The 144,179-nt window shown below is 44.2% G+C and overlaps 1 protein-coding gene across 1 annotated transcript; it reads right to left on the reverse strand.

Annotated features, from left to right (window-relative positions):
• Positions 1 to 21,376: 21,376 nt before the first annotated feature.
• LOC311238617 (histidine--tRNA ligase-like) lies at positions 21,377 to 110,062 on the reverse strand. Its single transcript, XM_084326744.1, has 13 exons — positions 109,967 to 110,062; positions 107,906 to 107,995; positions 107,602 to 107,721; positions 106,469 to 106,564; positions 105,475 to 105,600; positions 83,699 to 83,806; positions 73,611 to 73,709; positions 71,055 to 71,148; positions 67,401 to 67,528; positions 60,533 to 60,805; positions 46,668 to 46,784; positions 26,996 to 27,142; positions 21,377 to 21,968 (listed from the first exon to the last, which is right to left on the reverse strand). Exons 1-13 carry the CDS (start codon positions 110,054 to 110,056, stop codon positions 21,909 to 21,911), a joined length of 1,548 nt encoding a protein of 515 aa, XP_084182870.1. The 5' UTR covers positions 110,057 to 110,062; the 3' UTR covers positions 21,377 to 21,908.
• Positions 110,063 to 144,179: the final 34,117 nt, after the last annotated feature.

Raw genomic sequence — 144,179 nt, forward strand, 5'->3', positions numbered from 1 at the left:
TGCTTGTATGGTCCTGTTACCCCAGGGTGAGACAACACTTTTTCTGCCACGGGTGACCGGGCTAAGGCCCGAGCCGTTCCCCATCTCACGGGATATGCTGGCATAATATCCCCTGTTTTCTTTCCTTCCAAGTCTCCTTCACTCTCTTCGGAGACGTCCTCCAATCCTGAGCTCCAGGTCAAGCCCGAGGGTGACTGAAAGGTGGTGCCTTTCAGAGTAGGCCCCTTGCCTATAGGTCTCAGTTTGACCGGTTTCGCTCTCTTGTTTCGAGGTCTAGGAGGTTCGCCCCTCGGGTACCGAACTCTCTCCCTAGATCTTGATCGAGATGAAGACTTGGAGGATGCTCTGGAGCTTGACCTATCCCGGTCTCCCTCCATTCCTGAGTCCTGATTTAGATCAGTATACTCCTGTTCGCTACTTGCTGGGTCGTCCCCTGAGTCCGGGGGACGGCCTAGAAGTCTATGGATACTCCTGGCCTGAGATCGCGCAGGTTCCGCCTTTTCAGGTTCGAACTGTACTGTCGGTCTCCTGGGTGTGGATGATCTCCCTCTCTCCGCTACTCGGGAGGAGTTCTGGGAGTTGGACCTTTCTTTCCTGGGTACGGGTCCCGATCCCTTAGGGTTCGGAGGGGGAGTGAGAGGTACCAATGCAGGCTCATCGTCCTCGTCTTCCTCACCCTCCCCGGCTCTATCCACGGCCAGGGTTATTGCCTCATGGTCCCTAGGTTCCATCATGAGACGGATCTCCGTGTGCCCTGCACTCCTTAGGCTTGAGATCGCGCTGATTACGGCTTTCCCCAACCATATGCCTCTTTGGCCATATCCTCGAGACCTGCCCCACATCAGGTTTATGGCTAGTCGGTAGGGCATGTCCTTAGTACCATGGCCAGCATAGATTTCCCTTTTCTGCAGTAGTTCCTTTATACGGGACACCAGTCTGTCCCAGTTTATGTGTGAGGACTCTATCTCCTTGTATTGGTCTTGACTTAGTGTCACATGGACAATTTTCTCCGCGTGAAACACCTCATAATCACACTCTGTGATTACTGCCTTGCCTGGTTTCAGGGGCTTTTTGGTCCTTTTTTCCATTACCTGTTTCCTCAGGTTCCGGTAGTAAGAGCCTCCTGCCGTTACCATGCTTGTTTCCCATCTACCATAGTTCGTCAATGACGGACCAGTGAAGGTGAGGATTGACCATGGTGTCTCAGAGTTATCGGTCCAGACTGGGTAGTTAGTGACTGTTATGTTTGGTGATTGTCTGTGAGACCTTGTAGATGTCACTCTCACCCCTGAGTGTTCACCACGGGGAGATATATAGGTTGCTCTCGCTTGCCTCACTTCCTCGTGACCACGTGGTCCTGGGCTCATGCACTGCAGGGAGTGATCTCGCTCCTGCAGCTCCTTCAGCTCCTCCTCAAACTCCTCCTTCTCCAGACGAGACTGCAGCAGCTCCTGTTTGGTGCTTCGCAGTTCGTCTCTGGTGGTGTGGAACTGCTCCATCCAGTGGGCACTCTCGTCCCTGCAGTCCTCTAGCTGCTGCTGCAGGGAGCTCACCGAGGTGTTCACACGCTGCCGCTCTGCCTCGATACCTGCCTGAGACTGGGACACCTGCTCCATGCTGCTCCTCAGCCTCTCCATGTCGGTGCTGTACTGCTCCCTGAGGGTCTCGGATCTCCCGGTCGTGCGTGGCCACCTCGTCCTTCAGCGCCCCCTTCAGGGCCGTGAGCTCTCGCTCCCGCTGCCTCAGCGTCTCCTGGAGCTGGAGGTTGTCATCCAGTTAGCATTCAGTTCACTCCTGGCTTGTCAGCCCATGTTCCAGTGAACGCGCCGTTTTAGCTAGCGTCACGTAGCCTCGGGCTAGGTAGCCATCCAGGGAACATTCAGTGAACGGTCGTCTTGGCTGCGTGTCACGTAGCTTTGGGCTAGGTAGCCATCCAGCTCGCCTCTCTGTGAACGGCCGTTTTGGCTGCGCTTCACATACAGTCTCCCCTCCTCACATACAGTATCTTTGGGGTAGTTGGCTCTCGTCTGGCTAGGGCCAGTTCATGGGTGTTGGCAGTGGCTTGTTAGCCGATGGTGAGCTAGTTAGCTTCCGTCTGGCTTCGTGTCACGTAGCTTTGGGCTAGGTAGCCATCCAGCTCGCCTTTCTGTGAACGGCCGTTTTGGCTGCGCTTCACATACAGTCTCCCCTCCTCACATACAGTATCTTTGGGGTAGTTGGCTCTCGTCTGGCTAGGGCCAGCTCATGGGTGTTGGCAGTGGCTTGTTAGCCGATGGTGAGCTAGTTAGCTTCCGTCTGGCTTCGTGTCACGTAGCTTTGGGCTAGGTAGCCATCCAGCTCGCCTTTCTGTGAACGGCCGTTTTGGCTGCGCTTCACATACAGTCTCCCCTCCTCACATACAGTATCTTTGGGGTAGTTGGCTCTCGTCTGGCTAGGGCCAGCTCATGGGTGTTGGCAGTGGCTTGTTAGCCGATGGTGAGCTAGTTAGCTTCCGTCTGGCTTCGTGTCACGTAGCTTTGGGCTAGGTAGCCATCCAGCTCGCCTTTCTGTGAACGGTCGTTTTGACTTCGCTTCACATACAATCTCCCCTCCTTACAAACAGTATCTTTGGGCTAGGGGAGCCATCCAGTTCGCCTTTCTGTGAACGGTCGTTTTGACTTCGCTTCACATACACACTCCGCTCCTTACAAACAGTGTCTCCGGACTAGGGAGCCCTCGCCTTTCTGTGAACGGCCGTTTTGGCTCGCTTCACATCCACACTCCGCTCCTTACAAACAGTGTCTCCGGACTAGGGAGCCCTCGCCTTTCTGTGAACGGCCGTTTTGGCTTCGCTTCACATCCACACTCCGCTCCTTACAAACAGTGTCTCCGGACTAGGGAGCCCTCGCCTTTCTGTGAACGGCCGTTTTGGCTCCGCTTCACATCCACACTCCGCTCCTTACAAACAGTGTCTCCGGACTAGGGAGCCCTCGCCTTTCTGTGAACGGCCGTTTTGGCTTCGCTTCACATCCACACTCCGCTCCTTACAAACAGTGTCTCCGGACTAGGGAGCCCTCGCCTTTCTGTGAACGGCCGTTTTGGCTTCGCTTCACATCCACACTCCGCTCCTTACAAACAGTGTCTTTGGGCTAGGGAGCCCTCGCCTTGGGTAGGGCCAGTTCGCTTCCTGTGGGCAAAGCACGAAATTATGTTGCACTTGTAACTCCCCCCAGAGCTCTATAAACATTATGTTACCCTTTAGTTGTGAGTAAACGTTGCTTTAATCACCAAGATAGAGCTTTCTATTCATTTGTGATATCCCCGAGTACAGCCTTCCACTCGAGTCGCCAGTAGAGCTTTCTACTTTAATTTTTGCCAAATCTGTAATTTAATTTTACTCCAGAGTCTTTTGACAGTAGTCTTGTCTTCTTCGGCCGTTTAGCACCTATTTTGGTTAGTATAAATGCCCACCCAGGGACGCCATGTTGAGTACCGGTCGCAAACCGAGGTCAGATTGATTATCCCATAACTCATTGGTCCGAATCCCAGCTTCAAGCAGCGTCCTGCGAAGTTTGGGACGTCTAGGACTCAATTGTGTCTATAAACTTCAGGGCTTAAACTCAGCCGACCTCGGCTCACACACAGACACCCCCCCGTCCCCTCCAGTCATACAGTTGATGGATTGGAGTTGCGGGGTGTATTTACTCTATTCTATTTTAATCTATTCGGTTGGCCGTAGAGTTTACTTTTATTTATTTTGCTTTAATCTACTAGGTTGGCCGTATTACCACTATATGGCTTTACTTGATAATCCCATTATAGCTAGGGATAAAGCCACTTATTCTATTTCATTCTATTCATAATCCTATGTCTCCTTTTACTCCATAGGTATAAAGCCACACTTCTAAAGTTTTACATCATTAATCAAAACGCAATACGGGACCGCGTGGTTGACATATTTCTCTTTAGGCCTCCATATGGATAAAGCCTTAATGCATAATCATAAGTCTCCTTTTACTCTACTTGATAAAGCCTATAGTTATAGTTATATCCCCATTATAGCTAGGGATAAAGCCACTTACACATATTGTTTTACATCATTAATAAAAAATGCATGGGGTGAAGTTACAAATGCAGAACACATTTCAATGCTTACCCGGCCGTCTGGTCAGAAGAAAGGCTACAAAGGATATATTTATAGAGAGGTTTAATTAGAAAAAGCAAGTTACAAAAAGAGACTGAATTAGAAAAAGTGTCCATTTCAGTTAAAATATGCACAGAACAAAACATCTCATCTCTGCACGGCTTGTGCCCCATGTCTGGCAGCAGGATCTCCATTCAGTTTAAAATAAGCACAGAACAAAACATCTCATCTCTGCACGGTTTGTGCCTCTTGGCTAACAGCATTCTTCTTTCAGTTTTAAAATAAGCACAGAACAAAACATCTCATCTCTGCACGGTTTGTGCCTCTTGGCTAACAGCATTCTTCTTTCAGTTTTAAAATAAGCACAGAACAAAACATCTCATCTCTGCACGGTTTGTGCCTCTTCCTATCTCTCCATGTCAGTGTAAAAATCTCTCCCTTTCTCTCGCCCGTTGGCCCTTATAAAGCCCCCAGATCTCTTCTGCTTATTGGTCCAAATACAGCGCTGTCACCGTGATGTCATTTCACCAGCCAGTCAATGCACGGCTCGTGGGGACTGGCTCTCCTCCCTTTTTACTCCACTAGGCTGTAACTTGAAAGTAACTGTAACGTTTTTCGCTGGAACAGACTCCCTTTGTTCTCGGCTGGCTCGGAGCTGTCTCTCAAGGTCACATTCTTAAGGGGCCCCTTTCATTTCTGACTCACAGAGACTGCATTCTGTAACATAACATTAACTTTTAACTGTAGTATAGTTTAAAAGGTGTATAAAGAATATACAGTTTATATAAGATACAAGTGTATACAAGTTATACAAGTGTGCACCCGTCCTAGAGAGCTGTCTCCTCTGCCACGGATCTTCACATATAGACACATACAGTAACATATGCCTAGATCTAAAACAGATATATACCATAAACATATGAACGACTCAGGATGTCATTGTCCAAAAGTGTCGCTTGTTTTGTGACACTTTACACTTACCATCTTTAGATAATAAAGTACTCAACCTCTACTGTCTTTAACTATGAATGAACACAACACACTAACTTACCATCTTTAGATAATAAAGTACTCAACCTGTACTGTCTTTAACTATGAATGAACACAACACTAACTTACCATCTTTAGATAAAGTACTCAACCTCTACTGTCTTTAACTATGAATGAACACAACACTAACTTACCATCTTTAGATAATAAAGTACTCAACCTCTACTGTCTTTAACTATGAATGAACACAACACTCTAACTTACCATCTTTAGATAATAAAGTACTCAACCTCTACTGTCTTTAACTATGAATGAACACAACACTCTAACTTACCATCTTTAGATAATAAAGTACTCAACCTCTACTGTCTTTAACTATGAATGAACACAACACTCTAACTTACCATCTTTAGATAATAAAGTCCTCAACCTCTACTGTCTTTAACTATGAATGAACACAACACTAACTTACCATCTTTAGATAATAAAGTACTCAACCTCTACTGTCTTTAACTATGAATGAACACAACACTAACTTACCATCTTTAGATAATAAAGTACTCAACCTCTACTGTCTTTAACTATGAATGAACACAACACTCTAACTTACCATCTTTAGATAATAAAGTACTCAACCTCTACTGTCTTTAACTATGAATGAACACAACACTCTAACTCACCATCTTTAGATAATAAAGTACTCAATCTCTACTGTCTTTAACTATGAATGAACACAACACTCTAACTCACCATCTTTAGATAATAAAGTACTCAACCTCTACTGTCTTTAACTATGAATGAACACAACACTCTAACTTACCATCTTTAGATAATAAAGTACTCAACTTCTACTGTCTTTAACTATGAATGAACACAACACTCTAACTTACCATCTTTAGATAATAAAGTACTCAACCTCTACTGCCTTTAACTATGAATGAACACAACACTCTAACTTACCATCTTTAGATAATAAAGTACTCAACCTCTACTGTCTTTAACTATGAATGAACACAACACTCTAACTTACCATCTTTAGATAATACAGTACTCAACCTCTACTGTCTTTAACTATGAATGAACACAACACTAACTTACCATCTTTAGATAATAAAGTACTCAACCTGTACTGTCTTTAACTATGAATGAACACAACACTCTAACTTACCATCTTTAGATAATAAAGTACTCAACCTCTACTGTCTTTAACTATGAATGAACACAACACTCTAACTTACCATCTTTAGATAATAAAGTACTCAACCTCTACTGTCTTTAACTATGAATGAACACAACACTCTAACTTACCATCTTTAGATAATAAAGTACTCAACCTCTACTGTCTTTAACTATGAATGAACACAACACTCTAACCTACCATCTTTAGATAATAAAGTACTCAACCTCTACTGTCTTTAACTATGAATGAACACAACACTAACTTACCATCTTTAGATAATAAAGTACTCAACCTCTACTGTCTTTAACTATGAATGAACACAACACTCTAACTTACCATCTTTAGATAATAAAGTACTCAACCTCTACTGTCTTTAACTATGAATGAACACAACACTCTAACTCACCATCTTTAGATAATAAAGTACTCAATCTCTACTGTCTTTAACTATGAATGAACACAACACTCTAACTCACCATCTTTAGATAATAAAGTACTCAACCTCTACTGTCTTTAACTATGAATGAACACAACACTCTAACTTACCATCTTTAGATAATAAAGTACTCAACTTCTACTGTCTTTAACTATGAATGAACACAACACTCTAACTTACCATCTTTAGATAATAAAGTACTCAACCTCTACTGCCTTTAACTATGAATGAACACAACACTCTAACTTACCATCTTTAGATAATAAAGTACTCAACCTCTACTGTCTTTAACTATGAATGAACACAACACTCTAACTTACCATCTTTAGATAATACAGTACTCAACCTCTACTGTCTTTAACTATGAATGAACACAACACTAACTTACCATCTTTAGATAATAAAGTACTCAACCTGTACTGTCTTTAACTATGAATGAACACAACACTCTAACTTACCATCTTTAGATAATAAAGTACTCAACCTCTACTGTCTTTAACTATGAATGAACACAACACTCTAACTCACCATCTTTAGATAATAAAGTACTCAATCTCTACTGTCTTTAACTATGAATGAACACAACACTAACTTACCATCTTTAGATAATAAAGTACTCAACCTCTACTGTCTTTAACTATGAATGAACACAACACACTAACTTACCATCTTTAGATAATAAAGTACTCAACCTGTACTGTCTTTAACTATGAATGAACACAACACTCTAACTTACCATCTTTAGATAATAAAGTACTCAACCTCTACTGTCTTTAACTATGAATGAACACAACACTCTAACTTACCATCTTTAGATAATAAAGTACTCAACCTCTACTGTCTTTTTTTTTTAAACTTTATTTTTTAGCGTTTATCGCTTTTCTGGTCAAGCATGACCGACAGTTGTAGGGTGAAACGGGAGAGAGAGCAGGGGGAGACATTCGGCAAATGACGGCGAGTCCGGGAATCGAACTCGGAGTCAACCAGATCCGTGACGCAGCACGGAGTCCCGCGACGCAGCACGGTAACATGGTGTGCTACTGGAGCGCCCACCTCTACTGTCTTTAACTATGAATGAACACAACACTCTAACTTACCATCTTTAGATAATAAAGTACTCAACCTCTACTGTCTTTAACTATGAATGAACACAACACTAACTTACCATCTTTAGATAAAGTACTCAACCTCTACTGTCTTTAACTATGAATGAACACAACACTAACTTACCATCTTTAGATAATAAAGTACTCAACCTCTACTGTCTTTAACTATGAATGAACACAACACTAACTTACCATCTTTAGATAATAAAGTACTCAACCTCTACTGTCTTTAACTATGAATGAACACAACACTCTAACTTACCATCTTTAGATAATAAAGTACTCAACCTCTACTGTCTTTAACTATGAATGAACACAACCCTCTAACTTACCATCTTTAGATAATAAAGTCCTCAACCTCTACTGTCTTTAACTATGAATGAACACAACACTCTAACTTACCATCTTTAGATAATAAAGTACTCAACCTCTACTGTCTTTAACTATGAATGAACACAACACTAACTTACCATCTTTAGATAATAAAGTCCTCAACCTCTACTGTCTTTAACTATGAATGAACACAACACTCTAACTTACCATCTTTAGATAATAAAGTACTCAACCTCTACTGTCTTTAACTATGAATGAACACAACACTAACTCACCATCTTTAGATAATAAAGTACTCAACCTCTACTGTCTTTAACTATGAATGAACACAACACTAACTTACCATCTTTAGATAATAAAGTCCTCAACCTCTACTGTCTTTAACTATGAATGAACACAACACTCTAACTTACCATCTTTAGATAATAAAGTACTCAACCTCTACTGTCTTTAACTATGAATGAACACAACACACTAACTTACCATCTTTAGATAATAAAGTACTCAACCTCTACTGTCTTTAACTATGAATGAACACAACACTCTAACTTACCATCTTTAGATAATAAAGTACTCAACCTCTACTGTCTTTAACTATGAATGAACACAACACTCTAACTTACCATCTTTAGATAATAAAGTACTCAACCTCTACTGTCTTTAACTATGATTGAACACAACACTAACTTACCATCGTTAGATAATAAAGTACTCAACCTCTACTGTCTTTAACTATGAATGAACACAACACTCTAACTCACCATCTTTAGATAATAAAGTACTCAACCTCTACTGTCTTTAACTATGAATGAACACAACACACTAACTTACCATCTTTATATAATAAAGTACTCAACCTCTACTGTCTTTAACTATGAATGAACACAACACTCTAACTTACCATCTTTAGATAATAAAGTACTCAACCTCTACTGTCTTTAACTATGAATGAACACAACACACTAACTTACCATCTTTATATAATAAAGTACTCAACCTCTACTGTCTTTAACTATGAATGAACACAACACTCTAACTTAGCATCTTTAGATAATAAAGTACTCAACCTCTACTGTCTTTAACTATGAATGAACACAACACTCTAACTTACCATCTTTAGATAATAAAGTACTCAACCTCTACTGTCTTTAACTATGAATGAACACAACACTCTAACTTACCATCGTTAGATAATAAAGTACTCAACCTCTACTGTCTTTAACTATGAATGAACACAACACTCTAACTTACCATCTTTAGATAATAAAGTACTCAACCTCTACTGTCTTTAACTATGAATGAACACAACACTAACTTACCATCTTTAGATAATAAAGTACTCAACCTCTACTGTCTTTAACTATGAATGAACACAACACTCTAACTCACCATCTTTAGATAATAAAGTACTCAATCTCTACTGTCTTTAACTATGAATGAACACAACACTAACTTACCATCTTTAGATAATAAAGTCCTCAACCTCTACTGTCTTTAACTATGAATGAACACAACACACTAACTCACCATCTTTAGATAATAAAGTACTCAACCTGTACTGTCTTTAACTATGAATGAACACAACACTCTAACTTACCATCTTTAGATAATAAAGTACTCAACCTCTACTGTCTTTAACTATGAATGAACACAACACTCTAACTTACCATCTTTAGATAATAAAGTACTCAACCTCTACTGTCTTCAACTATGAATGAACACAACACTCTAACTTACCATCTTTAGATAATAAAGTACTCAACCTCTACTGTCTTTAACTATGAATGAACACAACACACTAACTTACCATCTTTAGATAATAAAGTACTCAACCTCTACTGTCTTTAACTATGAATGAACACAACACTCTAACTTACCATCTTTAGATAATAAAGTACTCAATCTCTACTGTCTTTAACTGTGAATGAACACAACACTAACTTACCATCTTTAGATAATAAAGTACTCAACCTGTACTGTCTTTAACTATGAATGAACACAACACTAACTTACCATCTTTAGATAAAGTACTCAACCTCTACTGTCTTTAACTATGAATGAACACAACACTAACTTACCATCTTTAGATAATAAAGTACTCAACCTCTACTGTCTTTAACTATGAATGAACACAACACTCTAACTTACCATCTTTAGATAATAAAGTACTGAACCTCTACTGTCTTTAACTATGAATGAACACAACACTAACTTACCATCTTTAGATAATAAAGTCCTCAACCTCTACTGTCTTTAACTATGAATGAACACAACACTCTAACTTACCATCTTTAGATAATAAAGTACTCAACCTCTACTGTCTTTAACTATGAATGAACACAACACTAACTCACCATCTTTAGATAATAAAGTACTCAACCTCTACTGTCTTTAACTATGAATGAACACAACACACTAACTTACCATCTTTAGATAATAAAGTACTCAACCTCTACTGTCTTTAACTATGAATGAACACAACACTAACTTACCATCTTTAGATAATAAAGTACTCAACCTCTACTGTCTTTAACTATGAATCAACACAACACACTAACTTACCATCTTTAGATAATAAAGTACTCAACCTCTACTGTCTTTAACTATGAATGAACACAACACTAACTTACCATCTTTAGATAATAAAGTACTCAACCTCTACTGTCTTTAACTATGAATGAACACAACACTAACTTACCATCTTTAGATAATAAAGTACTCAACCTCTACTGTCTTTAACTATGAATGAACACAACACTCTAACTTACCATCTTTAGATAATAAAGTACTCAATCTCTACTGTCTTTAACTATGAATGAACACAACACTCTAACTCACCATCTTTAGATAATAAAGTACTCAACCTCTACTGTCTTTAACTATGAATGAACACAACACTCTAACTTACCATCTTTAGATAATAAAGTACTCAACCTCTACTGTCTTTAACTATGAATGAACACAACACTAACTTACCATCTTTAGATAATAAAGTACTCAACCTCTACTGTCTTTAACTATGAATGAACACAACACTAACTTACCATCTTTAGATAATAAAGTACTCAACCTCTACTGTCTTTAACTATGAATGAACACAACACACTAACTTACCATCTTTAGATAATAAAGTACTCAACCTCTACTGTCTTTAACTATGAATGAACACAACACTCTAACTTACCATCTTTAGATAATAAAGTACTCAACCTCTACTGTCTTTAACTATGAATGAACACAACACTCTAACTTACCATCTTTAGATAATAAAGTACTCAACCTCTACTGTCTTTAACTATGAATGAACACAACACTAACTTACCATCTTTAGATAATAAAGTACTCAACCTCTACTGTCTTTAACTATGAATGAACACAACACTAACTTACCATCTTTAGATAATAAAGTACTCAACCTCTACTGTCTTTAACTATGAATGAACACAACACTAACTTACCATCTTTAGATAATAAAGTACTCAACCTCTACTGTCTTTAACTATGAATGAACACAACACTAACTTACCATCTTTAGATAATAAAGTACTCAACCTCTACTGTCTTTAACTATGAATGAACACAACACTCTAACTTACCATCTTTAGATAATAAAGTACTCAACCTCTACTGTCTTTAACTATGAATGAACACAACACTCTAACTTACCATCTTTAGATAATAAAGTACTCAACCTCTACTGTCTTTAACTATGAATGAACACAACACTCTAACTTACCATCTTTAGATAATAAAGTACTCAACCTCTACTGTCTTTAACTATGAATGAACACAACACTAACTTACCATCTTTAGATAATAAAGTACTCAACCTGTACTGTCTTTAACTATGAATGAACACAACACTCTAACTTACCATCTTTAGATAATAAAGTACTCAACCTCTACCGTCTTTAACTATGAATGAACACAACACTCTAACTTACCATCTTTAGATAATAAAGTCCTCAACCTCTACTGTCTTTAACTATGAATGAACACAACACTCTAACTTACCATCTTTAGATAATAAAGTACTCAACCTCTACTGTCTTTAACTATGAATGAACACAACACTAACTTACCATCTTTAGATAATAAAGTACTCAACCTCTACTGTCTTTAACTATGAATGAACACAACACTCTAACTCACCATCTTTAGATAATAAAGTACTCAACCTCTACTGTCTTTAACTATGAATGAACACAACACTCTAACTCACCATCTTTAGATAATAAAGTCATCAACCTCTACTGTCTTTAACTATGAATGAACACAACACTCTAACTCACCATCTTTAGATAATAAAGTACTCAACCTCTACTGTCTTTAACTATGAATGAACACAACACTCTAACTTACCATCTTTAGATAATAAAGTACTCAACCTCTACTGTCTTTAACTATGAATGAACACAACACTCTAACTCACCATCTTTAGATAATAAAGTACTCAACCTCTACTGTCTTTAACTATGAATGAACACAACACTCTAACTCACCATCTTTAGATAAAGTACTCAACCTCTACTGTCTTTAACTATGAATGAACACAACACACTAACTTACCATCTTTAGATAATAAAGTCCTCAACCTCTACTGTCTTTAACTATGAATGAACACAACACTCTAACTTACCATCTTTAGATAATAAAGTCCTCAACCTCTACTGTCTTTAACTATGAATGAACACAACACTAACTTACCATCTTTAGATAATAAAGTACTCAACCTCTACTGTCTTTAACTATGAATGAACACAACACTAACTTACCATCTTTAGATAAAGTACTCAACCTCTACTGTCTTTAACTATGAATGAACACAACACTAACTTACCATCTTTAGATAATAAAGTACTCAACCTCTACTGTCTTTAACTATGAATGAACACAACACTCTAACTTACCATCTTTAGATAATAAAGTACTCAACCTCTACTGTCTTTAACTATGAATGAACACAACACTAACTTACCATCTTTAGATAATAAAGTCCTCAACCTCTACTGTCTTTAACTATGAATGAACACAACACTCTAATTTACCATCTTTAGATAATAAAGTACTCAACCTCTACTGTCTTTAACTATGAATGAACACAACACCAACTCACCATCTTTAGATAATAAAGTACTCAACCTCTACTGTCTTTAACTATGAATGAACACAACACTAACTTACCATCTTTAGATAATAAAGTCCTCAACCTCTACTGTCTTTAACTATGAATGAACACAACACTCTAACTTACCATCTTTAGATAATAAAGTACTCAACCTCTACTGTCTTTAACTATGAATGAACACAACACACTAACTTTCCATCTTTAGATAATAAAGTACTCAACCTCTACTGTCTTTAACTATGAATGAACACAACACTCTAACTTACCATCTTTAGATAATAAAGTACTCAACCTCTACTGTCTTTAACTATGAATGAACACAACACTCTAACTTACCATCTTTAGATAATAAAGTACTCAACCTCTACTGTCTTTAACTATGAATGAACACAACACTAACTTACCATCGTTAGATAATAAAGTACTCAACCTCTACTGTCTTTAACTATGAATGAACACAACACTCTAACTCACCATCTTTAGATAATAAAGTACTCAACCTCTACTGTCTTTAACTATGAATGAACACAACACACTAACTTACCATCTTTATATAATAAAGTACTCAACCTCTACTGTCTTTAACTATGAATGAACACAACACTCTAACTTACCATCTTTAGATAATAAAGTACTCAACCTCTACGGTCTTTAACTATGAATGAACACAACACACTAACTTACCATCTTTATATAATAAAGTACTCAACCTCTACTGTCTTTAACTATGAATGAACACAACACTCTAACTTACCATCTTTAGATAATAAAGTACTCAACCTCTACTGTCTTTAACTATGAATGAACACAACACTCTAACTTACCATCTTTAGATAATAAAGTACTCAACCTCTACTGTCTTTAACTATGAATGAACACAACACTCTAACTTACCATCTTTAGATAATAAAGTACTCAACCTCTACTGTCTTTAACTATGAATGAACACAACACTCTAACTTACCATCTTTAGATAATAAAGTACTCAACCTCTACTGTCTTTAACTATGAATGAACACAACACTCTAACTTACCATCGTTAGATAATAAAGTACTCAACCTCTACTGTCTTTAACTATGAATGAACACAACACTCTAACTCACCATCTTTAGATAATAAAGTACTCAACCTCTACTGTCTTTAACTATGAATGAACACAACACTCTAACTCACCATCTTTAGATAATAAAGTACTCAACCTCTACTGTCTTTAACTATGAATGAACACAACACTCTAACTTACCATCGTTATATAATAAAGTCCTCAACCTCTACTGTCTTTAACTATGAATGAACACAACACTCTAACTGACCATCTTTAGATAATAAAGTACTCAACCTCTACTGTCTTTAACTATGAATGAACACAACACTCTAACTTACTATCTTTAGATAATAAAGTACTCAACCTCTACTGTCTTTAACTATGAATGAACACAACACTAACTTACCATCTTTAGATAATAAAGTACTCAACCTCTACTGTCTTTAACTATGAATGAACACAACACTCTAACTGACCATCTTTAGATAATAAAGTACTCAACCTCTACTGTCTTTAACTATGAATGAACACAACACTCTAACTGACCATCTTTAGATAATAAAGTACTCAACCTCTACTGTCTTTAACTATGAATGAACACAACACACTAACTTACCATCTTTAGATAATAAAGTACTCAACCTCTACTGTCTTTAACTATGAATGAACACAACACTCTAACTCACCATCTTTAGATAATAAAGTACTCAACCTCTACTGTCTTTAACTATGAATGAACACAACACTCTAACTTACCATCTTTAGATAATAAAGTCCTCAACCTCTACTGTCTTTAACTATGAATGAACACAACACTAACTCACCATCTTTAGATAATAAAGTACTCAACCTCTACTGTCTTTAACTATGAATGAACACAACACTCTAACTCACCATCTTTAGATAATAAAGTACTCAACCTCTACTGTCTTTAACTATGAATGAACACAACACTCTAACTTACCATCTTTAGATAATAAAGTCCTCAACCTCTACTGTCTTTAACTATGAATGAACACAACACTAACTCACCATCTTTAGATAATAAAGTCCTCAACCTCTACTGTCTTTAACTATGAATGAACACAACACTAACTTACCATCTTTAGATAATAAAGTCCTCAACCTCTACTGTCTTTAACTATGAATGAACACAACACTAACTCACCATCTTTAGATAATAAAGTACTCAACCTCTACTGTCTTTAACTATGAATGAACACAACACTAACTTACCATCTTTAGATAATAAAGTACTCAACCTCTACTGTCTTTAACTATGAATGAACACAACACTAACTTACCATCTTTAGATAATAAAGTACTCAACCTCTACTGTCTTTAACTATGAATGAACACAACACTAACTTACCATCTTTAGATAATAGTTTGAAAACATTTCTGAAAACTTGGAAACATTTACTTATATGGTTCTTCGTCTGAGGTACTCGAACAGGATCCACATGAAACAAAAAAAAAGTTAAGCAGATGAGAGTCCAGATGAGGATTAATAATAAAGTAATGATTATGATCTGTATGTCAGCCCTTCTGTCCTCAGGCACAGAGCAGTAGAGGCTGGTGCAGCTAAGTAGACATATGGAAATGCTCAAACTGGCACTTCTCTTGTGATCGTATTGCCAAACGGATTAATAGTTTTGTGGTTTCTACATGTTTTAGAATGTATCTTGAGTTTGTTATAATATACATATTTTGTGAGATACTAGTTTCCTTTAGAAAAGTTTTGTTTTTAATGCTAGGAATCAAGAACACTTGACAGGCAGGCAAATTTATATATTTTTGAACATTATCATTGATGGGATTACATTTTAAAATGCCTACCATACTTAAATACTGTAGGTAATTATTGGTGTTATTTTGTCTAATCTATTACTTTACTAATTGGATTGTGATTGGTTTGTGTTGATTTTAAGTATAAGGGCGGGATCCACAAAGAATGGATTGCACGGTGCAGATTGCAGAATGGGTACAATACAGTACGGTTCAATACACACAATATATATATATATATATATATATATTTTTTTTTCTTTTCCCCCTCCTTTTTCCGATTTTTCTCCCATCCCTGGTTGTTGCGCACTTTCCCCTACTGTTGGTCCGAGAGGCCGGAGACTGTCACATGCTTTCCTCCGACGCATGTGCAGCCAGCCTGGCCGCGCAGATTCTCACTGGGAGAGTGTAACGTGTGGAAGGTCACACTACCTCCCTCCAGATCCTTCCCTCGCTGAGCAGGCGCCCCGACCGAACTGTAGGGGTCGCTGTCCACAACGCCCAGGACCCACCCGCCAGCTTTCCCACCCTCTAATACTGCCAATTGTATTAGTGTGAACGGCCAGCCAAGCTGGTGACAACCCCGGGAGCTGGATTCAAACACGCAAATCCAGCATCTCCGGCGTTGGTGACGAACACAACCTCCGCTACGCCACCTGACCGCCCCTACACACAATTGTTAAGGGGATGCAGACCAGAGAAAGACTTTCGTCTTGTTTACATCAGGGTCCCCCATTTTGGTTCATAATGAATTGTAAGGGTGCAATTAGCACCGTGCAATCCATTCTTTGTGGATCCCGCCCTAAATCTTTATTTGTCATCAGATTAACACACATGCGATGGGCGACCCACAGGAACACACACATGCACTGAGTTGCTGATGAAATGTTCTCTGCACCTCCCATCCCGTCCTCCTCCCCCCCCCCCCCCCCCCCCCCCCAAGGCAGCCGGGAGCTGACAAGGGTTACAGCGAGCGCCGCCCCCCAGGGACCAATCAGAGTGCTCCTGTCCGTCTTCGTCAGGGACGCGACAGCGTTAGCGATCTGTTGTGCATGTTTTTCCATTGGGTTTCTCTTATCAGGAGGGGAAACCCTTGCGAGCACAGAGGGGGAGAACTTCTCAAAGTGAGCAAGCCATGTCTCTGTTGAGGTTTTTGTAGTTTTGTATGACTTCGTATCAGTGTGGTTAACTTTTAGCGGAGGCACCAGACGACACTGGAAGTAAGTTCAGCTACATTATTTATTAAATTAATTCATAGTTTAGATTCTACGTTTACTTGTTCTTCAGTGTAGTCTAAACTAGGGCAGATACATTTTGGCTAGGTTGGATAGTATGGGCGCCATGTTGTGAGTTATACCCACTGACCGTGGGTATACCGGGGACACACCAAAGTAAAAATTCAAATAAAAAAAAAAAGAAAATTGAAATTTTTTTATTTTTTAAACTTCGATTTTTTTTTAATGTTCGAAGCTTGTGCCATCGAACAAAGCTTTGAAGTATTTAAGACAGCCCTAATGCTCTGCGACAAACTCTAACCTTAACCAACTCCGAAAGAATGCCTAAACTTAACCCTAACCTTAACCAACTCCGAAAGAATGCCTAAACTTAACCCTAACCTTAACCAACTCCGAAAGAATGCCTAAACTTAACCGGCGAAAGGAAGACGTTTATATAGAGAGGCGATAAATTAATTAAACGTTAAAAAAAAAAAAAAAAAGGGGGGGGGTTGAAATTTTTTCATGCTTTGGTTAATTTGTCTGACTATTAACACATTAATTGCCAATAACATGCGTTGAGTGACAAGATCGTTATTTTATTCGCTATTTGCATTCATAATTCATCCAGGAAGCCTCCGGGAGCCAGCTGGACCCTGTCTGATATTGCAACGCCTCAATACCGCCGCCTGGTGGATTTCGGGCGAGTTACACTCCACTCTAAACCGGAAGTGGCGCTCGGTGCATCGGGGGAAAAAAAAATATCTTGTAACGTGGATCAATATACACACCTCGGGTGCATTGGATCGCTTTCGAGACGCAAGAATCGATATGCTTTCGGCGTTTATTGCGTCATACAAACGGAAAATGGATCTAGCAGATCGACGTCAAATAATTGGAATTTTTCTTCTCCAGACGCATCGACCAGAGGTAAGAGGAATCTAACGTTATTTCCAGCCCGATTGTTCATTTATTTCATTGCAATCTGTCCGATCAACGTATGGTGTCTTACTAAAGAAAGCCGTTAGTGACAATCAAGGAATCATAAATGACCCCCCCCCCCCCCTTTCCTTCACGCATGATGGAGCATAATGTATAGCGATCATATGCATTTGAAATATTTAATATAGCGTGTATAGGGACGAAACGCCAATCGATAATGTATAATACGCGTCGGGGCCTATAGCGCGTTCTAGGAATTACTGCTATACAGTCTAAAAACATACTTATATTCTCGACGGTACTAACACGACAATGTATGAATGGAAAAATATAACGTTCCCACATCGGGAACGATAGATACCCGATGTTGAATGGGCCATAGTAATGTCGATATAGCTATAATATTTAAAAAGTTATAGCCCTGCAAAGAAGGTGAGCGACTCCATAGGCTTATAGCACTGGCAGAGAGTGGTATAAGCTGGGCAAACTGCATGGCTCCCAATGTGTTAAATGTAATTAAATTATTATACCTTCTTTTTATTGGATATTTTTTAGTGTTAAATACTTTTATTGTTTCACGACAACTTTAAGTTGATTTGATTGCGTCGCCTTTTTATTCAAGAGAATACCATTTTTCAACATACTGTATAGTGGTATATCGTTGAGACAGATATCAAAAGGAAACAGTGACCTGACGATGCAGCACGAGTAGAAAGCCTGGCTTTGTCTAGTGTTGATTTCAACATATGTTGCTGTTCTGTGTGCATGCAAGCATTACAAGGTTGCAGCTAAGTAGTAAATATAGCCCTGCATGAACCGGTTGGGATTCGAATAGACGCGGCCTGGAAGCGTCAACGCGGAACTGGAAATCCGTTGGTAAAAAAAATAGACACAGCGGCTGCGCCCTGCCTGGGATAGTTAACTTTTGGGACGCTGAATTCGCAGTAAAGGAATATATGAACAAGCCAGCAGAACTATCCGAGCCCCCGGGAGGGTGATCGAAGACCTTTTGCATGCCGGCGAACGATCATGTATGCGGAGAACGAATTGCAGAGGGATGGCGCAACAGCCAGGTGGGGTAAGCTGGGCTGTGATGTGTGCATCAGAACGCTCAGAGCGCGGAGTTGGGCAGCGGTTTTGATTGAAGTTTGATTGAAAAGTTTATTAACAGATTGCAGAATGGGTACAGTACAGTACAGCTCAATACATACAATTGTTAAGGGGATGCAGACCAGAGAAAGACTTTCGTCTTGTTTACATCAAGGTCCCCCATTTTCAATTCATCATAGTATCCTCTAGTGAACGAGTGTTGGTTATGACGTGACAGACAGTGGAGCTGTTTGCAGATAGCGAGCATTTTGACGTGTTGCGTGGTGGCGATGTCTCGCAGACAATACAACTACAAGTATAATTATATAATATATATATTTTATATAAAAAAAAATATATATATATATATATATATATAAAAAAAAAAATCAAACTATCGATATCTCAGCACCCCCACTCCCCGCGGACTTCTCGCGTCCCTGCACATGAGGTGTCAAAATGACCGGCTTGATTGGGAATGGTAAGCCATTTTCTTTGTAGACAGTTTCGGCCAACATTGTTGCCACTAATCGACTTTTAGTGGCGGCCATAGGAATGAATTGCAGAATGTTGATCCTAGACTGTGGATCTCTGAGCTGCTTCTCTGAATTTGAGGATGAGCACTATTTATAATCGTATCAAAGATAACATAGTCACACAAAACAAGGGCCAGGCAAATATCAGCTGAATCTGTTTATTTGTGACATTGGATAGAACAGGCATGGTTTGTACAGGCAGAAAGACTATTATTTTGTATACTGTATAGCTGCTGTAATGGTCCTATTGCAAACTTATCCTCCGATAAACTCATGTGAGGCAGTTCCTCACCACAGGTCGTATTCTGACAAAATATCTCGGTAAGAACGCAGTTATACGTTTTTTACTTTAATATTTTAAATAGATAACATACAATGTAGGTCTCATCTCCTCACTTAATTCCATTGGATGTTTTGCGAGTCTGGGTCCAGCTCTACAGGGTAGCATCAACATTGTATTCAAGACCATCTCAATCGAGACTTTCAGCTTTACATCCAAATCAGGTGAACAGTGTAGGAATTGCAACAATTTCTATATGTGCCTCCCTTTTTAATGGGACAAAGTATTTAGACAATTGGCTGTTCCATGGCCAGGTGTGTTATTCCCTCATTTAATTGACATGGATCAGAAAAGGTCTAGTTAATTTCTTTTTTTTTAAACTTTATTTTTTAGCGTTTATCGCTTTTCTGGTCAAGCATGACCGACAGATACAGGGTGAAACGGGATATAGAGCAGGGGAAGACATTCTGGCAAATGACGGCGGGTCCGGGAATCGAACTCGGAGTCCACCAGATCCGTGACGCAGCGCGGTTTTTCCCGACGCAGAAATAGCGCCGAGATATGCGGTGAGCTACTGGAGCTCCCAAAGTCTAGTTAATTTCAAGTGTGGTATTTGCATTTGGGATCGGTTGCCATCAACTCTCAAAATGAGGTCCAAGAGCTGTCCCATTAGGCTGAAAATCAAAACAAACCCATCAGATGGCAAAAACATTAGGTGTGGCCAAACCAACCGTTGGTACATTCTTAAAAAGAAAGGCCACACTGGTGAGCTCAGCAACACCAATACCCGGAAGAACAGAACCATGGAAACCAAAGAAATCTTTCCCTGGTGAAGGAAAAACCAGTTGGCCAGATCAAGAACAAGAAATATTTATGGACCAGACTATTTGTGTATTTATCTTTAATCACATAGTCCTTAATTGTAAAGAGATTTGCAGTCTGCCTTCAATCATCTATTTTTCGTCTATGTATTTCATTCATTATCATCAAATGGGAGTTTTACAGAGTTAAAATTCAAGAAAATCAAGACAAATATGCGAGAGCGCGATAAGACAACACACACCAGGATAAGAGGGAAATGGGCTGGAGAGCTACAACACTGCATAGCGTAAGCTGTCCAGTCTCCCTATACTGCATACATACAGAGGGGTCTCCCTATACTGCATACATACATACAGAGGGGATTTGCTGGGTTTCATTGAGATAAGGATGTGGTCAGCAGAGCACAACATTGTGGGAAAGTAAAGAGTGCAAATCCTCTTGATGCGCAGATGTCGTTCAAACCAACTTAACATTCTCAAATGTATTCCTGGCACTTTGATGTAAACTGTGTGTAAACTGTATTCCTGATGTTCTCTACCAGCAGTGCACCTTTGAATGAAACATAAAACATTTTAATGGATGCGTTTGTCGCCAGCCAATCTCAAAAGCTTGGATAGACGGAACACAAAATGAAAGAAGCCAACAGCTCCATACAATATATATTATTAGTTTAACAGCTGCACAGTCTCTGAAGGGGGGGGGGGGGCACAGCTAGTGGATGGATGTTCAATGGCTGTGGCTGTGATCCCGGTGATCTAGAGCATGTTTTTCTGTTGAGGATTCTGTTTTTTTGGGGGAGGGAGGGGCTTAACAAGTGCTGCAGAGCTTCTCTGTTGTTGTTTTTGGACCAATCGGGTGATGTGGCTGGGGTTGTCGCCGGGTAGGGTAAGAGTAACTAGACCTGTGATGTCCTCCTCTTAATCTCGTCTACCAGACTGGCTCTGGATACATCAACCTGTTGAGACAAAGAGAGGAGATGGTGGGGTTAGTAATGCAGCCAGATAATTAACAACAGCACACATCAGTTACTAAACTAGATATGCAATTAAATCTGTCAAGAAATTGTTGATATACATAGGGCTGACAAACTAAACACATTTCTTAACGTTGTAATCACATGATGGGCTGCAATTAATCACAATTAAAGCTGCAGTGGGCAACTTTGGAGAAATTAGTAAGACTGTATATTTCCCAGTCTTTTTTGCATATTGTTTGTATTTTTTGACAAGGTATGCTATGGTCATTAGTTTTCCAATACGACCCAGGAACAGTCAGATGTGTTTGGTCTGCCAAGTGGTGTTCTCGGAGTTGCATCGGAAAATGAAGACAACCATTGCGTTCCTCGTCAAAAAGTACACATCCTGAAAACCATAATGATTAAGTTTGGATATGAACACTTCCGGCGCCCTTCAGTGCCAGTGCTTTATCCAATGTAGGATAGGACTTATTTGCGAGTGCTTAAAATATATCAAATATAATAGCAATAGATCTAAATAACACGGTGATCGTCAATGAGTTGCTTCCAGTCAACATGCACGAAACAGATAATTATTTCATACATACATTTCCGTTATTATTCCGTGATGCATATGAATATATTTCTAGAGCGTTCCGTCTCATCTCAATAAACTCCAGCAAATCGAGCTTCAATGTATTTAGTTAGAAATCGTGCCATTTGTCGCTTGATTTATGAATAGTTTTCAAATAAACGCTAGATTATCGATATTATATGTGTCATCATGGGCGAACAGAAGCGGGGTCTGAAAAATCGATTGTCCGTACTTTGGTCGGCGCGAACCTCACACACACACACACGCTCCGCTCTGATGGCGGTGAAAGGAACATCTGATTAATCCAAGATTCGTAACAAAGTCCTTACCTCACATCTGATGTCCTGCAAAAGGATTAATTCCAATTCCTGATCGCCATTCCAAATATTGATTTTTATTAGAGCTGGGCCGTTAACGGCATTAACGTGCTGCGTTAACGCTATACTAGTATCGCGCGATAATATAATTAACGCATTAATCTAAAAAAAAAATTTTTTTTTTTTTACATTTTTTTTCTACCTTTATTTACCCAGGGTAGGTTCGCTGAGCACAGATGTTCTTTTCCATTCACACCTGGGAGCTGCCCAGTACAACCACAGTTGACACCATTGGCCATTGAGCAACTCCACTGGAGCAGTTGATTCAAGCCATGTCACATAGTTCAAGTTTGAAATGATTCTTTCTGTTTTGCTCCTGAGAGTGTGCTAGATACTGTACTGTACTGGTAATATTATTTATTTGTGTTAACTTCTGAATAAAACAACTTATTAAACACAAGTACATCTTATTGAACATTATTTTGATATTTCATTACCAATTATCATAGCAAAACAGATTTTTCAAACAGTCTGTAATGCATTTTGGAAACGGGAGATGGGCTCATGGTGTAATGGGCCACCTGGCCTGAGAAACATAAGGAGGAAAGAAAAAGTAAGGACTTACTTCTGGTCATTATTTGGGTATAACACATATATTTTGAATGCCTTCGGCAGGTTTTTTTTTTTTTTTTGAGCCATTTTAATCTAGATTAATCTAGATTAAATCCAGGATTGCAGATAGATTAATCTAGATTAAAAAAATTAATCTATGCCCACCTCTAATTTTTATTGATCCAACGTTATATATCCAAAACACATAACCGACGCTGCTCCGAGTGTCCCCAGTCAATGTGTTATAACGATACTGCATGCCCGAGAAGTAAAACCTGGACCGGACCTCTTAGATCGATGCACAGCCCCAGCCAGAGGGATTCCAATGATGTGCAATACCATCCGGGAGATGTTAGGCGGTGGTATTTGCCCTTTGCGAGCTCAGACCCATTCCCAATGATAACGTCAGGCTGGATGGATGAAAAATGAATGGATACATATAGCTAATAAAAGAAATATCGATTAAAACCCGAGATATCTCAGGTCTTGGCACCCAGAGCATGGCGAGTTAACCGGATAAATCTCGGGTTGGCCTCCAAAGGGTTGATACTATGATCCACTGTATCAAAGGCTTTTGATAAATCTAGAAAAATCCCAATTGCAAATTTCTTATCATTTAATGCTTCATATATTTTGTCAGTAAGTTGGAGGAGAGCCATAGGGTTACGTTTTTTTTTCTTTTTTCTAAATCCATATTGATGCTTATACAGGATGTTGTTGTCATTGAGGTGTTTTAACACTCTTGCATAGACCAACTTCAAACTTCAAAACCTTGGAGAAGCATGCAGGGTAAGATCGATATAGGACGGTAATTATTGAGCAGCATATTAAGTACACAAATTAGTCCAAAGATGATAAAAGGCTCAACAGGTTCATCTGTATGGACCAAGTTTAAATATATATACAGTTGAGAAAGCTGGGTTCAGAAACATTGTACAGCAACCTTTTTAAGTGCAAAAAAGTTCTCCAGCATTTTGAACGCCATTGCTTTTAATTTAATTAATTTATTCTTGTCATTCATCTTTTTTTTTATCCACTCTCATTTTCCATTTTCCATTTTTCTCCCATCCCAATTTCGTAATGCCAATTCTCCCCTCCCCTGTCTTGAACGTTGCTAGACTATGCCCCCCACTGGTCTGTTGTAGTGAGGATAGAAGCCTTGCATCACGTGTCCCCTCTGGTACACGAGGAGGCAGCTTGTCGCATCTTTTCACCAGACAGCGCGGACTCTCAAGTGGCGAGGCAATACTTCCTGTCTCTGCTGTGCAGGCGTCACTCAACCGACCTGTAGGAGTCGCTGTCCACAACGTCCAATCCCCACCCATCGACTTCCCACCCGCTGACTCTGCCAAATGAGCCAGTACGACGGCCGGCCCAAGTCGAAGGCAATGCTGAGATTCGATACCGGAGTCTCTTGCATTGGTGACGAGCGCAATCTCCGCTACGCCACCCAGCCGCCCTGTCATTGTTCATTGTTGTGTTTTAAAATAAAGAACAATAATGACATCTGAGAGTGTTTCCCTGATTTTGAGGAAAAGTATCGAAATTGATATTGGTATAGTATCGAAACAAATGTTGGTATCGTGACAACCCTACTTTCAAGTAATTGGGGACTACACCTGTTTTCAAAGAGACATCAAGTACATGTGTTAATGGCATGATGATTGAGGTAGCTACTTCCTTGAGAAGCTTGGCCTTGATTTCATCATGTCCGGCTGCTGAATTTTTATTTTTTTTAAAGATTTATTTTTTAGCATTTATCGCTTTATTCTACTGGGCAGTCCAGTCCAGTAGAGAGAGAGAGAGAGATGAAACGGGAGACAGAGTGGGGGGAAGACATTCGACAAATAACGACGGGTTCGGGAATCGAACCCGGGTCGGCCGTGTCGCGGCTCAGCGCGTTATGTGGTTCGCCACTGGGGCGCCCTCTGCTGAATTATTTAATTTATTAATGATTGAAAGTAGGCCTGCCGCGATAAGCAATAAATCGATTAATTGCTGCGATAATTAAAATGAATGCAATGATTTTGACGGGCGCGATTAATTGCTATTTGCGCGTTTGTTTTAATGAGGCGGAACCAGTGCCCCTTGTCAGTCACTGTCCGTGTTGGGAGGCGGGCCGCTGGCTTTACTACAGAGCACAGCACAGGAGCTCCGTGGGGCAACGCCACACAGCTTAACTACATTTCACAATAGTGTTGCTCCTTTTAACCAAGTAGCGTTATTTGTAGTGTAACGTTAGAATAACACAGAATAACGTTAATACAATTACATGCATCATTGTTTACAATGAACGGGTGGGGCTAGTCAAAAGGACTGGAGACGGGGACAAGTTAAACATGAATTAATTTATTATAACAGGTAGTTTCGAGTCGTGCTGCAGTGCCTACGCACCACAGCTATTCTATTATATACGGCTTTGACGCTTCCTCCTCATCGTTGATTGCCTGTAGTAGCTGCATCTAACGTCAGTAGCTAACGTTAAAACTAAAAAACACAGAACCGGACGAGACAAGTTGTCGGCTAGGATAATCACAACAATACTTCCGGTCCGGTCGGTGGGCTTCAAAATAAAAGTCTTAAACACCGGAAAAGACGGAGCGGTGGGCTTCAAAATAAAAGTTTTGGGAAATAAATTTCTCAAAAAAATTCTCTAACCGGTTGCAATAATATCACTTATCGCGATATTTTCGGGGGCAATTAATCGCCCAGCAAAATGTGTTATCGTGGCAGGCCTAATTGAAAGTGTTATTAGCAAAATATGAGTTTATAAATATCTGCGCATCCCGGCGGAAACCGGAAGAATTATATACGAGGAAGTAAAGAGTCATGAAAACATTGTAGTCCTGAGAGAGGGGAGACCCAGGGCTTTCGATGGACATCGACATTTCATAAAACTACACTACCCAGCTCACACCAGCCTAAAAAACTAACTGTACTTACAGTAGATTTCTAGTCCTTACCTTTGCTAGGAGGTATTCCAAAATGAATATTCCAATTGTCTGATCGCGATTTCCAGTATTGATGTCCATCGGGTCCCTGACATGAAATGGGACAAACTATGCATCATGTGTGCATTTCACTTGCCCGGGTCCCATTCTCCGCCTGGACCATATAAAATGTAACACACAGTGTGAAATAAGGTTTCAAAGGGTAGGCGATACTTCCACCTAGCAGGATTCGGCCGGCATTGCAATCTCGAGGTCTCAGAATGAATCCCAATGATATACCGAGGTCCGTGAGACTGTATAGAATATTAAAATCGAATAAAAGAAAAAGCGATGAAAACCCGAGATTTCTCAGGTTTTCGGGGGTTCTGGCGCTCAACGCATGGCGGCGAAACCCGAGAAATGTCGGGTCTGGCGCTGAATGTGTTAAGACTGCAGGGTATGGAATAAACATCTGGCAGACCCCATGGCTGGGATCTTTAGCCTGATGGGAATGTAGCCTTTATGTGTATGTGAGTGTGTGAGTGTGTGAGTGTGTGATTGTGTGCATCAGACCTCCTCTCTGGTGGCCACGGTGCGTAGTTTGACCACTCCACTTTTAAGTTCCTGCTCTCCCAGGATGGCCACCAGGGGGATCCCCGACTCCTCACAGTGCTGCAGCTGACTCAACAGCTTAGGGTTCTTCTTGTACATAACCTCCGCCTGAGAAAGAAAACACACACCCACAGTAAATCATTTAGCAATATAACGGTAAGGCACAGTGTCTACAGTAGCGTTCTACAGGAGCACTCATTCAAGGGTACGACGACTGCTTGCACCTCATGGTAACAAAGCACCTCAAAGGCACTAAAAACAAGATTACAATACAAACATCACAAAACAAACTGGTCAGACTACTGCTTGACCTTACTCCTAGAACCCACCTCACCCCTGCCCATTTTGACAACCTAGGATGGCTAAGAGTAGACGACAGAGTACAACAACTTGCAATGGGCCTGGTCTACAAGATACACTACACGACTAAGGTACCCATGTACATGTCAAAATACTTCCCAAAGGTCAGGGAATACCACGACCACAACACCAGAGGGAGCTCCACAAATCATGTTCAACCCAGATTCGGCACAAACAAGACACGTTTCGCAATTATGCCACATCAATGTGGAATGCCCTACCCACAGCCGTAAAAAATGTGAATCCCTACCCACCTTCAAAATCGCTCTCAAAGAGCACCTACGGGAGGCTGCAACTCGAAACTGGCCCCCGTAAATGTCCAAACCTCCACTCCCACCCACCCCCTCCTAATGCACAGTTTCCTCCCCCTCGTATGTATATATTTTCTGTAGGGATGCACGATAATTATCGGGCCGATATCAGCAATTATGACGTCATCCCGATAAAAGTATTGATAGCTCCGATAATAATATATATATATATATATTTTTTTTACTTTTTTCTTTTCATGTCAACGTTCACACGCACAATATATGCTTACTTAGGATTTGACTTGATTCAACAACAAAGCAGTCAGGGCAATGGCAAGCCGAAAATGGTCGAAAATGTGGTTATTTGAAGTTTGGATTATTTATTTTTTTTACAACTGGGGTAGGTAGATTACATTTTTAGAGACTAAAGTACCGAAAAAAGGTACCGTTGGGTACCGGTATCGATTCACAGGTACCGGTACCGTATCGGTTCAAATGTGAACAGTACCCATCCCTACTGACAAAGCACAATACCTGTTGGTTTTTAGTTCACTCATTGTTCAGGGAAACACATTGTTAATGACATTGACGGATTGTGAATTTTGTGATTGACTCAAATTATATTCATTTGGAAAAATAAATATAGTCACTTTATTTGAAGAGTCAAAACTGTTCTCTTGGCTTTGTTTTGTTCATAGTAGTAACGCTCATGTCATGATAAATCTGGTTAGGTAAAAACTACAGGAATATACATAAAAAGAAATATTATAATACAATAAATATATATATATCGGTATCGACCTTGAGGAGCAGAAAGTTATCGCTATCGATATCGGGGTCAAAAAAAATCAATATCGTGCACCCCTAATTTTCTGTTAGGATCTTATATATTTTCTGTTAGGATCGCTGTTTAACAGTACTGTATTATTTGCATATCTAGTATGTCACAAATGTAACAGTACTGCATACCTGTATGTCATGTACCCCCCCCCCTCCCACCCCGTCATAATGTACAGTTTCCTCCCCCTCGTATGTATATATTTTCTGTTCGAATCTGTTTAACAGTACTGTATATTTGCATATCTTGTATCTCACAAATGTAACAGTACTGTATACTTGTATGTCATGTATGTCATAAATGTCATGATATATATCTGTGTATGGTATATGTCATATATGTCATTATGAATTGAAAATAGGGGACCCTGATGTAAACAAGACGAAAGTCTTTCTCTGGTCTGCATCCCCTTAACAATTGTGTGTATTGAGCCATACTGTATTGTACCCATTCTGCAATCTGTTAATAAAGTTTTCAATCAATCAAACCGATACTAGAAAAGTATTGTGATACCCAACTGTTAAAAACGGTTCAATACTCTCATTTTATTAGTACTTTTAGAATAATAGCTGATGCGCATATTCTATGAGTTGAGTGGATGCGTGACCGGAGCAGTGTGTGTGAGTGTACACTTTTCGTAGTGGCTGTGTCAACAGTATCAGCTGAATTGTACCTACCAAGGTACACACCAACAACTAGCTGGCATTCTTTTTTTCATAGTCTGTTCATTATTTTAGTTTTAACAGCATACTGAATGAAACGGGAGATGGTAGTCGAGTCTTTCCTTTTACTTCCCAACATAAATTATATACATCCAACAGAGTGCAGAGACGTTAACGTTACTCCTCAAAAGTGACCGCTGACATATGTAAGTTACCAAATACACACCCCGTTCCCAGAATCCCAAGTCTTAAAGGAGCCCTCACTCTGCTCCTAACGTCCAGTGAATGTCTGCACCAATTGTGCGTGATAAGTGAGTCACCACACAGGCCCCCCCAGAATTCACCATACCCCCCCAAAAGATCATCCACAGTCAACGAGGCGGGGGGGGGGGGGCGCCCGAAACGACTCTGTATCACCGTGCAGGGGTAGAGGTGGGGATTGGGGCGTGTGGGGGGGATTCAGGAGATATGAGGTGACGAGAGGGAAAAGCAGTTGGCAGGGGCCGGGCAGGGGGTCGTCCACACCGCGGGGGCCGGGCCAGTTCAACTGGCCTGTCTAGGTCCAAATGGGCAGGCTTGAGCCGGTCGACCGATACCCGCTCTGACCTTCCTCCAATGTCCACCATGAAGTTCTTACGCCCCGCCTCCAGGACGCGAAAAGGGCCGTCGTAAGGGGGCTGCAGAGGGGTACGGTGGCTGTCATGGCGAATGAAGACATACCTGGCTGACTGCAGATCCCTAGGCATGTAGGACTGCGGGAGGCAGTGCTGGGAAGTTGGGACTGGGGTGAAGGCACCGGCGCCATCCCTGAGCAGTCCGAGATGAGGTAACCGACCAGTGTCCGTACACCAGCTCAGCAGCCGAGGCCTGCAGGTCTTCTTTGGGGGCGGAGCGCAGGCCAAGCATGACCCAGGGAAGCCGGTCGACCCAGTTGCCGTCCGTAAGGCTGGCCCACAGAGCAGCCTTCATAGAGCGGTGAAACCGTTCGCACAAGCCGTTGCCCTGTGGATTGTAGGCTGTGGTGCGGTGGAGCTTCACTCCCAGGCCCTCGGCGACTGCAGTCCAGAGCCCGGACGTAAACTGTGGGCCCCGGTCGGATGTGAGGTCAGACGGTGTGCCAAAACGGGCTACCCAGGACCCAATGAACGCCCGGGCCACCTCTGCGGATGTGGTCGATGCCAGCAGGACCACCTCCGGCCACCTAGTGGTTGTCCACCATGGTGAGGTGGTGAGTGAACCTGTGGGAGAGGGGCAGGGGACCCACCAGGTCCACATTGACATGGTCAAAACGCCTCTCCGGCACGAGAAACTGTGCCAAGGGGGCTTTGGTGTGACAGTGTATCTTTGCACGCTGGCACGCCACGCAGGAGCCGGCCCAGGCTGCGATGTCCTTCCTGAGGCCATGCCAGACGAATTTCGCACCAACCAGCTTAGTTGACGCCTTCACCCCCGGGTGCGACAGGCCATGGATGGCTTCGAATACCTGCCGCCGCCAGCCAGCGGGAACCATCGGACGGGGCTGACCGGTTGAGACGTCGCAGAGGAGCGTGGTGTTGGCGATACCAAACTGTACATCCTCTAACCTTAGCCCAGTGTGGGCTGTTCGGTAGGCCTGCATGTCCTTGTCAGTGGCCTGGTCGGCAGCCATGGCAGCGTAGTCCAGTCCCAAGTGGACGTCCCCCACCACCGTCCCGGAGAAGCGACGTAGTTGTCCTTGCCTGCAACATGCCGTATGTCCGTGGTAAACTCTGAGATGGCGGAGAGTTGATGCTGCTGGCGCCCTGACCACGGCTCGGTGGCTTTGGCCATGGCGAAGGTGAGTGGCTTGTGGTCCACAAAGGCAGTAAAACGTCGGCCCTCCAGCAGGAATCTGAAGTGCCTGATGGCCAGGAAGAGGCCTAGGAGCTCCCGGTCAAAGGTGCTGTACTTTCTTTCATTGTCCCGCAGCTGGCGACTGAAGAAAGCAAGCGGTTGCCAGCCCCCCCCCCCCCCCCCCCCCCACCCACTGTTCGTACACTGCCCCCACTGCGTAGTCTGAGGCGTCAGTTGTGAGGGCGATAGGGGCGGTAGGAAATGGGTGTGCCACTAATGCGGCATTGGCCAGTGCAGTTTTAGCGCCCAAAAAAGCGTTGTCCAGTGCAGTTTTAGCGCCCAAAAAAGCGTTGTCCACCTCTGCCTTGGGGTCCTTACCGCGCAAAGCCTCATACAAGGGGCACATGAGGTGAGTGGCACAGGAATTAACCCGTTGTAGAAGTTCACCATGCCTAAGAACTCCTGCAGGGACTTCACGGTGCGGGGGCGTGGAAAGCTGGCAACGGCGTCCACCCTGGCAGGGAGCGGAACGGCTCCCTCTTCTGAGACCCTGCGCCCGAGGAAATCGATAGATGACCGGCCAAACTGCCTGAGATGTGTCAGGTGCTCCTCTGCAGACGTGCTGTCTACGAGAATGTCGTCCAAGTATACGAACATGAACGCCATATCCCGCAGAACCGAGTCCATCAGCCGCTGGAAGGTCTGCGCCGCGCCCTTGAGGCCAAAGGGCATCCGCAGAAACTCGAACAGCCCAAAAGGAGTGATGACCGCCGTCTTGGGAACGTCCCGTGGGTGAACTAGTACCTGGTGGTAGCCCCACACCAAGTCCACCTTGGAAAAGATGGTGGTCCCCGCCAGGTGGGCGGAGAAGTCCTGTATATGCGGGACGGGGTACCGGTCCGGGGTTGTGGCGTTGTTTAGGCGTCGGAAATCGCCGCAGGGACGCCACCCACCATCAGCCTTAGTGACCATATGCAGGGGGGTGGCCCACGGACTGTCAGAACGGCGCACAAGTGGTGAGGATAGGGAACTCCGCTAGGAGGCGCCGATATACATCCCCGGCAGCAAGCATGTTGGACAGGCCTAGTGTCCCTGCCGCCTAAATACTTTCCACAACAAAGTCGTGTTTCCGCGTCTCTGATTGGCCAGGTGATGTGACATGTACGCCCAATCGTGGGACCGCAAGTTTTTGGATGGTTAAGCTTGGATGGTTAAGTGGGGCGGCGTGGCTCAGGGGTAGAGCGGGGCGTCCAATGATCGAAGGGTTGGTGGTTCGAATCCCGCTCAAGCCCATGTCCATCCCATTGCCGTTGTGTCCTTGGGCAAGACACTTAACCTACTTGCCTCGTATGAATGTGTATGCATGTGAATGAATGTTGGTGGTGGTCGGAGGGGCCGTAGGCGTTGATTATTCGCCACGCTTCCGTGAGTCTGCCTCAGGGCAGCTCTGGCTGCAATTGTAGCTTACCACCACCGGTATGACTGTGTATGAACGAATAATGGACTCTGTGAAGCGCTCTGAGTCAGAGCAACAGTCAGTCAGAGAAGAGCGCTATATAAATCCAATCCATTATTATTATTATTAGGCGCTCTTTCGAAGTTGGTTAAGGTTAGAGTTTGTCTTAGAGCATGGCGATAGAACGCCTGCCCTTATTCCAAACTCTAACCTTAACCAACTGCGAAAGAGTCGCCTAAGCTTAACTAGTGATAAACTAGGCGTTAGGTAGTTTGCAGGCTGTTCGACCCGGAAATAGGTGCAGAACTTGCCGTCCCACGATTGGCGCACATGTCACATGACCTGGCCAATCAGAGCGCAAAACTCGAACGCGGAAACACAAATTTGTTGTGGAAAGTATAGACGCGTCCCTGCCCCTCCCAGTGTGCAAAGGAGACCGCATCGATTAGGCGACAGTTTGTAATGTCCACTAGCAGCCTGAACGCACACAGGAAGTCCGCACCCAGGAGAGGAACTGACACAGCGGCCATGACAAACTCCCACCCGAAACGGCGCACGCCAAAACACACCTCTACATACCGGGTTCCGTAGGTACATATAGGCGTGCCATTAGCAGCGTCCATGGGGGGACCGTGGCCCCCCGCCATAGTGTCCACAGTTGTAGCAGGCAGGATGCTTCTTTGCGCACCTGACTCGACCAGTAGTCGCCGGCCAAATAAGGTGTCCTTAATAAATGGCAGCCTGCTGTCCCCGCCAACGCTCATGGCTGTTAATGAGCATTGGTCCTGGTGTTTCCCTGGTCGCTGTAAATGCACTGTACATTTACAATGCAAACTGTACATCCTCTAACCTTAGCCCAGTGTGGGCTGTTCGGTAGGCCTGCATGTCCTTGTCAGTGGCCTGGTCGGCAGCCATGGCAGCGTAGTCCAGTCCCAAGTGGACGTCCCCCACCACCGTCCCGGAGAAGCGACGTAGTTGTCCTTGCCTGCAACATGCCGTATGTCCGTGGTAAACTCTGAGATGGCGGAGAGTTGATGCTGCTGGCGCCCTGACCACGGCTCGGTGGCTTTGGCCATGGCGAAGGTGAGTGGCTTGTGGTCCACAAAGGCAGTAAAACGTCGGCCCTCCAGCAGGAATCTGAAGTGCCTGATGGCCAGGAAGAGGCCTAGGAGCTCCCGGTCAAAGGTGCTGTACTTTCTTTCATTGTCCCGCAGCTGGCGACTGAAGAAAGCAAGCGGTTGCCAGCCCCCCCCCCCCCCCCCCCCACCCACTGTTCGTACACTGCCCCCACTGCGTAGTCTGAGGCGTCAGTTGTGAGGGCGATAGGGGCGGTAGGAAATGGGTGTGCCACTAATGCGGCATTGGCCAGTGCAGTTTTAGCGCCCAAAAAAGCGTTGTCCAGTGCAGTTTTAGCGCCCAAAAAAGCGTTGTCCACCTCTGCCTTGGGGTCCTTACCGCGCAAAGCCTCATACAAGGGGCACATGAGGTGAGTGGCACAGGAATTAACCCGTTGTAGAAGTTCACCATGCCTAAGAACTCCTGCAGGGACTTCACGGTGCGGGGGCGTGGAAAGCTGGCAACGGCGTCCACCCTGGCAGGGAGCGGAACGGCTCCCTCTTCTGAGACCCTGCGCCCGAGGAAATCGATAGATGACCGGCCAAACTGGCAGTTGGCGGGGTTAACAATGAGCCCTTGTGCACTGAGCCGCTCAAACAACTGCCTGAGATGTGTCAGGTGCTCCTCTGCAGACGTGCTGTCTACGAGAATGTCGTCCAAGTATACGAACATGAACGCCATATCCCGCAGAACCGAGTCCATCAGCCGCTGGAAGGTCTGCGCCGCGCCCTTGAGGCCAAAGGGCATCCGCAGAAACTCGAACAGCCCAAAAGGAGTGATGACCGCCGTCTTGGGAACGTCCCGTGGGTGAACTAGTACCTGGTGGTAGCCCCACACCAAGTCCACCTTGGAAAAGATGGTGGTCCCCGCCAGGTGGGCGGAGAAGTCCTGTATATGCGGGACGGGGTACCGGTCCGGGGTTGTGGCGTTGTTTAGGCGTCGGAAATCGCCGCAGGGACGCCACCCACCATCAGCCTTAGTGACCATATGCAGGGGGGTGGCCCACGGACTGTCAGAACGGCGCACAAGTGGTGAGGATAGGGAACTCCGCTAGGAGGCGCCGATATACATCCCCGGCAGCAAGCATGTTGGACAGGCCTAGTGTCCCTGCCGCCTAAATACTTTCCACAACAAAGTCGTGTTTCCGCGTCTCTGATTGGCCAGGTGATGTGACATGTACGCCCAATCGTGGGACCGCAAGTTTTTGGATGGTTAAGCTTGGATGGTTAAGTGGGGCGGCGTGGCTCAGGGGTAGAGCGGGGCGTCCAATGATCGAAGGGTTGGTGGTTCGAATCCCGCTCAAGCCCATGTCCATCCCATTGCCGTTGTGTCCTTGGGCAAGACACTTAACCTACTTGCCTCGTATGAATGTGTATGCATGTGAATGAATGTTGGTGGTGGTCGGAGGGGCCGTAGGCGTTGATTATTCGCCACGCTTCCGTGAGTCTGCCTCAGGGCAGCTCTGGCTGCAATTGTAGCTTACCACCACCGGTATGACTGTGTATGAACGAATAATGGACTCTGTGAAGCGCTCTGAGTCAGAGCAACAGTCAGTCAGAGAAGAGCGCTATATAAATCCAATCCATTATTATTATTATTAGGCGCTCTTTCGAAGTTGGTTAAGGTTAGAGTTTGTCTTAGAGCATGGCGATAGAACGCCTGCCCTTATTCCAAACTCTAACCTTAACCAACTGCGAAAGAGTCGCCTAAGCTTAACTAGTGATAAACTAGGCGTTAGGTAGTTTGCAGGCTGTTCGACCCGGAAATAGGTGCAGAACTTGCCGTCCCACGATTGGCGCACATGTCACATGACCTGGCCAATCAGAGCGCAAAACTCGAACGCGGAAACACAAATTTGTTGTGGAAAGTATAGACGCGTCCCTGCCCCTCCCAGTGTGCAAAGGAGACCGCATCGATTAGGCGACAGTTTGTAATGTCCACTAGCAGCCTGAACGCACACAGGAAGTCCGCACCCAGGAGAGGAACTGACACAGCGGCCATGACAAACTCCCACCCGAAACGGCGCACGCCAAAACACACCTCTACATACCGGGTTCCGTAGGTACATATAGGCGTGCCATTAGCAGCGTCCATGGGGGGACCGTGGCCCCCCGCCATAGTGTCCACAGTTGTAGCAGGCAGGATGCTTCTTTGCGCACCTGACTCGACCAGTAGTCGCCGGCCAAATAAGGTGTCCTTAATAAATGGCAGCCTGCTGTCCCCGCCAACGCTCATGGCTGTTAATGAGCATTGGTCCTGGTGTTTCCCTGGTCGCTGTAAATGCACTGGTGGGCGCCAAACCGGTTATGAAAATAACCCCATCCACTGTTACCCTGGCGACGGGCAGTCACTGCTGCAGCGGCGTCCACTAGATGGGTAGGTGGGTGGTAGGCTGGAAGCAGCGCATGCACAAACTGCTGCAGGTTGGCGAGATAAATCCTGTCCGCTTCGGCAGCCAGCGCGCGGTAGTCCTTAGTGAAGGAGACGGGAGAGCTGGCCAGAGCGGTGCGCACAGGCGCTGGGAGCTGTCGCATGAAAACATGTTTAAATAAAAAAGAGGGATCTGCCGAGCCCAAAACAGACAGCATCCTGTCCATCAGTTCGGACGGCTTGCCGTTGCCGAGGCCGTTGAGTGACAATAGACGATCCGCCTTTTCAATTTCCGACAGTTCAAATAATTGCAAAGGAATGCTTTGATAGCATCATATTTGCCGGCAGCTGGCGGAGCTTCCAGCAGCCCCATAGCACGGGCCATCGTCTGGGCATCCAACGTTGCTACCACATGATAGTATTTAGTAACATCCTGTGATATGTGTGCACACAGCACACACACCCACACGCACACACTCACTCAAACAAACAACACACTGCAGCACCCACTCTCCACACTTTAGATCACACAAACACACTTACACTTTATATTTATTGATAAAGGATTTGCACTACAACTCGTACACCTACTGTGAATTGTACCTAAATTGCACCTCGTCCCATTTCTCCATTTCTGCCTTGCACTATATAGTATTGTATATTAGTACACTGCACAGTATTGTATATTGTATGGTAACTCAGTTACGTCTATTCTGCATCGAACATTGTACATATGTCTAAACTGAACACTGTGACCTCATTTTTTTTACTTCTAATTTTACTATGTTATTTTATTTCATACTTATCTTGTCTTGCACAGTCTCTGGAGCGCAACAGTAAGAAGCATTTTGTATAAAAGTATTCTGTACTTCTGTATGACAACTATTAAAGAAACTTGAAACTTGAACTTGATATTCCTCTCAACTCGAACTGGGCTTCAATGTGCTGAAACCATGGTCGGGGGCTGTGATGCCAGAAGTCGGGCAACTTACGACGAGCTAGTCAAGATGAGAAGCTCGTTCAGCCACAGACTCATCCCCCCCCGACACTCAACTAACCGCCTCGGACAGTCCTTCATACCAGCGGCCATCAGGCTCCACAACAGTGGGCAGCGACTAGCAGCCTCCAGGCCCCACAACAGGGGGCAGCGACAGCGACTGCTACCAGACATTGACCTGGGACTTATAGGAACCCAAGGGGGACAAAGTAGACTACCCTGGTACTTTGATTAATGTATACTCAGTAGATAGTAAATTATTATAACACTACCTCTTGCATACTGCACCTCATGTGACACTGTGAATAATGTGAATATTCCTCAGCTAGTCAGATAGTAAATTATATTGACCATATTGATCAAATTGTTTACACTGCCTGTGTTGTCTTTTACTACCTGTATACTGTGTTGTTTTACTACCTGTACCCCTCCCCCCCCCCATTAGGGCGGGCCATACTTTTTTTTTTTTGGAAAATCAATCGAGTGGGGTGTCTAAAATATGTGTTTTTTTGTGGGGAATTCAAATATGGGATTATTTTTCTAATCGGATAACTCCTACCTACATTGTTTTGGATTTCAAAATGGCCGATTTGACCATTTTTCACCCCTTGGCCATACATGGATGCCAACATGAATCTGAAGGAAATCCTAACATGCAAGGTGTCTAAATGATGTGTTTCTTAATGGGGAATTCAAATATGAGTTCATTTTTGGGATAGGATAACTCTAACCTACATAATTTTGGATTTCAAAATGGCAGATTTTACCATTTTCACCCCTTGGCCATACATGGATGCCAACATGTATCTGAAGGAAATCCTAACATGTAAGGTGTCTAAATGAAGTGTTTCTTAATGGGGAATTCAAATATGAGGTCATTTTTGGGATAGGATAAATATAACCTGCATAATTTTGGATTTCAAAATGGCTGATTTTACCATTTGAACCCATTGGTATTGTATTACAAAATTGCAAAGATAAAAAATATATGGGAAATTATTTATAATGACAAAGCCATCAAATTTATTAACAAGTGAACTGTATATAACTGGATACAACTCCAAAGATCAATAATAATAATACTAACAATAATAAATTGTATTTGTAATGCACACAAACACCTAAGTGCTAAATCTCGATCTCCTGACTTCTTGAACTTTGCCAGGTTCCAATATCTTGATTGGACTCATTCTTGGATGGCAAGATCTCCTACTGTACTGCATTAGCCACCAACCTACAAACACAAACTTAAAGTCAACGTCAGCCATAAATAGGTGAGCTCTTTCCAGAACTACTCAGCAGAAACCTCTGTAACCATTTTAACAAACGTCTCAATGTATTGAGAAAATCCATGGGCCTCCATCAATCCTCTATCTTCTTAAAACATTGGAAAGGCAGGGGATGGAAAAGAAGGCAGAGAAAAGGAGAAGGGGCAAAGAAGAAAGCTTTGCAGCAGCAGACAAGGTTGCCAGGAAGGATGTTGAGAGCTTCCTTACAGTCCCTGAAGTTGAGCTCATTCCTGAAACTGACCCTGCAGCTTCAGCAAAGCTACGGAAAAATTATGATGAGATTCCAAACATCGCCCTTGCTAGTGTAAGGTATGGCATAGGTCTAAGGCCAACTGCAGCTATAGCAACTGCAGCTCTGATTGATGCAGGACTCATCTTAGAAGATGACACAAGTAAAGTGATTGATAAGAACAAGGTTAAGAGAGCACAAGAAAAGTTGATGCAAGAGCTGGGGGAAGAGTTTGAGGAGAAGTGCAGGGAGGAGGGGGGGATCTCCTGTATCCTCTTTGATGGCCGGATTGACATGACCAATGTGATGATGGAAGCTGAGGGCAGTGACCAATCTTTTCCTGCAAAGATCAAGGAAGAACACTATAGTGTTGCTAGTGAGCCTGGCAGCAACTATCTGTTCCACTTTACACCAGAGAAAGCAACTAAAGAGGAGTCCCATGCAGAGAAGATTGCTAAGGTCCTGTTTGCCTGGCTGAAAGAGAGAGGTTCTGATAAGACCTTGTGGGCCATTGGAGGAGACTTGACCAATGTCAACACTGGAGTGAAGGCAGGTGTAATGCGGAAGCTGGAGCTGCACCTGGGGAGAAAGCTGGTCTGGTTGGTGTGCAACCTGCACACTGGTGAACTTCCACTGCGCTGTCTCATTGTTGAAGTTGATGGGGCTACTCTGTCAGACAACAAGTTGTCTGGGCCAATAGGACAGCTCCTTGATTCTGTTACAGACTTGGAGATCAATCCTAACTTCACCAGGATCTTTCTTGGCCCTCCGCTGATCAAGCTGCCTGAGAAGATCATTCAAGATCTCTCAACTGATCAACACTATGGCTATAAGCTGGTCTGTGCAATCAGGGATGGAGTGCTTTCTGCAAGGCTGGCTCTGCTGGAGATTGGACCGGTAAACCACAGCCGCTGGCTCACCACAGCAAACAGACTCCTCAGGCTCTGGGTGTCAAAGCATCAACTTAAAAGAAAGAACCTGAATAATCTACAATGCATTGTGGAATTCATCATTGGAGTGTATTATCCATGTTGGTTCAACATGAAGGTCAAGCACTCCTGGATCGAACGGCCTAGGCACATCCTGTTTCAGCTGGACTGCCTCAAGTCTCAGAGGAAGGAGGTGCTGGATGTTGTGATGCCAACTGTGAGAAGATCTGCTTGGTATGCCCACAGTGAAGCCATCCTCCAAACACTGCTGTGCTCTGAGGATCAAAAAGAGAGAATTGAGGGGGTGGAGAGAATCCTGGCCATCAGGGGAGAGGGGGATCCAGACACTCAGCTGGGAGACTCCTGTGTCAGGATCAGAAGAACACCTCACATCAATAGTGACGCTTCCAGCATTGGTGGCTTAATCAGCTGGTCAGAAGATTTGTCAGAGCCACCTCTCACCTGCTCCCTAAGCACCTCCGAGGTGAAGAACTTAATCAACACCCCCATGGAGGTTCTCGACTGGCCTTGCCACACACAAAGCATCGAGAGGGTTGTTAAAATGGTGACTGAGGCCTCTGCTAAGTACTTTTCACAAGAAAAAAGGGATGGAGGGATCAGGGCTCAGGAGACCAGCAGGAGGCTGATGTCCAAGAATGAATCCAAGCAGGACTTGTGCAACCTGATCAAATTTAAGAAGATAGAGGATTGATGGAGGCCCATGGATTTTCTCAATACATTGAGACGTTTGTTAAAATGGTTACAGAGGTTTCTGCTGAGTAGTTCTGGAAAGAGCTCACCTATTTATGGCTGACGTTGACTTTAAGTTTGTGTTTATAGGTTGGTGGCTAAAGCAGTACAGTAGGAGATCTTGCCATCCAAGAATGAGTCCAATCAAGATATTGGAACCTGGCAAAGTTCAAGAAGTCAGGAGATCGAGATTTAGCACTTAGGTGTTTGTGTGCATTACAAATACAATTTATTATTGTTAGTATTATTATTATTGATCTTTGGAGTTGTATCCAGTTATATACAGTTCACTTGTTAATAAATTTGATGGCTTTGTCATTATAAATGATTTCCCATATATTTTTTATCTTTGCAATTTTGTAATACAATACCAATGGGTTCAAATGGTAAAATCAGCCATTTTGAAATCCAAAATTATGCAGGTTATATTTATCCTATCCCAAAAATGACCTCATATTTGAATTCCCCATTAAGAAACACATCATTTAGACACCTTGCATGTTAGGATTTCCTTCAGATACATGTTGGCATCCATGTATGGCCAAGGGGTGAAAAATGGTAAAATCGGCCATTTTGAAATCCAAAATGATGTAGGTTAGAGTTATCCTATGCCAGAAATGAACTCATATTTGAATTCCCCATTAAGAAACACATCATTTAGACACCTTGCATGTTAGGATTTCCTTCAGATTCATGTTGGCATCCATGTATGGCCAAGGGGTGAAAAATGGTCAAATTGGCCATTTTGAAATCCAAAACAATGTAGGTAGGAGTTATCCGATTAGAAAAATAATCCCATATTTGAATTCCCCACAAGAAAACACATATTTTAGACACCCCACTCCATTGATTTTCCAAAAAAAAAAAAGTATGGCCCGCCCTACCCCCCCATGCTGCTATGATGCCTGAATTTCCCCAAGGGGATCAATAAAGGAATATCTTATCTTATCTTATCTTATCTTAATTGCTGCCGTGTAGATAACGTTCACTTCTCCGTCCGTCATGATGTAATCACTCACGTACTTCAGGTCACCAATGTGGGAACGCAAGAAAGGATGAAACGGGAGACAGTAGTCGAGTCTTTTCTTTAACTTCCCAACATAAATTATATACATCCAACAGAGTACAGAGACGTTAACGTTACTCCTCAAAAGTGACCGCAGCCAGACAGCTGACATATGTAAGTTACCAAATACACACCCCGTTCCCAGAATCCCAAGTCTTAAAGGAGCACTCACTCCGCTCCTAACGTCCAGTGAATGTCTGCACCAATTGTGCGTGATAAGTGAGTCACCACAATACAAATATTATTAATTAAATCTCCATGTTCTGTCATCTAATATTCCATTGAACTTTTCCTGATATTTTAGGTTTCTGCCGTGGTATTGTCTTATAACTGGTATGATGATACTTCGGTATCGAAGTCAAAATCTTGGTATCATGACAACACTACTTACAAGAGCCTTATTGAAATTATAAATGATGCCACGTAAAATCAATGGAACTGACCAAACATATGTATGTGTATATGTATGTATGTATGTATATATTAGGGATGCACCGAATATTCGGCCGCCGATAATTATCGGCCGAAAATGGTCAAAAAGGCTCTTTCGGCCGAAAGGGTTTTACCACCGAAAATATATCACAGAATGTCAAAGAACAGGGACGTTCGTAACATACCTAACGTGTTGTTGTGATGACGTCATCAAAACGCGGCTTCAGTCATTACATGCGCAACGTGAGCTCTTCAGTCCTGCGTTCTGCAGCCTGTGATAACTCCTCTTGGGACTCGGGAGTCGCGCTGTTTCTATGTAAACACTGGGTGCAACGCGTCCAATAAATGCGTCTTTAACATGCTTTATATCCTCACCATTACTATATGCCTGTCGCGGTTAAAAACCTTTTTAATTAACGTTAGCGTTAAGCTAGCTAACAAGGCTTCCGGTCCTCTTTCACCCGTCTCTCTTAAAGCTACGTCATCCCCCGCTAATAGTCACGGGAGATGTAGTAAATACAACAGTCCTTCCATGTAGGCTAGAACGCCGTGAATTATGACAGTAGTTCAAGTTTCTTCATTAGTTGTCATACAAAAATACAGAGTACTTTTATATAAAATGCTTACTGTAGCCACTACAGTAACATCATTAAGTCTGCTATAAGCTATTCTCCCTCTCATGTGTGCAGATCTTTATGCCGTTTTAAAGCACATTGGCTTTGTTCTGAATGCACTTTGTTGTAGTTATCCTACAGAGAAAAGAAAATGCACTTGACTTTAATGCACATTTTGTTGTATGCAAAGAGAAAATGTTTAAATTGTACAATCTTTCAGCAGTCAGTCTGGAATTAATGTATGCATTCAAAAGTGCTGAATAAATGTTTTATGGACCCATAATAGTGATTATTAATATTATTTAAGTTAAGTTTAGCCATAATCATGTATTTTGTCATAATCAGGTAGCTGAAAAAAAATATATAAACATTATATATATATTTCTATTAATAATTTTCGGCCTTTCGGCATTCTGTTTTCGGCCAACTGTTTCCTATTTTCGGTATCGGTTTCAGCCAAGAATTTCCCATTCGGTGCATCCTTAGTATATATATATATATATATATATATATATATATATATATATATATATTAGGGCTGACCCCAATTAGTCGAATAATCGATCGAAAGGAGCCGAAGTCCACTGCCAACCTCTTAGTCGAATGCAAAAAAAAGAATTTATTATAATTATTTTATTATTATTTGTTATCATTCTTTCCAAAAAAAAAGAGGCCTAGAAGCGTGGCTAACGCTAATGGCACGCATACCAGAGGCTAACTGCCTAAGAAAACAGGCACAGAGGCACTGAAGAGGATTTCACCCATCTAATGAACACACTAGACTAGACAAATATCAAGATGTATCCATCAGTGGAACTGTAGCTAAGGGGCTACACAACCCGGACTGTATTAAAGATTGTTTAGATTAAACCACTACTAAAGAATATTAATAGCCAGACAGTATAGTTAGACAAAATGGCGGACACTCAATTGACGGCGCGGGGACAAGGATACCAAGTTTACAGTATTTTAATAGTCATATAGCAACATACATATTAATTAGCACGGTTTGCCTTTAATAATAGAATGTCAGGGTATCAAAGTCAGCGGTAATGAATAGTTCCTAGGTTACGGATACTCGACCGGAGCTCTGCAGGGAGTGAGAAGAAACGAGGCGATACTGGGAAAAGCAAATGGTAGCTGGAGACGATGGTTTCCCTCTGGAGCTCCAAGCTCCGGAGGACCTGTAGACCGGTCGGATAATCCTGTCGTCGCTGGAAGAAAGGGGGTCTCGTACGGAACCGGTCCTTGTAATCCTAGCGCCCGATGGCAGGGTTAATAGCTATTAATCCAAAAGCCTGTTGGCATAGATGGTAGCTAGCTAGCTTCGTTTGTACTGGAAGCTAACCCGCAGACGGTCTCCAATGAGTAGTTATATCCAAACGCCGCTGGGTTTAACTATACGTTTCTCCACGTTACTTCGCTTACACAAGTCACTATACTGCGCCAATAATGGCTCTACAATATTATAGTCGTATCTAAGTAGCCATTAGCTCTCTATAACGATACACTGCTTGTAGGTCTGTGTACAACTGTACCGGACGTATCACGCTCTCGCTCTGCTACTTCTCCTGTTCTGTTACTAGGCTGCTTGCACCGTCTACAATATATATACTCAAAACTGATCCCTATGGGGCTCAGCCGATTTACCGAATCAATGCGCTTGCTCTGGGCAAGTCTGAACGTGTCTGAACATGTCTAGAACCATGTCTGGGGGGCTTGTCTCTGGCGCCTACAACGTCAAGGGTGGGACCCAATGAGGCGAGCGAATAATACTATTATGCAAACAGATGGCGTAAAGATATATATCTTATATATATAAACAATATACAAGTTATACAAAATAATAAACGCAGACTTTCAGTGTTAATCTGGACCTTCAGAACAGGACCAATTGCATGCTTTTGCAGAGGACAAGAAGCCTTCCGTCCCACAGCCCAAATGGAACGATAAAAAAAAAAAAGTATATATATATATAATTTTTTTTATAGCCGACTAATAGTCGACTATCGGTTAATTTCGGCCAATCAAAGTCGACTATCCAAATCCTTAGTCGGGGACAGCCCTAATATATATACACACAGTATGTGTATATGTGTGTACGTAAGCTAAAAAATAAATACCAAATACCGTATATACTTAGTAATAGTGAAAAGGGCAATTCTTGGTGCTACAGATAACATTCAGTCACTAGATGTCGCACTAGAGCAACAGCATGTCATTTATCCAATCAGGTGTATTCCACATGGTGGGGAGATGGGAAGTAGGGAGGGGATACATGTACATTTCTTTAATGATTACTCTACATACATTTTTTTATCTATAGCACCTTTAACAGCCTCTATCCCATATACCAGGGGTGGCCAACCCGCGGCACTCATTCCATAAGGACGTAGAATAAACATTTACAATTTTTTTTTAAATGGTCCATTTGCATGTTCTTGGTATCTGAATCTAGGGACATATATGGATCAGTGTCAGAAATAGTGTGTCTGTTACTAGGCTTGAGTAAATTGTAATGAACCAAAAGGAGAATATCAATTCTATTTAAAAAAAATTTTTTATCTTTGACTGTGAATAACTAAAATTGACCAGACCTGAAAAATCTAAGCAAATGAATAAAGGGAAAATGATTAAACAGAAGGTTTTGTAGATACAGTACTGAATTCTGCCATCTTTTTTATAATGTAAATTTCTCCACCATTTTTCATCATATTGCAACACCGTTTTTTGCAAGACGTTCACAGAAAGGTAGAGAAACTAACTGCGTTCTGTTTTATGGCAATAACGTTCAGGTTTGTGGGAGATAATCCCAAAAAATAAGAGAAATACAAAAGTAAATCCAGAAGTCAGATGATTGACAGGGGCTGGTGTGAGCTGGGTAGGGTAGTTTTTCTAAATTTGAAACCCCCGAGTCTCTTTCTTCAAAAGACTGCACTCACTTTTGGATGTGCCACTTCCTCCTGTCAATATGTGCCGGTTTCCGACTCAATGCCCTGAGATTTCTATAATCTTATATTTCACTAATAACAGTTAAAATAATTGGTAAACAAGTAATGCTGAAAATATACACTTTTACTGTATATCTCGGGCTTAAGAGGTTAACCCTGTGAGGCCCAAATTAAAAAGACATTAGCAACTTCAGAGGCCAGAGGGTGGGACATATAAACACATTAGGGCTGTCCCCGACTAAGGATTTGGATGGTCGACTAGGATTGGCCAAAATTTGCCGTTAGTCGACTATTGGTAGACTTAAAAAAAAATCATTCCATTTGGGCTGTGGGGGGTGCTTAATGTCTGAAGGAGTCGACTGAAGGCTTCTTGTCCTCTGCAAAAGCATGCAATTGGTCCACTGATGGATACATCTTGATATTTGTCTAGTCTAGTGTGTTCATTAGATGGGTGAACTCCTCTTTCAGTGCCTCTGTGCCTGTTTTCGTAGGCAGTTAGCCTCTGGTATGCGGTCCATTAGCGTTAGCCACGCTTCTAGGCCTCTTTTCTTTTGGAAAGAATGATTTTTTTGGAAAGAAATATATATATATTTTTAATTATTATATTCGACTAAGAGGTTGGCCAGTCGACTACGGCTCCTTTCGACCGATTAGTCGACTAATCGATTAATAGGGGTCAGCCCTAAAACACATTTACTATCAAATAGCATTGTGAGGCTGAACAACAGGACCAATACATGTGCTTAAAGGGTAACTATCTTATAAATGGCCTTTTTCAGTGTTTACCATTGTTTCTTAGCTATGTGGACTTATATTAATAGGATCTATGTCTCTAATTCTCATATTGGCGCATTCTTTCAATTCTCCTCTCACAATATTCACCCTTACTGAACTGAGTCATCTGAAAATGTGCATATCTGTGATGTCGGAGATTTCTCAGCTGCATAATAATGTGGCAGTTGATGTGGCAGTTGGCACCAGGCCACACAGTAGTTGGAGCCCAGCCTCAAAACGGCTTAAGACCTTGAGGTAGAAAAATGCGGTTTTTGAGTACTTGATTAGAAATACAAAACAATGCATTTTTTTTTTTTAAACCTAGGTGTTCCATAGACTCACAGGAATTGTGTAAAAGTGCGCAAATAGTGAAAGAAATAGTAAAATAGTTCCCCTTTAAAAAAATTTAAATAAACATTATTATTTTAAGTGGCTAAAAGTGATTTTGTAATTTTGCAACAGTGGGTCTCACAGGGTACTTTTAACCCTGTGAGGCCCAAATAAAAAAGACATTAGCAACTTCAGAGGCCAGAGGGTGAGACCTACAGTATAAACACATGAAGGGTGCCGTGACTGAAAAAAAAGGTTGAGAAACGCTGGTATATGGTGTGGCTCTTTGTGGTACCACAGTCATTTTTGTGGCTCTTAGTCTCTGACTGGTTGGCCACCCCTGCCATATACCATGTTAGAGCACAATGCATTTATTTTCTACCTTTCAAACATAAAGACATACAGACCTTGATACCAGCATTCCAGAGCTCAGTGGTGAGTTTGAGCCTCTCTTCCAGCAGGTTCTTCTGTGCTGAAGCCACCATGACCTCGACCTCCGTGGTACGAACCTTCTCTGTTGACAACTGGACCACATGAACCATCGTTAGACTCATACTCTCTCACGCAGGGACATGTGCACACCAATTCTCCATCATAGAGATGCTGGATCACAGATGTTTGAACCCAAGGCATCAACGTCCTTTCTGTCCTGAGAGCTACTTTTTGGAAGCAATGGTAATTTAGATCACCATTTGTATACATGAGGAATATTACTTTCCAACACTATTGAAAAGGGGAAGCCTCCTCTGGATATCTGGTATTTGTATTAAAAAAAAAATTGCTTTATTACAGAGTAAAATTAGCTCACAGACAACTCTGTACATATGATCAGGCCAGAGATATAGTCAGAGACAGGGAGGAGCAGAGATGTGGAACTCTCTATACTTCTGTCACCAGCTCTGACAGGGAGGAACCAAGATGTGGAACTCTCTATACTTCTGTCACCAACTCTGACAGGGAGGAACCAAGATGTGGAACTCTCTAGCTGCTTCTGTCACCAGCTCTGACAGGGAGGAACAGAGATGTGGAACTCTCTAGCTGCTTCTGTCACCAGCTCTGACAGGGAGGAACAGAGATGTGGAACTCTAGCTACTTCTGTCACCAGCTCTGACAGGGAGGAACAGAGATGTGGAACTCTAGCTACTTCTGTCACCAGCTCTGACAGGGAGGAACAGAGATGTGGAACTCTCTATACTTCTGTCACCAGCTCTGACAGGGAGGAACCAAGATGTGGAACTCTAGCTACTTCTGTCACCAGCTCTGACAGGGAGGAACCAAGATGTGGAACTCTCTAGCTGCTTCTGTCACCAACTCTGACAGGGAGGAACCAAGATGTGGAACTCTCTATACTTCTGTCACCAGCTCTGACAGGGAGGAACCAAGATGTGGAACTCTCTATACTTCTGTCACCAACTCTGACAGGGAGGAACCAAGATGTGGAACTCTCTATACTTCTGTCACCAACTCTGACAGGGAGGAACCAAGATGTGGAACTCTCTAGCTGCTTCTGTCACCAACTCTGACAGGGAGGAACAGAGATGTGGAACTCTCTATACTTCTGTCACCAACTCTGACAGGGAGGAACCAAGATGTGGAACTCTCTATACTTCTGTCACCAACTCTGACAGGGAGGAACCAAGATGTGGAACTCTCTAGCTGCTTCTGTCACCAACTCTGACAGGGAGGAACCAAGATGTGGAACTCTCTAGCTGCTTCTGTCACCAACTCTGACAGGGAGGAACAGAGATGTGGAACTCTAGCTGCTTCTGTCACCAGCTCTGACAGGGAGGAACAGAGATGTGGAACTCTCTAGCTGCTTCTGTCACCAACTCTGACAGGGAGGAACAGAGATGTGGAACTCTCTAGCTACTTCTGTCACCAACTCTGACAGGGAGGAACAGAGATGTGGAACTCTCTAGCTGCTTCTGTCACCAGCTCTGACAGGGAGGAACAGAGATGTGGAACTCTCTAGCTGCTTCTGTCACCAACTCTGACAGGGAGGAACAGAGATGTGGAACTCTCTAGCTGCTTCTGTCACCAGCTCTGACAGGGAGGAACAGAGATGTGGAACTCTCTAGCTGCTTCTGTCACCAGCTCTGACAGGGAGGAACCAAGATGTGGAACTCTAGCTACTTCTGTCACCAGCTCTGACAGGGAGGAACCAAGATGTGGAACTCTAGCTACTTCTGTCACCAGCTCTGACAGGGAGGAACCAAGATGTGGAACTCTCTATACTTCTGTCACCAGCTCTGACAGGGAGGAACCAAGATGTGGAACTCTCTAGCTGCTTCTGTCACCAGCTCTGACAGGGAGGAACAGAGATGTGGAACTCTAGCTACTTCTGTCACCAGCTCTGGGAAAATAAGCAGACAAGGGACTCTACGAGATGAATGGAGTGAGTCGTAAAATAGTTTATACCAGTACAACTAGAGGAGGCTTATTTGATGTTTTTTTAAAAAGGGATTTCTGTTATATTTTGGGTGCATACTGATGACGTATTTCACCCTTTTTTGGCGATTTACAAACAACGAGGGTAAGCTAGGCTAACAATTTGGCTAGTTTTGACATAATTGAGAAAATATTTTATTTACAATATTGAAATTGACATTCCTGATATTTAAGCAGTTGATTGCTATGGTCAGTTTCACTAATGACGTGAATAACATGCATTGAGTTTTTGGACATCGCCTCCCATTAATTTCCCCCACCTGTCTTCCCTCTGATATTCAGCCTCTTTGATAATAGTCCTAAACTACTACACGTGCTCTAGCTTCCTGCTGGACTACACTGAGGTGAGAAGGGCTGGATCTAAACTACTACACATGCTCTAGCTTCCTGCTGGACTACACTGAGGTGAGAAGGGCTGGATCTCAGTCCTAAACTACTACACATGCTCTAGCTTCCTGCTGGACTACACTGAGGTGAGAAGGGCTGGATCTCAGACCATGTCAGTCAAAGGTTGTCACCAAACACACCAGAAGGTGAGCAGGTTAACATTACTCCATTACCTGGTGAGAGAGTGAGACAAGCTGATTGAGAGACTATCGAGGGATCAGGAAATTCATATTACTCGCCCATTGTAGTTCTTCCAAATTAGGGTATAGATTAGATTCAGCAACAGTACTTCGATCTATAAGACCTAACATGCTCAACAAAAAGCTCGTTTTCTTCTTTTTCTTTTTTTATTCTTGCCATGCAAGTTAAACAGCAGACTCCACATTGCGCTTCTCAGACATTGAGAGTAGTAGCAGTTAAGATGTTGCTAACAACAACACTAGCTAACAGAAGAGGTGTGTACTGTGAGAGTTGTGACAGTGAATGAGACCCAGGTGAGGAGACAGGGATGCATTCTAGAATAGTAGGGGTGTAACGGTACATGTATTCATACCAAACCGCTTCAGTACGGGACCTTCGGTTCAGTACGCGACTACGCGCTGTGTACCGAACAAATGCAACATTACAATGTAATCAAAAAAGTCAACCAACGAACTAGATTCTTGTACCGGATCTCCTCTCTGGTAAGCAAGAATACCCTGAAGACTCTGGCAGGAGCACTCATTCAAAGGTACTACGACTATGCTTGCACCTCATGGTACCAAAGCACCTAAGTTCAAAGGCACTAAAAACAAGATTACAAACATCACAAAACAAACTGATCAGACTACTGCTTGACCTTACTCCTAAAACCCACCTCACCCCTGCCCACTTTGACAACCTAGGATGGCTTAGAGTAGACGACAGAGTAGGGCTGGACGGTATGGTCTAAAATGTATATCACGGTATAATTTGAAGCGTAGACGGTAACGGTATATATCACGGTATATTAACGATAGGTTATAACTATAACCAAGTTCTGTGAGTAATGGTGACGCTCGGCGTCACTCTCTGCACTGTACCTCGCTCGTGCACGCGCACTGAATAAAAAAAATCCACAATGTACCTTTACATCCCAACATACGTCTGGCCACACCCCTATCAGCTCACCTACATAAGCAGGGGTGGGGCCACATACTCGCCTCCTTCCCAAGCTTTCACCACAAGGTGAGATCAAGGGCCGCAGTGGCGTCGGACGCCGAGCGTCACCATTACTCACAGAACTTGGTTATAGTTATAACCTATCGTTCTGTTTCGTAATGGCTCTCGCTCGGCGTCACTCTCTGCACAAGGGAGGCCGAGCGAGAGCCATCGGCCGACAAATGTACCCCGCTGAGGCCCCCCACAACCATCAGATCAGGGAGGACCGAGCCCCCCCGACCCCCCCTAATGGAGGGCACCCCCCCTATTGGAGGATCACGGGAGGGCGACGGATCCGACCGTGCGAAGAGGCACTCAAGCAACTCAACGCACAGGGTGAGCCTGACCCCACGACTACACACACGCACAACCCGCATGCCACCCGGGAACGAACGGAGGGAACAACCTCGTTATTGCCCCCAGAATCACGGGGTCAAGAGCAACCCAACCCCGTGGCAAGGCTGTAGCAGCGGAGCGCGAAGTAAGACCCAGACCCACTGAAGGGACTGGATCCCCTGGAAAACGGGGGCCCGGAGAGGTCAATGACGCCAGGCATCAAGACCCCACCAGGCGGTCACTTAGTGACACCGCCCCCCACATCGCCAGCGTATTCGGATAAGGCCCCTCCAAGAGCGGGCCCTTTCCCCCCAATAGCACACCGCCTGCACACTGACCCTGCAGAACAGGCAGTCAGCATGGCCGTAAGCACACAAAAAAGGTTAACCAACGGAAGCAGGCAGCGCACCGGGGAAAACCAGGCAACAGGCTGTAACCTGAGCCTGGAGCACTGCGGACGAGACAGGCGCCAAAGGAGTCAGCTGAGAACAGCCCCCCCGGCGGAAGGGGCGTATGCTGGCGTTGTTGCATGACCAAGCCTCCATTTTAAAAAAAAACACCCAGAGGGGTTGAGGCAGAGAAGGCTGACATGATTGGCAGACGTCATGAACGTGCAGGGGCACCCTCAACCGGGTAACCCGGGAGTTGACACTGCTCCAACACACCAGGGAATCAACCACCTTGTCGTTACCCAATGCGGTGGTTGTTCCTATAACCCCTCAAGAAAAAACTCCAAAACACACCTGCGGATACACACTGGCTATACCGCAGTACAAGTGTTTCAGTTTTCAAAAAAGGGTTATTCCAGGCCTACGGGTCGACGAACATTACTTCGGACCGGGCCCGGCGGCACGGGAAGCACAGGGTTACCAGAGGAGGTCCAAGACCACCCCAACAGGCCCCTCTTCGCCACGCGTGAGAGAGGAGCGAAAAGAATGGAGAACCAGCCCTAAGCACACCGCACTTGGTATTCCCAGGAGGTCTCCCTACCAAGTACTAACCAGGACCGAACCTGCGTAGGGGCCGAGATCTGACGTGATCGGGCGTGTACAGGTTGGCATGGCCGTAAGCCATTACGGTAGTGCAGAGTACAATATGTACCCAACAAGGGTCTCCATAGCGCCTAACCCTGTGACACCCGGACCGACCTGGCATTTTTCCCCCCGAAAAAAGCACAAGTCCCTCAGGGTACCAGAAGAGCAGATCTGCATCCCTGGCGGACAACGGGTTAACTGACCTGGACCAGCGTGACCAGGCCAGTCCTGTGTCCTAACCACGCCGACCTGCCCACTCCAGGAGAGGGGGTAGGTATGCGTGTCGATCTAAAACATGAAAAGAGGGCGCCACCCAGACGTCCTCAATTAGACCGTGCTCAGTGGCCCACCCCAAGGGCGTGAGACCCCTCTACCTATGTTCAGATCTATTCCGTTAACATCCCCCAGATATGAGCGAGAATTCATCGAGACAACCTAAGAGACAAAACTCCATCCCAGTTGCCCTATAAAAACGCTGTTTTAACAAGCAACCAAGGTGCACTTAGCCCCTGTGTGACCCTGAACAGAAACACACCGAGCCAGCACTATGTATGCGTCGAGACCCAAACACATCAATGGATAGTCTATCAAGACACCAAACATTGTTCCTCCAAGTCGCCTGGGAGAACAACACGGAGTCGTCGTGCTTCATGTACCTTCCTCTTTTTATTCAAAAAAGAAAGAACACAGACTGACATGAATCCCTCGTGACGCAGGCTGAGGGTAAAAATTGTTTACATTTTTACATCCCACCACCCTCCCATAGGGAGGAGACGGAAATCCCCAGAGAGACTTCCCACGCGAGCTGTATAGATTGAAAAGAATATATTGCAACATTGAGCTATGTAATATTTGGATTAGGGCTCTCCGAGGAGGAGGCACTGAACCAATACACTCAATAATCGAATTGAATCGAATACACACACAATAGAGCAGAACTCCTTTTCGAAGTTCTACTCATCTTGACAATCTGAGGAGGAGGCTCTGAACTCTGAGGAGGCTCCCTCACAGGGAAGGAGAGTCCTAACTCACAGACGGCCCGAGTAGGAGCTTCGTGAGGAGCAGCCCTGACCACTCCCTGAAACAGATCCATCATATGGACCTGAACAGCACACGGAAGTCTTACCAACAGAGACGCGCACAGTGACGTACTCTATGGAGGGGGAATTCCTGCGGTGCACACGCCCAATATTCCAGGGCGTGGGACCAGGAAACTCCCCCCCCCCCCCCCCCCCCCCCTCTTACCCTGTAACGTGCCGAACAGCAACGTGACAGGAACCTTGAAGGACAGGAGGTTTTAACCCCTGACCAATCAGAAAATGGGAGGAAAGGATTACCAGTACACCCCTTTACGACCCCACACCCATGATACGATGTAATGACAAAAAAAGAGTATGACACAGTCATAGTCAGCTACATGAAGCGTCTAACAGCTTCACACAGCGCATGTGCTAACCTGCTATCTGATTTTTACTAAGGAAAAAACACAGAATAGAGAGGGCCCCCTTAAGAGCCCCGGTACCAGACTTACACATGTGCTTCTGTGGCCAACCCAACCCAGTTGTAGATCACAAGATACACACAACCCTTTACCACCACAAAAAATGGCAATACACTCTACAGAGGAACGCCGTTTTTCCATAATGAGAGAATACACAATTCTCGATTAGTATCGGCCACAGGCCTTGCTAAGCACTAGGGATGGGTACCTTTCACATTTGAACCGATACCGGTACCGGTACCTGTGAATCGATACCGGTACCCAACGGTACCTTTTTTCGGTACTTTAGTCTCAAGAAATTTAATGTACCTACCTCAGTCGTAAAAAAAAAAATCCAAACTTCAAATAACTACAATTTCGACAGTTTTCGGCTTGTCATTGCTCCGACTGCTTTGTTGTTGAATCAAGTCAAATCCTAGGTAAGCATATATTGTGCGTGTGAACGTTGACATGAAAAGAAAAAAGTAAAAAAAAAAAAAAAAGAAAAAGAATAAAAAATATTTTTTTTTATTTTTTTTTTCGGTTTCTCACTTGATTCGATACTCGGTAGTACCGACGTGTTTCGGTTTGGTACCTCAAAAGTACCGAATTCGGTACCCATCCCTACTAAGCACACACGAAAAGTGACCAAACAATCTTTTCTTTTAGGAAAATACAGTTCCTCAAGCAGTTTTAGCACAACCCCAGCAATCAAGCTAAGGGTTACATCGTATCCCACCACACAGTGACACAATATATTGTAACAACATGTCTGAGAGGAGGGTGAGGAAGTCCCCAGGGAACAGGGGGGAAAACACCCCTCCTATCTTACCCTTAATACGGCCAGTTGAACAGGTAAACCTGTTAATATGTGAACACACTGTTCATTGTCATTACAGGCTGAGAAAAGAATTCATTCTTCACTCATATGTCACTAAGCATAGCTTTATAGGTTAGTTTAACCCCCTTAGTTGTGAGTACACGGTACATGAACACACATGATGTTTCTCAACACAACAAACCAGATCATTTTCACATCTGTAACAAACAACACGATTTGCATGGAGAAGCTAATACCAGTGACAAGACAATTCACACATAACTCGCGTCGTATCCTAAATGTAGTGCAGCAACACTCGTTTTGGAAAACATCGTTATTTACAAAACATTTAGAAGGGAAAGAAAGAAGAAGTGTTCAAGGTCTGGTCAGGACCTTTCCTACCGTGAGCGCAAATCAAGCGAACTGCAGTCTCTAACAAGGCACCGATAGTAAACACAGCATCTGTGTTGACGACACGGGCAGCGTCGCTGCTCCATCCCGCCGCTACGGTTCTCCTTGTTGACGCAGTCCTCGCCGGCCGGCTCCGGGTAGGTTCGACTAACATCCTCTGTCAAAGATGACGTCGTAGTCAGAGTGTTTCAAGGCATGTTATAGTCATAGCAATGTTCCACAGTGTAGCATCAAGCTAACAGCCGCTCTCGGCCGATAGGAGCAAGCTAACGTTTCCTAGCCTAGTGACACAACGGGCTAGCGCCGCAGCTAACAGCTGACTGGCTAACAGGTAGGCCACAACTAGCACGCAAGCTAAGCAGCTATCACCTGAACTTGTACACAACGATATAACAAGCGACACTCAGACAGGCCGCCGTTCTGAAACCCTCCTCACCTTTTAAGAGAGAAGAGAAACGAGATGTCAACACAGTTTACAACAGTGATTTTACCATACATCCGGCGGAGCCAGCACAAGTCCCATCTGGGCTGTAGCCAACTTGAACATGGATCTTCCGATAACAAACATCCATGCCCACATTTCCTCGTTTAGGGTATACTCTCATTTGCATATGAAAGATGGGGCCTATACGGTGACAGAGAAGTATCCACTCGTCCAGAGAATCCTGGGATCACCAGTTACTGGTCGTGGCCCACTAGTTGACTATAATGGGCTTCAAACCAAGATCCTCCGCCGTCGCCTAAAAAGGCTGAACAAAGGACCCTAATCTGGGGCCGGTTTTCGTAAACATTGTCAGCTAGCCCCCATAGCACTAACAGACAAGTGGTGCTCGCAAGCAAACATTACTCACCAAACCTGGAACCCACCGCTTCTCACAACAGCGGTGCGTCCTACAGTCCAGCTGTGTTGCTGGAGGGTCTTACCCCATCCAGCCGTAGCAAGGAGGATTGTAGTTGGGAGGCATGTCAGCGGCGGGAACTCCTAATACGAAAAAACCGGTGGAGGTGTAGAATGATCATCATCTTCCAGACACTCCAGTAGCGAAGACAATATCGGTGGTGGTGAAAGCGAAGAAGGAGGCGAGTATGTGGCCCCACCCCTGCTTATGTAGGTGAGCTGATAGGGGTGTGGCCAGACGGATGTTGGGATGTAAAGGAACATTGTGGAATTTTTTTTTTATTCTGTCTGTTTTTATTCAGTGCGCGTGCACGAGCGAGGTACAGTGCAGAGAGTGACGCCGAGCGAGAGCCATTACGAAACAGAACTTATCTTAAAATGTCTATATACATGCTTCTGAAGGGGTAAAACACTGGCAGCTATTACTGTACTATTGTATTACTATGACATATTTCACATAGTACAGAGGTATTTTAAGAACATTTATTGTGCAAAACTGCAATAGAAAAATGCAAAACCTTTTCTCAAGTGTCTGCAGGCAGGTAACGCATATCTTGGATCGTGTTTTGACCATGTCTTTAAAGCCCTTTCGATCGACAGTTTGAAACGGAACCATATCCTTACACAAGTAAACAGTGACAGCGTTTGCTATGTCGGTACACCGCTGGCTTTTTTGTCATTGTTGAAACACAAATAATAAAAATAAAAAAGTATTCTGTTACAGCTGCTGAGCTATATACTATAGCTAATGTCCATCAATATATTCCTTTGGAATGAAATAGGTTCATGAATCGAATCAGGATTGTTAGCAGAGAGAGAGAGAGAGAGAGAGAGAGAGAGAGAGAGAGAGAGAGAGAGAGAGAGAGAGAGAGAGAGAGAGAGAGAGAGGGAGAGAGAGAGAGAGAGAGAGAGAGAGAGAGAGAGAGAGAGAGAGAGAGAGAGAGAGAGAGAGAGAGAGAGAGAGAGAGAGAGAGAGAGAGAGAGAGAGAGAGAGAGAGGAGAGAGAGAGAGAGAGAGAGGAGGGGGAGGGCTGCTAGGGGTGGAGCCGGCGTTGGCTTGCTGAGGCTACATCAACAGGCTGCTAGGACTCCTAGCAGCCTGTTGATGTAGCCTCAGCAAGCTAACGTTAGCTCTACTCCTAGCAGCCTGTTGATGTAGCCTCAGCAAGCTAACGTTAGCTCTACTCCTAGCAGCCTGTTGATGTAGCCTCAGCAAGCTAACGTTAGCTCTACTCCTAGCAGCCTGTTGATGTAGCCTCAGCAAGCTAACGTTAGCTCTACTCCTAGCAGCCTGTTGATGTAGCCTCAGCAAGCTAACGTTAGCTCTACTCCTAGCAGCCTGTTGATGTAGCCTCAGCAAGCTAACGTTAGCTCTACTCCTAGCAGCCTGTTGATGTAGCCTCAGCAAGCTAACGTTAGCTCTACTCCTAGCAGCCTGTTGATGTAGCCTCAGCAAGCTAACGTTAGCTCTACTCCTAGCCTAGTTTACATTACACATAGAAACTGCGTGACTCACGAGAGAAGTTGTCAAACAGCTGCTGTGTGCAACGCAGGGCTGAAGTGCTAGTTTGCTTCTAGAATTGAATGTCCGCTCTGTTCCGTGTCTATTATGAAATGACAATTGCGCGTTGACACGCCCACTACGCAAAGCCTCTGTGCTACTAAATAAAAAAAATTAGCGGGAAGTCAGAGTCAAATAGTCAAAATGGAGCCCTGTCTCGGCGGGCTGGCGTTGGCTCCGCTCCTGGCAGCCCCCTCCCTCCACACTGTGTTGCTCTACCGGTCACAAGGCAGGGCTCTACGCTAACCTTTTTCCCAAGGAGCACATGTGCTCCTAAATGAAAAAATTTAGGAGCACCCAAAAATATTTAGGAGCACAGTGAAAATATTTCAAGTAAGAGTTTTTTTTTTTTTTTTTTTTATAAATGTATATTTGTACTGTGCATGCATGCGTGTATTAGCTCTTGCTACAACCCTGCATGTTTACATTTTGTATTTTGTACTTTATGTTCATTAACATGTGCTGTCCCTATCAAATAAACTATCAAATCAAACTACTGCTACAAAAGGTTCAGTCACTTAACTTTAGCCCCTTTTATGCATACAATGCCTATGTTTTGGCTGTGTTGCTCTTCTAGAAAAATTATCCTTTCAGGGTTGCCCATTGAAATACTGTACACCTCCAGTACAGAAACATTGTTTATGAGTTTGCGTGTCAGGTAGACCATTGATTGACAGTCGAGTCTGCCAATTACATCACACCGCTTGCACTCCGGCCGTCCGGCGCTGCAGCTGGACCCTATTGCCCATCTCTGCTGTTGATAACGCTAGCTGTAACTGAGGGGTTACAATACCCTGACTGTATTAAAGATTGTGATATATTAAACCACTACTAGTTATGTACTTTAATTACTGGCCATACAGTACATGAATATATATGGTGAACACCCACACAAGAATACGGCATTGACACATAAAGTTCTATTTGGAGGGTATTTATTATTATTAAGCAACGTTAGGTTACAGATTGAGAATTAGGCTCGCGCTTGTATGGCGAAGAACACACGTAAAGTCAGTCAAGAGCATAAGTCAATGAGAATAGTATGAATACTAGGATGGGTCTAAGCTGACGCCACCTGTGGTATAGCAATTACATAGGGCACACTGGTACCAGCTGGAGACACTGGGGGGTTCCCTCCGGGGTGTATGGCCGGTAGGGGTAGAGGAATGTTCGGGTACAAAGTCTGGGTCAACGAGGAATAACGAGGCTCCAGATACAGGAGCCGGTGCATGTACTCCCTTGATCAGCAGACAAAGCAGCAGTTGTAATCCAAGATGCTCGAATAGCATTGACGACAGCTAGCCAGCCTCTTCCTAGAGGCGGGCCCGAGTGATGATCCTCACGGGGGTAAATCCCAAACGACAGTGGGATCGACGGTTCTCTTCTCCAGCGGTCACGGTCCTAAAGCAATATAATCCAACCAGAAATGGTTCTGCAGTCGTCGGTGTAGGTTCTCCGGTGTACATATCCAACGGTTCTCGCCTAGGACTCCTCGGGTGTGGGCACGAGTTTAGGGCGCCCAGCCTGGATAAGTGCACTAGCTAAATACACGACGAACCGATGGTAATGCTGGTCACTGAAGAACTGTAGCCGCACGATACACTATAAATGATCGACTATTACTTCACATTAGATTAAGTCGAACTCAGCGTTACTGCGTTAAATCCCACCACCACACTTTAGCATTCTATTCGCACGCGGTTCTCAATGTTCTATTTAGATGCAAGGTTGCTCACTTCACTGCACGTTGTATGCGTGGTGAAGGCATTAAGGGTTTGGTAAGACTACTGCTGTTTACACCTGTGCCGTATTTATACGTAAGGTGAATATCTAGTGCCAACCTCAGTTCTGTCTCGTATTACTGCGCAGACTCTGGGCATGTAGCGACATGCCCGGAGTTGCCTTTGAACTTGCCGTTGGGGGCTTGGTCGTTGGTGCCTGGGGGTCGCTGTCTAATAGGAGAGCGAATATTACTCTGGTTTGTACACAGGTAAAGGGATATTCCGTGTATATATACAAATAATATACAAGGGATATCAAACGATATACAAATATTATACAAGGGATATCAAGCAATAAATATATATATTCGGTTTAATCTGACCCTTTGTAACACTAGCCAAGTTATTATACACACAGATACACCGTGGGCCAGTGACTTTGGTGTAGGGGTGTAACAATGCATCGATCCTAAGGGGGAAATTCAACTGCATCGATTTGAAAATGTTAGAATAGATTATCGCAATTTTAATGTGTACACGTTGTTATTGTCATGTCCGTTACAGCCAACACACCGACATACGCTACTGCATCAACGTTATGATTAACAAAGCAAGGCATTCGTTTTGTTGCATTAACGTTATATTACTATTGCTATCGATAAATCTAGGTGTTCTAAAATCTATTGCTATTGGTAAGAGAGAGACTATAATAAGTTAGTGTCTCGGAAAACGAGAGCCCTGATCGCAATGGCGGAGTTTCAGGAAGTAAACAAGCAAAATGAGAGCTTCCGATTGGTCATTTGCTTTATTTCCCATGAAACCAGTCACTTCACTCTACTGTGATTGGACCGTTGGCTTGAGTGCAATGTGGGACTTGTAGTTTTTTAACGATTCTCAGCGGAGAAATAAAAAGTACGACTGAGGCTGTAATCTGCACTCGCACACCGTGCGCATAATTGATTTTTGAGGTTCGCACACACATATTTTTAGGGGCATATGCGAGCAATAAGGTCGCACTGTAGAGCCCTGCAAGGTATAGTCTAAATCCATACCGTAGCACAAATTCATACCGTTTATACCGTATACCGTTTATACCGTCCACCCCTACGACAGAGGTTTATAAGATACACTACACCACTAAGGTACCCATGTACATGTTGAGGTACTTCCCAAAGGTCAGTGAATACCACGGCCACAACACGAGAGGGAGTTCCACAAATCATGTTCAACCCAGATTCGGCTCAAACAAGGGACTAAACACATTTCGCAATTATGCCACATCAATGTGGAACGCCCTACCCACAGCCGTAAAAAATGTGAATCCCTACCCACCTTCAAAACCGCTCCGTGCAGAACTTTCTTTTTGCGTGCAGAACTTAATTAAAAACTCCAAGTCCCCCCGTTCCCAAAATATAACTTGCGCAAAGGGCTGGATGTTGTTCATCACTGAGAGATGACCTGTAATTTAGCATAGCTTCATAGTATGGCGAACACAAATGACAAGCCAGAGCTAGAAGACACTTTCAGTCAGCTCAATGAAAGTGATGTTGCGTGTCTCCTATCCGTCATGCAGCGCATTCAGGCCCACGCGAGAAGTTGAGAAGAAGACAGAAGATTGTTCTTTTCACAATCTAATATTAATTTTACAATCAAATGTATGTTTATTTTTATTTATTTTTTACAAGTCTATTATTCATTTGAATATAGAATATTCATTGACGGCCCTACTTAACAGTAACTGCACACTAAATCACCCCCGAGTGGAACATGGAAAGCCACGTTCTGCAAACTTTCCCCCACTGTACCGAAATTAACCGTGACTTCCGAGGTACGTACCAAACCGTGGTCTTTGTGTACCGTTACACCCCTAAAGAACAGCGTTTGAGAATCAAAATATTCAGCAAATGTTCACACATTCCACTGGTGGTTTTCTAAGAGCATTTAATCTAAACATTTAATGTCTAGTTGTCACACACATCTCTAATTTCGTTGCCTCACCTCCGCCTTCTGCTCCATGATGGAGAAGATCCTCTCGATACCGATGCTCACCCCCACACAGGGCACCTTCCTGCCCTTAGGGTCGAACATGCCCACCAAGCCGTCGTAGCGCCCGCCACCGGCCACGCTGCCCACGCTCACGCTCTCCTCGCCTGCAGCTCCGTTCAGGGCCTCGGTGGCAGCCGGCGCCATGCCCATTTGGGTCAAGGAGGCTTCATAAATGATGCCGGTGTAGTAGTCAAGACCACGGGCCAGACTGAGGTCAAACACCACCTGAGATAGAAGAGAGTGGGTGAGGAGAGAGAATGGTTATAGAGAGGGTTTAGTATGAGAGGGTTTAGTATGAGAGGGTTTAGTATGAGAGGGTTTAGTAGGAGAGGGTTTAGGAGGAGAGGGTTTAGGAGGAGAGGGTTTAGGAGGAGAGGGTTTAGTAGGAGAGGGTTTAGGAGGAGAGGGTTTAGGAGGAGAGGGTTTAGGAGGAGAGGGTTTAGGAGGAGAGGGTTTAGTATGAGAGGGTTTAGTATGAGAGGGTTTAGGAGGAGAGGGTTTAGGAGGAGAGGGTTTAGGAGGAGAGGGTTTAGTAGGAGAGGGTTTAGTAGGAGAGGGTTTAGGAGGAGAGGGTTTAGGAGGAGAGGGTTTAGGAGGAGAGGGTTTAGGAGGAGAGGGTTTAGGAGGAGAGGGTTTAGTATGAGAGGGTTTAGGAGGAGAGGGTTTAGGAGGAGAGGGTTTAGGAGGAGAGGGTTTAGGAGGAGAGGGTTTAGGAGGAGAGGGTTTAGTATGAGAGGGTTTAGGAGGAGAGGGTTTAGGAGGAGAGGGTTTAGGAGGAGAGGGTTTAGGAGGAGAGGGTTTAGGAGGAGAGGGTTTAGGAGGAGAGGGTTTAGGAGGAGAGGGTTTAGGAGGAGAGGGTTTAGTATGAGAGGGTTTAGTAGGAGAGGGTTTAGTAGGAGAGGGTTTAGTAGGAGAGGGTTTAGTAGGAGAGGGTTTAGTATGAGAGGGTTTAGTAGGAGAGGGTTTAGGAGGAGAGGGTTTAGTAGGAGAGGGTTTAGTAAGAGAGGGTTTAGTAGGAGAGGGTTTAGGAGGAGAGGGTTTAGGAGGAGAGGGTTTAGTAGGAGAGGGTTTAGGAGGAGAGGGTTTAGCAGGAGAGGGTTTAGTAAGAGAGGGTTTAGGAGGAGAGGGTTTAGTAGGAGAGGGTTTAGTAGGAGAGGGTTTAGGAGGAGAGGGTTTAGGAGGAGAGGGTTTAGGAGGAGAGGGTTTAGTAGGAGAGGGTTTAGGAGGAGAGGGTTTAGTAGGAGAGGGTTTAGTATGAGAGGGTTTAGGAGGAGAGGGTTTGGCAAGAGATGGTTTAGGAGGAGAGGGTTTAGTATGAGAGGGTTTAGTATGAGAGGGTTTAGGAGGAGAGGGTTTAGGAGGAGAGGGTTTAGGAGGAGAGGGTTTAGGAGGAGAGGGTTTAGTATGAGAGGGTTTAGTATGAGAGGGTTTAGGAGGAGAGGGTTTAGGAGGAGAGGGTTTAGGAGGAGAGGGTTTAGTAGGAGAGGGTTTAGTAGGAGAGGGTTTAGGAGGAGAGGGTTTAGGAGGAGAGGGTTTAGGAGGAGAGGGTTTAGGAGGAGAGGGTTTAGGAGGAGAGGGTTTAGTATGAGAGGGTTTAGGAGGAGAGGGTTTAGGAGGAGAGGGTTTAGGAGGAGAGGGTTTAGGAGGAGAGGGTTTAGGAGGAGAGGGTTTAGTATGAGAGGGTTTAGGAGGAGAGGGTTTAGGAGGAGAGGGTTTAGGAGGAGAGGGTTTAGGAGGAGAGGGTTTAGGAGGAGAGGGTTTAGGAGGAGAGGGTTTAGGAGGAGAGGGTTTAGGAGGAGAGGGTTTAGTATGAGAGGGTTTAGTAGGAGAGGGTTTAGTAGGAGAGGGTTTAGTAGGAGAGGGTTTAGTAGGAGAGGGTTTAGTATGAGAGGGTTTAGTAGGAGAGGGTTTAGGAGGAGAGGGTTTAGTAGGAGAGGGTTTAGTAAGAGAGGGTTTAGTAGGAGAGGGTTTAGGAGGAGAGGGTTTAGGAGGAGAGGGTTTAGTAGGAGAGGGTTTAGGAGGAGAGGGTTTAGCAGGAGAGGGTTTAGTAAGAGAGGGTTTAGGAGGAGAGGGTTTAGTAGGAGAGGGTTTAGTAGGAGAGGGTTTAGGAGGAGAGGGTTTAGGAGGAGAGGGTTTAGGAGGAGAGGGTTTAGTAGGAGAGGGTTTAGGAGGAGAGGGTTTAGTAGGAGAGGGTTTAGTATGAGAGGGTTTAGGAGGAGAGGGTTTGGCAAGAGATGGTTTAGGAGGAGAGGGTTTAGTATGAGAGGGTTTAGTATGAGAGGGTTTAGGAGGAGAGGGTTTAGTATGAGAGGGTTTAGTATGAGAGGGTTTAGGAGGAGAGGGTTTAGTATGAGAGGGTTTAGTATGAGAGGGTTTAGTAGGAGAGGGTTTAGGAGGAGAGGGTTTAGGAGGAGAGGGTTTAGTAGGAGAGGGTTTAGGAGGAGAGGGTTTAGGAGGAGAGGGTTTAGTAGGAGAGGGTTTAGTAGGAGAGGGTTTAGGAGGAGAGGGTTTAGTAGGAGAGGGTTTAGCAGGAGAGGGTTTAGGAGGAGAGGGTTTAGGAGGAGAGGGTTTAGGAGGAGAGGGTTTAGGAGGAGAGGGTTTAGGAGGAGAGGGTTTAGGAGGAGAGGGTTTAGTATGAGAGGGTTTAGTAGGAGAGGGTTTAGTAGGAGAGGGTTTAGTATGAGAGGGTTTAGGAGGAGAGGGTTTAGTAGGAGAGGGTTTAGTATGAGAGGGTTTAGGAGGAGAGGGTTTAGGAGGAGAGGGTTTAGGAGGAGAGGGTTTAGTAGGAGAGGGTTTAGGAGGAGAGGGTTTAGGAGGAGAGGGTTTAGTAGGAGAGGGTTTAGTAAGAGAGGGTTTAGGAGGAGAGGGTTTAGTAGGAGAGGGTTTAGTATGAGAGGGTTTAGGAGGAGAGGGTTTAGGGGGAGAGGGTTTAGGAGGAGAGGGTTTAGTAGGAGAGGGTTTAGTATGAGAGGGTTTAGGAGGAGAGGGTTTAGTATGAGAGGGTTTAGCAGGAGAGGGTTTAGGAGGAGAGGGTTTAGGAGGAGAGGGTTTAGTAGGAGAGGGTTTAGCAGGAGAGGGTTTAGCAGGAGAGGGTTTAGCAGGAGAGGGTTTAGTAGGAGAGGGTTTAGGAGGAGAGGGTTTAGGGGGAGAGGGTTTAGTAGGAGAGGGTTTAGCAGGAGAGGGTTTAGCAGGAGAGGGTTTAGTATGAGAGGGTTTAGTAGGAGAGGGTTTAGGAGGAGAGGGTTTAGGAGGAGAGGGTTTAGTAGGAGAGGGTTTAGGAGGAGAGGGTTTAGGAGGAGAGGGTTTAGGAGGAGAGGGTTTAGGAGGAGAGGGTTTAGTAGGAGAGGGTTTAGGAGGAGAGGGTTTAGTAGGAGAGGGTTTAGTATGAGAGGGTTTAGTATGAGAGGGTTTAGGAGGAGAGGGTTTAGGAGGAGAGGGTTTAGGAGGAGAGGGTTTAGGAGGAGAGGGTTTAGGAGGAGAGGGTTTAGGAGGAGAGGGTTTAGTAGGAGAGGGTTTAGGAGGAGAGGGTTTAGGAGGAGAGGGTTTAGCAGGAGAGGGTTTAGCAGGAGAGGGTTTAGTATGAGAGGGTTTAGTAGGAGAGGGTTTAGGAGGAGAGGGTTTAGTAGGAGAGGGTTTAGGAGGAGAGGGTTTAGTAGGAGAGGGTTTGGCAGGAGAGGGTTTAGTAGGAGAGGGTTTAGGAGGAGAGGGTTTAGGAGGAGAGGGTTTAGCAGGAGAGGGTTTAGTAGGAGAGGGTTTAGGAGGAGAGGGTTTAGGAGGAGAGGGTTTAGGAGGAGAGGGTTTAGTAGGAGAGGGTTTAGTATGAGAGGGTTTAGGAGGAGAGGGTTTAGGAGGAGAGGGTTTAGTAGGAGAGGGTTTAGCAGGAGAGGGTTTAGTAGGAGAGGGTTTAGGAGGAGAGGGTTTAGTAGGAGAGGGTTTAGTAGGAGAGGGTTTAGTAGGAGAGGGTTTAGGAGGAGAGGGTTTAGGAGGAGAGGGTTTAGTATGAGAGGGTTTAGTAGGAGAGGGTTTGGCAGGAGAGGGTTTAGGAGGAGAGGGTTTAGGAGGAGAGGGTTTAGTATGAGAGGGTTTAGGGGGAGAGGGTTTAGGAGGAGAGGGTTTAGGAGGAGAGGGTTTAGCAGGAGAGGGTTTAGTAGGAGAGGGTTTAGGAGGAGAGGGTTTAGGAGGAGAGGGTTTAGTATGAGAGGGTTTAGGGGGAGAGGGTTTAGGAGGAGAGTTTGGCGGGAGAGGGTTTAGGAGGAGAGGGTTTAGTAGGAGAGGGTTTAGGAGGAGAGGGTTTAGTAGGAGAGGGTTTAGGAGGAGAGGGTTTAGGAGGAGAGGGTTTAGTAGGAGAGGGTTTAGCAGGAGAGGGTTTAGCAGGAGAGGGTTTAGGAGGAGAGGGTTTAGTAGGAGAGGGTTTAGGAGGAGAGGGTTTAGGAGGAGAGGGTTTAGTAGGAGAGGGTTTAGGAGGAGAGGGTTTAGCAGGAGAGGGTTTAGGAGGAGAGGGTTTAGTAGGAGAGGGTTTAGGAGGAGAGGGTTTAGGGGGAGAGGGTTTAGTAGGAGAGGGTTTAGTAGGAGAGGGTTTAGGAGGAGAGGGTTTAGGAGGAGAGGGTTTAGTAGGAGAGGGTTTAGGAGGAGAGGGTTTATGAGGAGAGGGTTTAGGAGGAGAGGGTTTAGGAGGAGAGGGTTTAGGAGGAGAGGGTTTAGTAGGAGAGGGTTTATGAGGAGAGGGTTTAGTAGGAGAGGGTTTAGGAGGAGAGGGTTTAGGAGGAGAGGGTTTATGAGGAGAGGGTTTAGGAGGAGAGGGTTTAGGAGGAGAGGGTTTAGGAGGAGAGGGTTTAGGAGGAGAGGGTTTAGTAGGAGAGGGTTTAGTAGGAGAGGGTTTAGGAGGAGAGGGTTTAGGAGGAGAGGGTTTAGTAGGAGAGGGTTTAGTATGAGAGGGTTTAGGAGGAGATGGTTTAGTAGGAGAGGGTTTAGGAGGAGATGGTTTAGTAGGAGAGGGTTTAGGAGGAGAGGGTTTAGTATGAGAGGGTTTAGGAGGAGAGGGTTTAGTAGGAGAGGGTTTAGGAGGAGAGGGTTTAGTAGGAGAGGGTTTAGGAGGAGAGGGTTTAGGAGGAGAGGGTTTAGTAGGAGAGGGTTTAGTATGAGAGGGTTTAGGAGGAGATGGTTTAGTAGGAGAGGGTTTAGGAGGAGAGGGTTTAGTATGAGAGGGTTTAGGAGGAGAGGGTTTAGGAGGAGAGGGTTTAGTAGGAGAGGGTTTAGGAGGAGAGGGTTTAGGAGGAGAGGGTTTAGTATGAGAGGGTTTAGGAGGAGAGGGTTTAGGAGGAGAGGGTTTAGGAGGAGAGGGTTTAGTATGAGAGGGTTTAGGAGGAGAGGGTTTAGGGGGAGAGGGTTTAGTAGGAGAGGGTTTAGGGGGAGAGGGTTTAGTAGGAGAGGGTTTAGCAGGAGAGGGTTTAGGGGGAGAGGGTTTAGTAGGAGAGGGTTTAGGAGGAGAGGGTTTAGGAGGAGAGGGTTTAGTATGAGAGGGTTTAGTAGGAGAGGGTTTAGGAGGAGAGGGTTTAGGAGGAGAGGGTTTAGTAAGAGAGGGTTTAGTAAGAGAGGGTTTAGTAGGAGAGGGTTTAGTAGGAGAGGGTTTAGTAAGAGAGGGTTTAGTAGGAGAGGGTTTAGTAGGAGAGGGTTTAGCAGGAGAGGGTTTAGCAGGAGAGGGTTTAGGAGGAGAGGGTTTAGGAGGAGAGGGTTTAGTAGGAGAGGGTTTAGCAGGAGAGGGTTTAGTAAGAGAGGGTTTAGGAGGAGAGGGTTTAGTAGGAGAGGGTTTAGTAAGAGAGGGTTTAGGAGGAGAGGGTTTAGGAGGAGAGGGTTTAGGAGGAGAGGGTTTAGGAGGAGAGGGTTTAGTAGGAGAGGGTTTAGTAGGAGAGGGTTTAGTAGGAGAGGATTTAGTAGGAGAGGGTTTAGTAGGAGAGGGTTTAGGAGGAGAGGGTTTAGGAGGAGAGGGTTTAGGAGGAGAGGGTTTAGTAGGAGAGGGTTTAGGAGGAGAGGGTTTAGTAGGAGAGGGTTTAGTATGAGAGGGTTTAGGAGGAGAGGGTTTGGCAAGAGATGGTTTAGGAGGAGAGGGTTTAGTATGAGAGGGTTTAGTAGGAGAGGGTTTAGTAGGAGAGGGTTTAGGAGGAGAGGGTTTAGTAGGAGAGGGTTTAGTAGGAGAGGGTTTAGGGGGAGAGGGTTTAGTATGAGAGGGTTTAGGAGGAGAGGGTTTAGTAGGAGAGGGTTTAGGAGGAGAGGGTTTAGGAGGAGAGGGTTTAGTATGAGAGGGTTTAGGAGGAGAGGGTTTAGGAGGAGAGGGTTTAGGAGGAGAGGGTTTAGGAGGAGAGGGTTTAGGGGGAGAGGGTTTAGGAGGAGAGGGTTTAGTATGAGAGGGTTTAGGGGGAGAGGGATTAGGAGGAGAGGGTTTAGCACATGCAAGAGACTAGTATTCAACTCTAGGAAGGGTTTAGTTGAAGCCATAGGTGCCAGCAGCTGCTGGATCGCAAGGGTTCACATAGGTATGCACACAAGGATATTTCAAGTTGAATCATTGTATTTAGTAAATAATCCAAATATATTCAAACTATTTGTGTTTTCCTTCAATCATGACATGCTTCATCAGAAAATGTATCATAGATGAAGATATAAAGATTAATGTGTGAAATATTTGAAAAACGTACTTTTCCAAAGGGGTTCACATACTTTCAAGCAACACTGTTAATTGTTTCTCACGTTAGTGTCTAGGGTAGGAATGGATTTTAACGAGATTGGCACCACACTCTACTCTAATCTTATCTCACCCCCTCACCTTGTCTGTGACCTGGAAGAGTTCCAGGTAGCTGAAGAGTTGCTTCATGTCGGTGAGGCCGGCACAGGCATGTTTACTCTGGGCCATCTTAGGGTCCTGGAGTAGGCGTTCCGCTAGGTCCTTACCACCTACACACACCACCAAACAGACAGGGTTAGCCCTTTAGGTAGAGCCCAGCCTATAACACAACCACACCACCAAACAGACAGGGTTAGCCCTTTAGGTAGAGCCCAGCCTATAACACAACCACACCACCAAACAGACAGGGTTAGCCCTTTAGGTAGAGCCCAGCCTATAACACAACCACACCACCAAACAGACAGGGTTAGCCCTTTAGGTAGAGCCCAGCCTATAACACAACCACACCACCAAACAGACAGGGTTAGCCCTTTAGGTAGAGCCCAGCCTATAACACAACCACACCACCAAACAGACAGGGTTAGCACTTTATGTAGCTTAGCCATAATGTTGTTGATGAAAGACTCAGACTGTTGCCTATGTTGTTGAGTTGAGTTAAATAAATAGAGAGACCCTCTGAAGATATATATTATTTCAGTCTTTGTTTTTGTATACATTAATGAGAGAGAAATTAGATTCCAGTCCAGTTCAGCACTACAGACAGCACCAAGCCACATAGTTCAGATGTGTACTGAAACAGACTCTGGGACCTGTCTGGCTTGGCGCTGTGCCTTGGCATAGATAGTACGCTTAACATTACCACAAAAAGTGTGTTGCGTTAGAAGACTACAGAATACAACAACATGTCCCCCACTTTGCGTAGCATTCATTCATATACTATTGATATAGTTCCATGAGCAGAGAGACCTGCTGCACGGTGGTGTAGTGGTTAACACTGTCGCCGCACAGCTAGAAGGACCTGGGTTCGATTCCCGCTTGGGGACCAGATTGCCGCGTTGCCAGGTACCCGGGTGGGGTAACTCCCGGGCCTTTCTGTGTGGAGTTTGCATGTTCTTCCTGTGCTCGCAAGGGCTTCCCCTCCCAATAAGATAAACCCTATGCAGAACAGAAACATGCAGAACAGATCGCTAACGCTGTTGTAATGGTGTCGTAACCATGTCTGCTCCTGGCTGCCCTTCAGGGAAAGGATGAAGGGATGGGTCAAGTTTCAAGTTCAAGTTTCTTTAATAGTTGTCATACAGAAGTACAGAATACTTTCATACAAAATGCTTCTTACTGTTACGCTCCAGAGACTGTGCTAGACAAGATAAGTATCAAATAACATAGTATAGCATGTAATTTAGAAGAAGAAAATGAGGTCACAGTGTTCGGTATAGACATATGTACAATGTACTGAGTTACCATATAATATACAATACTATGCAGTGTACTAATGTACAGTACTATATAGTGCAAAGCAGAAATGGGATGAGGTACAATTTAGGTACAATTTACAGTAAGGTGTACGAGTTGTAGTGCAATCCTTCATCAATAAATATAAAGTGTGGGGAGTGGGTGCTACAGTGTGTTTGTTTAAAGTGGGTGTGTGCTATAAAGTGTGTGGAGTGGGTGCTACAGTGTGTTTGTTTAAAGTGAGTGTGTGCGTGTGGATGTGTGTGCTATGTGCGTTTGGTGGTTGTTGTTGTGTAGTGTTCATTGTTCGTTGAGCAGCCTGATGGCCTGGGGATAGAAGCTTCTTCTGAGTCTTTCTGTGCTCGCCTTGAGACTCCGGTATCGCTTGCCTGACCGCAGCAGTTCAAAGAGGCAGTTGTTCGGGTGACTGGAGTCTTTAATGATTCTCTTAGCCTTGCCCTTGCAACGCTTGTTGTAAATGTTCTGGAGGGTGGGGAGCCCCCCTCCAATTGTGCGTTCGGCTGAACGTGTCACTCTTTGTAGTCTGCTTCGGTCTTGTGCAGTGCTATTCCCAAACCAAGAGGTGATGTTGCCGGTCAAGATGCTCTCTATTGTACATGAGTAGAAGTTCTTAAGGATCTTCTGACTGACTTGGAACTTCCTTAGGCACCTGAGGAAGTAGAGGCGTTGTCGTGCCTTCTTCACAACACTGTCAATGTGTGTGGTCCATGTCAAGTCCTCGGATATGTAGGCTCCGAGGTACTTAAAGCTGTTGACTCTCTCAACCGGTGCCCCGTCGATGCTGAGGGGGCTATAGTCCTTGACCCCCGACCTCCTGAAGTCCACAATCATCTCCTTTGTTTTGCTGACGTTCAGGGAGAGGCTGTTTTCCTGGCACCATCCCGCCAGGACCTTGACCTCTTCCAGGTAGGCCCTCTCGTCGTTGGCAGAGATCAGGCCCACCACCACTGTGTCGTCAGCAAATTTGATGATTGTATTGCTACTCCGCTGAGCCACACAGTCGTGTGTGTACAGGGAGTAGAGGAGGGGACTCAGAACACAGCCCTGGGGGGCAGCTATGTAGAGGGTGATGGATGAGTATGGAGGGGACTATGGTATTGAATGCCGAGCTGTAGTCGATGAATAGCATTCTCACATAGTTCCCCTGCCTCTTGTCCAGGTGTGATGCTGCTGTGTGCAGCACATGGGCTATGGCGTCCTCCGTGGACCTGTTGGGGCGGTATGCAAATTGCAGGGGGTCCATGTTGATGGGGAGGGAGGAGCAGATGTAGCCCTTTACTAGCTTCTCAAAGCACTTCATGGCTATGGAGGTGAGAGCTACAGGGCGGTAGTCGTTGAGGCAAGCAGGCTTGGATTTTTTGGGTACAGGGATAATAGTGGACTTCTTCAGGCAGGTGGGGATGACAGCCTGTTCTAAGGACAGGTTAAATATGTCAGTGAATACTGGGGCCAGTTGGTCGGCACAGACTTTTAGGACGCGGCCGGGGATGCCGTCCGGACCTGCTGCCTTCCTGATATTCACTTTTTTAAAGGTCCGCCTCACCTCATGTTCTGTTATTCTGAACACTGAATCTCCATCAGCAGCCGACCCCCCCCCCCCCCCCCCCCCCCCATTGCCGTGGCTTGTGGGCTGGTGTTGTTATTACCAGCATCAAACCTCGCATAGAAGGTATTGAGGTCATTTGCTAAGGAGATGTCACTGTTCAGTTTGAGGGAGGCGCCTTTGTAGTCTGTCATCGTTTTGAGCCCCTGCCACATAGCTCTAGAGTCAGCCTGTTCAAACTGGAGTTCAATTTTATCCTTGTAGCGTCGTTTGGCCTCTGTCACTGTCCTCCTTACGTTGTATCGCGCCACCTTGTGGTCATTCATGTTGCCTGCCACTAGGCCGTCGTTGTAAGCTTTGGTGCGCGCTCTCAGAGCTTCACGGACGGATTTGTCTACCCAGGGTTTTGTGCAGAGAGACATTTCATTGGTGACTCAGTGCATGCGTGTTCCTGTGTGTCGTCCATCTCGCATGCGTGTGTTAATCTGCATGACAATTAGACTTCTTCTTCTTCAGACAGAGTGGAGGTAATGTAATTATTACAACTGGTAACTGACTGTTTTGACTGACAATACACATTAAACATGGGATATACTGCTGTGTATTGTTATGTCTGCGGAGCATCTGTGTCTGTGTGACTCTGAAATATCTTGTTATTGCTGCCAGCCTGCCACCATGCGTTCTAAAATGCTATAAGACATATCGATCTGGGGAAACATTACTCATGCCCTAGTGTGTACTGCTGAGCTGTCAGTCTATAGACCCGGTTTCATCCTCACCCTGCATGCTGACGTACTCCCCAATCTGATCGGCTGCCTCCTCAGACAAACCCTTCTCCTTCACCATCTCATTCTTCACATCCTCCCAAGACATCTGGGAAACAAAGAAAAGAGAGAGGAAGTGAGAGAAGATAATAATAAACTTTATTTGTATAGCACCTTTCATACATAAACTGCAGCTCAAAGTGCTTCACAACAGAAAAAAGACGCATACAATGAGCACATAAAGTGCAGACATAAAATCACAGTTTTTCACATTAGGATCTAACATCCCAACAGGCCACCTTGTTTATGGTTTGATTCAGTTTTAAATAAATAATAAAAAGAGTAAGATAAAATAGACAGAGCAATAGTGCAGTGCAATAAAATTGTAGAATAGATTAAAAAATATATATATTTTTTTACAGTGCAATAAAATAGTTCTGGATTACTGTTCAACAGTTCAAAGTCGTCTTTACCTTCTCTGTTTGGTATCGACAGTTTAAAACTTGACAGTCTTCCCTCCTGTTTTATACCCACTTTGACCCTTTGAACCTCCCACCTAGGGCTAACCTCCCTCTCAGGGTGCAGTTCCCTCTCTCAGGGTGCAGTTCTAGGCCTGGGTCCTACACAGTTTTAAAGCCCGACAGTCTCTTGTTTGATACCCACACAGTTTAATGAAAGATGAGAGGAGAGGTGTTGGAAGGAGAGGGACGGAGAGACAATAAGGCCCAACCAAAGATATTCAATACTAAAAGGAAGATGACGCATTCAAAGATGTGGAATGGAAATGGAATAGTTCCCGTCTTCCTATGTGGGTGGGGCTGTGACACCGGTGCTATCACAGATGTTCTGGGGGGGGGGGGTCAGTAAGCACTAGGGTTGCACGATTCTTGCTAAAAATTAGATTTTTCTCCCTAAGAATTGAGATCACGATCCTCTCACACGACTCTATGTCTGAGCTCGCAAAAGGGCAAATACCGCCGCCTATCGTCTCCCGAATGGTATTGCACTGGATTGACTGGGAATGTGCATCGAAAAAATAACTCCGGTCCAGGTCTTGCTTCTCGGGCATGCAGTATCGTGTTACCAGATTGACTGAGGACCCTCAGAGCAGCGTCGATTATGTGTTTCGGACTATAACGTTGGATCAATAAACGCGATATTTGGAATGGCGATCAAGAATTGGATTCATCTTTTGCGTGCGTGCGTGACGTTAGCGCTGACCAAGTCATGGATAATCGATTTTTCAGCCCGCTTCTCTAGCGTGCATAAGGACACAAATCTAGTGTTTATTTGAAAACTATTCATAAATCAGCCGAAAAATTACAACGTGTTTTGTGTATTCCACTAAAGAGCTATTATCGCGGATTTCTCTGGAATTACTAGAACTCTCCAAAACTATACTCGTATTCAAAACGGTATAAAACGGAAATGTACTGATGAAAAAACAATCCGTTTCGTACATGTTGACTGCAAGCAAGTCATTGATAAGACTCCACATTTTACTTCTCACTGATGCAGCCGGGGTCTACCAGAGTTCATTCTGGAGCCTCTGAGCCGCGCGGATCATGTGTTCTACTGTATACACGGTTGATCAATACATTTATCAATTTTTTTCGAATGGCGATCGGAAATTGGAATAAACCATTTGGATACCATCTGACCTCAGGTAAGGAAGCTATGTTATCAGTGTTAGGATAATCAGACTCGTTTTCACAGAGATATAAGCGTTTCCACTATATGTGATATAGCTGTTTTGACTGTAAAAGCCATGAGGAAATAACAGCAGCGATTATCAGCTCGCACACATACTATCGATCATCTAGCGTTTATTTGAAAACGATTCATAAATAGGCCGACAAATGACAACGTTCTGGAATATTCCAGTAAAAGGAGATTATCAGAATGGCTTAGTTCACTGGGGGAGGATCTTGTCTCAACTGAATTGGAGCAATCCGCCAAAATTAGAATTAGAGACACAGACCCCATTGATACAAACCCCCATTGCTAGAAAACAATGCTAAACACTGGAAAAGGCCATTTATAAGACAGGGGACATTTAAGAGTAGTCTGGGTTACTAAAGTAACGGGGACTGTATATGCATTGTGGGAATGGGGAGGACAGCAGCAGTGAGTGCTGTGAGTGAGGAAGAGAGATGGGAGAACACTGATGGAGTTGTATGACGTGAATGTTGAATTAATAGCGTGTTTTGCTTTACATCGTGTAAGTGTGATTGATATCGCAACTGGGATTGGTCCGAAGCAAATAAGTAAACACGTGAATGCAGCGTGACGTGAATGCATAGGGGAATAGGAGCCGTTAATGCAACTGATCTCCATTTTGACGCAAATGAAAATACATCAGAATCGTCATCATTTAGAAATTAGATTGCATAGATGTACGAATCGTTAATTAATTAATCGTACAGCCCTAGTAAGCACCCACCAATCCCTGCACCTTGTGAAACCCAGGGGACCCATTACAGGAAAAAGAAGCAAGTTCAAACCCCTATGAAATGTCTTTGGTTGCGATTGGTTTTGGACTCTACATCAGGGTGCAGGCAGTGTTCCTACCTTGTCCAGTTTATCCACTGTGGAGCAGATGGTGCGGAACTTGTCGTCAGGAACCCCGCATACAGCGAACATCCCATCCAGAATACGTCTGTCATTGACCTGCAGGTGAGAGGAGGAGGCCACAGAGGCAATTCTTGTAAATGCATGAAAAACTCAAATAAAGAACAAAATGGGTCAACTATTCTATTAACCACTTAATGTCCAGACGGCGTCAGAGCACATTTGCCCTTGTTTGATGGCATCCTGCTGTTTTAGTGTCTCTGAACCAATACATCAGTTGAAAGCTAAGATGGCCGATCCAATTTCGGGTTATAAGACCAAAACAGCCAACGAACGAGTTTAAAAAAAGTGACCCCCTCCGGTTTCGCCTCCCGGTGAAAATGTACAGTTTTTCTGGAAACGACGATACCTGACTTGAGGGATGTTTCCCAGGATATATATATATGGTTTTCTCTCTGCGTAAAGGTCCAGACTAATTCGATATCTGTTGCGCACATTACTTCATTACTCATTTTCTGTGGTATCGTTTGGATTTGGATCTGTACTAGATAAGACTTCGGGCTATGACGTCGACTGGGGAATGCTTCAGGCGAGCTCCAGTGATGTCAGTGAGTTCGCTGATGTTGTTGTCAGTTTCATAACATCACTAGCCGATAGCATTGTACCCACGAAAATGGTTTGGATCTTCCCGAACCAGAAACCGTGGGTTGACAATTCTATCCGAGTGGCCCTGAATGCTCGCACCACTGCTTATAACCTAGGCAGAGCGTCAGGAAATATGGATGAGTATAAGGCTACAGTCTATACTCTGCGCAAGGCCGTAAAGCTTGCTAAGAGGACATACGCTGGCAAGATGGAGGCACAAATGGCCCAGAACGACACAAGAGGTTTATAGCGAGGACTACGGACGATAACTGACTACAAAGTCAGCGCCCCCTCAATCGGGAGTGCCGACGCCTCTCGCGCGGACCAACTCAACTCCTATGCGCGGTTCGGTGCAAACAGTGGCGACGCTAGCTCACCGGCTAACGACGTCACTGACGCACCGGCCGTAGTGTGGAGGGGGAGGACATCCGCACGGGGGGGGGGGGGGGGGGGTGGCACTCTCTCATTGACGGAACACAGTGTGAGAAGAGCATTTATGCGGGTGAACACTAGAGATGTTCCGATAAAAAATTTTCCTTTCCGATCCGATTCCGATACCTAAGCTTTGGGTATCGGCCGATACCGATACTGAGCCGATACCAGTGCATACATATTAAAAAAAAAAATATATATATATATATATATATATATATATATATATATATAGATTATATAAATTATACTTTTTTTACAGATACCGTTTTATATATACTGTTTTTTTGTAATAACTAGAAAGTAATGGTATTTATTCAACAACAGGTGATGATTGTATAGATTAGTATTAGTATCATTAATCAATGAGTATGGGGCTGCGGCACTGCAGATATACCCTACTCCAATGATCCGCACGGACGTTAGACGTTGTTGCATTCGCTACCCAGTCTGTTAGCTAGTAGGAGATGCTCTGGCTAGTATTAACGTTCATGTTGTGATTTTCGATGCAAAATAAATATTCAACATTCTCTTTTGAGACTCCGCCTCAGACTCTTATCCTTTGGCACTTGGAACTTGCTGCACTTTGCTTGCAGGTCTGCAGCCATTATTGCTGGATTATGAATAGCACCAACTTTAGCCACGGTAACGTTATCAAGCTAAGCTAGCTGACCTAGCTCGTCTTCCCCGCAGACATTTGATAACGTTAGTCAGCTAATGCTAGTCAGTAGCTACTTAACTTAAATACGATTCACCGTGGGTGCATTATTGTTGATAGACGGTCACGGACAGTGTCAGGTCCTGGAGAAAGGACAGGCGATCATCTGATTTGATGTAACGGGCGGATGTTGTTCCAACTAGCTAGCTTTTCAGCTAATGCTATCATAACCTCGAATATCATGCAGTATCTGTCTCTAATCCTTTCAATCTCACCATTGTTACACTCTATCGCCCTCCAGGTCCCCTCGATCACTTCACAGATGAGCTGGACATGCTTCTAAGCTCCTTACCGGAAGATGGTACCCCGCTCCTTCTATTGGGCGACTTCAACCTGCCTGACTCATCTCAGTCGGTCCCAGTGGTCTCCCTCCTATAACAATTTGACCTGACTCCCACTGCCATGCCTCCCACCCACAAAGCAGGCAACTCCTTGGATCTCATATTTTCCCGTAACTCCAGCATCATTAACACCACGGTAACTCCCCTACATGTATCTGACCATTCCTTCATATCCTTCTCACTAACTCTCATGCTTAACCGAAAAGTCTTCACCCCAACTCAAACCGTCTCACTCAGACGCAACCTGCCCTCCCTATCCCCCTCCACCCTCTCCTCTGACATAATATCCGCTCTACCTTTGAGTGACACCTTCTCTGCTCTCCCCACAGAGATGGCAACCTCCACCCTCCTCTCAGCCCTTGCAACCTCCTTCGACAAGCTCTGTCCCCTCGTTGAGAAACCTGCCCGCCGTTCCCCACCCAGTCCATGGCTGACGGATGCAGTGAGAGAACAAAGACAGGTCCTGAGAGCGGCTGAGAGGAAGTATAGAAAGTCACGCCTCACTGCTGACATCGACACATATCACAACCTCTTGTTAACATTCTCCAAAACCATTACTAATGCCAAAGCTTCTTTCTTTCACCATAGGATCGAGGCCTCTGCCAAAAATCTTCGCAAACTGCATGCTACCATGTCCTCCCTCCTCACTCCCCCCCCACCTCCTCCTCCCTCATCTTTTTCTGCCGAAGACTTTGCGATCTTCTTTGAGGAAAAAGTGGAGAACATCCGCAGCTCCTTCTCCCAACCCCCACCCATTCCAAACGCTGAATCGAGAACCTCATCCTTCACTCTGTCATCTTTCTCTCCCATTACAGAAGCCGAGACCCTGACACTGGTAACGTCGAACCGTCCGACTACATGCCAGCTGGACCAGCTACCCTCCCCACTCCTCCAGACCATAGCACCGGACATCCTCCCATTCCTAACTGCAACCATCAACTCCTCACTCAACTCGGGGGTGGTCCCCACCTCCCTAAAACAAGCCAGAGTCACGCCCCTCATAAAAAAACCAACCCTGAACCCCACCATCATAGCCAACTATCGCCCTGTCTCTCTTCTCTCCTTCCTTTCTAAAACACTTGAACGTGCTGTATCCAACCAACTTACTGCTTATCTCTTACAGAATGACCTCCTAGACCCCAATCAGTCTGGCTTCCGGACTGGCCACTCCACAGAAACGGCCCTCATTGCGGTCACAGAGGCACTTCACTTAGCAAAAGCGAAAGGCCTCTCTTCTGTCCTGATTCTCCTAGATCTATCTGCAGCCTTCGACACAGTCAACCATCAGATCCTCCTCGCGGCCCTCGCAGGAATGGGAGTGGCTGGATCTGCGCTGACATGGCTGACATCATACCTCAATGACCGCTCCTACCAAGTGTCATGGAGAGGGACTCTGTCGGCCACCCGCCCCCTCCGGACGGGTGTCCCCCAGGGCTCGGTCCTAGGACCCCTTCTCTTCTCCCTCTACACTAAATCACTGGGTAACATTATCACGTCTCATGGCTTCTCATATCATTGTTATGCCGATGATACTCAACTCTTCCTCTCCTTCCCTCCCTCAGATATCCACGTCTCTGAGCGGATCTCGGCCTGTCTGTCCGACATCTCCGCCTGGATGACGACCAACCACCTCAAACTGAACCTAAGCAAAACAGAATTGCTCCACCTGCCGGCCAAATCCTCCCCCCTGACCGACCTCTCCATCACAGTCGAGAATGCAGCTGTGACCGCATCGCCGACCGCCAAGAACCTTGGTGTTGTCCTCGACGACCAGTTGAACTTCTCTGCTCACATCGCAGCGACAACCAGAACCTGCAGATTCCTCCTGAGCAACGTCAGAAGGATACGCCCCTTCCTGACAAAAGAAGCCACCCAACTCCTCGTCCAATCAACAGTCATCTCCCGCCTCGACTACTGCAACGCACTGCTAGCTGGCCTCCCGGCCACTGCCACCAAGCCTCTTCAACTCATTCAAAATGCAGCGGCCCGCCTGATCTCAAACCTACCGAAGTCGGCCCATGTCACCCCACTTCTTAGGGACCTGCACTGGCTCCCCATTGCTGCACGTATCCGCTTCAAGGCCCTCGACCTAGCATACCGTGCGGCAAAGGGAACCGCTCCCGCCTACCTCCGGTCAATGGTCTCTAACTACACACCCTCAAGACCCCTACGCTCTGCATCTTCTGGCCGCCTCAGATCTACTCCTATCCAAGCTCCCGGAGGGTCATCAAAGAGAAGCCGCCTATTCTCAGTCCTTGCCCCACAATGGTGGAATGAACTACCCATCCCAGTTAGGACAGCCGAATCCCGTCCAATCTTTCGCCGTCGACTAAAGACTCACTTCTTCAACCATTATCTGAAATGAAAAAAAAAAAAAAAAAATCTAACCCCGACTAACCTTACTGTCATGCACTTGTCCTAATAAACTAACCTACACTGTAACACGCAATACTTTGATGAACATTGTTACTCAGCTGATAGAGTTATACCCTTCTTGCTGTCTTGTCGCACAGAACTTGTAAGTCGCTTTGGATAAAAGCGTCAGCTAAATGACTAAATGTAAATGTAAATGTAAATAACACATCCCGTCCGAGCTCCCCGTCACACGCTGTCGGGGACAATGGAATTTAAGAAAGTGTATCTGCTGTTAAAATGACAAACAGCATCACACTTTAAAATACGTTCATTTTATAATCCTCACTCTCCGCAGGAGATAAATGACGTCATGGGATTGGAGGCTAGAATTTACGTGTACTCACCGATACCGATACCAGCATTTTAGGCAGTATCGGCGGCATTTCCGATACTGGTATCAGTATCGGAACAACTCTAGTGAACACCCGGAAAGCAGCTGGCCCAGATGGGATGACAGGACGGATACTTAAGTCCTGTGCTAACCAGCTAGCCCCAGTGTTCACCACCATATTCAATCTATCCCTGGCTAAATCCGTGGTCCCTGCCTGCTTCAAGGTGTCCACTATAATCCCGGTACCAAAAGAATCCTCCCCAGCAGGTCTTAATGACTACAGACCGGTGGCACTCACCTCTGTGGTCATGAAATGTTTTGAGGGGCTGGTTAAGGATTACATTTGTGCCTCCCTCCCCAGTGATATGGACCCTTTGCAATTTGCATACAGGTCAAACAGGTCCACTGACAATGCGGTCTCAGGTACTACACAACACCCTCTCTCACCTAGACAGCCAGAGGGGGGGCTATGTGAGACTGTTGTTCATTGACTATAGCTCAGCGTTCAACACCATAGTCCCCACCAGACTGGTGGACAAGCTGATCAAGCTGGGTCTGAGCTCAGCTCCGAGCGCCTGGATACTGGACTTTCTGAGTGAAAGGCCTCAGGCGGTCAGGGTGGGGGGTCAGACCTCCAACACCATCACCCTGAGTATCGGGTCCCCCCAGGGCTGTGTTCTAAGCCCCCTGCTGTATTCACTCTACACGCATGACTGTGGCCCCATCCACACGAGCGCTGGTTTTAATATAACCATGATTGTATGTGCGCAGTTGCACTGTTCGGCCACACACAACCGGGGATTTGCTACACTGCAACCGCGGTCTTTAAAACCGGTGGCCAGGGTGAAGTTTTGCGGTTTTGCAGTTGCGTGTGGGCATAGCAACCGAGGTTATTCCCAGTGTTTACAGCAGAGCTGTCGCAATTATTTCCCATGTTCACGGCAGACCGCGGGGTAGAGAGATTATAGCAGAGCCAGCTACACCAGTGTTTACAGCAGAGCTGTCCCAAGTAGCGTTATATAAAAATGATTGTAACAAACTTTTGTTCAAAACGTATCGTCTGTGTTGAAGAGTGTTGTGATCGACTGATGTCTTGTCGCATTCCTGACCTGACGCTGAGAGTAAACATGTAGCTGCAGCTAAACTAAACTCATGTGTTGTCAAGTTATTGTTATAAGGAACCCAGTCCAGACTGCATCCCCTTAACAATTGTTTGTATTGAGCCGTATTGTATTGTACCCATTCTGCAATCTGTTAAATAACGTTTACATCCATTTCATATCGGTAACGTTACCACATTACGTTAGCATTTAAGCTATATACTATACATGGATATAGCCATTCACATTAGCATGTAGCTAACAACACCGGCGGTCTTTTGTGAGACTAAACTATCCGCTCTTGGTGGTAAATTGTGTTGCTGATGGTTTTGTTTCATCAACAAAATGAGAGGCAGAACACACAGTGAATGTATCCGTTTGTTTATTGCAGTTTCTTTCTTTGCTGAAAATATATGTTCCGTTGGCAAAATGATCAATAGGGTCCAGCTGTGTTTCTAAAGTAACAGGAAGTTTAGTGAGCGTTCAGCCTTTTCTGATTGGTTGAAATGGCCTTCATGTCTGAACAACATCGCCGCCTACTGTTTTGGCATTGTACTACATGTAACGGTTGCTGGTGCCGTGGGTACGCAGTTATACACGGTTGTTCACCTGTGTTCACCTGTGTGGACGGAGTTTTATTTTTTTCTACTTCGGTCATATTAAATCCAAACGCTCGTGTGGACAGGGCCTGAGTGGCCAGGTTCAGCTCCAACTCCATAGTGAAGTTTGCGGACGACACAGTGGTGGTGGGGCTGATCTCTGACAATGACGAGAAGGCCTACTGGGAGGAGGTTGATGTACTGGCACGCTGGTGCCAGGACAACAGCCTGCTCCTGAACATTGGTAAAACCAAGGAGCTGATCGTGCATTTTAGGAGAACACAGCAGGGGACACACACATCACTGTGGATAAACGGGGCTACCGTGGACAGGGTGAGCAGCTTTAAGTACCTGGGGATCCACATCTCAGAGGACCTGACATGGACAACACACATAGACTCAGTCGTAAAAAAGGCGAAGCAGCGCCTCTACCACCTGAGACAGTTATAGTCCAGTCATTATAGGCCAGAATTAGGCTAAACCTAGGACAAATTGCAACATTAGCAAACTCAACTGATTTTGTATCCTCAATACGTCTTTAGTGAGAGAGAAAAAAGGCCCAAGGAATCCCATCATGGGAAATGTGTTTTTTTTCAATGTTTTGTTACCCCTATAGTCCAGTCATTATAGGCCAGAATTAGGCTAAACCTAGAACAAATTGCAACATTAGCAAACTCAACTGATTTTGTATCCTCAATATGTCTTTAGTGAGAGAAAAAAATTCCCAAGGAATCCCATCATGGGAAATGTGTTTTTTTTCAATGTACTTGATTGCTGGCAGGATCACTGACGACACTGTCTTTCAGAGATTGTGACGCGTTCAAATTTTGAGGTAGCTCAAAAGTAAAGATACCATTTGATTCTAGACAAACTCGGGTTTCCAATGAGACCAACCATGTCATGTTACCTCATTGGAAAGGGGGCTACATACCTAATTATTCAAAGTTAAGATGATTTTTTGGGGAGGGAAATATGGCCATCCCCATTTTTCAAATGGTCCCTTGGCCTTCTACCTCAATATATGTTAATGGAAATGGGTAACATGGGTACCTACAAGCCTCCCCTATACAGACATACCAAATTTATGTTAAGCCCATGTAGTTTTGTGCAAGAATCATGTAGTGTTTTGCATGCTGTACAAATATGTAATTTCCGCCTATTATAAAAAAAACCCATCTCCATGGACCTATCCCCACGGACATAAACCCTTGAGCCCCATCCTCGTGGACTGAGCTCCACAGAGCCTATCTACTAATATTCCAAGAAGAAAAAAATTTCTTTATCAAATGTTTTGATTAGTTCTGGCGTGTATGCTAATTGGTGCATATCAAATAAGATAATGTGTGATTTGCATGAGTAAACAGAATAATTCAATGAAGTTGTGATTGACTTTTTTTCTTGTCTTTGTGTGTAATCAGCTTGTGAGTTTTTATAGTGATATCTAAAAGTAAAATTTTCACCACTATGTTATAACAGGCATTTTTCGATATGAATATATATAGGTCGTTTTCAAAACTTTCCCATGATGGGATTCCTTGGGACTTTTTTTCCCTCACTAAGGACATAATGAGGATACAAAATCAGTTGAGTTTGCTACTGTTGCAATTTGTCCTAGGTTTTTTCATATAATGACTGGACTATTAAGGAAGTTCAGAGTATCGGGGAAGATACTCCAGTCCTTCTACTCCGGAGCTGTAGAGAGCATCTTGACTGGAAACATCACTGCCTGGTATGGAAACAGCACGGCACAGGACAAGAAGGCCCTACAGAGAGTGGTGCGCTCAGCTGAACGTACTACAGGTATTGCACTACCACCCCTGCAGGTCTTATATAACAAGAGGTGCAAATCCAGAGCCTGCAGAATAATGAAAGACCCTCACCACCCCAACAACAGCCTGTTCAAGCTGCTGCGGTCAGGCAAATGCCTGCGCACAACAGCAACTAGGACAGAGAGACTTCGGCTCAGCTTCTTCCCCCAGGCCATCAGAGTCTTGAACACTGAACTCTCCACACACAAGCACACATGAGCACACACACACAACACACTAGGGCTGGGCGATATAACGATAACGATAAATATCGCAATATATTTTAATAATCGATATCGAATATCGAAATTAAAAAAATATCTAAATTTTAATTTTTTTTTTACCTGCAACAGGGCAGTTTTAAAACCAGAGACAGTGGACAGACTTGTCTTTCTTGCCTGCAACTTAAAGTAATGGCTTTGCTTGTCCAAATGACAATACTGACCAAATTGAGATTTATTTTTCTCTTGTCAATTTATTTTGTTTGCTTTCTAATTTAAAATACAGTTTGAAACCGTCTGTACACAGTAGGCTATGTGTGCTAGCAGAACTAGACTCCAGTCACGAGTCACGGTGCACATGTGCGGTGGTTTGTCCACCAAAAAAGCGCCAAAAGATCAAAAATAAACTAGCAGAGCCAGAAATGTTCAACTCCCCTGGAGCCACGTTTATTTTTTTTTATTTTTTTATACTTATAACAATTCGATAATTATCGATATTGAGAAATATGATAACATTATCATATAGTTATCGCGATATGATTTTTTTCCATATCGCCCAGCCCTACAACACACATACTGTAAACGCTCACACACTAACAGACACTTTAGCACAAACACACACACACGCTGCACAATCACACACTCAACGGTCACTTTACACAATGAAAAGGTCACTTTAAAAAAAGAACGGGAGTGGTTCTTGTATAGTAAATAGATGGATATAGCAAGATAGCATAAGGATATATAGTATAACTGTATATTGTATAGTATTGTATAGTAGTGTACATAAGACCCAGTGCCTCATCCGTAGCTATCACTGTATCGCAGGACCTTAGCATGTCTTTACCATGCTTTTTGTAAATTGTATGTACATTATGCCTGTTATGTCTCATTCTATGTCTTATTCTTATTTGTATTACTTGTATTATTGCACAATCGCTGCGGGCATGACCACCCACATTTCACTGTATGCTTGTATGCCGTGACAAATAAAACTCTTGACTTGACATTCTGTTTTCCAGCTAATATCTCTCAGCTGGAATTAAATAATAATAAATAAAATAAAATGTTTATTTCAGTGTGTTCAAACCTCTCTAACTCTATTACAGTAGTACTCAGAGTGATTCTTCCTGTTGTGGAATTCAGAATGTTTCCTTTCAAAAGAGGTCTCACAACTCATGCATGTGCTATAAATGGTTCAAGAATAGCTTTCAATTTACTTTGGGTATGCAATCGACAGGCGTTTTATGCTAAATTTGCAGGACTGTTAAGAGGTTAATAGTCTTGGCTTGCTAAATCTATTGATTTTGAGAATCTGTGGATTGACAATAACCAAGATCTTATTGTGTGTGTGTGTGTGTGTGTGTGTGTGTGTGTGTGTGTGTGTGTGTGTGTGTGTGTGTGTGTGTGTGTGTGTGTGTGTGTGTGTGTGTGTGTGTGTGTGTGTGTGTGTGTGTGTGTGTGTGTGTGTGTGTGACCTTGATGCAGAAGTCTCCCAGGTCGAGCTCACTGAGGATCTCGTAGACGATCTTCAGGCATTCAGCGTCAGGGATCATAGGATCGTACTGTCCTGCTATGTCGAAATCCTGGGAGGGAGAGGAAAGGACACAGAGGTTTTCCAGTCAGTTCAATGTTAAAAGTACAAACATATGTTGGCCTTTCTACATGTGTATATATACACTCAAGGGCGTAACTTTGTTGTCAGTGGTGGAGGGGATGCATTTGGGGGCGTGGTCAGTGGCGGAGGGATGCTACGTATAGTTGTATAGTCGCAGGGTCCCCCCTTTTCGTAGATTTAAAAAAAAATCAGTTGTGCAAGTCAATTTTGGTGAGTTGTTTCTATATACAATTCACTTATGACAAGTCATAATGCCGCGCGAGTCTCGGAACGTGCGTAGTGTGTGAGTGAGAGTGAGAGTGAGAGATATCGCGCAATTTATTATCTACAATGTATAAAACAACAGCCTAGAGGCTTTTAACACTTTGAGCGTCACGCCGGGTTTTCCTTTTTACCGGCTGAATGCCACCATCGGCGCCAATGTTAACGTTAATATCGCCTAATCTATGTTTTAAATTATGGCTATGTGTCTAATCTGCCCATCGCATTATCAAATACTATTTTCCAGTCAGTGCTGTCAAGGCAGATTGTTTTTTTATCGCGGCATTTCCGTTTCAGAGCATTTAGAAAAGCACCCGTTTTCAGATAATAAAACAGCCCATTCTGGAGCATTCTATGAAAATCGCCTTTTACTGGAATATTCCACAACGTTGATATTCGTCGGCCTTTTTATGAATCGTTTTCAAATAAACGCTAGATGATCAATATTATACGTGCACGCAAGCACATTCGAGCCGCGCACGGATAATCGCCCCGTTGATTTCCTCGCGGACTTTTACAGTGAAACCGAAAGAAGACATTTCACAAAACAGCCTATATCTTCATCAAACTTACTCTGATTATCCTACCACTGATAACACAGAGTCCTTACCTGACATCAGATGGTATCCAACTGGTATATTCCAATTCCTGATCACCATTCAAAAAAATCGATACGTGTATGGATCCAACGCGATACAGTAGAACTCCATGATCAGCGGGGATCTGAGGTTCCAGAATGAACTCTAGTAACCCCGGCTGGATCACTGGACTGGAAAATGTGGAGTACCGGATTTTTTTCCCCATTCATTTTCATTGAGTCCATTCCAAAATCACTTATGTCATCTGGGAGACGACAGGGGGCGGTTTTTTCCACAATGATCGCCGGCGCCGCTCGGCTATACTCGGGTAGGCTCGGGTGATGCAATATGATTTCAGATCGCTAAAAAAAAAGAACAAAAAATCCGAGAAATCTCGTGAGTGGCTTTCAACCACCTATAAAAAACACGAGTTATCTCGTGAGTGGCACGGAAAGTGTTAAATACAGACAGACAGATATTTCACAGACACCAAGCAATGCTGTTGCATTTCATGGCAATCTCAGTCACACAGACGATATCGTTCACAGTTTCACACCAAACTTTGAGGGAAGGGGTGCTATGTAGCCTATTAAAGCACAACTGAAGACTGGGCAAAGACAGCTGTTATGCAAAGACAGCTGTGGTCAGTAGTACTTAGCCGGGTGCTCACCTGGCTACTTGACTTTGCATGACAATGGCTCCGAGATGGACAAGCAGCCGTTTTCCGTGTGGTCCTATCACGTCGTGTCACCGTTTATTATCATGCAGGGGACAATAACTGCATTCTGAAAACATGCAGGGGACATGTCCCATGTGTCTCCCCCCATAGTTACACCCCTGTATATACTGCATATTAGGGGTGTAGCGGTACACAAAAACCACGGTTCGGTACGCACTTCGGTTTAGAAATCACGGTTCGGTATGTGTTTTCGGTACAGAGGGGGAAAGTTTGGCTTTCCATTTTCCACTCAGGGGTGATGTATTGTGCAGTAGGGCTGTCGCGGTATGACATTTTCCCACGCGGTTGTGTGTGGCTAATCACCACGGGATGCGGTGGTACCGCACTTCTATTAAAAAAATTTAAAAAGTGTTTACTTTTTTAAATTTCTTTAACACATTGACTGCCACGCGTCTATCCATCAATGTATGATCACTGCCACCAGTCTAAGCCTATGGAGATGTTCACCTTCTTTGCAGGGCTATAACTTTTTAAATTGTATTGCTAAATTGACATTACTATGGCCCATTCAACATCGATTATCTATCATTCAGGATGTAGGAACGTTATACTTTTTCATTCATAGATTCTTCCAAAAATAGCTTCTAGAATATAAGTATGTTTTTATCGTTTTCTGCAGTAATTCATACAACGTGAGTTATAGGCATAAACGCATATATAGATTATCAACTGCCGTTTATTGCCGATCAGGCCACGTGAGCGGATCGGCGCGGCCGAGAAATCCGCTCTTCGCTCTTTAAAGCTTGGTCCGCTCCGCTAATCGCACATGTGGACCCCGCCCCCAAGTCGCTCTCGGCTCGCTCCCCGCTCACCTTGAATCGAGCGCTCCCCGCTCCCCGCGCCAGATCGCTCTGCGTTTTTTTATTTTTTTGGAGCATGGTGTAAATTTGCTCAAACTACAACAGTCTACACCCCCTGGGCCCCTTAACAATTGTTTGTATTGAGCCGCATTGTAATTGTAGCCATTCTGCAATGTTAAATAACGTTGTTTATCCATTCACTAGCTCTATTAAGTGATGATAGGCTAGCCGAGCCACAATGCTATGGTCGCTGCCATTAACGTTAGCATGTAAGCTAACGCCAACAACAATGGCGTCGATACTTTTTCTAACAGGAGTGAGTGTGGGCGTCTCTACAGTGACAAAGCCTGAACAGGATATCACAGGTTCACCCTTCTCATTGGTTGAAAATGGCCTTCATGTTTGTACATCGCCATCTGTTGCTTTGGCATTGTACTGCATGTATATATTACATCAACAGTGTTAAACCACTGTGAGCGGCCTGGAGTGGATTGGAGCGGAGGAGAACTCTCGCTCCGGACGTCGCGCCGACTCATTTTAAAACTCACTCCTCGCTCACGTCAAAACCGGCCGCTCCGCGCCCCGCGCCGCTCACGCTCCGATCCGCTCACATGCACTGTTGCCGATACACGCTATATTAAAAAATTCAACAGTACATGATCGTATACGTTATGATTCATCATGCGCGGATGAAAGGGAGGGGGGTCGTTTAGAATTCCGTGATAGTCAGTAAATGCTTTATGTAGTATGGGTGATATATTGATCAGAGCGGTTTGCATTGAAAAGAATAAACAATCAAGCTGAAAGTAACGTTACTGTCCTCTTACCGTTCGCCGATGAGACTGGAGGAAAAAGATCCCACTTATTTGAGGTCGATCGACTAGATCCATTTCCGGTTTGTATGGCGCAATAAACGCCCAAATCATATCGATTATTGAGTTATGGCAGCGATCCATTGCACGCCAGTGTGTGTCTATAGTCCTGCAACGATATGTGACTGCCAGACGTATTTCCCAGATGCACCAAGATCACCAAATGCACTTCCGGTTGTAACTCGCCCGATCATCCACCAGGCGGCGGTATTGAGGCGTTGCACTGTTGTGCAGAGTCCCACTGTATCAGCAGAGGCTGGGTGGCGGAATTATGAATGGCTGCCATGGCAAAGAAATTAAATATGATCTCAATAACGTCGTACAGCGTGGTTTGGCAGAATTCGCATGACCAGCAAACCCGTCGTAAGCCGTTTTTGGCGGTAATGTGTTAATATACCTGTATATATATTTTTTATTATTAACACTTTCAGTGCCTTGGCGCGACCCCGAGTCAGTCGCCATGGGTTTTGCTCAGCAACGAATGTGCACATTTATAGTTATTATGTTTGTTTTTACTACTTTTTTTTATCGAAGCATCACTGGCGGGGACGTCCTACTTATCGCCAGTCACTTATTGACCTAAACTCCGGACTCAAAGGGGAGTTTAGAGACACTTTATCATGCCAAGAATGGCCAAAGGAGATCAGGCGGGACAAAGACAACGCGGGAGACAAAGATGGACGCAAGACAAAGAAGAAACACAGGGGGAAGAGGAGCGGGATCAGATTAAGATTAATGAAATCTGCTTACCGTCCGGCTATTCCATCTATCTTCCTAGCGAATGCCCGTTCGCTAGAGAGTAAGATGGATGATTTACGTGCGCGGGTCCGATTCCAGCGAGAGATGAGGGAATGCAATATCCTGTGCTTCACCGAGACCTGGCTGAAACCAGTGACTCCCGATCACAGCATCTCTCCCTCCGACTCCTTCACCATCTTCAGAGCGGATCGTACAGAAGCCTCCGGGAAGAGCATCGGCGGGGGGCTATGCCTTATGACCAACAACGGCTGGACTAGCCCTGGGGAAGTGAAGATACTCTCCCGTTCATGCTCTCCCGACATGGAACACCTCACGATCCAATGTCGTCCGTTCCATCTTCCGCGCGAATTCACTGCAGTGATCATGACTGCAGTGTACATCCATCCCCAGGCGAACGTCGGCAGGGCGCTAGGGGAACTACACGACCATCTGAACGCGCACCAGATCAAGCATCCGGACGCAGCCATGATCGTAGCTGGGGACTTCAATCAGGCGAATCTGAAGAAAGTCATGCCGTCTTTCTTCCAGCACATCGTCTGCTCCACAAGGGGAGGAAATACACTCGACCACTGCTACACCCCGTTCAGAGCCGGATACAAGGCTGTACCGGCTCCACCATTAGCGGGAGCAACAAACACGTCGGATCATGCCGCCATCTTTTTGGTCCCAGCGTATAAACAGAGATCACGTGACGCCGTCGTGTCACGTGAGGTAAAAAAATGGGACGACCAATCAGAGGCCACGTTTCAGGACGCACTAGATGACGCCGACTGGGGAATGTTCAGGAGGAGTAACAGTGACGTCAGCGATTTCACAGACGCTGTAGTGTCATTCATAACAACGCTGGCTGATAGTATTGTCCCCACAAAGAAGGCGAGGGTGTTCCCGAACCAGAAACCATGGGTGGACAGTACCATCAGAGCAGCCCTGAACTCTCGCACCACTGCTTATAACCGGGGCAGAGAGTCAGGAAACATGGAAGAGTACAAGACAACAGTCTACACTCTGTGCAAGGCTGTCAAACTTTCTAAGAGGACGTATGCCGACAAGATGGAGGCACAAATGGCACAGAATGACACAAGAGGCTTATGGCAGGGACTGAGGGCTATAACTGACTACAAAGTCAGCGCCCCCTCAATGGGGAGCGACGACGCCTCCCTTGCGGACCAGCTCAACACCTTCTATGCGCGGTTTGGTGCAAACAGTGGCACTGCTAGCCCAACGGCTAGTGACGTCACTGGTGCGCCGGCTGTTGTGGAGGGGGGGGGGGCATCCGCGGGGGGGGGGGGACGCTCTCTCATTGACGGTACACAGTGTGAGAAGAGCATTTATGCAGGTGAACACCAGGAAGGCTGCTGGCCCAGATGGTATAACAGGACGCATACTTAAGTCCTGTGCCAACCAGCTTGCCCCGGTGTTCACCGCCATATTTAATCAATCCCTGGCGGAGTCGGTGGTCCCTGCCTGCTTCAAGATGTCTACCATCATCCCTGTACCGAAGAAACCCTCCCCAACATGTCCAAATGACTACAGACCGGTGGCACTCACCTCTGTGGTCATGAAATGTTTTGAGAGGCTGGTCAAGGACCACATTTGTGCCTCCCTCCCCAGTGATATGGACCCTATGCAATTTGCATACAGGACAAACAGGTCCACTGACGACGCGGTCTCCCAGGTACTGCACAGCACCCTCTCCCACCTTGACCGTCAGAAGGGGGGCTATGTGAGACTGTTGTTCATTGACTACAGCTCAGCGTTCAACACCATAGTCCCCACCAGACTGGTGGACAAGCTGATCGAGCTGGGTCTGAGCTCCGCCCTGAGCGCCTGGGTACTGGACTTTCTGAGTGAAAGACCCCAGGCGGTCAGGGTGGGGGGTCAGACCTCCAACACCATCACCCTGAGCATCGGGTCCCCCCAGGGCTGTGTTCTAAGCCCCCTGCTGTACTCACTCTACACACACGACTGTGTGGCCAAGTTCAGCTCCAACTCCATAGTGAAGTTCGCAGACGACACGGTGGTGGTGGGGCTGATCTCGGACAACGACGAGAAGGCCTACCGGGAGGAGGTTGAGGTACTGGAACGCTGGTGCCAGGACAACAGCCTGCTCCTGAACATTGGTAAAACCAAGGAGCTGATCGTGGATTATAGGAGAGGACAGCAGGAGACACACACACCACTGATGATTAACGGGGCTACCGTGGACAGGGTGAGCAGCTTTAAGTACCTGGGGGTCCACATCTCAGAGGACCTGACATGGTCAACACACATAGACACAGTAGTAAAGAAGGCGAAACAGCGCCTCTACCACCTGAGACAGTTAAGGAAGTTCAGAGTATCGGGGAAGATACTCCAGTCCTTCTACTCAGGAGCTGTAGAGAGCATCTTGACTGGAAACATCACTGCCTGGTATGGAAACAGCACGGCACAAGACAAGAAGGCCCTACAGAGAGTGGTGCGCTCAGCCGAGCGTACCACGGGTATTGCACTACCTCCCCTGCAGGTTCTATACAACAAGAGGTGCAAATCCAGAGCCTGCAGGATAATGAAAGACCCTCACCACCCCAATAACAGCCTGTTCCAGCTGCTGAGGTCAGGCAGACGCCTGCGAACCCCAGCTACTAGGACAGAGAGGCTTAGGCTCAGCTTCTTCCCCCAGGCCATCAGAGTCCTGAACAATGAACATTGAGTACCACTGTAACACTTTAGCATGAGCGGGCACACACTCAGGCCGCACGCACCCTCACTTATTGCCAAAAGGAAAGGCCACTTTAATTTAGTATTAGCAACAGTAACAGTGTATTGCACTACTATTACTAGTCCATAAATTCTACCTAGATCAGGGGGTTAAAGCAAATGCTTTCTCCTTTAGGAAAGTGACGTGAAGAGATGGAGGTCCAGGAAAAGCTTAAAAAACTTGACACCTCAAGGGCTACTGGATTAGACAACATCCCTGGTAAATTCTTGCAGGATGCTGCAGAAATCATTGCCCCATATGTAGCTCACATTACCAACCTAGCCATTGACACAGGAACATTTCCAAGCTAAATGAAATCGGCAAGAGTTATTCCTCTCCACAAAAAGGGAAACAAATTGGAACCGGGTAACTACAGACCCATTTCCATCCTGGGCGTTCTATCAAAAACCATTGAGAGGCTAGTATATGAGCAAATAGACGGGTATTTCTCCACTAATAACATCATGTACAAATACCAATCTGGTTTCAGGAGGTCCCACTCCACAGACACCTGCCTGCTGTTCCTCACAGATTACATCAGGAAAGAGGTAGACTGTTCTGTGGAATGGTAATGTTAGACCTCCAGAAGGCATTTGATTCAGTGGATCACAACATCTTGTTAATGAAGCTTAGGGCCCTAGGCTTTAATGAGGCAGCTCAGAAATTGATTGGTTCCTACCTAACAGGGAGACAACAGGTGGTAGATATAAACGGAGTACTCTCCAGTCCTCGGACAGTAGAGTGCGGGGTCCCACAAGGGAGTGTTTTGGGTCCGCTCCTCTTTCTACTGTATATAAATGACCTGAAAGCAGCTTGCTCATGTGACCTTTTTTTATATGCAGATGACTCCGCCCTACTAGTGTCTCACAAAGACAAAAAAGTGGTTGAGCAGACATTGAGTGCAGAACTAGAGAAGGTTAGCGACTGGCTAGGCCACAACAAGCTGTCCCTCCACGTGGGGAAGACTGAGTAAATTTTATTCGGGTCAAAGGTCAGGCTCAGAAAATCACCAGGTTTTAACATTAGAATAGGAGATACTGTTCTCACAGACAAAACATCTGTGAAATATCTCGGTTGCGTCCTGGAAAACAGCTTATCAGGGGAAAGCATGGCTCACCAAGCACTTACAAAGATAAATAACAGGACTAGATACCTAGCCAGAATCTCTAATTTTTTAGATCAGTCAGCGATGAAGATTCTTGCTGGAGCTCTCATACAGTGTCACTATGACTATGCGTGTGGCTCCTGGTACAACAGTGCCCCCAAAAGTCAGAAAATAAAACTACAGACATCACAAAACAAGCTAATCAGGGTAATACTAAGGCTACCTGCTCGAACCCACCTTGACCCATCTCACTTTGAGGTCATGAGATGGCTTAAGGTGGAAGACAGAGTAAACCAGATAGGGATGTGCCTAGTTCACAGAATAGTGCATGGGGTAGTGCCAGTGTACTTTAACAATTACTTCAACAGAATCAGAGACACCCATGCTTACCAAACAAGGCGCAGCTCAACTGACTTTGTGCCAGTCAGATTCAGGAGCTGTATGGGGAAGGAGTCATTTTTATATTCAGCAGCTGTCTATTGGAATAGTCTGCCCAGTGAACTGAAAACCATAGACAGTGCCGTTAGATTCAAGTCCAGCCTGAAGACATGGCTCAAAAGGGACTATACCTAGACACTTAGCTTAAGGCACCCTTGCATGTTGTATGAGTCTGTATGTATATAAATGTTAAATGGTATATGTGATGTGTTGTGATGTCATGTTTTGTATGATGCATGTGTTAAGCATCACATTCCCCCACCCCCCTACAAGGACCACAATGGAAATAAGTTCTGAGCTTTTTTGTGTTTCATCCTTGGCAGTATATCCCGACTGTGCTCTTCTGTCACATGTTTATTTTTTATATTGTCAAATAAAGTCATTCATTCATTCATTCATTCATTCATTCAGTCATTCATTCATTCATACTACTGTTAACTGTTAACTGTTACCCGTTATTGCACAAATGTATTGTTACCTGCTACATGTTATTGCACAATTTTATTGCACACATTTTTTGTATTGGATTCTATTATATGTTGTACCAATTGCACATTGTTGCGGGCAAGACCACCCGCATTTCATTGTATATCCGTATGCCGTGACAAATAAAACTCTTGACTTGACTTGACTTGGCCTTTGATTAACATTGATTTACCCCGTTGAATGCCACCATCCACTTCAATGTTAGCATTAAAAACGCCTAATCTATGTTTTAAATTATGGCTATGTGTCTAATCTGCCCGTCGCTTATCAATGACTCATTTTCCAGTCAACATTGTCAAAACGGATTGTTTTTTTATCGGTTCATTTTCGTTTTATAGCATTTTGAAAAGCCCTCGTTTTCAAGGAAAATATAAAGATTCCATGATAAAACATTTACTGGAATATTCTAGAACAGTGTTTCTCAACTGGTGGGTCGTGACCCAAAAGTGGGTCGCGGGGCCATTTTGAGTGGCCATGGATGCGTGTAAAAAAAATATATATATAATTTCTTTTTTTATAATCTTTTTTTTTGCACTACCTATCTTTGTGAAAGTGGCTTCTCAGCTCTGGTCCAGCTGAAGACAAAGCAGAGGAACAGATTGGACATTGAGTATGACCTCAGAGTTGCTTCCAGACTTTGAGACTCTTGTCAGGAGCAAACAACATCCCCAGTTAACCCATTAGTTCCCTGGGATGTTAAGCTAAGAAGTCTGCTAAGAAGGATATTATTTATTATTATTATTATTATTATTATTATTATTATTATTATTATTATTATTATTATTATTATTATTATTATTATTATTATTATTATTATTTTATTTCATTGTGTTTTTAGCCCTAGTTGCACTTTTGTTGCAACCCGTTATCTTTTTAGTTCCCCCAAACTTACTGTAGGTCTGTTATGTTAAGCTAAGAAGTCTGCTAAGAAGCATAATTATTTATTATTATTATTATTTTATTTCATTGGGTTTTTAGCCCTAGTTGCACTTTTGTTGCAACCCCAGTTATCACATTAGTTCCCCCAAACGTAGGTCTGTTATGTTAAGCTAAGAAGTTGCTAAGAAGCATATTATTTATTATTATTTGATTTAATTGGGTTTTTAGCCCTAGTTGCAACCCCAGTTATCCCATTAGTTCCCCCAAACTTAGGTCTGTTATGTTAAGCTAAGAAATCTGCTAAGAAGCATATTATTTATTATTATTTTATTTCATTGGGTTTTTAGCCCTAGTTGCACTTTTGTTGCACTTTTTTGTGTTTATTTCATTTTTTAACAGTACATGAAAGATTGTGTATTACTGCAATTTTTTTTTTTAAATAGATCATAGTGGTTCAAAAATTTGGGTCGGGACTTAACCCATCTTTCGCCAATGACGGATTCAGACGGCATTCCTCGCCATGCTTAATCTGCCAATGACGGATTACGACGTCATCGAGATCAATATTTCAAAAATCTGTCATGGCATTCATATTTCACCGACGGATCATTGACTGGTGCTGGGGATCTCCACTCAACTCTCCAACGGTTCAATATCGCCACCTGGTGGCCGATCGCTAAACCGGAAGTGGGGAAGTGGGGCCGGAAGTGCTTGGTGTCCCCCCTATTCCGTCCACGGGACTCCATCTTGACACACTGGATAATCGATCGGTTGCCATAACTCAATAAACAACGTTATTTGGACGTATATATTATTATACAACCCGGAAATGGTTAGTCTAGATCAACATCCCATAATAGCGATCTTTCTGCTCCACGCTGATCACCCAACGGTCAGAGGAAGCTGCGGTGAGTTTCAGCGTGTTTGATTATTATTATCCATACAAACTGCTATGATCAGCAGATGATGAGTCATGACGTTTAGGACCTTGTACAATTTAAATTTTTTATCTGACGTCAATCGCTAGCAAACTGCATTTGATGATGTAATATATGCATAAATGGCTATATCTCACGTTCTATGAATTACTGCAGAAAACAATAAAAACATATTTATATTCTAGACAGTATTTTTATATGAATGTGTGAATGAAAAAGTAAAACGTTCCTACACCCTGAACAATAGCTAATCGATGTTGAATGGGCCATAGTAATGTCAATTTAGCAATACAATTTAAAAAGTTATAGCCCTGCAAAGTAGGTGAACATATCCATAGACAAATAGAGCTGGCAGAGAAGGGATTAGGACGAATCAAAGTGGTGGCGGAGAATGGGTTAATGACTAAGGAAAATGTTGGGTCCCGAGGCTAGACCAGTTGAGAACCACTGTTCTAGAATACACAAAAACGTTGTCATTTTTCGGCCTATTTATGAATCGTTTTCAAATAAACGCTAGATTATCGATAGTACCGTACTTTTCGGACTATAAACCGCGTTTTTTTCCCCATTTTTAGACCCTGCGGCTTATATAACGGGGCGGCTTATATGTGGACAAAACCCGAAAATCGAAATATTGCTTTTTTTACTGCATTGAAATGTTATTTATCTGTTCCCTTATTTGCTAAACTTAATACAACTTGTAAATGAGTTAATTCTTGTTATTTGTCCGACAGTATTGTGTCCCAATGGGAGTCATTCTCTGTAGAGGTGGGAGTCATTCTCTGTAGAGGTGGGAACTTAAAGCTCAATATAAGAACGGCCATGCACCACCACCCACAGAATCGAGAGAGCAATCAATCTGTCAATCCTTTCCGTGTCCGGGCCGGGTGAGGTTTCCCGTGTTCACTGTTGAGTCAAATTAAGCCGCAGGCTCCACTCCTTACATATGGTAATTAAACATTAAAACACATGCGGCTTATAGTCCAGTGCGGCTTATATATGTACACATCATTCAATTTAGCTGCTGCGGCTTATAGTCAGGTGCGGCTTATAGTGCAAAAAGTACGGTATATGTGTACGTATGCACGCTATAGACACGAGCTGAAAATCGATTCTCTTATTTCCTCATCAGCGATCACAGCCAAACAGCCACATCACACATATCGGACACGCTGATATCTCCGCGAATACAGATCCGATTACCCCAAGACTGGTAACATAGACTCCTTACCTTAGATCAGATGTTCTCCAAAAAGAGTATTCCATTTCCTGATCGCCATTTCAAATATCGATCACGCTTATTGATTACAGTGTTGAGTCCTGTAAATACATAATCCAGGCTGATTTCCGTCCCGCGAGTAGGGCTGTCTTAAATACTTCGAAGCTTCGTTCGATGGCACAAGCTTCGAACATAAAAAAAAAAATCGAAGTTTAAAAAAAAAAAAAAAAAAAGGAAGGAAGGAAGAGATTTTTTTTTTTATTTTAATTTTTTTAATTTCGTTTTTTTTTTTTTTTACTTCGATTTGTGTGTGCGTGCGTGCGTGTGTGTGTGTGTGAGAACTACCCATCCCAGTTAGGACAGCCGAATCCCGTCCAATCTTTCGCCGTCGACTAAAGACTCACTTCTTCAACCATTATCTGAAATGATTAAAAAAAATTTAAATAAAAAAAAATCGAACCGTGACTAACCTTACTGTCATGCACTTTTCCTAATAAACTAACCTACACTGTAACACGCAACACTTTGATAAACATTGTTACTCAGCTGATAGAGTTGTACCCTTCTTGCTGTCTTGTCGTACAGAACTTGTAAGTCGCTTTGGATAAAAGCGTCAGCTAAATGACTAAATGTAAATGTGTGTGTGTGTGTGTGTGTGTGTGTGTGTGTGTGTGTGTGTGTGTGTGTGTGTGTGTGTGCGTGTGCATGAGGCCATTGGGTGGGGCCGGGGGACAAATACACTGGAGGAAATTAACCCAGCTCAGCACTGCCCAAATTATATCATCACTATTGCCTGTTTGAAGGATATCATCCTCAAATACATATACACCTACATGCCTTGTAGAATTCCACACATAAGAAAGAAAGATACTGGGATGAATAAACAAAATAGGAAATACAATTTAGATAAGGTGCTACTGAGATGTTTTGGTGAGTTCTTTGTTTTTTTGTGGAAGTAGCCCTTCTTAAAAATGCATGAACATTCACTGATAATTGGTCTGTAGTGGAGTCTACAAGGTCTACATTGCCGGACCATGTAGAATCCGGACCTTGTAGACTGACATAATTCTGTGCATAGTTTAGTCTACACAGGCCATATTTCAAATAATCAAAATCTTACTTCATTCATCTTAAACATTCTTGATTTGGGGGATTGGTAGTTCCCATGAAATCTGAAGTTGTTCAAACGACAACAGCGATCCACCTTGAATTAAATCACACAGCCGAGTGAAACCTTGTTGGCTCAGTCACGAAAGGGGCTACTTAATTAATTAATCCAACCCACTTTATTTATAGAGCACATTTAAAAACAACAAAGTTTATGAAAGTGCTGTACAAGTCCCACAACATAAGATAAAAAAAAAAAAAAAAAAAAAAAAAATTCTGAAGCTTCGAATTAAAATCGAAGCTCGGCCCCGAAGCTTCGATTGCCAAAAAAAGCTTCGAAGGTCAGCCCTACCCGCGAGCAGATCGCTCTTGATCAGATCCATCGCCAGCACAAGGAGCGAGTTGGCTCCCCCCCAGAGATCTACAGATCCCAGGTCAGTCTAAGCGACTGACCTGCAGTTACACAGGGATAGACGATAGGGGGCGCTTTTTTCCAATCTGAGCTCCTGTAGGGGCTGGTGTACCAACTAAGGCTGAGCCCGAACGTTCGAACGTTCGTTCATTCCGCTGGCATTCAGACTTTAATTAATGCATTCGGACGTTCGGGGGAAAAAAAATAAAAAAAGGAGGCGCGGGTGAGGCGATGTGAAGAGGCGCGTCCCCGCGGCGGCGCGCGGGGTGGAGTCGAGGCGAAGATGCGCGTCCCCGCGGCCCGCGGCGCTCGGCTCATTATTCAATCATGGCAGCTGCAAGTGGGAAGACTTCACCTGTGTGGAAACACTTTAAATTAACAGACGACAAAGTAAAGGCTGTGTGTCAAATCTGCGACAAGCAGTTGGCATTCCACGGTGGCACATTTTAGGTACATAAACTGGATCTGGACGGCGGGCCCACCTCCTCAACCACGACGCAGACACTACTGCAATTTGACGCAGCAAAACCAATAACGGAGAAGAGAAAGAACCAGTTATTGGACTCGATTGTGGATTTTATTGCTTTGGACATGAGGCCCATAAATGTAGTAGAGGGTGAGGGATTCAGGAGAATGGTTAATCTGATGGCGCCAGGTTACACCATCCCCAAAAGAGCCACTGTTTCCAACAACCTAACCCTGAGGTACGGGGCCGTGCGGGAGAAAGTCTCCTTGTACATTGACCATGCCACCGCTGTGGCATTCACAACAGACGCTTGGACGTCGGTGGCGATGGAGGCGTACATGGCAGTCACCTGTCATTTTATTTCTGACGAGTGGGAACTACGGGGTTATGTATTGGAAACTAAAGAGCTGGAGATTAAGCATTCGGGAGTAAACATCGCCCAACGCCTGGGTGAAGTGGCTGGCGCGTATGGCATACCCAACTACAAACGAGTGGCTGTTGTACACGACAATGCCAGCAACATGAAGCTGTGTACCGAGACACTTACACAGGACCCAGAAAATTGGGGCAAGGTCCAGGGGGTCTGCTGCTCGGGACACACTTTACAGCTGTGCATAAACTCCTCTCTCAAACAGAGCACCGTGCATCGCACTGTTGCAGCGGGCAGGAATCTGATAGCGCATTTTAGAAAAAGCGCAAAAGCTACAGCTGCTCTGAAAGCAAAACAAGAACAGCAGAATGTCATAGATCACAAACTAATCCCAGACGTTGCCACTCGTTGGAACTCCATATTGTCAACGCTGGATCGCTTGGTGGAGCAACGATGGCCAATAACAGCCGTGTTGTCCGACGCCACTGTCTCCAAAAAGTCTGATAGATTACTGGACCTCAGTTCGGACCAGTGGACCCTGGCAGGTGATGTCGCGGATGTGCTCCACCCTCTGGAGACGCTCACAGAGCTCTTCTCCCAAGAGAACAATGTGTCCTTGTCGGCAACCGTGCCCATGTTAACGAATCTTAAAAAACGACACTTGTCACCAGATGAGTCGGACAGCCCTGCGATAAGGGATCTGAAGAAGTCCCTGGTCCATGAGATTGACACCAGATGGGAGCTGCAGGAACTGGAACCTGCCAGTATCTATCTCCTTTCTGCTGCTCTGGACCCCCGGTTCAAACATCTCAAATTCATCGATGCTGAGATGAAGGACAACGTATATATCCAGGTTAGACTATTGATTAATATATTCAATTATTAATTAAACTACTCCGAGTCTGACCGATATTCATTATTCACACAACTATCTTATCATGCCACATTGTAGCCTGCACATGAAGGCAGCACAACATAGTCTCTGATTTTAATTATTAATACAATATTTTATTTCCAGGTTGTTCTGCTTGCTGACCACTTGCAACAGCGTGACGCAACCGTGGAAGACGCCGGTGCAAGCGAGGGAGAGGGAGAGGAGACTGATGACCCGGCGGGAGCCGCTGGACCCCCGCAAAAAAAACAAAAACAACATGACATTGAAATGTTGCTTCAGTCGGGGGATGAAGAGGAGGAGGAGGAGACGGAGGAAGGCGGCGGATCTGCAAAAAAAGAGATGGAGCAATACCTCCAGGACAAATCCAAAGTGAATTCCGGCGGCCCGCTAGTGTGGTGGAAGGCCAATTCTGCCCGCTACCCAACACACTGCCTTTGTATCCCAGCCACTTCCACATCATCGGAACGAATCTTTTCCAAGGCAGGATACATTGTCAATAAGATGAGAAGCTGCCTCCTCCCTGACAATGTGGACAAACTTATCTTCTTGGCACACAATATGAAGAGAGTTTAGACCAATAGGCCGACTGCGTGAGTGAGGCATCATTTTATTTTGGTTACTTAGTTATTATATATCTGCATTGCTTTGTTAAAAACAACTTGTGCATGTGGACAACTTATATTCTTGGCACACAACATGAAGAGAGTTTAGACCAATAGGCCGAGTGCGTGAGTGAGGCATCATTTTTCCAGGGGTAATGAAATTAATCTATAGTATACAGGTGCCAAGTGTCTATAGTCTAAATGTTTTATTACGATACTAGACAGTAAAGTTAAAATGCACAATAACGTGTAATATATAAATCATTGTTTATGCTTCATGTTCATCCCCCCCTCTGTTCTGAGTGACTTCTGAGGCGATAGAAACATCGCCAAGTGCGCAACGCTCGAACGCAGCCAATTGAAAAATGCACGAAAAGCAATCAAATGTTGAAATGTATAAAAAAAAACTATATATATAAATGGGATTATGATATCACAATACTATCCAAATATATGCACTGGATAAAATGTATATTACGTTCACACTAATATAACTGTTTAGAATAGAATAGTCTATTGGGTGAGTGCGGCTGGCTTTCGTGTGACATCACGTCCGGGAGCGGGAGTCAACCAGGAAAATCTATAATAATCACAGATACATTCAGTCAATACTAAATGGATTTATGGATTGGATACACATTTATGGACATTTCAAGCCCGCCAGACCAGAAAGCTTCGGTTATTCCAATTCATACGGCGATGTTCTACCGGGACAAAAAGTGAGTGCGTGATAAGTTTAAGTTAAGTTTCTTTAATAGTTGTCATACAGAAGTACAGAATACTTTCATACAAAATGCTTCTTACTGTTACGCTCCAGAGACTGTGCTAGACAAGATAGTATCAAATAACATAGTATAGCATGTAATTTAGAAGAAGAAAATGAGGTCACAGTGTTCGGTATAGACATATGTACAATGTACTGAGTTACCATATAATATACAATACTATGCAGTGTACTAATGTACAGTACTATATAGTGCAAAGCAGAAATGGGATGAGGTACAATTTAGGTACAATTTACAGTAAGGTGTACGAGTTGTAGTGCAATCCTTCATCAATAAATATAAAGTGTGGGGAGTGGGTGCTACAGTGTGTTTGTTTAAAGTGGGTGTGTGCTATAAAGTGTGTGGAGTGGGTGCTACAGTGTGTTTGTTTAAAGTGAGTGTGTGCGTGTGGATGTGTGTGCTATGTGCGTTTGGTTGTTGTTGTGTAGTGTTCATTGTTCGTTTAGCAGCCTGATGGCCTGGGGATAGAAGCTTCTTCTGAGTCTTTCTGTGCTCGCCTTGAGACTCCGGTATCGCTTGCCTGACCGCAGCAGTTCAAAGAGGCAGTTGTTCGGGTGACTGGAGTCTAACATGTTTGACTGCTGTCTTTTCCCTTTGTTTAATTACATGTTTACATGAACAGCCACCACTGTAAACAATTTTTTTTCAATAATAGATTATGCAATGCCGCCCTCCGTAGGATCTATAATAATACAATAAAAAAAAAAATATATATATATAAAAAAAGAAATTTAATAAAAAAAAAAATTTTATTAAAAAATTTACAAAAAACGAACGTTCGAACGTTCGTTCGATAGACCCTGGCGAACGTTCGAACCCTAAAAACAGGGTTCGGGCTCAGCCTTAGTACCAACGGGAGACTCTGTTGATGAAATATGAATTCAGATCGCTAATAAAAAAATAAAGCGATATTTGTCGTCGTGGGCACTCAATGGGGGGGCTGATAAAACTAGATATGTCGTCCGTGGCACTGAAAGGGTTAAGACATGCAAGTTTACCCGCGATCGTGATTAGACAAAAATTCTAAGGTCGTATGAGTCCCAAAACTATTTTAAACATGTTTGATAATCTATCCATTTGTCCCTCAACATTCTGAAATGTGATAAAAGTAGATTAGGGTGTTGCCTGCTCCTTTAAGAGTGATGCGTTGTGGAATATATGCTGTAGGTCGGGTCTACGCAAGCAGCCAATAGTCAGTCACACATCCCTTCTCCAACTTAAAACTAACGTTATTTGAGCGAACATTTAACATTATTATAACAGTATTTTAACGTTAGTGAATTTGAATGCACATACATAGTTAGTTAAATATATTAGTTAGTCATTGTTAATCATTGGGGGTAACTAGCCAATAGCCAATGTTATAGATAGCTAGCATATAGCTAACGTTATAGATTGCAAACAAAGCTAACGTTAATATCTAGTTGACATTACAGATCATAATATCTATGATAACGTTAACGAAGTGAGCGTAGGGGTTAGGGAAACGTTGAGTCAGAGTGTAGCGGGGATGGTAGAGAGAGGCAGCACTTCATTTGCGTGTAACGTTAGTAAATAACATTGAGCAAGTTACATAACCGGCACTTCGGCCCAGGAGTGTTAGAATTAGGGCTGCAACGATTAGTCGACGACGTCGATCATAAAAACTCGTCGACGCAGAATGTTTGTGTCGATTAGTCATGAAAAAAAAATTTAAAAAAAAAAAAAAATGTTGCACTACCTATCTTTGTGAAAGTGGCTTCTCAGCTCTGGTCCAGCTGAAGACAAAGCAGAGGAACAGATTGGACATTGAGCATGACCTCAGAGTTGCTTTGTCTACCATCACCCCAGACTTTGAGACTCTTGTCAGGAGCAAACAACATCCCCAGTTATCCCATTAGTTCCCTGGGATGTTAAGCTAAGAAGTCTGCTATATATTTTTTTTTGTTATTTAAACACTTCCACTTTCATTTGTATTATTTAATTTATTTATCTTGTTATGAGTGATTGTTGTATTGTTCAAATACATTTTGATTGAAAGTTGCTTAGGCCCCGTTTAGACGGAAACTCTAGCAGGTGAATCCGCAAAAATATTTTTTCAGATGTGCCTTTCGTTTATACGGAAACGGCGTTTTTACGGGGTGAAACCGTAAAAAAGTGAGACCACCTTCCAGGGTGGAATTCCTAGAAACGGTAAACCTTTGCGCTCTCATCTAAACTGTCAAACCGCATAAAACGATGACGAAAGGGTCGTCAAGGCTCTCGTCGCGCCTACTGCTTACATCACAGGCATGCGCCAGTAGTCTAGAAGCGTAAACAAAGCATGTCTGATTCTATCCATGGCGATCACCTGAAGGCTACATTGGCAGTACTTTTAAATACACAAGAATCTGTCCCCGCGGCTATCACAACTATTATGACTGGACCCACTGTCTGTGAGTGACTCTGCTTTGTTCCAATCACATTCCCCACCCACACTCTGCGAATCAGAGGCAGAGTAGGGCGGGTCTTCACATCACGTCATGTGACATATGCGCCAATCGTGTGACAGCGGGGCTCCGTTGTCTCGAGTTGTTACAGCCTCGTCTGCACGGAGAATTCCACCCCAAAACGCTAGTCTAAACGCAAAATTAAAAGTGAGACCGCAAGAAGACTTTTGCGGTTTCTGTTCAGACTCTCTCCGTCTAAACGTAGCCTTAAGATCCAAATTCAACTGTTTCATGAGTCATTATTTTAATTTGCTATGGGATCATCATGTTATGTTAAGTTAACTGTTAAGGCAGAGGGACTGGACAACAGGGTGACATTCACAGGTGTGCAGACTTGAGCATGTGAGGTAAAACATGCATTGGAGAAGGAGCCATGCCCACAGGAAGCAGAGATTGAGGGTGTGACAAAAATAATCGTTAGATTAGTCGACTAATCGAATGACAAATAATCGTTAGATTAGTCGACTAATCGAAAAAATAATCGACAGATTAGTCGATTACCAAAATAATCGTTAGTTGCAGCCCTAGTTAGAATGCTCCCCTGTACTCTACTACGGTTCAGATTAATACAGGAAAAGGTATACATTGGGGGCTCGAGTCCGGGATATGAAAATAAATCCTAATTTCATCTGCGAGTTGTAAACTGTATGGAAACGTGAAGTTAGCTCATGCTACTGGAAAACGGAAGCCTTGTCATTAAATGAACAGAGTTAAAAATGATGACGCCCCTTTTTTTTTACCACGGTTGCCGCGGTTGTCTGTTCCCCATCCGCGGGTGCCTTGACACACCGCAGGATTGCGGCGATGCGGTTACCGCGACAGCCCTAGTGTGCAGTTACTGTTAAATAGGGCTGTCAACGAATATTCTACATTCAAATTAATAATAGACTTGTATATAAAAAATGTAATAATAATAATACGAATTATATTAGATTGTGAGAAAAACAGCCCCCGGGGGGCGTGGGCCTGAATGCGCTGCATGACGGATAGGAGACACATGACGTCATTGAGCTGAAGAACATGCCAATAGTAACAAATTAACAACAACAACAACCCCCGTGACCATTGGTCGCGATTCGCGAAGACAGTGATTTGCATCTGAGCAATCTCAAGCCCCAGTTGGAAATACTTTGGATTTTGATCAACTTGTGGATCCTCGAGACAGTTTTATGCAAGCTACTGTATGTAAACTACAGCTGGCCTACCTTCTTTTTTATAATAATAATTAGGGATGTCCCGATCACGTTTTTTTGCTCCCAATCCGATCCCGATCATGTGATTTTGAGTATCTACCGATACCGATCTTTCCCGATCCGATCAAAAAATATATATTTTTTTATTATTATTTTTTTATCCCAATTTCTCACATTACATTCACCCTGAATGTTGACGTTATCCAGGTGAAAAGTTTACTTCATTCAAGCGAGGCATTGCAATCCTTGACATAAATCATTTGATGTATAATTAAATCAAAGGAAATGCGTTTGGGTCTGAGAGTGTGGCTGGTCTGCAGCTGGACACTATTGGTTTGTTTTGGCAAAATTCTTCTGCTCTGTGTGACAATAAATAAATGAATGATGATATGTAATTTAAAACCAAAACTAAGGCCTCAGTATGAGTTTAAGACGTGAACATGGTCATGTTTGTTGAATAAAAAAAAAAGTTAAAAAAATAAGAAATCCTGCATTTTCGGAAAATCACGTGATCGGCCCGATCCCGATCGGATCGGGACATCCCTAATAATAATAATAATAATAATACATTTTATTTATAAATCACTTTTCAAGAACCCAAAGACGCTGACAATGAGCAAAAAAAATTAACAGAGAAACAAAGAACCACAGGGAATAAGCAACAGTATGAATACGCAAGACATAAAACCACGGGTAACAAGTAACAAATACAGAGTCCAGTAGGGGAACAGTCAGGGAAGTAAGGAAACAGAGGGGATGGGGGGGGGGGGGACAGGAGACAGAGAGAAAGTAGGGAAGGGGAAGGGGAGGTGGTAGGTTGGAGGAGGGTGGTTATGGGTGGGGAAGGTTGTATGCTTGGGAGAACAGGTAGGTTTTGAGTCAGGATTTAAAGGTGGAGAGTGAGGGAGAGTCTCTGACGGTCTGAGGGAGGGTGTTCCAAAGTCGGGGTGCAGCTCGTGAAAATGCTAACACTATTTTGGGAGTTCTAGCGTCAATAATGTATGTAGCCAGTGGTGTGCATGCCCTTTGCACAAGTTATATTTTGGGAAGGGGGTGAACTTGGGAGTTTTTTATTAAGTTCCACACACGCGTTCTGTTAGTGGTTAAAGTAATGTTGTATTTGTTCTGTACACAGTGCGTACTGAACCGAAGCTCCCGTACTAAAACGGTTTGTTACGTATATGTGTACCGTTACACCCCTAAATATATATATATATATATATATATATATATATATATATATCACTGTCTAGGGCTCTACAGTGTGACCATTTCACTCCCATTTGCCCCTAAAAATAGATTTGTCCGAACCGGAAAAATCATTTAGGAGCACAGTGTGCGAATAATAGCTTTGCTTAGTGGGCGTGTCAACGCGCAATTGTCATTTCATAATAGACACAGAGCAACGTGGACCTGTTTATCTATCTCTCTCTCTCATGTTATAGCATTTTTGTATTTTTGTATTATTACAATGAAAACAACCATGAATGCATTTGCGGGTAACTCTTTCTTTCAACAAACACTCACGCATTGGTAGAACTCCCTGTAGCGCCCGCGGGTCATGGCTGGGTTGTCACGGCGATAGACCTTGGCAATGTGGTAGCGCTTGATGTTGGTGATTTTGTTCATGGCCAGGTAGCGGGCGAAGGGCACCTGAGGAACCAGGTCAAGGACAATCTCCACTAGGTCTTTACTAGATAAAGCTCCAGGTAAATATACTGCATGTGTCAGCAGGGGGGGGTGCTGTTTAAAGGGTTAGTTCAGGATTTTTTTAACCCAAGGCCCATTTCTGACTTACCAGAAATACCAGAAATTACTTATTCTATTCCATGTTGTCGATCAGTAGATTCCTTTCTCAGCACAATCTATGCTGTTCTTCATACAGGATACCCAGAAGCTCCAGCTAGGATGAGCCCCCGAAAACACTGAAAACCTACTTCACAATGCACTGAACAGTAGATGTCAGCATTGGGCTTGTAGCATGAGTGTGACCCCACTGACTTGGGCTTGTAGCTTGAGTGTGACCCCACTGACTTGGGCTTGTAGCTTGAGTGTGACCCCACTGACTTGGGCTTGTAGCTTGAGTGTGACCCCACTGACTTGGGCTTGTAGCTTGAGTGTGACCCCACTGACTTGGGCTTGTAGCTTGAGTGTGACCCCACTGACTTGGGCTTGTAGCTTGAGTGTGACCCCACTGACTTGGGCTTGTAGCTTGAGTGTGACCCCACTGACTTTGCATTGGTTTTGTGGCCAACTAAATTGGAGATGCAGGTATCCAGTATGAAGAACAGCATGGATTGTGCCGAGAAAGGACTCTACCAATCAAAGTAAGAAATAGGGGCTAAAACTAAACTAAACCTTTAACCATTTAGCTATTCTAACCCTGAGCAACGGTAGTGATGACAATACATTCCTGTATTTAATCTGAAGTTGGGACAGCCTCTAGCTGTGTCCCTGCTAATTCCTGAATAGCCTGCATTTATTGTTCCATTTTTCTTTCCCAACTGGTTTCCAAGGATACGGTGAGGTCATATCTGAGAGACAGCAGCTCTCCTCCTTGGTCCTTGAGGTCGTAGATGAGCTTGGAGTCTTCTCCGTACTTCCCCGTCAGCGTTTCCTAAACGAGATCCAGGGTATAATGAATTAAATTATAGGTTTATTTGAAGTATCTGAAGAAAACTTTTTTTTTTTAAATAACTGAATTCTGAAAAAACATTGTCTAACCTGGCACCCTCACCAAACATTTTGACCATGCCTAGGCCTTCTCAACCTGCTCATTAAGCCACCCGAGACCTAAAAGTCCCCACCCCCCACCGTCAATGTGCACTACCAAACTTTGGATGCTATGTGGGGTAGATGACTACAGAGTAGGGCTGGATGTATTGTCTAAAATTTAGATTACAGTATCATTTGAATAAATGACACTTTTTTCATGAAATACAATAAAATCAAGCGGCACAAAGTGAAAATAAAAACTACAGCACATAGCACTGGTGCTACAGAGGTTGATAGTTTTGTAGCACATGCCAAAATCTTAAAGCAAGTCTCCTCTCAGCCTCCTTAGTCAACTTTAAATGCCAAAACTATATGGCATGGTCCGTGAGCAAGTGGAGAAAAACTCAGTACAATTAAACACTATGCAACGACCAGTGCAAACGTCGAGTGAATCGTCAAGTAACGTTAACGTCATTGCTACTGCTGTGACTAGCTGCTCTAGTCTACCGGTCATAAGGTATAGTCAAAATCCATACCGTAGCGCAAATTCATACAGTTTATACCGTCCACCCCTACTACAGAGGTACAAAAAACAAATGTAAATAAATAAGATAAGAACTACTAACTAAGAACACAACAGAATGGCTCTAACAGTGGGGGCGACAGTGGCTCAGGAGGTAGAGCAGTCGTCTGGCAATCCGGAGGTTCCCGGTTCGATTCCCGCTCCTCCCGGGCAGCGTGTCGAATCGATGTGTCCTTGAGCAAGACACTTAACCCCTAATTGCTCCCAATGAGCAGGTTGGCACCTTGCATGGTTGCCTCCGCCATTGGTGTGTGAATGTGTGAGTGAACGGGTCAAATGTCAGGAACAAATTGTAAAGCGCTTTGGATAAAGGCGCTATATAAAAAAGCAGCCATTTACAGTAAGCCTGCACCTACTTTTAATTCAAAAACAGGTGTGTCAATGGTCTCAGCTCCGTGACGTTTGAAGCAGGTAAGGATTGTGTTGAAGACCTTCTCTCTAATGGCCATCTGTTTAGGGTTGTAGTCCCTCGTTCCCTGAGAGGGAGAGACAGAGATAGAGAAAGAGAGGCATGGAGACAAGATAGGAAATAAAGTGAAAACATTCTTCCTTGGTAGTGAGAGCACTGACAGTTCCACAGGATCCAGTTTGTTTATAAATGCTACTCTCTATTAGCAGTTGAAAGGTGTGTGTGTATGTGTGTGTGTCTGTCAGTCTTACCTTAGCAGTCTTGAGAACAAACTGGTGTTTGCCATCATCTCCTCCCAGCTGAAGCTTCAGCTGCAGCAGCTTGGCTACTTCCTCATCGATCTGCAAATACACACCAGAGAGGTGAGCAAGCAACACGTTGCAATAGAGTAGTTATAATAAGGTAAAATAAGCACATATAAGGTGAAACGATTGAGCCATTTCACATGACAGAAATATATATTACACTTCCCCAGCATACCACCCCCTTACAAAGTCTCCACCCACCAGAGCCCTTACCTGAGCCACAGTCATCCCAAAGACGGAGCACAGAGATCGGGCATAAGGTGCAGCATGATGCCCCGCCAAACCAGCACACACACGTAGGGAGACCATGCCCAGAGTATTCATCCCAGAGTCAATAGGAGAAAAAATTATAAAAAAGGATAGAAAATCAAGTCCAGATATTGGTCAACCAATAAGGTTGTTCAGTTCAGGAGTGTTTCATTGGTGTACAGCATTGTCCAATGACATTGTTAGGGGTCGGTCACAGCATCCAATCAAAGCCCTCCATTAAAGGCAGAACCAGTGAATGTCCAGAGGTTGAATTCCCCAGGTGTCAGGACGGTAGATGATGGTGGTGGTGATGAAGATTAAGGCAGGCCAAGGTTGTTGTCGTTATTGTTGTCATCAGGGCCAGGCAGGAAGAACAGGAGAAAATGTGGTGAGCAACCCTAGTAGCACTTAGGGAGGGGCGGGGGTTGCATCATCATCATCATCATCATGGCGTGGAAGATAGAACATGAGATGCAGGGGTCAATCAAACCAACCGGCCAATCACAGCTGAGCTCAGACAGACAGATATGGATGGATTGGATTTCAATTACACGTCTATAGGTGTTTGATTGATTGAAAACTTTATTACCAGATTGCAGGGTACAATACAGTACGGCTCAATACAAACAATTGTTAAGGGGATGCAGACCAGAGAAAGACTTTCGTCTTGATAGAATTCTATGTGTCTCATAGCAATGTCTTAGAATTTAGTGGCAGAACCAGTAAATTATTTTATTTTTTTAATCCTTTATTCAATGGCGTAAACGAATACGATGTTACATGCTAGGTTGGGGGACAGCGATGCCGCTTTCAGCCCTATCCCCATACTTTTAGATGACTACCTCAAGGACTGGAGGACAGGGAAAGGTATTTTGCATACAGGAGGGCTATGAACTAAGCTAGAAACCTGCTAGAACCCAGAGAAGCAGCAGATATCCCATGTTCAGACAAAGCAATAGAGAGGTAAACAAAGAGATCCAAGACAGTGAGCTGATGAAACCAGGTGAATGAATATAATGGGATGCGGGAGACATGGCTGTGTTGCTGTTAGGCCAAAGCACACACACACACACACACAGCACCAGACAGGTTGTATACTGGAGGCAGTCCGATTAGATGTTAGCAGCTCAAACAGACCACTCTCATATATATTGCTGTTGCAAATATGTTGCGTCAGCTGAACCGGCTTTTAAATGTTGAACCTGTATGTATAACTGGCTTGGTGTTCTGATGGCGTCTTATTTTACATGTCAAATGTGTCATTTGGGGTCTGTCCATGGAGCTAGTTGTCTCGATCATATAAAGTGGTCCCAACATGTGTCAGTGACAGAACGTCAGCAGCCAGAGGTTCATGTGAGACGCATGGAGGCCGGTGTGTTTAGCAGAAGGCTAACTTGGTTAGCTGCTCCTTGTTAACCATTTAGCGATAATAGTTCGCACATAATGGTAACATAAATCAAAGACAAGAGAGCTACTTGTCACTTTACATTAGATGTGTCACGGCTAGCTAACTTAGCCAAAGTTAACCAGTATATCAAAACGTCACTCCGTCATCATTCACCATATCATACCCTGATGTAAACAAGACGAAAGTCTTTCTCTGGTCTGCATCCCCTTAACAATTGTATGTATTGAGCTGTACTGTACTGTACCCATTCTGCAATCTGTTAATAAACTTTTCAATCAATCAATCAATCAATAATGTCAAAAAGAAGCCGCAACGTTATTGAAACCAAGCGCATGCTGGCAAATACTGACCTGGTCTTTGCTCGCCTTCTCTGCCTTTAATTTTCGTACAACTTCACCTTGAGTTTTAATCGCTTCTTGTATCTGTGCTTTGTCTGCCATGGTGTTTCGTCAATGCGCTGCTGGCAGCTCCGATGCTCTGCTACAATACTCCCTCCTCTACTGAGAGCTGCTGGCAGCTCCGATGCTCTGCTACAATACTCCCTCCTCTACTGAGAGCTGCTGGCAGCTCCGATGCTCTGCTACAATACTCCCTCCTCTACTGAGAGCTGCTGGTAGCTCCGATGCTCTGCTACAATACTCCCTCCTCTACTGAGAGCTGCTGGTAGCTCCGATGCTCTGCTACAATACTCCCTCCTCTACTGAGAGCTGCTGGTAGCTCCGATGCTCTGCTACAATACTCCCTCCTCTACTGAGAGCTGCTGGTAGCTCCGATGCTCTGCTACAATACTCCCTCCTCTACTGAGAGCTGCTGGCAGCTCCGATGCTCTGCTACAATACTCCCTCCTCTACTGAGAGCTGCTGGTAGCTCCGATGCTCTGCTACAATACTCCCTCCTCTACTGAGAAGCATTGACTCTACTCGCCAGTCGCTAGGAGAAAAGCCGACTTTGGCGCAGTTGCTTCATTTGGCCACAAGGTGGGGGTAACTTCAAACAGATCTCTTCTTCTCTCTTCTTCTTTTTGGAGTTTTACGGCGGACGGCCGCCTATTGTTTAATAACAGCGCAGCAGTGCTGCTTTTGCTTCCGCGTTTTCCCTGATTGGCTGCGCCATGCCCCGCGGCAGGCGCGGCAACCGCAGAGCGGAGCGGCAGAGCGAGCGGAGCGGCAGAGCTTGCGGAATCGCCATGATTTTCATTCGGCGCTTCAGCTCACCTGGCAGAGCAGCGGTCCTGCGGTCCGTTGTTGACGAGTTCGAATCCCATCAATTTTTTTTTTTTAACGTGATTTTTTTTTTAACGTGTATTCTTTCGCCGGTTAAGGTTAGGCATGGTTAAGGTTAAGGTTAAGGTTAGGCATTGTTTCGGAGTTGGTTAAGGTTAGAACGGTTAAGTTTAGGCGCTGTTAAGGAGCTGGTTAAGGTTAGAGTTTGTCTTAGAGACAGCCTATTTCCGCACTGCCGCTCTCCCGCGTTGCCGCGGTCACATGGTCAAATTGTCACATTCTTGCACTGCTGCGCTGTTAAAAAGCAACACGCCGGACGGCCACCATAATTGGGGCATTTACCGCCACCTACCCTACCGACCAGGAGATCGGGCCAGTCTTCCAGTCTCCCCTCTCTGACTCAACCCCTAGAGTCTAACTACCTAACCTACAAAACAACTTCCTACAACCACACTGTTCACCATCCCTGTCAACCTCCATCTACATTATACGATATACCCCACTCTCTGAATCACGTATAATTCAACTTTCTATCTAACTTCCAACTCTGACCCTTTCCCTCAAACCCTATCATACACCCCCACATTTCTCAAAAACCCCATCACCACCCTCGCCTTATCTCCCCCTCATCCACTCAGTATTTCCGATATCCCCAACTCCCTAACCCCCATCTCCCTCAATCTTCTCTCCATCTCTCTCCTCCGCACCGTATAAGCCCTACACTCCAACAGTACATGCCCCACTGATTCCTCCTCCTCCTCACACCCCTCACAGAGCCCACTCTGATGCTTCCCGAATCCCCACCAGCTTCAGGTTTTTATTAAACCCACAGTGCCCCAGCCTCAACCTCATCCACACTATTTCCTCCCTACTATCTCTCAAACTACCCCCCTCCGAGTCCCGACCCCTAACACTGCGTTGGACCTGAAAGAAGTGACGCCCTTTTACCCCCCCCCCCCCCCTCCCATCTCTCCTGCCACATCTGAACTGCCCTCTCCCAAATCATCCCCTTCGCCTCAGCCTTACTGACCCTGACCTGCATTTCCACCGCCCCCTTCCTCAAGGCCCCCTTTGCCAAATCATCCGCATCCTCATTTCCCCTCACTCCTACATGCGCCGGGACCCACAAAAATCTCACCTCTTTCCCTCGGCTCACACACCTAGTCACACTCATCAAAACCTCATACAGCAGATCCTGCCGGCTACTGGATCGAAAAGACCTCAGGCTAGCCAACACCGACGCTGCATCACTACATATCACCACCCTCCCCACCCGAGCCTGCTCCACCCACCTCAGCGCCACCAGCACAGCCACCATCTCAACCGTGTACACACCCAGACCGTTCATAGTCCTCCTGCTTACCGCCACTCCCCTCCCTGGGACCACCACTCCAAACCCTGTCACCCCAGTCTCCGGATCCTTCGAACCATCTGTATATACCGCTGTAAAGTCCCCATACGATTCACGCATCAATCCCTCACAAGCACTAACCACCTCCACCCTCTCCCCTGACCTCTTCACTTCCATCATCCTCCAATCCACCTCAGGCCACTCTAACATCCACGGAGCCACGGCTGGAAATACCACAGAGGGGCTTATATTAAGACCCCCCACTCCAAACTCCACCACCACTCCCTGCCTCACCCGGCCAAAATTTTCCTTCTTACCCTTCCCATTCTCCCAGCAATCCCTCAGAACCCCCTTAGTCGGGTGAGAGTCCCCATGTCCCTGCAGACTCGCCCCCAATAATTTGCCATTAACTGCCTTCTCCTAATCTCCAAGGGCATCTCCCCATCGCCACCTGAAGAGCCTGAACTGGAGTGGACTTGAAATCCCCACTACAGATCCTCAACGCCCGCGTCTGAAGCACATCCACCTTTCTCAAATGCGACTGGCCGCTGACCCATACGCCAAGCACCCATAATCTATCATAGACCTCACTAACGCTACATACACTGTCCTCAACGCCTCACTACTACTTCCCCAGTCCCTACCAGCCAAACACTTCATTACATTCAACACCTTATTCCCCCCACGTGAGATGGGAGTCAAAAACAACCCCTAGGTATTTAAAAGTTACTACTACCCTCTCCAGCTCCTGACCATACAACCTAAGCTTGATCCCTTCATGCACCCTCTTCCTTGTAAAGACCATAGTCTTCGTCTTTTCCACTGAAAACAGATCGCATTGCTTTGATTGATTGGTTGATTGATTGAAAACTTTATTAACAGATTGCAGAAACAATGAATGCCCAAAACCCCCACCACCTCCTAATAGACAGTCTCCTCCCCATCATATGTATATACTCTGTCAGGATCTAGGGGTAACAGTACTGTATATTTGAATACCGTTTATGTCACAAATGTATCAGTACTAAATACCTATATGTCCCTATGCCATAAATGTCATGTATGTTGTGTATGTCATAAATGTCTATATGAATTGAAAATGGGGGACCCTGATGGAAACAAGACAAACGTCTTTCTCAGGTCTGCATCCCCTTAACAATTGTATGTATTGAGCCGTACTGTATTGTACCCATTCTGCAATCTGTTAAATAAAGTTTTCATTCATTCATTCAGAATGGGTACAGTACTGAATACAGCTCAATACATACAATTGTTAAAGGATAACTCCACTGTTTTTGGAAATTAGCTTATTTAACATCTTCCCTGGAGTTAGACAAGAAGATGCATACCTTTTTTGTCTCTGTGCGTGCATTTTAGCTTTGGGAATAGACGCTCCGTTAGCATAGCTTAGCTTCATCACTGGAAGTGAGGCAGGACAGTAGCCTTACAGTGCCTTACAGTGTATTGCAAGGTCTGACATTGACCAAACTTGATATGCATGACCTTGGTGGGCTCTAGGTCAACTCCTGAAAAGGGGGTCAATGTCAGACCTTGCAATCAAAAGTTAGGGGCGCACTGAAATTATGGCAAGGGTTATTAGCCCCCTAACTTTTGATTGCAAAGTCTGACATTGACCCCCTTTTCAGGAGTTGACCTAGAGCCCACCAAGGTCATGCATATCAAGTTTGGTCAATGTCAGACCTTGCAATACACTGTAAGGCACTGTAAGGCTACTGTCCTGCCTCACTTCCAGTGATGAAGCTAAGCTATGCTAACGGAGCGTCTATTCCCAAAGCTAAAATGCACGCACAGAGACAAAAAAGGTATGCATCTTCTTGTCTAACTCCAGGGAAGATGTTAAATAAGCTAATTTCCCAAAATAGTGGAGTTATCCTTTAAGTCAACGCACTGGTTGATTTTTTTATTAAAATATTAAAATAGAGATTCATTTTTGCGTTCTGGTGTGCATTTGTTGGGTGACGGGTCGCGTCTTCCTTTAATGACAAGCAAGCAGTGCAAGAATGTACCGTAGTGGCGTGCAGTAATGCGCCTTTCATTTTCCTTCGCCCAGCGCCCAGGTGCGTGCGCCGGCGTGCTCGCGAGGTGCCCGCGCATGCGCATGAGATCCCACCTTGGTTCGACACACACATTATTGGTTCAATTTGTGGTTATTAACACGCTTTGGCTTTGCACGCCAATTTGAATTTGGTTAATCACCATACACGTGATGGACGCAGCAGGCGATCACTCATATTGTTATTCCGCTGCGCCGAGGTACAATGATTGATTGATTGATTGATTGATTGAGCAACATGAGCTAACTGGCTGAGCTAACATGGAGCTAACACGCAGCTAACATGAGCTAACTGATGCATTTTATTACATGCTGTGCTGTAATCAAGCCAAAGCAGAGGTACATCATTTTAGTACATAGTTATAACAGCTAAGGGGTGTTGTTAATGCATTTTATTACATGCTGTGCTGTAGGTTACATGATTGATTGATTGATTGATTGATTGATTGATTGATTGATTAGTACAGGTCAATACTACAATTGTCAATACCTAAATAGCTAGCCTGCTGTTTTTGCATTCATTTGGACTTTAGACGCAGTGGTGGGGTTTGTGAGAGAGCATGGGACAACAATATAGAGGACTACCCACATTTAAAGGTAATCGCTGTTGTTGATTATGATCATTCCTAATCTTTATGTGGGGGTCTTAAATTACTTAAATTACCAGTAGGCTAATTGCATGTCTCCTGTAGGGTTGGCTGCCTGAAAAGTTTGCACTTCACGTGTGTGAGTATGAGGAAGAGGTGGCCCCAGGAGGCGTCCCAGGAGACCACACTGGTTTCACATCTACAGTACGTATGAGGAAGAGGTGGCCCCAGGAGGCGTCCCAGGAGACCACACTGGTTTCACATCTACAGTACGTATGAGGAAGAGGTGGCCCCAGGAGGCATCCCAGGAGACCACACTGGTTTCACATCTACAGTACGTATGAGGAAGAGGTGGCCCCAGGAGGCGTCCCAGGAGACCACACTGGTTTCACGTCTACAGTACGTATGAGGAAGAGGTGGCCCCAGGAGGCGTCCCAGGAGACCACACTGGTTTCACATCTACAGTATGAGGAAGAGGTGGCCCCAGGAGGCGTCCCAGGAGACCACACTGGTTTCACATCTACAGGACGTATGAGGAAGAGGTGGCCCCAGGAGGCGTCCCAGGAGACCACACTGGTTTCACATCTACAGTACGTATGAGGAAGAGGTGGCCCCAGGAGGCGTCCCAAGAGACCACACTGGTTTCACGTCTACAGAACGCGCGGATGTTCGCACTGTGGAACAGGCCAAGGAGTGGGTGGAGTTGGTGAAGGAGTCATCTGGGGTGACATGGAGAGTGGACGCTACCCGACCAGCGGTGGGGCGCTCTGTCCTATTCAAGGTAAGAATTGTGTTACATCATTTGTTAGACTACCATTTGTGCCTTTCACCCATACGCATACTGCTAGTGCTAACCCATACTGCATTCAATCAAAATGTTACACAGACGCAGTACAGGTGCCAGCATAAGGTGGTGCATAAGGGGAAACAGAAATAAAAAAAAACACCGGCTGCCAAGCTACCATGGTTGTTACACTAAAAGTTAGAGGAATGACCCGGTGAGTTTGCACTATACAATACTTATAATTCAATTGTTTTTATGGACATAACAGTTGGCCTAGTTTTTATTGTTGATTTTGATTTATTTTACAGGAGCACAGACCCACACATCCCTAATTTTCCAATGCACATTTGCATTGTGAATAGGCACAATCATAATCTCCATATCGCAGCGGCCCTGCGCTGTCGCGATGTTGGGCAAAAGGCCAAAGACACACTGACCGCGTTATTTGCGATTGGCCACACGCCTCCTTCTGCTTTGTCTGTGCTAAAGCACGACCTCAAAATCCAACACGGAGACGCCTACTTTTGTGCTGCAGCCAACAGAGCGATCTGCCCAGACCTGTCCTATGTGCAAGGGTAGACGTTCGTTCAGTTATAAACTACAGTATAAACTATACATTTTATGCAGTTACAATTACACCAACTAAAATTAGTGTTCTTTGCCAGATTATTCGCAGCGGAGTACAGGGTCCAATTTGGCGCCCGGAGTGGCCCGAGTATGGTGGAAGCCCTCGGTCAGCAGGTGGACACCTACAGTATGGTGGAAGCCCTCGGTCAGCAGGTGGACACCTACAGTATGGTGGAAGCCCTCGGTCAGCAGGTGGTCACCTACAGTATGGTGGAAGCCCTCGGTCAGCAGGTGGACGCCTACAGTATGGTGGAAGCCCTCGGTCAACAGGTGGACACCTACAGTATGGTGGAAGCCCTCGGTCAGCAGGTGGACACCTACAGTATGGTGGAAGCCCTCTGTCAGCAGGTGGACACCTACAGTATGGTGGAAGCCCTCGGTCAGCAGGTGGACGCCTACAGTATGGTGGAAGCCCTCGGTCAGCAGGTGGACACCTACAGTATGGTGGAAGCCCTCGGTCAGCAGGTGGACACCTACAGTATGGTGGAAGCCCTCGGTCAGCAGGTGGACACCTACAGTATGGTGGAAGCCCTCGGTCAGCAGGTGGACACCTACAGTATGGTGGAAGCCCTCGGTCAGCAGGTGGACACCTACAGTATGGTGGAAGCCCTCGGTCAGCAGGTGGACACCTACAGTATGGTGGAAGCCCTCGGTCAGCAGGTGGACACCTACAGTATGGTGGAAGCCCTCGGTCAGCAGGTGGACACCTACAGTATGGTGGAAGCCCTCGGTCAGCAGGTGGACACCTACAGTATGGTGGAAGCCCTCGGTCAGCAGGTGGACACCTACAGTATGGTGGAAGCCCTCGGTCAGCAGGTGGACACCTACAGTATGGTGGAAGCCCTCGGTCAGCAGGTGGACACCTACAACGCCATGTGCCAGGACGCGTGTGCTGTCATGGGAACCTCTTCTCAGGGAGCCCCATTAATTGCGCTGTGCTCTCCTCTCATGAAGAAAGTGCACCACCAGGTATTCTGGCTATCTTTTTCATGGTGTTCCATTTAAGTAACTAAGTAACACACTAACTAACACTAACTATGCCTGCCTGCCTGCCTCTGTGTCTGCCTGTCTGTCCGTCTGTGTTTGTCGGTCTGTCAGCTGAAGCACAGTGGCGAACTCTGCTTTATAGATTCCTCCGGCAACATGGATAGGGAAAAGATCAGTTTTTTTGTTGCTGACGCACAGCCCTGCCGGAGGTCTACCATTGGGGATCTTCTTCTGCCAGTCTGAGGACGAGGAGACGATTTTTGAAGGGCTACAGCTGCTGATGAATCTGATTGGAGAGAGAGCCTTTGCTGGCAGGGGAGCAGCTGGGCCACAGGTCTTCATCACGGATGACTGCACGGCAGAGAGGGGAGCCTTAGGGAGGGCATTCCCACAAGCCACTCGCCTCCTGTGCTCCTTCCATCTGCTACAAGCAGTATGGAGATGGTTGTGGAGCAAGGCGAGTCTGGTGGCGTGCAGAGACAGGCTAACTCTGTTCACTGTGGTTAAAGAGATGCTCTACTCCGAGGAGGTGGACAGGCTGTACTTGGCGGCGAGAGAGCACCCTGTTGCAGTCAGGTTAGTGCTTAGACAAGTTTGCTTATGTTTAGCTGTACACAGACATTCCCACAATCACACAGCACAGCAGTCTTGCAAATTCGGTACAAGAAAGTCAGGAGGCTTGTGTTTGCATACTTCATATATGTGTCTACCTCTCCTTGCTGTCATTACATCATGTATGTGCATCTTCTGTGTTTGTTTCCTTATTTGATCAATTGCAGGTATGAAAAGTACCTGCGGTACATTGAGCGCCTCTACAGTCGCAGAGAGTGCTGGGCACTCAGTTACCGGGGCGCGCGCGGTCTCCTCACCCGGGGAAATAACACAAACAATTATGCTGAAGCAGCGATGCGGGTCCTCAAAGACGGGATCCTCCAGAGGACGAAAGCCTTCAACCCAGGCCAACTCTTGGACATCCTGACCTCGAGGCTGGATGTCTACTATGAGGCCCGCATTGTGGATGTTGCCCTCGAACGCTGGATGGCGTACCAGAAGAGGAGATTCCTTCCCCAGGATAGCGACATCATTCCATCTCAGATCCAGCAGGTACTATATCAAATGCATACTTTTAGAGATTACTGCAGTAACCAGTGCAGATTTAGCCATTGTGTAATGTCCCTTATTACATGGCGTTTTCACATTCGCCGAAATGCTTGCTTGTGATTGGTCAATAGCCCCCGACAGCGGTGAATTATTTTTCAATAACCACCGGTGATTATTGTTTTTCGCAGCTGGAGTAATCAAGCCCCACTGACACACACTGTTTCAGTGCAGCCAATCAGACACACCTGCCGGGCTGCCCGCGATAATAATAATCACTTTATTTGGGCTGACAGAGCCACAGAACAACTGCGATTTGTAAAATGAATTAGGTATATTGTTAGTAAGTTAGCCATGTAATAAGCGGGATAATGTATAGCTATACTCGGTCATCATCGCAAAAGAATTGACCTTCACTGACGTTTAAAACACCTCGCAGAGGCGGCTCGGTATTTTAAACTCTGTGTCGGTCAATTATTTTGCGACAATGACCTCGTAGCTATACATTATCCCTTACTTGTATGACTTATGATTTGTATAGCTTGGGGACAACAGGTACGAGGTGAAGGGCTCGGTGACGGAGCCATACATCGTGGACATGGAGGCGGAGCTGTGCTCATGCCCGGCAGGACAAACTGGGGCCCCCTGTAAACACCTGGCAGCAGTGGCCAAGTTTTACACTGTGGATATGTCCAGCACTTTCCTCCCCACAACTCCGGAGATGAAAGCAACACTGCTCAAATTAACATCAGGAGGTAAAGCTAATACCTTTCTTTTCACAATAATAAACCATAATAGACCTTTCCTACACTGAACGCAAGTCCCGCCCCCCATTGTTACTGTTGCTTTTGTTGTGGTGGGAGTGATTACAATGCTTAGATATCGGAATCCGACACAGTGGTGGTGGGCCTGATCTCTGCCAACGACGAGAGGGCCTACCTGGAAGAGGTCAAGGTCCTGGCGGGATGGTGCCAGGAAAACAGCCTCTCCCTGAACGTCAGCAAAACAAAGGAGATGATTGTGGACTTCAGGAGGTCGGGGGTCAAGGACTACAGCCCCCTCAGCATCGACGGGGCACCGGTTGAGAGAGTCAACAGCTTCAAGTACCTCGGAGCCTACATATCCGAGGACTTGACATGGACCACACACATTAACAGTGTGGTGAAGAAGGCACGACAACGCCTCTACTTCCTCAGGCGCCTAAGGAAGTTCCAAGTCAGCCAGAAGATCCTTAAGAACTTCTACTCATGTACAATAGAGAGCATCTTGACCGGCAACATCACCTCCTGGTTTGGGAATAGCACTGCAAAAGACCAAAGCAGACTACAAAGAGTGACACGTTCAGCCGAACGCACAATTGGAGGGGGGCTCCCCACCCTCCAGAACATTTACTACAAGCGTTGCAAGGGCAAGGCTAAGAGAATCATTAAAGACTCCAGTCACCCGAACAACTGCCTCTTTGAACTGCTGCCGTCAGGCAAGCGATACAGGAGTCTCAAGGCGAGCACAGAAAGACTCAGAAGTAGCTTCTATCCCCAGGCCATCAGGCTGCTAAACGAACAATGAATGAACACTACACAACAACAACCACCAAACGCACATAGCACACACATCCACACGCACACACTCACTTTAAACAAACACACTGTAGCACCCACTCCACACACTTTATAGCACACACCCACTTTAAACAAACACACTGTAGCACCCACTCCCCACACTTTATATTTATGGATGAAGGATTGCACTACAACTCGTACACCTTACTGTAAATTGTACCTAAAATTGTACCTCATCCCATTTCTGCTTTGCACTAGATAGTACTGTACATTAGTACACTGCATAGTATTGTGTATTGTATATTATATGGTAACTCAGAACATTGTACATATGTCTATACCGAACACTGTGACCTCATTTTCTTCTTCTAAATTCATGCTATATTATGTTATTATGTTATTTGATACTATCTTGTCTAGCACAGTCTCTGGAGCGTAACAGTAAGAAGCATTTTGTATGAAAGTATTCTGTACTTCTGTATGACAACTATTAAAGAACTTGAACTTGAACTTGAGCTTTGGACCATTTGAACTTGACCTCATCCTCTAGTTGTGATGGCCACACTGTCATGTCTTCTTCTTATATTCTGTATAATACTATAGGAGGAACCGTCTCCTTGGACTTCCTTCAACCCCTGAGACTTGCTCAGCCAGCATGCCAGTCATTCCAGGGTAAGTAATACCACCCTTGCACACACACACACACACACACACACACACACACACACACACACACACACACACACACCATAAGATGTGACATACTGTAGTTGTTGATTATGCGGTGTCTTTGTGTCAACAGAAGCCATCGCCATCCCTGGGCCAAGCAGTATGCCGATGGACCAGCTGCAAGACACCAGCGGTCAGTTATGAACTTGTCTTTTTTTGTCTGTCACTTTCTCTCACTCACTCACACACACACACACACACACACCATAAGATGTGACATACTGTAGTTGTTGATTATGCGGTGTCTTTGTGTCAACAGAAGCCATCCCTGGGCCAAGCAGTAGCAGTACGCCGATGGAACAGGATATCAAGAAGATGATGTCAGTTATGTGGCAACACAGTCGCGACCCCCTCTTCACTGCTGGACTCGCGGCCATGTCAAAACAGTTTCTGCTGCTGACGAGAAACCCTTCCGCATTGTCGTCAGTCTACCACACATTCGGCAAGTCCGGGAGCCTGTCGACGAGGGCTGGCGCATTACGCCGAGCTGCAATGCGGCAAGGCCCGATCATTGGCTGCCAGCCAACTGCAGTGGCACGCAGGAAGTTGCCAGCCGGCTCAAGGAGGCGAGTTCAAGCTGGGCGACCTGCAAAGCGACACAACCTGAGCGTGTCGGTGGCTTTGAACATTAGTGGGGCAAAAAAACATTGAAGCTCAGTCTCCCAGTCCCTCCACTCTGCAGTAAACAGATATAGAGTGTCTGGTCAGTAACATGGGTCTCCCAGTCCCTCCACTCTGCAGTAAACAGCCATCACTGATATAGAGTGTCTGGTCAGTAACATGGGTCTAGAACCCACCTCTACTGTAATAGAGTTGCAGAGGTTTGAACACACTCAACATTGATCCAAAGTTGTTTCTGTCAGTTTTCTATCTGGGTTGGCAGTCCAAACTACAGAGTTGAATGGAGAGCTAAATTCAGTAATCCCCTGCTCCTGTAAATGTGTCTTCATGGTGGTTACTGTGGTTCAACAGTTTTTTTTTTTTTGTGACCAACTTTTTATTTTGTCTTTTTTTAAAACAAGTTCAGAGGAAGGACATTCACATCAGCATTTCATATTAATTCACACAGTGGCATAAAAAGTGTCTTTTCAGTATATATTGTCCGTCAGTATATTCATATACTGTGTAGCCTGCCTGTTGCAGTTGTGACAGTCTTTTCCTCCGTTCTGGCGGTCCTGTGGCTGCGAGACAGCCCAGGTCGCTTCTTAACCCCCCTCCCAGCCCCCCGGGTTTGCATAGACATTTTAGGAGAGGGGGAAACCTTGATGCATACATATATAGGATACTCTTAATTAGAAAAGAAATCATAATTATGTTTGTTAGATAACCAAGTAATAGGGAAAAATACAATACAATTTAGAAACAACCACAACAAATTATAGCAGTAAACAGAAAAGGAAAAGATAAATGGAAAAGATAAATGGAAACAACAGCAACATGATTTTTGTTCATTCTCTGGTGTCAAGGTACAAGTGTTCAACCTAGTGGAGTACTGATTTTACCTTCTGGGCCGCAGTAAGTAATATTTGGATCGATTCTGTCCTTGCTCCCTGTGCTCTAGCACTGGATGCCTCTAATCTCAATACTTCGTAGAAGGACAGTTTCCAACGGTAAATATTGAGACTATGGGGTGGTTTCCATCTCATTACGAGCATTTTCTTTGCTGCCGTTAAACCGGCCAGAAACACTCTCTTTTTGTGAGGTGTTAATTTTAGAGATGAATCATCATTTAATAATAAAATGTGTGGCAAACAAGGTATGTTTATCTCTGTTATATTAGTGAGAAATAATGCAACCTTGGCCCAAAAAGCGAGTACTCCTGGACATTCCCACATCATATGTATGTATGTTCCTATAACTTTTTGCGGACATAAAGCACATAGAGGACTTTGTAATATTTTTATTTGACAGAGTTTCCTGGGTGACAGATAAAATCTTTGTATCATTTTGTAATCAGTGTGATAATTGCTGTACTTATGTCTCTATTAAAACTCCCTTTCATAATGGCTTGTTGGAACATCTCGAGTAGTAATGGACCCAACTCTTTCCAAAAGGTCAAGTACAGCTCCGGTGGGATACCATCGAAACCTGGTGATTTCCCCTGTTTCATTTCTTTCAGTGCATCGTAAAGTTCCTCCAGGGTAAAGGGAGAATCCTTTTACTGTGGTTCAACAGTTTTAGTAGCAGTGCACAGAACCAGAGCCTTTAGACCTTTTACTGTGTTACTGACATGAAGATGGAACACATTTTTGTTGTTAATATTATTTATATTACTGGTAGTTCATACAAGACTTTCTTAGTAAAATGTGTCATAATGACTGTAGCATTTGTGTGTGTGTAACGTACACTGTAAAAAATAAATGTTTTTTCACAGGAAATTCACTATTATTTTACAGATTACTTTTGTTTTTCTACTTTAAGTGTAAATGCCATACAAATATAGTAAATTACCTTTTATCAAACTATTAACCATTAAATAAAGGTTGTAATTCCTTCATAGTTAAATACAGTAGAGGTTGCATACTTCATTATCTAAAGATGGTAAGTTATAGAGTGTTGTGTTCACTCATAGTTAAAGACTGTAGAGGTTGAGTACTTCATTATCTAAACATGGTAAGTTAGTTAGAGTGTTGTGTTCAGTCAGACAGTATACAAGTACTTTATTATCTAAACATGGTTTGATTGATTGATTGAAAAGTTTATTAACAGATTGCAGAATGGGTACAGTACAGTACAGCTCAATACATACAATTGTTAAGGGGATGCAGACCAGAGAAAGACTTGTCTTGTTTACATCAGGGTCCCCCATTTTCAATTCATATATGACATACATGACATACAGATAGACAGTACTGCTACGCCTATACATTTATGACATATCAGATTTGCAAATACAGTACTGTTTGTGATACAAAAGTGTCCAGAAAAAGGAGTGTATATACATTTGGCGTAGAAACTGTACATTGGTGAGTTAGAGTGTTGTGTTCATTCATAGTTAAAGACAGCCGAGGTTGAGTAGTTTCTTCTGATATTCCATAGTAAAGTACACGTTAACGTTACAATGTGTTGTGTTCACAACACTGTTTAGTTAAAGACAGCCGAGGTTGAGTAGTTTCTTCTGATATTCCATAGTAAAGTACACGTTAACGTTACAATGTGTTGTGTTCACAACACTGTTTAGTTAAAGACAGCCGAGGTTGAGTAGTTTCTTCTGATATTCCATAGTAAAGTACACGTTAACGTTACAATGTGTTGTGTTCACAACACTGTTTAGTTAAAGACAGCCGAGGTTGAGTAGTTTCTTCTGATATTCCATAGTAAAGTACACGTTAACGTTACAATGTGTTGGGTTCACAACAGCGTTTAGTCCGACGACGCGTCGCGATAATATACTATATTCGCGAAGTACACGTTAACGTTACAATCGTCGTGATAATATACTATATTCCATAGTAAATTACACGTTAACGTTACAATGTTGCGTTGTGTTCACTCATAGTTAAAGACAGTTGTGTTCACTCATAGTTAAAGACAGCCGAGGTTTCAAGTGATTCGTTGCAATGTACGCGGAAATGCCATAGCATTTGTCTAAACGGGGCCTGAAAAGAAAGGCGCTTTACCGTACTGGCGTGCGGTGACGAATGCGGAAGCATTTTTGCACTGCTTGCTTGTCATTAAGGAAGACGCTGACGGGTCTCATATAACAGCTTTAAACTTGATTTTAAATAGTTTTGAACATAGATATCTATAGAACACTAGATAGCTTAAGGCGGAGTCACCAGCGTCACTGAACCGCCGCCATCTTGGGGCAGTCAGCCTTGAGTGAGAGTGAGTGAGCTGCACAGACAAAAATACTCATAACTCGCTGAAATATTGACGGATTTACAAACGGTTTGGTTTGCTATAAACATCAAAGATGTAGTTATGATACTGCATACTTGTAAAAAAAAAATCTTTTAAAGATGTTTTTTTTTTTTACAAACCGCTTGAATCATAGCCACGTTAATAATGCTTGTAATAAACCAAACCGTTTGTAAATCCGTCAATATTTCAGCGAGTTATGAGTATTTTTGTCTGTGCAGCTCACTCACTCTCACTCAAGGCTGACTGCCCCAAGATGGCGGCGGTTCAGTGATGTCGCTCTCCATTGGCCGGCAGCGCGGGCAAGCTATCTAGTGTTCTATAGATATCTATGGTTTTGAAGGCAAAATCGCTAAACCGGAAGTGAAACGGCTGGCGGGCGCTGTTGCCCTCACTCACGTCGTACACCCATCAAAGAAGCCGCCGAGCCGGGATGCTCTTTTGTAATCTGTTAACGTTATAGATTCTATACGACGCAACATTTTTAACACCGCTGTGAAAACCAGCGGGCTGACATGTTTAAAATAAAGACAGATAATTGGCGTTAGCGGCAGACCGGTTCGCAGGTCTAGTTTCACTTTTCAGATGTTTGTTGACGTTAACCAACGTTAACGCTTGGTGGCGTCAGCTCGCGATGTAAACGTCATCTCCTCTTAGGTCAACATTAAACGTCCAAAATCGAATAATCAGGAAATCAGTTAAACGTTACATTGCAATACATTTAGTTATAAGTTAAAACGTTATAATTCAATATTTATTTCGACGATGGAAGTAAATAGTTTGATAAGAAGTCTACAGTTCCTGCTGCAGTGTAACATGGGGATGTAGCTCAGTGGTAGAGCGCATGCTTTGCATGTATGAGGCCCCGGGTTCAATCCCCGGCATCTCCACTCCTTTGGTTTTTATTGTCTCATTTCGTATTGTTTGTAATAACGAGCAATCACTAGTTATTTTTTTCTAGTAGTTATTTTTTATTAGTAATCACTAGTTATTATTTTCTTATGTTTGCTCCCCCAGTTGAGTGCATTGTCATACTCATCGCCAATATCCTCATGTGAGATACCAAGGTTATTATCTTAGTTCAAAACTTTTATTTTCTTACAAAAAAGTTGCTATGTTGCAGGGACGTTGGAAGGGGGCTGCAGCACCCCCTCTCAATTATTGCAAATTATTATTATTATTTTTTTATGTTTTTTTTATGACAGTATTTATATATTTGTATATACTGTAACTGTATAACTGTAACACTGTATATTATAAGTTTATCCTGCTCAAAGCACTTCACCATTTTAATATTGTGTGTATTGAGCCGTACTGTATTGTAGCCATTCTCCAATCTGTTAAATAAAGTTTTCATTCATTCATTACACTACTGTATGTACACAATCATACGTGTAAAACCGAGTAGATTTTCGAGTGATGACAGACTGTCACAGACTGATTGAATGACAGGTGAAACAACTAATTGTATTCACCTCCCGTCTCCCGCCCTTCCCACGCGCCACGAACCACTGAGCTACTGTGATACAGTGCTTGCGCAGTCAGTCGATTTTAGATTTTAGCACCCAACCACCTCCAATGTACAGTCCCCCCCCACCCCCACCTACCCAATCCAATGTACAGTTTCTACGCCTAATGTATATACTCTTTTCTTTCTGGACTCTTTTTGTATCACAAACAGTACTGTAATTGCAAATCTGGTATGTCATAAATGTATAGATGTAGCAGTACTGTCTATCTGTATGTCATGTATGTCATATTATATGTTACGATGAATTGAAAATGGGGGACCCTGATGTAAACAAGACGAAAGTCTTTCTCTGGTCTGCATCCCCTTAACAATTGTATGTATTGAGCTGTACTGTACTGTACCCATTCTGCAATCTGTTAATAAAGTTTTCATTCGTTCATTCATTCATTCATTCATTCATTCATTCACTTTGCTAGCACAGAATGTCTCACTCGCAGAAAAGAAAAATATCAGATTTCTTTTCGAAACGTCCCGCCGGTCCCAGTGACAGTCCCACTAAATCTGATAAACGTTAGAGAGAGACAGAGACGACAGGTTCAGCCTCAGCATCAGGTATTGAAGAGTTAACTGAGTCTGTTCCCCTATACCCCCCCCCTCGGGCGCCAGGGGCTTCCACTGAGGGGTGATGCAAATAGGGATGGGGTGTTATGGCAGCTCATGATGGAAAGAGTGCTCACCGAGTCTGATCCCGAGTTGAAGAATTGGCTCCAAAAGAGAAACAACTGGATGTCCAACAACATCCAAAACGAAATCTTACAGCTGCTTGCCCATGATATTCAGCGACAAATTAGAGGCAAAGCATCCAAAAGCCCATTCTTTGGCTTGAGCGCTGACGGAACCACTGATGTCACTCACTGGAAAAGAACAATTCTCGTGTAATATACAGTTCGCCGATGACAACTTGGAAGCTCAGAACTTCTTTTGGGGTTTTTACAATGCCCGGCCCAGACACAACAGCCGAGACGCTGTTTTTATGTATAAAATACTTTTACGCCTCGACCTGCCCATGGAGAGGCTGATAGGATACTGTTTTGACGGGGCCAGCAACATGTCTGGGGGGTACAGGCTAGACCAGGGGTTCCCAAACTTTTCAGGCCGCGACCCAAAAAAAACGGTGTCAGAGAGCCGCGACCCCCACTATTATAGGAGGTAAAAAAAAATTATTTTAAATGGAAATGTATGGTTGAAACATGCAAACGTTCAAACGCACACACACTAATAAGCATTGGAGGCTTTTAACCAGGGCCGGACTGGGGAAATCATTCAGGCCAGGAAATATAGCCCCAGTCAGGCCACTTTTTAAGCAGGGGGTCTGGGGGTCCCCCACCAGGAATTTTTTTGTTACAAAGACTTCATTTCCTGCATTCTGGTGCAGGCATTTTTTTTATTTGTACCCTTTAAATGCCAGTGTTTGTGATGGCATCACAACTTATTGTTAAAAAACAGGCTAGCATCATGGTCAACCCTGACCCTAGGAAGGACATTTAAATATAGCGTCAATTCCTAAATACATAAATACAAAAATACCAGAAACAAAATACATCTTACCCATAGTTACTAGGGCTAAATAGATGAGCCCATTGCCATATTTGCAAAACGGAAATTCACTTATGAGCAACATTAGAAAACATTTCTTCATACATAAAAACAATAATAATAATCATGAAATCATAATAATGGTAAAAGTCACTTATAGGAAACAGGTTAACACGTTCTCTTCATTCATTCCCCTTGGTTCAATGCAGTTGAACAAATGAATATAATAACATTCACGTTGCAATAGGAACTTATGCCTGTCGCCTCCTCTAGAGGGCCTGTGGACTAACTCGAGTCCCATGTATTTAAGATCATTGACGGCATGTTTGCATTTAGAAAAATGTCTAGCTACCGATGACTTGACATCTGAATTTCTAACTGAACATTTATGTTCACTAATTCTCGATTTAAAGGCTCTAGTTGTTTTACCCACATAAGAAAAATTACACGGACATTTCAGCAGATACACCAGATTTGAGGAATTGCAAGTAATGCGTCCTTTAACAGGTATACGCTTGCCCGTTTTTGGGTGTGTGTAGAATTTATCTTTGATCATGCCTTGACATTGTACACAGGCCTGACAGAGGAAATTACCATCAGGGATGTTGGACATAAAATGTGTGGGTTTCTTTATGGGAAAATCTGTTTTGACTAGAAGATTAGAAAGATTCGCTTGTCGTTTAAAAAAAAAAATTAGGCGAGTGCTGAGACGCTGCCCCAGTAAGGGGATCAGACTGAAGAATATGCCAATATTTATTGACAATGCTACGTATGTCTCTCGTGATGGGACTATAAGTAGAAACAAAAGACACTTTGTCCGAGTTTTCATTTGTCTTTTTGTGGGAAAACAACGAGGCTCTATCGATCTGTTTGGTTTTATTCAGGGCTTTAAGTGTCAATGCATCACTATAGCCTCTGTCGTGGAAGTTACCACGCTTGAGCAATAAATCTGTCTTCCGTGTCACAAATTCTCCTATACCGTAGGATTTGGCTGAAGGGTAGGCTATTCTTTAATGCAGGAGTGTGATAACTAGAATAATGTACGAACGAGTTGCTGTCTGTCTCCTTTTTGAAGACCTCTGTGTGTAATGAAATACCATCTGGGGCTTTGTTGATTAAAACATCAAGAAAAGATAGAGTGTACATATCAAAATTAAGCGTAAACTTTATCGTTTCTCTGCGAGTGTTAAGGAACTCAAGGAAGGCATGAAGATCAATCGATGAACCAGACCAAATAAAAAACAAGTCATCAATGTAGCGCATATAGGATTTGACATATTTCTCAAACGGGTTATTATTAAAAATGTGGTCCATTTCAAACTTGGACATATACAGGTTAGCTAGGTTCACAGCGGCCGGCGAGCCCATGCTGAGACCTCTGTTTTGCAAGAAATATTTATCTTGGAATCTGAAATAATTCTTTGTTAGAACTAGATTGGCTAGGCTAACTAGCGCTTCTGTGGAGGGGTGTAATTCCTCCCTCGAGTTTAAATAAAAACTCAGTGCGTCTAACGCGTCAACATGTGGAATACTGGGGTATAGACTGACCACATCCATGGTAACTAATAAGTCAGAAGGACAAATGTTGCAGGCTGATAACCCGCTCAAAAAAGTAGTAGTGTCTTTTAAGTAACCCGGTTGAGAAGAGGCCAAATCCTTGATATGCGCGTCAATAAATTGAGAGAATTTTTTCAGTGGCAGAACCTATGCCAGAGACTATCGGTCGACCCGGAGGATATTTCTTGCAAAACAGAGGTCTCAGCATGGGCTCGCCGGCCGCTGTGAACCTAGCTAACCTGTATATGTCCAAGTTTGAAATGGACCACATTTTTAATAATAACCCGTTTGAGAAATATGTCAAATCCTATATGCGCTACATTGATGACTTGTTTTTTATTTGGTCTGGTTCATCGATTGATCTTCATGCCTTCCTTGAGTTCCTTAACACTCGCAGAGAAACGATAAAGTTTACGCTTAATTTTGATATGTACACTCTATCTTTTCTTGATGTTTTAATCAACAAAGCCCCAGATGGTATTTCATTACACACAGAGGTCTTCAAAAAGGAGACAGACAGCAACTCGTTCCTACATTATTCTAGTTATCACACTCCTGCATTAAAGAATAGCCTACCCTTCAGCCAAATCCTACGGTATAGGAGAATTTGTGACACGGAAGACAGATTTATTGCTCAAGCAGAAGTCCTCCGTGGTAACTTCCACGACAGAGGCTATAGTGATGCATTGATTGATTGATTGATTGAAAAGTTTATTAACAGATTGCAGAATGGGTACAGTACAGTACAGCTCAATACATACAATTGTTAAGAGGATGCTGACCTGAGAAAGACTTTAGTCTTGTTTCCATCAGGGTCCCCCATTTTAAATTCATCATATGACACACACGACATACAGATAGACAGTACTGCTACATCTATACATTTATGACATACCAGATTTTCAAATACAGTACTGTTTGTGATACTAAAAAAATCCAGAAAAAGAATGTATATACATTCGACATAGAAACTGTGCATTGGGGGAGGTTGGGTAGGTGGGGTGGGGCTGTACATTGGAGGTTGGAGGTGGGGGGGGGGGGGGGGGGGGGGGGGGTTGGGTATGGGGGGGGACACTGTACATTGGAATACTGACATACATTTGACATAGAAACTGTACATTGGAGGAGGTTGGGTAGGTGGGGTGGGGTTGGGTGGGGCTGTACATTGGAATACTGACAAAGCCATGCTTGGTCTTTATTGTACAACTGGGTTAGGACATTTGTAGGGGCCAGTTTTGAATTGCAGTCTCCCGTAGGTGTTCTTTGAGAGTGTTTTTGAAGGTGGGTAGTGATTCACATTCCTTTACAGCTTTGGGTAGGGCGTTCCACATTGTTGTGGCATAATTGCGAAACGTGTTTAGTCCCTTGTTTGAGCCGAATCTGGGTTTTACATGATTTGTGGAGCTCCCTCTGGTGTTGTGATCGTGGTATTCACTGACCTTTGGGAAGTATTTTGACATGTACATGGGTACCTTGGTCGTGTAGTGTATCTTGTAGACCAGGCCCATTGCAAGTTGCTGTACTCTGTCGTCTACTCTAAGCCATCCTAGGTTGGCAAAGTGTGCAGGGGTGAGGTGGGTTCTAGGAGTCAGGTCAAGCAGTAGTCTGACTAGTTTGTTTTGAGATGTTTGTAATTTGGTTTTTAGTGCCTTTGAGGTGCTTTGGTACCATGAGGTGCAAGCATAGTCGTAGTACCCTTGAATGAGTGCTCCTGCCAGAGTCTTCAGGGTATTCTTGTTTACCAGGGAGGAGATCCGGTACAAGAATCGAGTTCGTTGATTGACTTTTTTTATTACATTGGATGCCATTTTGTCACAGGAAAGATTAGCCTCTAGGATGGAACCCAGGTAGGTAATTTCGTCTTTCCTTGTGACAATATTGTCACCCACTGTAACTGAGAAGCCGTCGGTTTTGCTGAGTTTGTTATTTGAACCGAAGAGAATGGACTCTGTTTTGCCCATGTGTAATGATAGTTTGTTGTCGGCGAGCCATATGCATTGACACTTAAAGCCCTGAATAAAACCAAACAGATCGATAGAGCCTTGTTGTTTTCCCACAAAAAGAAAAATGAAAACTCGGACAAAGTATCTTTTGTTTCTACTATATTGGCATATTCTTCAGTCTGATCCCCTTACTGGGGCAGCGTTTCAGCACTCGCCTAATTATAATTTTTTTAAACGACAAGCGAATCTTTCTAATCTTCTAGTCAAAACTGATTTTCCCATAAAGAAACCCACACATTTTATGTCCAACATCCCTGATGGTAATTTCCCCTGTCAGGCCTGTGTACAATGTCAAGGCATGATCAAAGATAAATTCTACACACACCCAAATACTGGGAAAGCGTACCTGTTAAAGGACGCATTACTTGCAATTCCTCAAATCTGGTGTATCTGCTGAAATGTCTGTGTCATTTTTCTTATGTGGGTAAAACAACTAGCCTTTAAATCGAGAATTAGTGAACATAAATGTTCAGTTAGAAATTCAGATGTCAAGTCATCGGTATAGACATTTTTCTAAATGCAAACATGCCGTCAATGATCTTAAATACATGGGACTCGAGTTAGTCCACAGGCCCTCTAGAGGAGGCGACAGGCATAAGTTCCTATTGCAACGTGAATGTTATTATATTCATTTGTTCAACTGCATTGAACCAAGGGGAATGAATGAAGAGAACGTGTTAACCTGTTTCCTATAAGTGACTTTTACCATTATTATGATTTCATGATTGTTATTATTGTTTTTATGTATGAGGAAATGTTTTCTAATGTTGCTCATAAGTGAATTTCCGTTTTGCAAATATGGCAATGGGCTCATCTATTTAGCCCTAGTAAGATGTAAGATGTATTGTATAAGATGTATAAGATGTATTTTGTTTCTGGTATTTTTGTATTTATGTATTTTTGTATTTAGGAATTTACGCTATATTTAAATGTCCTTCCTAGGGTCAAAGTTGACCAGTAATCCCAGGCACACCTGTGTTTGATGTCATTTCCTGCCTACCTAGTATATAACCACCATTTTGTCTAAATGAATACTGCTAGCCATCAACACTGAAGAAGGAACACATAGGTTCTGAAACATGTATGTATCCGGCTGCAATTAAAATTGAATTGATGCAGGAATGTGTAAATGTGTTGGTGAACAGCCGTTTGCTCTGCGCCGCCCCTGTCCCCTCCCATTCCTCCACGGAGAGCATGCCTTCACTGACGCCCAATTTCCTGAATGCGATTTATAAATATAAATTTATCCGTTTTAAAAGTTGTTGTGAATTGTCATGGTATGACAAATACAGTTACTGGTAAGTTGCAGGCATTGCAGAGATATTGAGGAAAAACACAAAATCGCATTGGCTTTTTTTCTATCTCACTTTTCTCTGTAGACACACACACTAGTTCCAAAAATGATATTCCCACTGCTAAATAAATTTATAGCTTTAACGAGTTGTAGTATTAATATGTAGCCTACAGTGATGAAGGTATAAAGACACTATGGTAATACATTGATTGATTGCTAACTTTAACAGATTGCAGAATGGGCACAATACAGTATGGCGCAATACACAATTGTTAAGGGGATGCAGACCAGAGAAGGACTTCTTCCCCCATTTTCAATTCATAACAATTACAGTAAAAGCAAATACATTTAGAGATTACAACCTTTATTTAATGGTTATTATTTTGATAAAATGTAATTTACTGTATTTCTATAGCATTTACACTTAAAGTAGGAACACAAAAGTAATCTGTAAAATAATACAGTGCATTTCCTGTGAAAAAACATTTACAGTTTACCCTTAAACGAATGGCTGGGTACATACAGGTTTTGACCAGCAGATGGCAAGCGACGAGGCAGCTCATATTGGGAGGGGGAGGGGCCGAGTGGGAGGGGGCGGGGCCGAGGGGGCGTGGTCGGGGGAGGGGCGGGGGAAGGGGCGGGGCTCAAATGTACACGTTTTGTCTCATTTACATTTACATTTACATTTAGTCATTTAGCTGACGCTTTTATCCAAAGCGACTTACAAGTTCTGTACGACAAGACAGCAAGAAGGGTACAACTCTATCAGCTGAGTAACAATGTTCATCAATTGTTGCGTGTTACAGTGTAGGTTAGTTTATTAGGACAAGTGCATGACAGTAAGGTTAGTCAGGGTTATATTATTTTTTTTCCCTCTTTTTTTTTTCCTCTTTTTTTTTTTATAAATCATTTCAGATAATGGTTGAAGAAGTGAGTCTTTAGTCGACGGCGAAAGATTGGACGGGATTCGGCTGTCCTAACTGGGATGGGTAGTTCATTCCACCATTGTGGGGCAAGGACTGAGAATAGGCGGCTTCTCTTTGATGACCCTCCGGGTGCTTGGATAGGAGTAGGTCTGAGGCGGCCAGAAGATGCAGAGCGTAGGGGTCTTGAGGGTGTGTAGTTAGAGACCATTGACCGGAGGTAGGCGGGAGCGGTTCCCTTTGCCGCACGGTATGCTAGGTCGAGGGCCTTGAAGCGGATACGTGCAGCAATGGGGAGCCAGTGCAGGTCCCTAAGAAGTGGGGTGACATGGGCCGACTTCGGTAGGTTTGAGATCAGGCGGGTCTCCTGCCTATGTTGACAGCTATGAATAGAGCTATGGACATTATACATAGCTGTACTGTTTATATTACGTTTATATTACTGTATATATATACACATACTGACAGCGGTTCTCAAACTACGGGTTGCGACCCAAAGTGGGGTCGCGGGCAGGGGTGCAGTGGTAATATGGGAACTGGTGCCGCGCACGCGCGTGCACGCGGGTACGTGCATGCGCACAGAACAGATTTTATTTTTTTTATAAATAGCGAAGCTGAAAAAGGTAGCAGGATGTAGCCTTCAATATATAAAGAAATTATATTGTCAACAGATATGGTTAAAAGACAATGACACTGTCACTAATGGCCTCTATGGATGGAATGGCATAATGGCATAGTTTTAAGAGTTTTGTCTGTACCAACAGTAGGTGCATTTAATGTGTATGACCGTCAGTCACTTATAGACATCGGATTACGGGAAACTTACCGATTGGATTACTCACTGGACCAGCTTTCCGAACCGCAACAATGGCCTGAGGAGATTCTCCGGAGAATGGGACCAGATCCTTTGTTCCTTGATCCCAGGAACAAAGGAACCAGACGGCGTGGGAAGAGAGCTGGGATCCGTAACAGGCTGAGATCCAGACGCCACCGAACGCCATTGCCCAGTATATTGCTAGCCAATGTACAATCAATTGACAATAAACTGGATGACATCCGAGCAAGGATTCAATACCAAAGAGACGTTAGAGATTGTAACGTTCTCTGCTTCACCGAAACGTGGCTCACGCCGGACGTTCCAGACCACGCTATCCAACCAGCCGAACACTTCTTTATCCACCGCAAGGATCGTACAGCAGAGTCCGGTAAACAACGTGGAGGAGGTATTGCCTTCATGTTTAACAACAATTGGAGCGATCCAACTAACGTGAAGGAATTATCCAACCACTGCTGCCCAGACCTGGAATATATAACCATCAAGTGTCGTCCTTTCTTCCTCCCGAGGGAGTTAACGGCGATCATCCTTGTAGGAGTGTATATTCCACCGCAAGCCAGTAACAACGTCGCGCTCTCCAGACTCCACGACGAGGTAAATAGAATACAAGCGGCGAACGTTAACGCCGCCATTTTAGTGCTGGGTGATTTCAATAGCGCCAATCTGAGAAAGGTATTGCCTGACTTCTATCAGCATGTGACTTGCAACACCAGAGGCGGTAACATCCTAGATCACTGTTACACGCAATTTAAAGGTGGCTACAAGGCTCATTCTGATAGTGGCTTTGGTAAATCAGATCACGCGTCCATCTTTCTTTCACCAATGTACAAACAGAGAATCAAAAGTACTCCTGTAGTCTTGCGAGAGGTGCAGAAATGGGATTTGACGTCAGAGGAGACGCTCCAGTCTGCGTTTGACTGCACAGACTGGAATGTGTTCCGCGACACAGATAACATTAATGTCTACACGGAGACAGTGCTGGACTATGTTTGTACTTTGGTGGAAGAAACAATCCCCACTACCAAAATGAGAGTTTACCCAAATCAAAAACCCTGGGTAGACAAATCCGTCCGTGAAGCTCTGAGAGCGCGCACCAAAGCATACAACGACGGCCTAGTGGCAGGCAACATGAATGACCACAAGGTGGCGCGATACAACGTAAAGAGGACAGTGTCAGAGGCCAAACGGCGCTACAGGGATAAAATTGAACTCCAGTTTGAACAAGCTGACTCTAGAGCTATGTGGCAGGGGCTCAAAACGATGACAGACTACAAAGGCGCCTCCCTCAAACTGAACAGTGACATCTCCTTAGCAAATGACCTCAATACCTTCTATGCGAGGTTTGATGCTGGTAACAACAACACCAGCTCACAAGCCACGGCAATGGGGGGGGGGGGGGGGTCGGCTGCTGATGGAGGCGCAGTGTTCAGTGTAACAGAGCATGAGGTGAGGCGGACCTTTAAAAAAGTGAATATCAGGAAGGCAGCAGGTCCGGACGGCATCCCCGGCCGCGTCCTAAAAGTCTGTGCCGACCAACTGGCCCCAGTATTCACTGACATATTTAACCTGTCCTTAGAACAGGCTGTCATCCCCACCTGCCTGAAGAAGTCCACTATTATCCCTGTACCCAAAAAATCCAAGCCTGCTTGCCTCAACGACTACCGCCCTGTAGCTCTCACCTCCATAGCCATGAAGTGCTTTGAGAAGCTAGTAAAGGGCTACATCTGCTCCTCCTTCCCCATCAACATGGACCCCCTGCAATTTGCATACCGCCCCAACAGGTCCACGGAGGACGCCATAGCCCATGTGCTGCACACAGCAGCATCACACCTGGACAAGAGGCAGGGGAACTATGTGAGAATGCTATTCATCGACTACAGCTCGGCATTCAATACCATAGTCCCCTCCATACTCATAGCCAAGCTCAGGGACCTGGGCTTGAACTATGACCTCTGCCAGTGGGTCTTGGACTTCCTGACTGGCAGACCCCAGGTGGTGAGAGCAGGCAACTGCACCTCCTCATCCATCACCCTCAACATAGGGGCCCCCCAGGGCTGTGTTCTAAGTCCCCTCCTCTACTCCCTGTACACACACGACTGTGTGGCTCAGCGGAGTAGCAATACAATCATCAAATTTGCTGACGACACAGTGGTGGTGGGCCTGATCTCTGCCAACGACGAGAGGGCCTACCTGGAAGAGGTCAAGGTCCTGGCGGGATGGTGCCAGGAAAACAGCCTCTCCCTGAACGTCAGCAAAACAAAGGAGATGATTGTGGACTTCAGGAGGTCGGGGGTCAAGGACTACAGCCCCCTCAGCATCGACGGGGCACCGGTTGAGAGAGTCAACAGCTTTAAGTACCTCGGAGCCTACATATCCGAGGACTTGACATGGACCACACACATTGACAGTGTTGTGAAGAAGGCACGACAACGCCTCTACTTCCTCAGGCGCCTAAGGAAGTTCCAAGTCAGTCAGAAGATCCTTAAGAACTTCTACTCATGTACAATAGAGAGCATCTTGACCGGCAACATCACCTCCTGGTTTGGGAATAGCACTGCACAAGACCGAAGCAGACTACAAAGAGTGACACGTTCAGCCGAACGCACAATTGGAGGGGGGCTCCCCACCCTCCAGAACATTTACAACAAGCGTTGCAAGGGCAAGGCTAAGAGAATCATTAAAGACTCCAGTCACCCGAACAACTGCCTCTTTGAACTGCTGCGGTCAGGCAAGCGATACCGGAGTCTCAAGGCGAGCACAGAAAGACTGAGAAGAAGCTTCTATCCCCAGGCCATCAGGCTGCTAAACGAACAATGAACACTACACAACAACAACCACCAAACGCACATAGCACACACATCCACACGCACACACTCACTTTAAACAAACACACTGTAGCACCCACTCCCCACACTTTATATTTATTGATGAAGGATTGCACTACAACCCGTACACCTTACTGTAAATTGTACCTAAATTGTACCTCATCCCATTTCTGCTTTGCACTATATAGTACTGTACATTAGTACACTGCATAGTATTGTATATTATATGGTAACTCAGAACATTGTACATATGTCTATACCGAACACTGTGACCTCATTTTCTTCTTCTAAATTACATGCTATACTATGTTATTTGATACTATCTTGTCTAGCACAGTCTCTGGAGCGTAACAGTAAGAAGCATTTTGTATGAAAGTATTCTGTACTTCTGTATGACAACTATTAAAGAAACTTGAAACTCGTTCACACCAAACTTGATGAGGGGGCAGGGAATCAGGGATTCAATGTGGAACGCTCTACCCAAAGCTGTAAAGGAATGTGAATCACTACCCACTTTCAAAAACACTCAAAAAACAACTACGGGAGACTGCAATTCGAAACTGGCCCCTACAAATGTCCTAACCCAGTTGTACAGTAAATTACCAAGTATGGCTTTGTCAGTATTCCAATGTACTGAATGATTGTATTATTATTCTTCCAATGTGATTGCGTGGCAAATACATTTCTTTGTAAGAATATATCTGCATTTTGTCAGTACAAGATTAATCAGTGATCACATTGAATTAAAACATGATTATTTCCAGTGCCACGATTATTTATTTCAAGATAAACAAACAGGCAAATAGCCTACCTTAGTCAATCTGGACAAATACATTAGGGCCTATAGACTAGAAAAAAAGAAAAGCTGTTTTAAATGCGGTTACTTGCCTTGTTGTGGAGTGGCAGCACAGCTGTCTCTGTTGTGGGGGACAGTGGGATCATTGTCAAATGATCCGTTTGTATTTGCGGGCGGGGGCGTGGTTGAAGACACGCTTTTGTTATGGGTGGCCGGGTACTTAGCGCACAACAAATGGATAGAGCGCATTTTTGTGTGCGCGTACACGCGAGTACACATCCGTGCGCGATTGCGCGTACTTCTGCCTCAGTGATCTAGTAACACGGCGTGTAACCGCGTGTGTGCACGACTGCACCCCTGGTCGCGGGTAGGTGACAGTGGGGTCGGGCATTGGCAAAAAAAAAGAAGGAAAAAAAAGAATCAAGCGGAAAAACCGACGAGCCCAACTTTTCCATTTGGCAGCTGTGTGTGTATTTTCCATGTCTCACCCCTTTATCAACGGAGGCCACACAGTGTATTCCAATACACATCTCACTACTTCCTGCGCAGGTATAATCGCGGAGGCCAGGTCTGGTCTTTTGTGAGTCAGACGAGCACAAAGTGCTGCGACGTCTGGCCTCAATATGTTGAATCTGGGACTACATGGTACTTGGGACACAGACCTGTTTGGACTCGCAACTAAAATGGAGAGCTGGATTTAAAAACTCTGTTTGTGGCACTCCAGGATAATCAGCTGAGATTTTGGGGTGTTTACTCTGCTTGATGGCTTTTTGGAGAAACAGAATGTAGCACAAAATGATTTGAAGCCCATCATCTGTAGCCACATAGAAGGGCGCATTGATCAATTTCTGAACTATTTTCTCAAAAGAAAGATCACGGAAAGATCACCCATTTGGACAACTGCATCCAAGATCTGTTCATTACGCAGGACGCAACAGGCCTCCCACTGTCTGAGCAGGAGGCGCTCATCGATCTTTCATGTGACGAGCTACTGAAAGTCAAGTTCACTGGACAGGCCCTCGCAAAGTTCTGGATATCAGTCCGGATTCCGGAACAAGTACCCAGTGCTGTGTAATGCTGTGCTGAGAAAGCTTGTCCCCTTTGCATCAACATTTTTGGCACTGACATTGACTGACAAAAATAAATACATACCTCAGGGTAGAAGCGGATCTCCGCCTCTTTCTCAGCACATTGCAGCACGTATCATGGAACTATGTTCAAAAGTATCGAACTATGTTCATCAAAAGTAACTGTAATTACAGTAGATTTCATTCACAGTTTTTGCTGCCGTGTTAACGGGCGCCTGGTGGTACTAAATCCAGATTTACCTCTGCCATTGGAAAGAGGAGATTCGGGCCATTCCATAGATGTATGACTTGGCCATAATAAAGTAATTTATAGGCCTGATATTCTATATTCATATATAGGAATATCTTATCTTATATTTCAAATGGCATGGTATGGCAAAATTCAGTACTGTATCTACAAAAACCATGTAAACCATCTGCTTAGAATTTTAGTCCACTTGATCTCAAGAAGGTGCTGAATGAGCTCAGTGGCAGTTTCACTTGTGGTCAATGTTAGCCTGGTGTTATTCATCCTCATCGCATATATATCTATCCTCACCTGTATGTACCTGCACATAGTCCTTTACCATATCTACTGCATACATATCCTACTCTGCCAGTATGACTATTACCATACTGTCTTTATACATGTATCACTGTGCATTGTACTACAACTCTATACATCATCTGATACATACTCTGATTAGCACTATACTCTACTAATTTGTATATTTTGTACCCAGTTTAATAACCTGTATATTGCTGTTGCACTTTATTGCTACATTTGCACTCTGGTTGGATGCCAAACTTATTTTCGTTGTACTGTACTTGTGCTGTATAATGACAATACATTTGAATCTAATCTAATAGAACACCAACCTTTACAATCTGCTCGTTTTCTGTGGGCGTGACGAAGTCCCCAAGAACCTCCTTGACAACATGCTTGTGTTTCGTGGCCTGTGACATCGTTGATGTTGGGCTTCAGTTGTCCTCGCCAGCTGATGAAAGAGTAGACCGGTGTCAGATGCTAGAAAAATAACATTAGATTTGGCATGCAGAAAGTGCAGCATACAAATATGGACCGCAAACTCTAGCCAAGATGATGCCGATAATATAGTGTTGACATGATTCTCCGAGTCTGAATGTGTGGTGAAGCAGTACGCAAGAGCATCAGGCTAACCAAGTCACTTGAGGTCAACACACATTCACATCTGACAACTTTGTTGAAGTTAGCAAAGCACATTTATAAATCAAATGCAAATACTTATTTCGATGCAGCTGTTATTGTAGAAGCTGAGATCACCACACATGAATTCACGTTTCCTTCTGTTGACAGAGTCACCTGGGGAGCAACAATAACTTGGTCATGACGACAAGGTCCTTCTTTAGCCTTAACCGGCGTGGTTTATTCTTATGCACATGTGTACCACGAGACCTCCTCTCCTTGAGAGGTAGAGTGAAAGAGATAGAGGGGGAGGGAACATTCCCTTTTATACCTTCTACCTGACGTCAGCCACAATAGCTGCGTCTCCTTACGCCTATAGCGCCCTCTTGTGGAACAGTTAAAGTGCAGTTACATACAGTCATATTAACACATTACACTTAACACCTTCCATTTTACTTGGCTATAATGCTAGTTTAGTTAGCTTCCGTAACTTGTAAATGTTTAACGTTAGCCTACACTACTACTAGCTAACGCCACTAGCTCGCTTTAGCTAGCTACACACTACACACATGCCCCTGTTGGCAAGTTAGGTTACATAGCTAACTTTACCTTGAAAGACAGGGATGGACTAATGTTGTATTTGACGCAGACAGATGTTACTGTAGACCTTGACGGATTTGTTGTCAGCAGAAACTTGTGTGCTCCCTTTCTTGCCTTGTAGCATCTCTGACGAATGTTGTTGCATTGTGGGAAGTGTAGTATTTTCCTCTGTATTTGAGCAGCGTTCAAAAACATAGGTTTGTCAAATGCCAGACAACAGCACAGACAAGGATTAAGAATTTAATTAATTTAAGATGTCGGTACAAAATGTTGATGGGAGGCCAACAACATTTTACTTATTGTTACATAGTTGCACCACCTTCTTGACAAGACAACAATAATTTCTCAATGGGCAATTTCTCAAAATGAGGCCCTCACATAATTTCACTAATGCTCATCTCAGAAATAGGTTAAAGTTATGTTTTTCAGCATATGCACTGTACTTTTTGTAGTATAACAAATCACAAGAGCAGCCTAATAATTTGAGAAATTAACATGCTCATCATTCTCATGAAATCAATGATTTACCATGGCCGTGATCTTTTCTAAATAAAGGTTAACATTTATTCAAGTAAACAAAACATATTATTAAAGATAAAAATTTGCTCTTTCTTGTACAATGAGTTGTTTACTCATAACAATTAATTATTTTAATATTTTAGTACATTTTGTGCTTAAATTCTCATTAGCGCAATGCGTCCACATTGATTTCTATGGACCATTGACTTAATTTTATATTTAATAAACTCAAAATGTTTCTCTAAAACTTTATTAATATTGTTTATTTATTTGTGTCATCAAGGAAATTCTGATAAATTATACAATTAAATTTACAAATTAATGATTTTTTTGTGGAAAACATAATGTCCATGGATGCAGTTCTCATTCTCTGCAACAGTTTTCACCTTCCTGTTAATACTACAGTATTTTTTAAATAAAGTTGTATTGTCCCATGATGCATCACAAAGAAGACAAGCTAGAAGATGGCTACAAGGTAAGTGAAGTCACCTCAATGGTTAACACTTAAAAGTTCTAACTTCCCGCTTCAGCCCTTGTACACGACAAAATGTATTCTCATTACTGAAACATGAAGTATTACTTGTTTGAAAAAAGTTTTGATCATCAATATTTGATCAATACAAAGATTAATACATTCCTAACATGTACCATGACATTTTTTTGCCGATGTCATCATGGCTTCCCCATTGTTAGCTAAAAATGCGAACTCCTCTCATCCTCCGCAACACACTTCTCATATACCGCAACATTTTAATGGGTGTTTCGGTAATGATACCTTCTCTTTCGGCAATGAGAATTTGGTAACACATCACATAACTTTGTCATTAAATAGTAATAGTTGGTAACACTTCAACATTAAGTGTTCATAAGGTTGTAATTACATAGTAATAATAAAATGTGTATCATCAACAGTTCATTTTGATGTAATTTACTAACTTTCCTGTTTCATTGCAGACAGTCAGCCACTGAGAAAAAGAAAGTGTTAGCAAAGGCTAGGCTAGCAAAATTCAGAGAAAAGGTTTACAACAACCCTGACCTGCTGGACGAGTATGAAGGAAGGAGAGAGAGAGGTTAGGGGGGTTGGAAATGGTACAGTCATTAGCAAACATGCTAGTTTATAGGAAGCCTCATACAAGCCATTTAGTTGATAGGATGTCCAGCTTTCTGGCCCTTACTAGAGGATGTGTACACACTCGCACTTTGTAAACCATTCAGTCCCTACTGTAGGACGGACACACACACACACACACACACACACACACACACACACACACACACACACACACACACACACACACACACACACACACACACACACACACACACACACACACACACACACACACACAAAGAGAGGGAGAACCCTACTGTAGGACACACATATGCACACACACACTAGTGTAGGGTCTGTCCATATATGTTTTTCCTAATTTTATGGTATGCTTCCTTTCCATTTCTAGATATCAAAAACGAAAGGAAAATGGTAAGATCAAGAAAATGGACGATCTTACCTCCAAACAATATGAAAGGAAACAAAAACAATGGAGAGAAAATTCGAACAGGCATTATGCTAAAAAGAAAACACTGAATGCCATCTTGGATTTGACCCCTCCCTCCATCAATGAGCCAGATGCCGCACAGGTACCGGAGCAAGATGGAGGCCTACCGGTACCACCAAGCCCCCCTGAACTGCCATCAAACTTCCCAACACCAGAGCAGACGTCCACCCCCAAAACAAGAAGAAAAAGGAGGATGCAGGATGTCCAGGTACTACCAAGCCCTCCCGGGCCACCTTTGAACTGCCCAACACCAGAACAGACCTCCACCCCCAAAGCAGAAAGAAAAAGGAAGGCAACCATAACCTCACTGAGGACAAAAGATCAACTGGAAATCCAGTCCCGAAAATACTCTAACCCAGGGGTGGCCAACCTTTTTTGAACCAAGATCTACTTTTTTATTTACCACCTAGCCCGAGAGCTACCAGCCAAAATTGTATATTGTAAGCAGTCATTTGAGGCTTTATAAAAGCAGCATAATGAACACAAATCTGTCAGTGCCGAGTCCGACCTCATCTTAAATAACAAACAGCATTGCTTGTTGTAGTTAACAAGGAGAGGAAGAGTTGATTTAGCAAAAAAAAACGAAGCAGCTTAGAAGGCTACAAGAAAAAACTAAAAAGGACCAGCACCTTTGATAGGCACCATTGAGAAGAGAGCCACCCATCGGAGAGAGCCCAAGACCCTGCCCAACAACAGCCAGAGACGATTGATGGGACATGTTGTGAGTCGTTTCTTGCACCAGGATGACAACTCAACCGTCATCAATGGCAAAACAGGGGAAGTCCGCAAGAAAGGACAAGTGTTCAGGAAGAGGGCACTGACTGACACTATGGAGAGACTACATGTTACATTTTTCAGTCAGCATCCTCGCTACAAACTCTCAAGGGCTCAGTTCTGCAGACTGAAGCCCTTTTGGACCGTGAGACCCAACGTTTCCCAAAGAGAAACCTGTGCCTGCAAAATCCACGAGAATTTCCAATTCAAAATCAAGAAGCTTCACCAGCTTGGGATTGTTGCCACACCATCCACAACTGAAATAGTTGAGTCCTGTGTCTGCAGCTCAAGTGATATGGAATGCATGTACAGAAGGTGCATTCAATGCCAAGGCAAAACCTTCCCTACAACTATTGATCCATCAACCAAGGGAAACATAATTTCCTGGGACCAGTGGGTTACCCGGACAGGTAAAATCACAAAAAAGGGAAAAGATGGTGCACTGTAGGAGACGAATGTCAAAAACACAGCACTGGAGAAGACACACACATCTATCGACAAACTTGTTGACCTCACTCAAGACCAGTGTTGGGACTAATGCGTTACAAAGTAACGCGTTACAGTAACGAAGTTACTTTTTGCCGTAAATAGTACTCTAACGCATTACTTTTAAAATTCAGTAACGCTACTTACGTTACTGAATGGTTTGTTAGTTCGTTACTGCGTTCTTTGTATGTAGATTCATAGCGAGCGTCCTTA

This window comes from Notolepis coatsorum (assembly GCF_963971535.1).
Source record: "Notolepis coatsorum genome assembly, chromosome: 12".
In the NCBI taxonomy this organism is placed as follows: domain Eukaryota; kingdom Metazoa; phylum Chordata; class Actinopteri; order Aulopiformes; family Paralepididae; genus Notolepis; species Notolepis coatsorum.

Coding starts and splice junctions, on each gene's coding strand:
- LOC311238617 (XM_084326744.1), bottom strand. CDS start 110,056: ATGGCAGACAAAGCACAGATACAAGAAGCGATTAAAACTCAAGGTGAA. Junction 73,710..83,698: donor TGGGAGACTTCTGCATCAAG/GTCACACACACA, acceptor TCTCACCTGCAG/GTCAATGACAGACGTATTCT. Junction 27,143..46,667: donor TCTGGAATGCTGGTATCAAG/GTCTGTATGTCT, acceptor TTTCTTTCTCAG/GCGGAGGTTATGTACAAGAA.